The following is a 144179-nucleotide window of genomic DNA, read 5'->3' as shown; positions in this document are numbered from 1 at the left end:
AAAGGTCTAATATCTAGAATCTGTAAGGAACTTAAATCTACAACCAAAAAAATTCTCATTACAAAATGGGCAAAGGAGGGGATAGACACTTCAAAAGAAGGCATGCATGCAGCCAATAAGTATATGAAGAAATGCCCAACATCACTAATCATTAGAGAAATGCAAACCAAAAACCATGAGATACTATCTCATACAAGTCAGAAGGGCTATTATTAAACAGTCATATCTACAATAGATGCTGGTGAGCTTGCGGAGTAAAGGGAATGCTTATACACTGCTGGTGGGAATATAAATTACTTCAGCCATCGTGAGAGGCAGTTTGGCGATTTCTCAGAGAATTTAACAGAACTACCATTCAACCCAGAAATCCCATTATTGGGTATATACTCAAAGGAATATAAATCATTCTGTCATAAAAACATATGCGTACGTATGTTCAGTTGCAGCAGTATTCACAATAACAAAGACATGGAATCAACCTAAATGCCCATCAACGGTAGAATAGATAAGAAAAATGTGGTACATATATACTATTTCATGGTATCATGAAATAGTACACAGCCACAAAAAACAAGATCATGTCCTTTGCAGCAACATGGATGGTGCTGGAGGCCATTATCCTGAGTGAACTAGCACAGGAACAGAAAACCAAATACTGCATATTCTCACTTATAAGTGGGAGCTAAACGTTGTGTATACATGGACACAAAGATGAGAACAATAGATACAAGAAGGCCAGAGGCTGGGAAGGTAGTGAGAATTGAAAACCTACCTATCTGGTACTATGCTTATTACCTACATGGTGAAATAATCTGTACACCAAACCCCCACAACATACAATTTATCCATATTACAAACCTGCACATGTATCCCGAACCTAAAATAAAGGTTAAAAAAACAGAATTTTGTTGAAAAGAAGGCTTACAATTTTTCTGAAGTGCACAGAGTATCTTGCTACGTGGTAAAAAATTTGGCTATTTTCCTCCAGTATGATCTATGGAAGAACCATTTCAGTACGTATTTCAAACTGCACCTTGCTTTCCACTAATTAAATTGCTTATAGTTTTTTTTTTTAAGATTTCACTTGATAAAAAGACTGTTCTGATAAAAGTGTTTAAAACTTGCTGATCTCATAGGAGATGGAAACGATGTTCCTACCATTGACTAAAGGAAATGAAAACTGCAGCTGCTCTTGATGCTGTCCACGTCAGCTCTTCACCACAGTCGTATGAAGTTGGCATTATTATTCCCATTTTCTAGATGAGAAAATTGAAGCTCATGGAAATTAGATTACTTACCCAAGCTGGCGCCTGCTGCTTTGAAAGCCTGTTTTGGCTCCGTAGCTCCATGCAGCCTCCATGTTCGTCTTGAGCATGAGTGACTGGAGGCACGAAGGCAGGGGCTGCCTTTATTTTCCCTGAGGACACAGTGGTGTATGTAGAATAGAGAACATGTTTAGAGGGCAGATTTGAAGAATTTACTTTCTCTTACACTTTCCTACTTATTTTGAAAGACTGTCTGCTGGCAGTGATACTTTAATCAGAAACTGATCTTTCAGAAATGAACATAAACATTCAAATATTTTTGAACATTGGAGAATTTAGTAAAGTAGAATTTATGCTGATTTTTTCTTTCATTTTATTATTCAGTGGTTTAGTCTTCATTTTATGAAATGATAAACAACTTATTGTTAAAATATGATCATTGTTCCTTCTTTCTTTCTGTTTTGTTTGTTTGTTTGGTTTGGTTTTTTTTGTTTGTTTGTTTTAGAGTCAGGGTCCCACTCTGTCACCCAGGCTGGCATGCAGTGGTGTGAACATGGCTCACTGCAGCCTCAACCTCCTGGGCTCAGGCAAATCTCCCACCTCAGCCTTTCGAGTAGCTGGGACTATAGGCACACACAACCACACCCGGCTAATTTTTTCATAGTATTATTGTCTGTAGAGGCAAGGTCTCACTTTGTTGCCCAGGCTGTTCTCAAACTCTTGGCTCAAACAATTCTTCCACCTCTGGCCTCCCAAATTGTTGGGACTACAGGTGTGAGCCACCATGCCCAGCACTGTTCCTTCTTAATCTGTCAAATCTTGTATTTATAGATACAGATTTTTAAATCTTAGGAGCATTCCACCACTAAATTAAGCAGCTTGAGGACATTTTAAGGTGCCATTATTATTGGGAAAGTAAAGGAGACAATGGAGGAAAAAAAATAAAGAAGCACAAAAAAGAAAAAAAAAATCTGTGATAGTGACACTTGGTGTCCGAGGTAAGAAACCCCTCTGATTCCATGCAATATTTTAGAAGGGAAGCCTCTTCAATTCATGGCATTAACCCAGACTAATCCATGGCTTTGCGTGAATTCTCTTCTTGATCTTGGGAAACAAATATATAGATAAAATGTTACTATTGTTATAGACCAAGATAAAATTTCAGAACAAAATTAATCTGTAGTAAAATATTTTTGCATGTTTTATTTCTTAAGCATACAATGAGGTAACAATTTGTTTCTAGAGTTATTTTCAAAGAAAATTAGTACTTTATAAATAGAATATGTAAACTCAAATGCCCAATAATAGTGCAATGGATAAATATGTTATTATACAGTGGAATATTTATTCTGTAGAATATCACACCACAATTAGAATGAAGCTCTGTATCTACAACAAAAGAATGAATCTCACAAATGTAATGTTGAGTAAACAAAGCTAGATACTAATGAGTACACAGTATACAAATGTGTATGGTATACACTTCCATTTATACAAGGTCAAAACCTGGCAAAACTAATCTTTGGCTGTTAGCAATCAGCATAGGAATTTGCTTTAGGAGAAGAATAGTGAATAGTAGGAGGCACAAAGAGAGTTTCTGAAGTGTTGGTAATGTTCTGATCCTTGATTTGGGTGCTTTTTATATGGGGTGTTCAGTTTGTGATAGTACATTGTGTTGTGCAGTTAGAAATTTTGCATGTTTGTGTACCTATGGTTCTTCAATTAAATATTCACTATTAGTCAAATCTAAACAAAGCAAGCCACTAAATATGAAAGAAATTAACTGATGGCAAGTTTAGGCACCAAAAAAAGTCCTTATAAATTAGATTATCATGAAGACAAGAATTACCGTATTTCATTGATTTTATGAAGCACTTATTTTAAATTTGATCATCTTTGAAATTAAAATAGATATAATTTATATTATCTCATAATTAAACAGTGGTTTCTCTCTTTAAATTGTATATAAAATAATGATCATTTAATATTAACATTGTACTAGATTTGATGAAATATGATATTAAAAGCTGTACTATATGATATAAACAAATACCTAAATAAATGGAAGATGGATATTTGTAAGGAGATGAATTGATTGTTTTCATTTAGAAAATACTAAGAAAAATTTTCTGGTTTGTGTTTATGAAATTTGTTTGGAGTAATTAATGTGTAAGCAAACCCCAAACATATTTTAATAAGAAAAATGAAGGAAGATCTAATTTACCAAATTCCAAAATATATTCGAAATATGCAGAATTAAACTAGAATGGACAAATAAAATAGTGTCATCACAAACATATCCAGATACATATAAGAATACAGTTATATTAAAAGTGACATTTCAAATTGAGGTGGAAAGTTCAGAGGGAAAAAGAAAATGAATGAAATATGGCTGGCCCTTCAATCTGTCACTTTTTGTCTATGTTTACAAGGATTATGCATGAGAGGCAAGAGATAACTGGGTTTTGGCTTGTAACAGACAAGACTGTCAACCTCCTTGCATCAAGAATAACTATCTTTCTCCTTAGGAAGTACTTGTGTTTGCCTGAAAACCATTATTGGTTCCTTTCACCTTGAGGTATGGGGAATATAAAACAGTCCAGCCTTATATAAACATATTAATTCATCAACAGAGAAAAATCTCAACATGAAGAGTGACGACTTAAAAAGTAAAAAATATTTTCTAAAAGTCAGCTTACTACATATGCTATGTGTTACAATCCAAAACATTTGAAAGGATCTTCCTCCCACTCTAAGTGTTGGAATTAACTGATACTCTAAAATAAATGTGATGAAGGAAGGGGGTTACTTTGGCTTTTAAAAAACATATAAGTTGTTAAAGGAAAACGATAGGAAAGTCCATTTCCAAAAGAAACTATTTCTTATTAATGGAGTATATAAAACTCATAGGACATTGCACTGACTGCTGTCTTGTCAGTTGAAAAAAAAAGTTAGGTCAGGAGGAAAAAAAAATAAAAAATTTCAATTACATTTATAGCAGTAGCTGAAGGGGAACAAAATCAATGAAAGGAGCCTACTTATTAGAGACCTGCAGTTGCCATAAAACTGAAACTAAATCACAGTGACTGTGTCTGAACTTCAGATAAATTGCTTTGAATTTAGAATGGGAGCCTGGAGAAATAATGGAAATGATATTGCAGTTGGTTGAAAAAAAAAAAAGGTTAGAACTTTTCATATCCATTGCTTCTCTAGAGCTTGTAGATATTGTCAGGATCAAACACTGATTTGTTACTTATGTATTTATTTTTTTAATAGAGGCGATTGTCTTGTTTCTCCAGCATGTAATTCCACCTTCTATGTTGCACTGGCATCCAAAGGATAGAGAATTACGATGCTGAGATGTTCAGAGGGGAAACACAGCTTGCTGGGAACCCAAAGCAAGGTGACTCTCCTGAAGAAACCTGTTCTCTCTGAAGAGAGGCAGGATGAAAAAGGAGAGGGTGAAAGGCCAGCCAGCTCTGCCCTGCTCTCTCAGTAGAGACACAAATCATCTTGGCCCAGAGGTCTTTGCTAAGCTTGGTTCTGGTGTCAAGAGATGTGAGACTTTTTTTTGCCAACTGTGGTGTTTCCCCGTTTTCCTGAGTTGTGTGCATTTTCTGGCTTGCTGCATATGCCTACGGTGAGCTTCCAAGCAAATGGCAATGAACGGCTGTCTTTGCTTTTATTGAACACGAACAGCTTATCAGAACTAACAGGATGGCACCAGGGATTTTTTCACAACAAACAATGCTATATAAAGTGTTAACAAATCACTGAGATTGTCATGCTACTGTGTGTAAATATTATACCACTGTAGAATGAGCAGTCACAGAGAGCTTTCTGACCTTCACGATCCCTCGGAAAACCTCCTTGGACACTGGGCATTTTACAATTTTGCTTCCTTATGGTTCACTTAGTTTACTGTTTTTTAAGAGGAGAAAATAGATAGAATACTAAGTAGAGGAACAAGTCAGAACAAGGGGATGTTATGTTTATTTTTCTAGATTAGACAGAAAAGACTTAAACATGTTCATATGCAAATGAGTAAGACTCATCATAGAGGTTGAAGGCACACAAAGACGTGATGATTAGTTAATAGAGCAAGATCTTTGAGGAGATGGGAGAGGGCAGGATCTGAAACATGATGGAGGAGACCAAGGGGATCACCTTGAAAGGGAACCAACCAGACACCAGGAGGGGATGAATGCAAGGAAAAGAAGCAGCAGCTGAGGAAATTCTTACAAGATGGACCTGTTTTTTTTAGTGAAAAGAGAGTCAAGGCTATTTGCCAAGGGTGGGAAATTGGGAAGTAAATGATTTGAGAAGAAGAGGAAACATTTGGAATAAAGAACAGAGGAATTCACAACGAGATCATGAGTTTATTTAAAGTTTGGGCTAGGTAGGAGATCATGCATTTCTAATGGCATCATTATATCCTACTGTGTGATTTTTTTTTCCCCCCTTATCAGAGTTAAGTCAGGGTGTGAAAGAGAAGCTGAGGGGTTGGCTTGATTTATAACCATGTAAGCTTCATGGGACAGTGGTTTTATTTACAGCTGTAGCCCCAGTGCACAGCATAGCACTTATACAAAGAAAGTGTTGACTATGTATTTGTTGATGGATTAAATAAATGAATAGAACCAAAAGAAGACCAAGAAAATTGAGGGTAATTTGAGTAACTATGGTGTTTTAGCATGGGATACAGGCAGGACAAGAAATGAAAGGTGATATCTGGTAGGCTAGGAGAAAATGTAATGGCACAGAGGCATGAGTATTCAAAAATAGAAATATAAGATATATTAAAGGTAAGAGAGTGAGAGTTATATAAGGATAGGAGTTTGTAGTCTAAGAGTAGGATAATGGAATTTAAGATTTAAAAAATTGTGCATATGCCTATGATGGGCTTCCAAGCAAAGGGTTTTATTCAACATATTTTATTTTTTAATTAATTTATATGTATCTTGTCTCCTCCACCAACTTATGAGTTCTTTAAAGAGAGAGACCCTTTCTTTTATTTCTTGGTAACTTTCATAGAACCATAACACATAGCCAATAAAGAATAAATAAATGTATAAAATACACATATAAAATTAAGCCTTAGCTTCATAGCTGACTTTCTTTTCAACCCCATATAATTATCCTTGCACCATTGTACCTCAGTTTTATTGCCAGTTAAATGGGTAAGGTACTTTTTTTCATCCGTGTATTGTGTGAGGAATGGTTCAATAATAGTGGTAAATAACTCTAAGTTTCTAGCATTTTTATTTTAATACTTAAATATGAAAACTCCAAATTTATTTCTTGAGTATCCTTGATCTCAACCAACATATTTCATATTTTTGTATCACTTTCAAATATGCAGTTTCTTGGATCCTATTTCGGAAAAGACTGTGGAAATATGTTTATGATTATTCTATAAGTAAATTAGATTTCATTGAACACTTATTGTGCTATTGTGTGTGTAGGAGGTGCCAACAAGAGAATAGCATTTAGAAGTAGTAGTTGTGGGCCAAGTGTGGTGTCTCATGCCTATAATCTCAGCACTTTGTGAGGCCAAGGTGGGTGGATCACCCAAGGTCAGGAGTTTGAGACCAGCCTGACCAATATGGTGAAACCCTGTCTCTACTAAAAATATGAAAATTAGCCAGGCGTGGTGGTGTGCACCTGTAGTCTCAGCTACTTGGGAGGCTGAGACAGGTGAATTGCTTGAATCCAGGAGGCAGAGGTTGCAGTGAGTCAAGATCTTGCCACTGCACTCCAGCCTTAGTTATGATTTTTGAGCCAACACTAATAAATGTAAAATAGTAGTGAAATATATCTGGTAATGCATCATTACATCCTAAATGACCTAGTGCATAGGAATTTTGGGAACTAGAATATAGAGATAGGGATTCATGGAGGAGGTGGGATTGTACTAAGTATTGAAGAATGAGTGGAATCTGAAAATATGGGAAGAGCTAGTCAAAAACAAATAAGTTCTAACTTTACAACTTTCTTGCTCCTCTTAACAGTGAAGATATATTGGAATTTTCAAATATGTTTTGTGGGTAGTTTTTGGAGTATCTGTGGAGCCCAACAATGCCCATCTCTCACCTCCTTCAGCTATGTATGTGCCAGAGGCCCTCACCTTTCTGGTGTTAATTGATTGGACCAAGAATGGGCACCTGTACCAGACTGAGTGGAATTCTTTCTCCTGTATATTTGTGGTTAGGCTTGCAGGACTAAACCTTGGTTATAGGAACAGAGAATATGCAAATTCAGACCTTATGGATTTCCTTTTCAGGGAGAAAAAAATGAGGTAGTTTTACAGAGAAAAGGATGACAAGAGATCTTGGAACTTTGAGAAGAAGAAAGCAGCTGACTTGGTTTTTCAAGCTTCTTTTTTTTCTTTTTTTTTTTTTTGAGTTTATCCTTTGCAAAGTCTGACTGAGTGTGCTGTCTTTGGAGTCCATGAAATACATGAAATACTTTGCAATTATCCTTTGCAAAGTCTGACTGAGTGTGCTGTCTTTGGAGTCCATGAAATACCCCTGTGTCATATAAAGCAGCCTCACTTTTATACGTGCTGACTAGGATGAGTTTCTCTTATGGTTAATAAGCAAACTTAACAAAGATAGGAGAAGCTAACGGGTTTTAGACACTGCATATTTGTTCTGATATAATGTGTAGGAATTGAAACTGAGGTGCCATTGCTCTACTAGGTAATCTTTTCTAATACCTAGCAATTTGTCAAATGTTCTTTCTGCATTAATTGATATGGTTGTTTAATTTTTCTTTGTAGCCTATTATTATGGTAGATTACATTTATTAACTTTCAAATATTGAATCAGCCTTGCATCCATGGAACAAAACTTACTTATTCATGAGGTATGATTCTTTTTATGTATCGCTGAGTTTTATATGCTAATATTTTATTGATGATTTTTGCATATACATTCATGAAGAATATTGGTCTTTGGTTTTCTCTTTTGATATTTTCTTTCTGTGTCTTTTTTTTGGTATCAGGGTAATAACAGTTTCATAAAATGGATTGGAAAGTGTTTCCTCTTACTCTACTTTCTGGAAGATATTATGTAGAATTGGTGTTAATTTTTCTTTAAACATTTGGTAGAATTCTCTGAACATCTGGGCCTAGAGATTTCTTTCATGGAAATTTTAAAATTGTGAATTTAATTTCCTTAATGATTATAGGGATACTCAAATTATATATTTGATATTGAGTCAATTTTTGTAGTTATTATATGGTCATAGTTTATGACCAATATTGAGAAACTGATGTATTTTATCTAAGTTGTTAAATTTGTGTATATAGATTTGTTCACAGCATTTTTTATTACCTTTTGATATCTGAAAGGTTTATACTGATATTCTGTTTTATACCTGATGTTAGTAATTTGCTCCTTCTAGTCTTATTCTTTGTCATCTTTAAGATGTTTGTCAATTTCATTGATCTTTTCAAAGAACCAGCTCTTTGTTTCATTAGTTTCCTCTATTAGTTTTCTTTTTCATTTATATATGCTCTTATTTTTATTATTTCATTTATGTTGCTTTCTTTGGGTTTATTTTGCTCTTATTTGTTCTTAAGGTGAGATGTTAGCTTATGGATTTTAGGCTTTTGTTCTTTTCTAATGTATGTATTTAGTGCTATAAATTTTCTTTTCAGTACTGCTTTAGCTGTGTCCCCAAAATTTTGACATCTATTTTAATTTTCATTATTTCAATGTAGTTTTTAAAAATTTATCTGAGTTTTTTTTTTTGACCTATAAGTTAATTTAAGATGGGTCTGTGTTACTTGTTTACTTTCCAAGTGCTTGTAGATTTTTCTGTTATCATTTTATTATTCATGTCTAATTTGATTCCATTCAGGTGAAAGAACACACTCCGCATTATTCCAATTCTTTTATTTACTTTAGGCTTGCTTCATGACCCAGGATATAGCCTATCTTGGCGTATGTTCTGTGGGCACTTGAAAGAATGTATATTGTGTTGCTTTGTGGACCATTCTGTAAACACTGATTAGATCCTATTTGTTGTTGGTGGTGTTGAATTCCTTCATATTTTTGAAGATTTTATGTCTATTCGTTCCATAAATTGTGGAGAGAAGTATGTAGAGTCTTCAGCTATAACCGTGAATTTTTGATGTTTCTCCTTTCAGTTCTATCAGTTTTGCTTTGTAGATTTTGTAACTTTGTTGTTTGACTTATACACATTTAGAATTACTGTATTGTGTGTGTGTGAATTGACCCTTTTATCATTATGTAATGCCCCTTTTGTCTCTGGCTTTTTGTTTTTCTCTTAGGTCTATGTCATTTAATATAAATATGCACTCCTGCTTTATGTTGATTGATGTTTGCATGATACAACTTTTTTTGGTCCTTTTACTTTTACTCTGCCTATATATATAAAGTGAGGTTTCTGTAGACAGTGGAAAGTTGTGTCGTGTTTTTTAATCCACTTTGTCAATCTCTGTTTTTAATTTGGGTATTTAAACTATTTACATTTAATGTAATTATTAATATGTTAGGGTTTATGTTGCCATTTAATTTTTGTTTTGTGTTTGTCTTTTTGTTTCTCTATTTACTTTCTCCAGCATTTCTGTGTGTTACAGAATATTTTTTAGAATTCCATTTTATGTATTTATAGTACCTCTTTTTTTTATTATACTTTAAGTTCTGGGGTACATGTGCAGAATGTGCATGTTTGTTACATAGGTATACACGTGCCATGGTGGTTTGCTCCACGCATCAACTCATCATCTACATTATGTATTTCTCCTAATGCTATCCCTCCCCTAGCCCCCCACCCCGCGACCCGCCCTGGTGTATGATCTTCCCCTCTCTGTGTCCCTGCGTTCTCATTGTTCAACTACCACTTATGAGTGAGAACATGTGGTGTTTGGTTTTCTGTTCTTGCTTTAGTTTGCTGAGAATGATGGTTTCCAGTGTCATCCATGCCCCTGCAAAGGACATGAACTTATCCTTTTTTATGGCTGCATAGTATTCCATGGTGTATATGTGTCACATTTTCTTTATCCAGTTTATTATTGATGGGCATTTGAGTTGGTTCCAAGTCTTTGCTATTGTGATCAGTGCCACAATAAACATACTTGTACATGTGTCTTTATAGTAGAACGATTTATAATCCTTTGGGTATATACCCAGTAACGGGATTGCTGGGTCCAATGGTATTTATAGTTCTAGATCCTTGAGGAATTGCCATACTGTCTTCCACAATGGTTGAACTAATTTACACTCCCACCAACAGTGTAAAAGTGTTCCTATTTCTCCACATCCTCTCCAGCATCGGTTGTTTACTGACTTAAACAGATTTACAAGGAAAAACAAACAACCACATCAAAAAGTGGGCAAAGGATTTGAACAGACACTTCTCAAAAGAAGACATTTATGTCACCAACAAACATGAAAAAAAGCTCATCATCACTGGTCATTAGAGAAATGCAAATTAAAACCACAATGAGATACCATCTCATGCCAGTTAGAATGGCGATCGTTAATAGTACCTCTTAATGTTTTCCTTTGTATAGTTTTTTTAAAGTAATTACTAGTTGTTATATATACTTATCATGAGTCTACTGGTGATGTCATGTTCCCAGTTTGTGTGAAGTATAGAGAGTTTACCTTCTTTGATGTCACCTTGTCCTCTCCTATTTATGATATAATTGTTTTAAATATCTTATTTACATGTATTTAAAACTACATCAGATAGTATTATACTTTCTGCTTCAATAGTAAATATAATTTAGAAAACTCAAGTGGAGAAGGAAAGTCTATTGTATTTATGTTTTTGCCTACTGTGTTCTTTCTGATATCCCAAAGTTCCTTCTATCACCACTTTTTTCTTTTTACAATTTTTTTAGCCATTATTTTAGGGTAGGTATGCTGGCAATGTGTTTGCTTAGTTTTCCTTCATCTGAAAATGTTAATTTCCCCTTTATTCCTAAAGAATATTTTTGCTGGATAAAATCATCAGTTGACAGTTTGTTTTATTTTTAATATCAGCACTTGAGAACTATTGTACCACTTCTGACCTCTATGGTTTCTATGAGAAATCCACTATTATTCAAATAGTTTTTCCCCATAGGTAAGGTTTTATTTTTCTCTGGCTGCTTTCAAAAATGAAACTATTTTTTATTGTCTAATTTTCCAAAGCTTAATTATGGTGTATCTTGGCTTAGATTTCTTTGAATTTAGCCTATTTAGGATTTATGCAGTTTACTGATCTGTAGATTTGTCTCTTGCTAAATTTGAAAAGTTTTCAAGCATTATTTCTTTCGGTTTTTTTAACCCCACCTTTTTATCCTTTTGACTGCTAGATCTTTTAAGACCCACAGGCCCCTGAAACTCATTTTTGTTCCCAGTCAATTTCCTCTACATGGTTTGGACTGGGTAATTTTTATTGTTCTATTTTGCAGTTCACTGGCTCTTTCGTCCTTTCCATTCTATGTTGAACTCTTCCACTAAGTTTTTTTATTTCAGTTACTTACTTTCCAATTTTAAAACTTCTATTGGTTCTTTTTGGCTGATACTTTCTGTTTCTTTGCTGAGGCTTCCTATTTTTTCCTTTGTTCCAAGTATGTTGGTAATCACTTACTGAAGCATTTTTAAAAAATTATGGCTGCCTTAAAATTTTTGTTGGATAATTCTAACATCTTGCCATCTCAGTGTTGGCATCTATCTTTTATTGTTAAGTTTGAGACCTTCCTGATTCTTGGTATGATGTGTGATTTGGGGTTAAAGGCCAGACAATTCCATTTTATGTTATAAGTTCTAGACCTCATTTAAACGTTTCATTTTAACTGGCTTATCTTAAATTTAACTCTGACATCACTCTAGCAGGGAATGGGGGTGCCCCACCTCATTCTTGTCAGGTGAGGGTAAAAGTCCAGACTTCCCACTCAGCCTCTGTTGACACCTTAGAGTTGTGTGTGTTGGGGTGGGGGGGAAGCCTTCATTACTGCCAGATAGGGGTGTAAGTCCAGGATCTACACATGGTCTCCATTGACATCGTTGGGAATGGGTTCGTTACCTCACAGCAGGAATGAAAGTCCCAACTTCTTCCTCAGCATTCTCTGACACTACCCCCAGCAGGGTACTGTGATGCCTCATTACAACCCGCCCTTAGTGGAAGTCTAGGCACTGTATTCAGCCTCAGCTGGAATGTATGGGTGTGGGGGCCACAGGTTTTTCTGTTGTACTCGGCTGGAGTAGGGTGGCTATTGTCTGAGGTTCACTATTTTACTAGGCTGCCCTTTCCCTCATTATTTGGTTAAAGAGGGCAGGATTTTGCTTGTCTATGCTTGTTAGGTTTTCGGGTTTAATGGCTCCTGCAGCTCCAAATCTAGGATATATGAGGCAAAAAAACCAAAACAAACAAAACAAACCACAGAACTCACCTCTACGTCAATTCCAAGGTCCTGAGGTCCCTAGCCGTTCTACCTACCCCTATCCACCTTTCAGAGTCTTCTCATGTTTGTTTCATATAGTAATATAATGACCAGGGCTTTTAGTTCTACTTAGCCATAGAAATAGGGAAAAGTATGTTCAACTCCATCTTTCCCCTGTAACATATTTTTGTCGCAATTTTTTGCCATTTTTAATTTCTGTTGTTGCTACTTACACACTGAATTTGTGCTGTAGTTAACATGAAAAATGTAATTAATGCAGATGCCATTGGTAAGTTATTTCTGAGAATAAATACATTTTATTACCTTGCCAAATGGAAATATAAATAATTGGCTCATGGGCTTCTAATATGAGTCTGTGTAAGTCAGATAGCACATAAGAAGATATATGAAAAAGTAGTATTTATTATTAGCCTAATGTAAAACCAGGGTGCAGTGACAGGTTCCTGCTAACTCAGAAAAGACTGCCATTGCCCGAACTTAGCAATTGTCAGTGTTGACACTTTTAGGAATCTCTCATTAGAATGTTCGTCTTGGGAGTAACTTGTTGGGTGACTATTAATTTGGGACCTTTCTCTAGATCCTGCTTGGAGGGTGTAGATCTCGTTATAATAAATACTTCTCTATATTTCTGGGCCCATCTTGTCTGATATGATTACCTTCATGTGTTCATAAAAGTTAAAGATAATTTCCAGTTTTTTTCTGCACTTTATTTTACATATCTTTTATATTCCTAGTTAGATTTCATCTGATGTTAAGCAAGAGTAAATATGCATATTTTATTCTTTTAAGAGTCAAGTTCTAGTGAACTCTTATAACTTATTTGCAAATTTACTTCCCTTGGCTATATTCCCAGAGAAAGTTTACGTGAATTTATATAAGACCATAATGTTTGTCTTGAAAGATCTCAAGTCTTTGTAGAATTGCTAAGAACAGATACACTGAATTTCCCTCAAGAGGAACTAACTCTAGGTAAAATTCCTGAACCAAAAGACTCAAATCTTTCCTCTTAGTTCATTTTCTCTGGAGGAAGCCTTCTAACTTTTTTCCAACTGGAAGACTTTCAGAGATGAAGTTTATAGCAGTGCATCCTCTTGGCAAATATCAGTGTCTTGGCACATAACCTTCCTGCAGATAGATTTCATCAGACCTAATGAGAAGATGAATGTGTTTACCTCTGAATCCAGAGCTGCGCCTTAACAAAATTGGTGTCATTTGGACACAAGTCAAAGGGTAAAACTGGACCATGGACAGATTTGAGGGTAACCAGGATGGAATTTTATTAATTATGTCTTCTATAATTAAAATGAGATGTCAGGAAAATATCTCAGGCTGATACTAGAATAGACAACCTCTCTAAACTGCAATTTATTTTCTGTGATATTAGCTGTATCTCAGGCATAAATGGATTGGTGAGTTTACTAGTTGCATAAAAAGCTTTGAGTAGAAAAAGTGGTAGATATTTTTTGAGCTTTGTGCAAGGTACATGGTAGCCCACACCACTAATGACATGGTGTATTAGCCATAATAAGATTTATTGATGATAACTTAAAAGCAGAGAATTAGCAGAAAGTATGATATACTCTGGGTCCAGGGAGTTGTTCAATCAAGAATGTTGCCTGTAGCAGGTTGGATGTGCTACAAGGAGCTCTTCAGTGGGGGGAAACTTCACCTCTGAACCAACTTACATATATTTAGGCTAGTCCAAGTGTGTGAGGAGGACATAGTTTACTAAGTCAAATAAAACAAAACTGTTGTGGGGCATCTCTAGGCCTATAAAACAGTATTAGGGGAAGTTGGGAGCTCATCTTGGGAGTTTGCACACCAAAGGCACTGACATTAACCAGAGGCCTTACTACCTTTCTCTAGCTGTCCAGTCCAGCTGGACCAACAGTTCCAGACTTCAAGAAAGGAAGACAGTAGGGAGGCCTTACAACTTCTCTTCTGAGACCAAAGTTTCATGTCTTTTAGTGGATAAAAATCATAATCCACAATGGAGACTCAGAAAATCTCAGGTTTCCGACAGGTTGGACCTACTTCTTCCTTGACACTTGAAAGGTACTCTCACAGCATCTTTCTCTGAGTATCAGGCTAATGTCCCATCAATCTCCACTTTTAATGAGCTCTCACATCAGATATGAAATATCTTTATATAACACATTTCATTTATTTTTTGTTTTAAAGAAGTCATTATATGATAAGCACTTATTTGTGAGACAGTCCTAGATACTTTATATGGATTAACTACTTTAAGTCTCATAATTCTATAATGAAGGTATAAATTTACCCAGTTTACATATGGAGGAACTGTGACCCACAGTGGTTAAACATTTGCCCAAAGTCAGAAGGCTAGTAACAACAACATGCTCTGATTTCATCTAGTGACATGGAGATGAAGATGATGAATAAATTTAGAAATTAAAAGTGCTATGAAGGAAATAAAGCAGGGTGATGTGCTCATTTTACTTTGGGTGGTCAGGGAAAGTCTCATTAAGAAATGTCAGAGGATCTGAGACTTGGAAAATAAAAAGCAACAAGCCAAAAAGAGGGTTGGGTGCTAATGATTACAGGAGGGATAGAAGGTTCAAGGGCTCAAGAAGGAAATGAGCCAAATGTGCTTGAGAAAGACGAAGGAGACCGGATCATTGGAGGAATGGAATAGTGGTAAGAGATGTAGTGGAAGAGGAGGGAGAGGGTCAGACCTGGTAAGGGGTTTACATTTGAGTTGTAAACAACAGCAACTCTGCTCTTTGTGGCATTGCCTATGTGCCAAGCACTGTTCTAATAGTTTTACCTATCTTCATTTTATCTTCATAGCTATTGTATGAAGTAGTATCATTATTAGTCTCATTTTACAGATGATAAAACTGAAGTGTAGAGGGTGAAGTAACTAGTAATTGAAATGCAATTGGAAATGATTGAGAGACTTAGGGTAGTAACAACCTGATTTACATTTAAGAAGTGGCACAGGAGCTGAGATTTGGGAAAGAAACTTCTTTGTGGCTGTGTGGAAAAAGGATTAGGGGCTATGAAAGAACAAACTAGAGAACCAGGCAGGAAATCATAGTAGCCTTTTCAGGATGTTACTGATAAATGGGAAAATTGGACTAAAGGATTTTGGTATATTTTGTACTGATGCTGGAGTAGATGTAGGAGGTGAAATTAAATAAGAAATCAAGATATATTCCTAGGTTTCTTATTTGGACATCTGGGTGGATGGCAATGTCATATGTAACAGTAAATGATAGGGAAGACAAGAGGACAGAGTTAGAACACAGTGATTTGGCCATATTAAGTTATTGACACTTACTAGACATCCGAGGAGAGATAAGTAGAAAGATGGATATATGGAGTTTAAGTCTCAGTGGAGAGGTTACATATTGTTTTAGTGCACACGAGAAAAAGGATTTGGAAAAGGTATATTTCCATAAATAAATCTGGAACCAAAGTTTGTTTTTGTGGTAGAAACCTAAGCAGAGAATTTCTCCTTTTTGTTTAAAGCTTTGTTTGGGATTTATATCTTTCTTCTTAGATAAAAAAAAAGTTTAGGTTCCTAATAAAATGTCCTTCCCAGTGTCAGAAGAAGTCTATTCTTTTTTTTTCTTTTGGATTTTTTTCAGATATAGGATCCCCTATTCCAAGACCCCATTGCCTCTGACATCAGTCAGTGCATGTCTATAGAAGTTCAAGGGGAATGCTGTTCTAAAAGCATGTTCAGCTTAGTCTGCCCATGGGAACAGGAAGGGTACAAAGTGAATATGAACTTCTAAAAGATGACAGCTGCCCAAACACATGTGGTATTTTCAAAGAAAGTTCAAACTGAGCATATTTAAAATGGACAGTGCTACATTGGAGATTTTTTTGTGCTGTGCAGCATGAGTAGTTCAATGATTATTTTCATTAGGTCCTAGTTGATTGCTTGTTTATTTATGCCTGGATGGTTTTTTCCTTGATCTGAATTTGTTTTTCAAACATTTAGCAAAATCCCAGCATAGCAAAGATAGGATGTGTTGGGTTTTCCTTACATTACCTACTCTTTTCTACGAAAAGCAGAAATCAGATTAACATCTCTTTCTGAACTCCAAAATAGTAGTTCACTTTGATATGAGAAATAGCAAGAAAATGTCAACTACTGAACTCCATCATATTCCCTTAGCTGCTTGCTTCCAATATACTGCTCTGTAAAGATTTAGAGATTTTCCTTGAAATCTTCTGCCAAATCAATTATGAGATGTACCTTTTATACTACTGTAATATTTCTGAAATCAAAATGCTTCTTACAATTATAATTAGTAGTGTTTTGTTTTTTAGCGGTACATAAAATAACAATGTGTTTTACTTTTATTATTATATACTTTAAGTTCTAGGGTACATGTGCACCACCTGCAGGTTTCTTGCATATGTATACATGTGCTATGTTGATGTGCTGCACCCATTAACTCGTCATTTACATTAGGTATATCTCCTAATGCTATCCCTCGCCACTCTCCCCACCCCATGACAGGCCCCGGTGTGTGATGTTCCTCATCCTGTGTCCAAGTGTTCTCATTGTTCAATTCCCACCTATGAGTGAGAACATGCAGTATTTGTTTTTTTGTCCTTGTGATAGTTTGCTGAGAATGATGGTTTCCAGCTTCGTCCATGTCCCTACTAAGGACATGAACTCATCCTTTTTTATGGCTGCATAGTATTCCATGGTGTATATGTGCCACATTTTCTGAATCCAGTCTATCATTGTTGGACATTTGGGTTGGTTCCAAGTCTTTGCTATTGTGAATAGTGCCACAATAAACATACATGTGCATGTGTTTTTATAGCAGCATGATTTATAATCCTTTGGGTATATACCCAGTAATGGGATGGCTGGGTCAAATGGTATTTCTAGTTTTAGATCCTTGAGGAATCGCCACACTGTCTTCCACAATGGTTGAACTAGTTTACAGTCCCACCAACAGTGTAAAAGTGTTCCTATTTCTCCACATCCTCTCCAGCACCTGTTGTTTCCTGACTTTTTAATGATCGCCATTCTAACTGGTGTGAGATGGTATCTCATTGTGGTTTTGATTTGCATTTCTCTGATGGCCAGTGATGATGAGCATTTTTTCATGTGTCTGTTGGCTGCATAAATGTCTTCTTTTGAGAAGTGTCTGTTCATATCCTTCACCCACTTTTTGATGGGGTTGTTTTTTTCTTGTAAATTTGTTTGAGTTCTTTGTAGATTCTGGATATTAGCCCTTTGTCAGATGAGTAGATGGCAAAAATTTTCTCCCATTCTGTAGGTTGCCTGTTCACCCTGATGGTAGTTTCTTTTGCTGTGCAGAAGCGTGGATAAGGACAACCGATGTTCTAGTGCAAATATTGGAATTAGGGTTATAAAATGAGAATTGTTGGCTGCTGGATATTCTTTGATTCTGATGCTTTTTTGAGAGATACCCTATTACCTTTTTTTAGGGAGCCCCCAAGTAATGTTTTTACAATGGCGTAAATATAATTTTCTTAAAATATTTATATTAAATTTGAATTCTAAGAAGATGTTTTTCAAGCTATGATTCTGTTACATATTTTTTATAGTTTATTCTATGTTACTAGCTCACTTTGGCAAGTGAAACAAAAGGTACAAATAAAAAGTTCCAACTTTCAAAATCTGTAGATCTAGAATGACCTCTGCTTATTAGTCAGTCAAGAATTATTAGCATACTTTGGCAAACAATGAAGAGAGAATCTTCTTATAACAATTTATAATACTCAAGTGTTCATTAACATTTTCTTTATTAAACTATGAGCTCAGTAACTGGCTTCTCAGAACTTGTCAATTATTTTCCATATTCTGTGCTGTACAACTATGACTTCATAAAGGCAGTTTAACAAATAGAAACATCTGGATTGGCTAGGACATTTGTCAATACTGGATTTATAGTTTATAGTGTCTGCCCCAGTCATGCTACTGTTCTAAAACCTTGACACTTAGTCCATCAATCTGCCTATAAAAGGAAAAATCCTATTTCTGAAGTGACAGAATCTATTTGTAGTAGTGCAGTCAGTTAGCAAAGCTGCCTGTGAAATACACCAGAGAGGAAAAGGTGAGAGGGAGGGGTATACATTTGTTAAGATTCTCAAAAGATCTCAGTTTGCTGAACAGAGATATTATCCTACCTATTAAGACAATAAAAATACTTCCAGGAGACAATCCTCTTCTTCCTTCTCCATCAAATCAAAAGCAACTTGGTAATTTATTTATAAATGTACTCCTGTCATCACTTGACTAGAGAAAAACTTTTCAGGGAGCAGTAGGCCAAGGTGGTGTTACTCCCACATTGATTTTATGGTGTGTTTGATGGATTTTGCATATGTTGCTTCTAGTGTGGTGAGACTCATATTTTCTCTATACCCCTTCCTTCCTGGATCAAGACACTTTTCCACCATTCTCCTGGAGTCACAGTTCACATCAACATATGGAGCTGTTGCTATAAAGAAAAAAAAAAAAATAGATTCTTTAAGCAAAATATACCGGAGTCCTACAGAAATTGATAGACAATATTAGCAATAAAATATTAGCTTCTGTAGTAGCTATTTCACCCTGGGTTTAGGTCTAGAAGAACAATTTTTCCTTCATTTCCTCCTCCTGTAGGTGGAAACTGAGTGGCGGACTACCTCGTCCCTACTAGCAGCACTAAAATGGTGATGTCTGCTAGCCACTACTCCCAAAGCCACAATAAACCACAACACACACAAAAAAGAAAAAGAAAAAAAAAGGAAACAAACAAACAAAAACTGTTCATTAACCAAATGCTCACTCAATAAATGAAGTTTTAATCTATCTCCTAGCCTCCACTCCCACTTCACCTCATTTGACAGATTATTGCTCCTAAATGCTATCTGTGTAGAAATTGTGGAACAACTCCATCTCCTGCCATTTCCATGGGGCAAAAACACAGCGCTAATGGTAGCCTGGGACAATAACCATGAACAAAAAGCAAGAGGACTCTCCGGGCTGGGTAGAGAAGTGATCAGTCTGAGAGTACCTTATAGGAAACACAGGTTGGGAAGTGAGATCTGAGAGAAACAGCTTTTATGTATGTTAAGGTAGGCTTAACATAAGGTATAAGGTATGGCTCTGTATAGACAGAGCCATAACTTCATAACTGGAAAGAAAAAATATGTCCTTTGCAGGGACACGGATGGACCTGGAAGCCATTATCCTCAGCTAACTTATGCAGGAACAGAAAGCCAGACACTGCATGTTCTCATTCATAGGTGGAGCTGAACAATGAGAACACATGAACATAGATGGGGGAGCAACACACACTGGGACCTGTCATGGGCAGGGGGTAGCAGGGGAAGGGAGAGCATCAGGATAAATTGCTAATGCATGCTGGGCTTAATGTTTAGGTGATGGGCTGATGGGTGCAGCAAATCACTATGGCACATGGTTACCTATGTAACAAACTTGCACATCTTGCACATGTGTCTTGAAACTTAGAAAATGTGGTATATATACATCATGGAATACCATGCAGCCATGAAGAACAAGATCATGTCCTTTGCAGGAACATGGATGGAGCTGGAAGCCATTATTTTTAGGAAACTACCTCAGGAACAAAAAACCAAATACCTCATGCTATCACTTATAAGTGGGAGCCAAATGATGAGAACATATGGACACATAGAGGGGAACAACAGACACTGGGGCCTACTTGAGGGTAGAGGGTAGGAAGAGGGAGAGGATTAGGAAATAAAATTAATGGAAACTAGGCTTAATACCTGGGTGACAAAATAATCTATATAACAGGCACCCATGACATAAGTTTAGCTGTATAACAAACCTGTACATGTACCCCTGAACTCAATAAAAGTTCAAAAAAAAAAAAGGAAAAATAAAAACTGTTTTGCACATCCCTCAAAATTCTGTGTATGCTTCATCATTTAATGGCAATAATTGTTAAATAGTGGGCTAACCCATCTTACTTTTCTAAATGGTAATGTCATGACTAAGGGGTTACATCATCTTAGTAAATGAACTTGACTCAAAACAAATCAGTTTTCTTTGGTTGTTATGATGGCTTCATTGTTTTTTGAATTACTTAGTGCTATATTCTGAATGATTATGCCCTCCCCACTGTCCTGCCACAAATTCATATGGTGAAACCTAATCTGTAATATAATGGTATTAGAGGTGGGGACTTTAGGAGGTGAGTCCGCCATGGGGCAGAACCCTCATGAATGCAATTAGTGCCTTTACAGAAAAGACTCTAGGCCAAGCGCGGTAGCTCACACCTGTAATCCCAGCACTTTGGGAGGCTGAGGCAGGCAGATCACGATGTCAAGAGTTCGAGACTGGCCTGACCAACATTGCGAAACCCCGTCTCTACTAAAAAAAAAAAAAAAAAAAAAAAGCCAGGCATGGTGGTGGGCGCCTGTAATCCCAGCTACTTGGGAGGCTGAGGCAGGAGAATCGCTTGAACCCAGGAGGCAGAGGTTGCAGTGAGCTGAGATTGCACCATTGCACTCCAGCTCGGGTGACAGTGCGAGACTCCATATCAAAACAAACAAACAAACAAAAAAACAAAAAGACCCTAGACTGCTCTTTTGCCCTTTCCTCCATTTGGGGACACAGGGAGAAGTTGCCATTTTGAACCAGGAAGTGGGCCCTCGCATTAAATCTGTCAGTGCCTTGATTATGGACTTCCAGCCTCCAGAGCTATGAGAAATAAATCCGTGTTGTTAATAAGCTACCCAGTTATGGTATTTTAGTAGACCAAATGGACTAAAAGGGTTACAATACTTAAAAATGGAGAGATTGCAAACAGAATATAGATTTCTGCCTGCTCCTTAAAAAGCATCCTCATGGCCACTCTCTGTTGGTGCCAAGCCATGGCTTCCCTGTGAACAGTATTTGTGGTTTGAGGACAGTTACAGTTTCTACTACTCCCTGGTGTTTCTTAGTTGTCTTTGCTCTGTTGCCCTTTTGTAGTTGCCCTTGCTCTATTGTTATTCTTACAACTGGATCATTTCAGTCTACTCATCTATATTACCTACTTAGCTCCCATGGGCATTTTTGTTTTCATCATCACCAAAAATGGCTTATCTATTTTTTATGTTCATTTTTGGAAGATTCTTTCATGCTTAATTTTTTTTGTGTCTCTTCATTAAAATATTGGGTGATGGTTGCTGTTCAGTGATGCATGCATTTTAAAGAAGAAGAGGCGGGTCTTAGCAGAAGAACTAATGACACAAATTCAGATGAGCATCCTTTGGGCATTACCAATATTTTTCTCTAAACCAATCCTAATGTATGCATAGCTTTATCAAGTCCCATTTAAGTGACTCAAACTCCAGAATGCTTTTAAAAATTCAATTGTCTATATTGGCTTAAAGATCTTAGAACAGGAATTTTATTGTTAGCATGCCCACACATTCGTCCTTCTAACTGGGATGAATGAAGTAACCAGGGAGCACGTTATAGGTAGCAAGAAAGAGAAACAATACTTAGGGGCATAGTTTCTGGTGTGAATAGAGTTTCAGTGTATCAACTAATCAATCCATAGACATGTGCCCAATGGCTAATCTGTAGCTAACCCTGTTATGCACTTAATAATATGGTATAATAAAGGAGAATGTGTTATCTTTTGATTACTAAAAAAGGAGAATTAATGAAATTAGATTGTTTTTTTAACCAGATATTTTGAATGACCAAATGACAAAGGTAATAATTCCCGTGAAATATTTTTATTATAAAATCAGATTTATTTTTTACTTGTTAATAGTTTTAGGCCTTCCATAGTACTTTATCTTCAGCAGGGGTATAGTTTTAGCTTTCAAAAATAAGTTTTATTAGTTTTCTAGTGAAGGACAACTGTCCTTTCATTTTTCTACTTTACAAATGAAAAAAACAAAGTGAACTTCTATGGAAGCCAATTTATTGGCTTAGTCAGTTATGACACATAGGGGTATGAGCAGAGTTTGTGCTTCAGAGAAAAAACAAAACCGTAAGAAAACCTATCCCGAGTGTCACCTCCATCAGATAGTGCTTTCTTGCTTTATGTTATTCCATATTGGTCAATTTGTTCTTTAAAATGTCATCAATAACTGCTACAAGGGTACTAATCTATTTTAACTGGTCTCTTAGGTAGTCATTTCAATCTTGGGTTCTTGTTACTTTTTTTTTTTATCCCTCCATTCATTTCACCTCTGAATTTATAGTTATCAGGTTTATAAAAGTGACCCAGAGGCCTGGTTATTACAAGTGAAACCATGGGGTTTGGTATTGAGTTCATCATCAGCTCTTTCTCTATAAATATTTCACAACTCTGATCTTAAGTAAATTTATCTACAAGTATTAAATATTAAAAATTCATTTGGCTACAGGCAAAATTAAAGGTAGGGAAACTGGTTCTTCATACATAAACTAAGCATTTTTATATAGAGAAATATTTCCTAATAATAATTTCTTTACCCCATACTATCTCAAAGAAAAGCAAGCGTAAACAGAGGCCCAGGTAGATAATAATTTAAGGAGAACAAGTATGAAAAATGCAGCTAGGGAGATAATATCAATCTCTCTTATTTCCCATTCTAATTTTAGGTTTCTTTGAGATAGTGATAGATCCATTCTTTCATCCTACTCTTACTTCAAACAGCTTTTCATGCCTCACTCTGATTGCAATGGTACCATTGGAATCTCAAGTTTTAGGACTCAGGTTTCCTCCAATATTGTCTTGGCATCAGAAGAGAAGAAATTCTACAGTCAATTATAGCTTCCCTGACATATACACACATTACCCTCACACAAAGTGTTTGATTTAACTCTTTATAAACAACGAGAGAACAAAAACAAGAATCTTGCATTTTACTTGGTAAAGCAGTGTGCCTTTAGATGCTTATAATTATGTCTAACAATGTTCATCTTAAGAAAGGGAAACTATTTGGAAGAGAACATCAAAGTGAAAAAAAAGTAAGTGACAAGTATCTTGTTCATGAGGATAGTGTAAACAATTCATTGTGGATATCTGTAAAATAGTTAAGAGCATCTAGAAAAAAATAGGGTTTCATCTGGTCTAAATAATAATCAGCATTCATGAATATGCAGCCAATCTCCAGCCTGTGGAGTCCAGTGGGCACCAGCATATTTTCTTCACTCAGTCTAGTTCCTTCAATATTCTATAGTCATGCTGGAGACCAGATTTAGGTAAAATCCAGAGAAGGTTCAGTTTCTACCATAAGAGGGTACAATCTTATTTATTGGTATTGGCTACAATCTTATTTATTGGTATTGGCTATATTATATCTTTCTTGGTTTACTACACATTACAAAAATTATCCTAAAACTTGATGTGATTGTGATACAAAAAGAGAATAGCATTTTTGCATTGTGTAGTCTTAGGGAGAAAAGGTTCCTGAGGCTCAGAGTCACTGTGTTGCACAAGTCCAGGGGGCTTCATTCACATGGTATTCTACCTATTAGCATTTCGTAGAGAGGAGTTCGTCTCAGGGAATGATGAAGGACCACTCATGATGCATCTGCAGGAAATCTTTTGAATAGGGACCCCTTAGGGATTATTTTCTTTAAACACACACACACACACACACACACACACACACACAAATCACTGCTATTTCTAAAATACCTGAAAATTAAACACTAAATAGTGTCAGAACCAAGTAGTCGGCGGTCTTCAATATTGTTAATAATTAGGGCATTTTTTGTTAGTGTAAAGAAAAACATAACCTTATATAAGAGGAGTCGTTGTAATTTAAATATTCACTAATTGAGATTTTATTTAATTATAAAGGCAGCTCAGTAAACTCTTACTTTAATACTACTTATATGTGTAAAATATTATAGGGGTTACACACACAGTTCATTTCATGGCTGCTTGATTTTCTCTGTGGTTTTTCAAAGGTTCAGGATCCACAGATTGGTAACTTTTGAGATAAAATATCACATAAAAGCAGAGGGTCCTTCACAAGCATAATTGTGTTTCATTTATTTCCATTGTGAAGAAAATCTAAATCTAAAACTTACTTATATAATATTACTTAATGGATTAAGAAAGCATATGAAGCAGAACATATTGAAACTCTGCCTGTAAATGTACCAGGTCTGATGAAAGAATAAATTTCACTTAAAAAAAGAACAATGGAAATTTATGTGATATGAATCACATGCTGAAGAATACAGTTTCTGCAATGTTTGCACAAGGGGAACAGTCACTAGTAGTTATAAGATAGAAGTGACCAGAATCAATAAATTAAAAACAGTTTTTTATCATGGTATTTTTCAAACAAAAGTAGAAAATAAATAACACAATAAACTGTGTGTCCATCATCTAGCTTCAATAATTATTAACATCTTGCAATTTTATTTCATCTATCTTCCCCATTTTTCTAAAGTATTTAAAAAATCAGAACCTATAAATTCTTCAAAATATATTTCTAATGGCGAATGACTTTTTCATATTTACATGATCATTATTACAACTAATATTAACAATATCGTCTAGTAACCAGTCCATGCTCAAATTTGCCAAATTATCTTTACAGTTGTTCAAATTAAAATTTCACCAAGGTCTATACATATACTTTGTTAATGTTTGTAAATTCTTTTTCTCTATAGCAGTTTCTTCTCTCCTTTTTTTCCCCTTGACATTTATTTATTGCAAATGAAACTAGGTCTGGCGGGATTTTTTCACATTCTAGATTTCTCTAGTTGCTTCTTTGTGGCATCATTTACTCATTACCTAATTCATTCATTCTCCATATTTCTTGTAAAATTTCAATCTGAAGCATTCGATTAAGCTTCAATTTTTTTTAAAGCAAAAAACCTTCAAAAGACACTTCAATAAGTGCTGTGAAACATCAAGTGCATCATATCAGGAGGAAGCCTCACTTTTAGTCAGGTGGGTTCGGAGTTGTAAGCCCCATCAGTCTATTCCAGGGTTTCTCCTAAGACTTTCACAAAATGGTTGCCCATTGGTAATCAGTGCTAAGATCTTTTTTTCCCTTAGAGATCACAGTATTGTGATTTTAAATTTTTTATTCTTTCTGCATTTGTAGCTGAAATACTTCTATAAAGAATAATTTTCCTTTCATCAGTATTGTTCCCTCCAAACATGATTTATAAAATGATGGTAAAGGTTTGATTATTTGCCTTTATTCATTAATTTGCAGAATGAGTTGATATTTTAGCAACTTCACAGTTAACCAATGATTTTTAAAGAAATGCTCACTGTGTTCTGATCAATTGCAAATATTATTCTTTCTGATGCTCAAATTACTCAATTTGTAACCAATCAGAGTTTATTGGCTCTTGTACCTTTTTTTAAAAAAAATACAACTGCAATAGTCTGAAATCTTTCTTGTTTTTTTGGTACAAGATGTTCCAGGCTCATTTTGAATATTCCAAGACCTGGAATCACCCATTTCTCCAAAAAGCCTTCATTCATTTAGCAGAAAATGACAATTTGATTCCAAAACAAGTACTCTACAGTTGACTATTGTTACTGAATTACCATTTATTTTTGACCTTTCAGAACTTGAAAATTCATACTTCTTTATATAGAGAAAATATTTCATGACTTCATAGGGATATTGGAAACTCAGATTTCAGATTATAGGGTACTCATTTAAATTGTTTTATGTTCACATCTCTTTCTCTTTATCTGAAAATCTTGGTTCCTATTGGAGTTAACATAATTACTTATTTCTTTTGTCCTGCAATATACTCATAATAGTTTCAAAATAACAATGCCAGAATTTTAATTTATGATAAATCGCTGAGTACAATATAAGATTTCTTTGTTGTTCTTTTTGTCCTTAGGATATATCCCACAAGGATTATAATGAAAATATTGTTTTTAAAATCTGTCAACATAATTATTTTTATGTAGCTATGCCACCAACTTAATATACAGTTAGATTCATTTTCTTGAATTACTTTTCAAAATATAGGGTTGCCTTTTGTTATTTATCTTTATTTTTGTTTATTAAAAATGTAAACAATTTACAAGGCTCCAAAGCCAAAACTCAAGATGAGTTTAACTTTCATCTCTATGTCTGCCTCCTTTAATAGGTGACTTTTTTTGCTATTCTTAGTTTATCTTTCTGTTTTTTTGTAATATATATGTATATACATATGCATGTACCTATATATGTAAGTGTATATATACATGAGTGTATATCAGTACCTACATATGTAAGTGTATTTGTGCTTACATACACACATACACACATACTTCTATCTCTTCTTTTTATGTAATAGTAATAAAACTGTTTTGTACCTTGTTTTTTTAAGCATAATAATTTATCCTCGTGATCACTATGCCACAGTAGAGTGAGATTGTCCTCATTCAATTTTACAGCTGCAGAGCACTCCATTAAAGTTTATTCAAGCAGTACTGTAATTATGCACATTGATTTTTCCCAGTATTTTTCTTATTACAAATACTGTTATGATAAATTATTTTTGTGTATCACATTTTGTACTATTGCCAGTGTATTTTTGGGAAAGTTCCTAGTAGTGGGATTGCTGAGATAAAGGGTAATTGTGTATGTAATTTTGCTAGATATCAAATTCCCTTGGGTTGAGTCATTTTACATTCCCACCAGCAATGTATGAGAATGATTGACTCCCCACAGGCCAACTACAGAGTATGCTGTCAAACTTTCAGATGTTTGCCAATTGGATAGATGAGAAATGGTATCTGATAATAGGTTTAATTTGCATTTTTTATTATGAGTGAGAGAGTGAGAGTGAGCATCTTTATATGTTATTTATGTTTCTTTGTAAATTTTTCATTGGGCAATTGGTCTTTTGGTCCTCAAATATTAAATTTTCTTTGTATTTCTTAGGGTATGAACTTCTTATTTGTAATATATTCTTGATAATTTTTTTCTAGTTTACAATTTGTCTTTTTACTCGTCTGTGTCTGTGTTTGCCATAAGGATTTTTTTTTAATGTACAAAAATGTGTCTGCCACTTTCTTTATTACTTCTTGGTTTTGAATCATAATTAGGAAAGTGTTTTCTACTCTGATTTATAGTGAAATTTTCCCATTTTTTTCTACTACCTGTATGGTGATATTTTTAATGTTCCAACCTCTGATGCATTTGAAATTTATCCTGATAAATTATGTGAGCAATGATTCAAAATTACACTATTCTATATGACTATATAGTTTTCATAGCACTGATCTGAGATGCTGTGCTAATTATATTCCAAATTTTCCAATGCTCTAGGATCCATTTTCTGAATTTCCTACTCTCTTCTACTAGTATGTCTGGTCATTCATACGTCCATAGCATATAGTTTAATTATAGAGACTTTATAATATATTTTAGTATCTGGATGAAGTAGTTCCCCCATACACTGTAAGATTTCTCTGGATATTGCTTTATGGTTAGTTTTCTATATGAACTTTAAAATGAACTTGTATAATGCTACAAACAATTCTTATGATATTTGTATTGGGATTATATCAAATGTATTATGTAGCTTGGAGGAAATTGTAATTTTTAGAATGCTGTGTCTTCTTATGCAAGAATATATCATGTATTTTCACTTCTTCAAGTCTATTTTTGTGTCTTTCAGAAATGTTTCACACAAAAATCATTTAATAAAACATGGTATATTATGGGCACACACTTTAGTTATAATGGCAAGTAGGCTAAACTTTCTAACTTGAAATATGTACTTTGGTTAATATGGAGTTGATGAATGTCTTTGTCATGGTAAGTTTTTGCTGAAAAATATACATAAGTCAGTAAACCTATCCCTATTACTTTATAAACAATATTTGTTTATATTCTTTTTATCAGACAATTTTAAATGAAGCTGATAATACTTTCATTTGAATCTACTGAATCTATTACTTCATAATAAAATACTTCTAGTCATAAATTCTAATTTACAAATAAGGTGGTCTTAGGGTCAGGTAAGCCTTAGCCTTTGTATTATAATCTCCTTATTTCAGTTTTAATTCACCTGTATATACAGTTAAATAAAAGCAGACACAAATTCTCTACTAATTGAAAAGCATCTGAATCCAAGAAAAAAATTGATACTTAGCTTTATTTTCTTTACCTTTTGTTTGTGTCTGCATGGTACTTTTTGACTTTTTGATCATGGTAAATAAATTGTAGATTTAATAATGCAAAAAGTCAGTCCATACATCCTATACAACAGAAAAATTGTCTAAAACACATACAGGTTCTTTGGTTGAACTCAGTATTTATTTTTTATTTTTATTTTTTTGAGATAGAGTCTCGCGCTGTCACCCAGGCTGGAGTACAGTGGCCCAGTCTTGGCTCACTGCAACTTCTGCCTTCTGGGTTCAAGCAATTCTCCTGCCTCAGCCTGCCGAATAGCTGGGACTACAGGTGTGCGCCACCATGCCTGGCTAATTTTTGTATTCTTTTTAGTAGAGATGAGGTTTCACCATATTGGCCAGCCTGGTCTTGAACTCCTGACCTCATGATTTGCCTGCCTTGGCCTCCCAAAGTGCTGGGATTACAGGCATGAGCCACTGCACCTGGCTTGAACTCAGTATTTAATGTGTAACAGAATTGTCTTTGTCTCTTTGGAGTTCTAGGTTTGTCGAATTTCCAAGCCAATATTGTGTGTGCAGTGGTTCTCAAATGGAGGTTGTCAGTATCTTGCCATCCATGTGGTATCGGGGAGTGGTTAGGGATATTTTTTTTTTCTGACCTTTTAACTGAGGGGAAAGACATTATTGGCATTCTGTAGGGAGGAACAGGAAAGCAAATGCCTTGTTATAAAGGCAGAATCCTCTGTGGTGAAGAATTGACTTGGCCAAGTTCTGGGTGAGGTATTGGAACTCTCCTGGGATATCTGAAATCCTTATTTTTGTTTTTCATGGTTAGAACTCCATTAATTTTGCATTCAGAATTCCTACTGATTCAGATTCCTATTGAGGGAGGACATAATATTTAGGGCTGCAGGGGAGATTAGACTCAGACCGGTTGCTTATTTGTCATATTATTTATGTGTGACCGGGAGCAAAATTGTGTGCCTTTTTATAGTAGAATCCGTAAATTAAAAGACATCATATAGTATGACAGAATAAAATTTGATATGTTGATACAATATATTAATTTATATTAACAAAGCTATATTTGTGAAGGCCTGTTTTACTTGTGCTGATGCTTGTATTTTCCTGTCCTGAGCTTTTAAGTTGTATAGAAATTAATTAGAATATTTTCCCCAACACATCTCCCTACGAGAGAAAAAAGGCATAATCAAGGGAAACTGAGGCACTGGGAAGACGTAATTATTTTTGGTTCTTACAGTGCCATAGTTATATGATGGAAAAATGTACTTTTATTAACAATGCCAGTCAATATTTCACTTTTGGCATAAGATTGCACTTTTCACACCTTTGATTTACTAGAGCATCCTAAATATCCAAGCTATGTTGTGGCAAAATTGTCCTGCCTTTTCTGAACAGGAATTATTTATCTAAGCTTAAGCTCATGGATCTAATGAGCTGAAATGAATGCTTCTCTTTTCCAAAAGTCATTTCCAGAAACAGGTTTATTAAATTACAATTGAGAGAGTAGATCTTATTATTTTAGTGGTAATGCTTGGCAAGATGTTCTTTCAAAAAAATAAATAAATTTCATTGTTATCATGAGTACTAGCTTTGGGGAAAAACAAACAATAAAAACCAAAGAAAATATTAGGTAATCTTTTAACTCTTCTAAAGGAAAAATGTTAACTTCAAAGGTAAATGGAGTCATTAATATAGAAAACAAATGTAAGAAAATCAATGCTAAGTATCAACAGAAACTTTTTCCTTTAAATTCCAACCACCAGAGTGTACCCCAACTAAAAAGCCTGCAGCCCTGCAAATCATTACCACAATCTTGCTTAAATATGTCAGAAGCGGGCACAGGGAATAAGAGCTGGCAGTTTTCCTGCCTGTTATAAAAGAGACGGAAGCCCATCATGAATGAAAGCATACAACACTACATTTGCCATCTGCATAGCTTCCAAATCTCTTGTAATTTATAGCAGTAGCTTGCCAAAACTCTGGCAAGCCAAAACCAGAATAAGACTCCCAATCTGAAAGAGAGAATATGGCAAATAATAAAATCATCCAGACAGCAGAGAAGTAGAATTGCAGAAAATCAAACTAAAATAACAAAACTGTCAAGCAGTGTTGAGAGAGCTAAGAAATGCCTACGAAAGAGGATTTAGAGGAAAACCAAAGGCTGAGGATAATGGAAACCATTGTTCAGTTGAAAGGTTTTTCCAAAGTAAATATACTCACTGGTAATAAAATGTTAAGCCTTTCCAGAAAATGTTGCTTCTTTCTCATTTCTAGAATTCTAGCTATGTTTGTTTGAGATAAAGCAAACCTTATGTCTTTGAGCAGTTGGGTCCCTTTCTATTTTGATGGAAGAATAGACTCATAAGAGGGACTCAAACCCTGGCTATTAAGCCAGGGTTTAATAGCTCTTAATTTGTCATTTGGGATATATTCAAAATTACAAGCCAAATAAACACAGCTTTGCAACATTTAAAGCTGATAACATTTAAGACATTTTTTAGGCAGTTGCTGAGGGGATTTCTGACTTTGATTTTCTGTAAGTCCAGTGCAACTCTAGCAACCAAAATATATCACATGCTTACAACATATATTCATAAATTAATTAGGAAGAAAGAATTATATAGATTTTTGAAATTTGTATTGACACAATGTATTTTACATATTTATGGGGTACATGTATTTGCTACATGCATAGAATGTGTAATAATCAAGCTAGGGTATTTGAGGTATCCATCACCTTGAGTATTTGTCATTTTTATGTGTTGGTAACATTCCAAGTCTTCTGGTTTAGCTACTTTGAAATATAAAGTATACTGTTGCTAACTATAGTCATCTTACTCTGTTATTAATTATTGGGACTTGTTTCTTCTATCTAATGATATATTTGTACTCACTAATCAACCTCTCTTGATCCTCATTCCCATTCACACATCCTACCCACCCTCTGGTATCTATAATTTGATTCTCTATCTCAATTAGATTGACTTTTTTAGCTTCCATGTGGAAGAACATGTGGTATCTGTCTTTCTGTCACTCAACATAATGACCTCCAGTTCCATCCGTGTTGCTGAAAATGACATGATTTCATTCATTTTTATGACTGGATAGTATTTCATTTGTGTATATATACCATATTGTCTTTCTGTTTGTCCACTGATGGTCAACTAGGTTGATTCCATATCTTTGCCATTGTGAACAGTGCTCCAATAAACATAGGAGTTCAGGTATCTTTTTGAAAAATATATTTCTTTTTCTTTGGATAAATACCCAGTAGTGGAATTGCTGGATTGTATGGCAGTTCAATAATTTTTTTTTTGAGAAATCTCTGTACCATTTTCCAGAGCGGTTTTACTAATTTACACTGCCACTGGCAGTGTATGAGTTACTTTTTCTCCACATCCTGACCAGCACTTGCTATTTTTTTGTCTTTGCAATGATGGCCATTCTAACTGGGGTGAGATTATACCTCATTGTGATTTTGATTTGGGTTTCCCCAGTGCTTAGCAATGTTGAGCACTTTTTCATATTCCTGACGTCATTTATATGTCTTCTTTTGAGAAATGTTTGATTGTATCTTTTGTCCACTTGTTAATGGGATTATTTATGTTTTTAGTGTGAGTTGTTTGAGTTCCTCATATATTCTGGATATTAGTCACTTGTCCCTAGATACATTGTTTGCAAATATATTCTCTCATTCAACAGGTTGTCATTTCACTTTGTTGACTGTTTCCTTTGATGTCTTTACTTTTGAGGTCTTAGCCATGATATCTTTGCCTAGACTGAAGTCTTGAAGTCTTTTTTCCTATAATTTTTTCTAGAAGTTTTATGCAAACAATGATTTAAATTTTATTGACTTTAATGATTAACATTAAGAAGACTTAATGATTAAGTCTTTAATCCATATTGAGTTGAATTTTGTTTATGAGGAGTAGTAGGGGTCCAGTTTTATTCTTCTGCATATGGTTCTCTAATTTTCCCAGCACCACTTAGTGAAGAGGGTGTCCTCTGCCCAGTGAATGTTGATGCCTTTGTCAAAAATCAGTTGACTGTGAATACATGGATTTATTGAATCACTATTCTGTTGTATTGGTCTATGCATATATTTTATGCCAACACCATGCTGTTTTGTTTACTATAGCTTTGTAATATATTTTGGAGTCCGATAGTAGGATGCCCCCAGCTTCATTCTTTTTTTATCAGCATTACTTTGGCCATTCTAGTTCTTTTTTGGTTCTATATGAATTTTAGGATTATTTTCTCTAGTTCTATGAAAAATGGCATTGGTATTTTGATGGGGGATTACAATGAACTTGTAGATTGCTTTGGGCAATAGGATCACTTTAATGTAATTCTTCTAACCCATGAGCATGAGATATCTTTCCATTTGTTTGTATCCTCTTCAATTTTAGTGTTCTGAGGTGTTTTTTGTTTGTTTGTTTTTTGGTAGAGGTCTTTTACCTTTTTGGTTAAAATTTATTTTTAGGTATTTTATTTTTTGTCACTATTATATATGGGATTAACTTTTTTGTTTCTCAGCTAGTTCATTATTGATATATAAAAACTACTAATTTTTGTACGTTGAGTTTGTATCATGCAAACTTACTGAATTTATTTATGAAATCTAGGAGTTTTTTCAGAGTCTTTCCGTTTTGCTTGATGTAAGATTATGTTGTAAGCAAAAAAGGACAACTTGACTTATTCTTTTTCAGTTTGGATGCCTTTAATTTTCTTTTCTTGCATTTAGAGGAAAGGCTTTCAGCTTTCCCCCATTCAGTATGTTAACTGTGGGTTTGTCCTGTGTGGCCTTTATTATTTTGAGTATGTTTCTTCGATTCCTAATTTGTTGAGAGTTTTTATCATACAAGGATATTGGATTTTATCAAGTAAATTTTCTGTATCAACAAGATGATCATATGATTTCTGATTTTATTTGTCATCTTTCCTTTTTTCTTAGTCTTGCTAGCAATTTATTATTTTTATTTTTTATAACCAACTTTTTGTTATATTGATGTTTTGTGTTGTTTTTTAGTATCTGTTTCATTTAGCTCTGCTCTGATCTTTTTCTTTCCTCCTGCTACATTAGGGTTTGTTTTGTCCCTGCTTTCCTAGTTCCTTGATGTGCATTATATTATTTCTGTTGTCTGATATCTTTCTACTTTTTGAGGTAGATGTTTATTGTTATAAATTTCCATTTAGCACTGCTTTTGCTGTTTCCTACTGGTTTAGGTATGTTGTGTTTCATTTTCATTTGTTTGAAGAAATTTTTTAATTTCCTTCTGAAGTTCTTCAAAGACTAAGTGCTTGTTCAGGAGCATGTTGTTTAATTTTCATGTATAGTTTTCAAAGTTCTACTTGTTACTGATTTCTAGTTTTATTTCATTACGTTCAGAAAAGATGTTTGATATAATTTCAATTCTATTTTTTGAATTTTTTTGAGACTTGTTTTGTAGTCAAACATATGGGCTGTCCTGGGAAATCTTTCATGTGCTGAGGAGAAGAATGTGTATTCTGCAGCTACTGAATAAAATGTTCTATAAATGTCTAGTAGGTCTATTTGGTCTACAGTATAAACTAAGTCTGATGTTTCTTTGTTGACTTTCTGTCCAGGTGATCTGTCAAAATCTGAAAGTGGGGTGTTGAAGTCCCAAGCTATTATTGTATTGGGGTCTTTCTCTTTAGGTCCTGTAATATTTCCTTCATATATACCTGGGTGCTCCGGTGTTGGATGCCTATATATTTGCAATACTATATCCTCTTGCTGAATTGATCCCTTTATCATTACATAATGATCTTCTTTGTATCTTCTTAAAGTTTTTGTCTAAAAATATATTTTATCTGAATTATATAAGTATAGCTACTCCTGCTTACTTGTAGTTTCTGTTTGTAAGGAATATATTTTTCTCTTACTTTACTTTGAGTCTATATGTGTCTTTACAGCTAAAGTGTATTTCATGCAGGCAACATATAGGTGGATCATGTTTTTTTTTTTTAATCCATTTATCCAGTGTATATCTTTTAAGTTGAAAGTTCAACCCATTTATACTCAAGGTTATTTACTGATATGCGACATTCTGTTTCTGTCATATTGCTAGTTGTTTTCTGGCTATTTGGTTGTTCTTTCCTTTTCTTTTATTGTTTGTCATTGTGGTTTTGTGGTTTCCTGTAGTGGTACCATTTGATCTCTTTCTCTTCCTCATTTGTATATTTGATTTACTAGTGAGCTTTATATTTTCATGTGCTTTGGGGATGGTAAATGTACTTTTGCTTCTAGTTGTAGAACTCCCTTGAGCAATTTTTGTAGGATTGATCTAATGCTGATGAATTCTCTCATTATTTGCTTGTCTGGAACTTTAATTCTTTTTTATTTCTGAAGGATAATTTTGCTGGATATAGTATTCTTGGGTGGCATTTTTATTGTTTCAGCTCTTTAAAAATGTCATTCCATCTTTTGCTGGCTTGTAAGGCTTTTGCTGAGAAACTTGCTATTAGTCTGATGGAGTTTCCTTGATAGTTCCTGTTGCTATTTTTAGAATTTTTTTTGTTTGTTTACTTTAGACTGTTTGACTATAATCTGCCCTGAAGAATACCTTTTTTCATTGTATCTGTTTGGAAATCTCTGGGCCTCCTGTATTTGGATAGCTCATTCCTGTTCTACTTGGGAAGTTTTCACTTGTTATTTTGTTAAATAGATTTTCTAACTCTTTTCTTCTCTCTTCACTCTTGGGAGCACTGATAATTTGAGTATCTGGTCACTTTATGTTGTTCCGAATGTCATGGAGGCTTCAATCATTTTTTAAATTCTTTTTTCTTTATCTTTGTCTGATTGGACTATTTCAAAAGACCTGTCTTCAAGTTCTGAGATTGTTTCATCTGCTTGATCTAGTCTGTTGTTTATGCTTTAAATGTACTTTGTGTTTTCTTCAATGAATTCTTTAGTTCCAGAATATCTTCCCTGGTTCGTTCTTAAAATCTTTTTGGTAAATTTCTCATTCGTGTTCTGAAATGATTTTCTGATTTCTTTTTCTTTTTTCTTTTTTTTTTCTTTTTTTTTTTTTTTTTTTTTTAGCATTTTCTTATATCTCACTGAGCTTATTTAAAATCAGTGTTTTGAATTCTTTATCCAGATTTCACAAATCTTTTCGATGGGGATATACTGGAAAATTGTTTTTCTTTTGAGTGGATTGTTTTTCATTTTCTTGCTTTTTCTTGTTTCCTGTGTCCTTACATTGATATCTTTGCATCCAGTGTAACAGTTACTTTTTCTAATTTTTAAAATTTGCTTTCATAGGGGAGTACTTTTTCTAAAGCTCTATCTATGATGTTGGTTGTTTAGTCCTCTTTGACTTCTATTTTGGTTGTATGCAGTAGTGTAGTCTCAGCATGATTTCTTCAGCTGTATATAGCATCCATGGTATCTGTGATTTTTTTCAGTGGCTTAGAGTGCAGTTATTAATGGAGGCTATGGTGAAGTTTTGCTGGGGACTGGAATGCCAGATGGGCCAGTCTTTGGGCCTCATGTTTGCAGCAGTGAGCATGCCTGTCCCTGAGCCCTGGAGCAGTGTGTGCTGGCTCTAGTATTAGTGGGTCCAGGCAGGCTGATTGTTAGGCCTCCAGGAGGCTTGCTTGGCTGCTCATAGTGGCAGTGGTGAGCCAAGTGTATTGGTGGTTCCTTAGGTTCCTGGGCAGTGAGCATGATATGAACAATGGCAGTAGCAGTGGTGGAACTATGTACTGGAACCTAAGTGCTTTGAGCTGGTGCTGGGAGTAGCTGCAATGGCGTGGGTGGGCCAGGGAGCAGGTGGCACAGGCAGGTGGGTGCCAGTTGTGGTGATATTACAGGTTGGGCCAGCCTGACCTCAGATTCCAGAAGTGCTTACATGCTAAGGGTGGTGGACTAGACTGGCCAATCTCCAGGTCCCTGGACAGCATGTTCAAATATTTGGGTGACAGGACCAGGCGGGTGGACTTGTCCTCAGGCCTCTGGTGGTGTGTGCAAGTGCTGGTTGTCATAGGCAGGAGTGGGGCAGTTCCCAGGCTGCTAGCAGAATGCTGAGGTAGAGGCAGCAGCAACTGCACAGCAGGCCTGCCCTGGGGGTAGGGCGGGGCCACTTTCGGTGCCAGCAGTGTAGGCAGGCAGCTAAGGGACATGTGGTTTGCTCACTCCTTAGTTCCACAGCAACAGCACTGGGTTTTCCCTTGGAGTGTGTAAAAGTGCCTGGCCTTTCCTCTCCCTCCTTGGCCTGGCAGCAGCAGTGGTGTTGTCAGTCCCAGGGCGGGAAGCAGTTCTGTGTGAGCTGGACTTTCTGAATGGTGCCGTGCTCCAGCTGTTCAAGGGCAGGGGCCTATGGGTCACAGTGTGGGCTCCTTCTCTGAAGCAATGCCTCTGTGCAATCTCTAGCCAGCTCCCTATGTTAGTCTTGAGACCCTGAGTGCTGAGGGGTTTTCTAGTAGCTAGGATTATAAAAGATCACGGTGGGAATGTGGAAGCTTAGATGTCTTCCACTTACTCTCTCCCTGCATCCTATAGAATTTTAAAACGTGACATAAACTTCACCTAAGGGAATAAAGAGGAAAATTTGAATCAATTCTTTTTTAGGATATAGACTGCCTCTACTCCTATTTCCAGCCATCTGTAAATACTCTTTATATTCTAAAAGAAATATTAATTGCCTACCCCATTACCCTGAAAAGTAGAACAGAAAAACATGAACAGTAAGATATTTGCCATTATAACAGATTGAAAATATGTGTGTGTGTGTGTGTGTGTGTGTGTGTGTGTATGTTTACTGCTGCACTATTCACAATAGCAAAGACTTGGAACCAACCAAAATGTCCATCAATGATACACTGGATTAAGAAAATGTGGCACATGTATACCATGGAATACTATGCAGCCATAAAAAAGGATGAGTTCAAGTCCTTTATAGGGACATGGATGAAGCTGGAAACCATCATTCTGAGCAAACTATTGCAAGGACAGAAAACCAAACACCGCTTGTTCTCACTCATAGGTGGGAATTGAACAATAAGAACACTTGGACACAGGGTGGGGAACATCACACACTGGGGCATGTCGTGGGGTGGGAGGAGGGGGGAGGGATAGCAGTAGGAGGTATACGTAATGTAAATGACAAGTTAATGTGTGCAGCACACCAACATGGCACATGTATACATATGTAACAAACCTGCACGTTGTGCACATGTACCCTAGAACTTAAAGTATAAAAAATAAAAAATAAAAGTGTGTGTGTGTGTATGTGTGTATGTCTTATCAAATATTCAGTTGATGTCATCTTTTCCTAGTTCTTGTTAAGGCATTTCTTCTTCTAACCTTCAGATGAAGATAACATGAGATAATTTGGCTTTCTATCCAATTAATAACTGTACTTCAGGGAAATGTTCTATGGAAATCAACCCTGGTAACGGTCATCTAAAACTTGAAGCATGTTTATATTTTATCACTAGCCCCTGAGGCCTGGATATTCCTTATGCTCAATGTTCAAACATATGGACAAGTCTTATTTGCGGCCCAGAGAAATGGCTCAAAACATTCTGGGGCATAAACTAATTTCAGCATGCAGTAAGAAGCTCCCTCACAGTGGAGGAGATGCGTAAGCTTTGCAATGCTAGAAAACAAAATAGCTTGTCTACTTTTGAATTCCTGAGAATAAGGGCAGTTTGTTTCATGTTTTAGCACATCAAGAAGAATGAAAGTAAGGAATGGTGGGAATGCATTGTTATAGACAAAGAGAAGGTAAAAGAGAAGAAAGCTTTGAGGAGGGATTACTCAACTCTTGCCTGTAAGAGCTTCAGTAGGCAAGGAGAAGGGGAGCTCTACCTTTCCTGGGTGTTGTGAACTCTCCCTGGTAAAAGAAAGAACATATTGGAATGCCTCTGCTCCTGAGCATACATCCAAGGTGCCCAAGGTCAACGAAGGAAACTTGAGGATTAAGACACTGGGTCTGGGCTTCCTCCTGGGTCAGTGGAAGCATCTTCATGATAGGACCTTCTCTTAGCTGTTGTTTCCAGACAGCCCGGTACTTGTACCGGAATAATCCTTGTCACAAAGAGGATTCAGTGGAGAATAGGGACCAGTTTAAATGGTCCTTATGAGGATGAACTCAAAGTGTACGTTGTGGAGCAGAAACCAGTGCAGGAAGTAAAAAAGGCAGGCAAAGGTTATTGCATATCAACTGGGAAGCTCACTGTCTCCTCACCCAGCCTAAGAGTCCCCAGGCTCCTTATAGATAGTGACTATTGCATCACTAGTTTTAACTATAGTCTTTGATACCTGGTGAGTGCTTAATAAATGCTTTTTGAATAAATTACTATATCAGCATAATATGGCTTTGAAGTTTTTCATAATAGGGTTTGAGAGCTGTTTATTTATTTATTTATTAGGTGTGTAACCTAAGACCAGTTAATAATATGGTGTGTAACATTGGACAAAAAAGTTTATCTGCCTGAACCTTAGTTTACACATCTTTAAAATTATGCTAATAATACTCAGATTTTGTGAATATTAAGGGAAAGTGTCAGTGGAAAGCAGACAGTAGCATGCCTGTCTGTACTTTTCTCTCTTCCATCTTTTTTCCCAATGCTGACTCCTTTCCTTAGAATACTTTTCTATCTTTGCTCTTTGCCTTTTTGTTCATTTGTTAAGGCTGATTTCAAACACAAATTTCCCTGTGAAGATAATTCTGCATCCCTGCTTCTTCCCTCTTCTCCCACTTAATTAGGTATAAACTCTTATTTCCTTTGAGCCCATGAACTACTTTACTTGCCTTATAATTCAAAGTCAGTGTGGCTGTGTTTTATTCAATGACTCATATTTGATGTATAGGTTGCATTTTTTTTTATTAAAATATCTTTTGCATGTGAAAGAATATGTAAGGAAAAGTAACAAGAATTCTTATAAAAATCACTTGGTTTTTATAAGAAAAGTTTAATCAGGAAAAATGTCCTGCCTAGTTGGAAATATCTTCATCCTAAGTAAGTCATTTCACTGTCTGAGATGAACGAGGACAATGATCAGTTTAAAAGGATTGGCATATAAAATGCATTGATTCTTTTTCTGCTGCTTACCTGGAGCTTATGTCAATACGTTTTTGTATAGTGTATGATTTGACAAGTCACAGGAAACAGAATTATGAAAATTCTTATTCAAATGCATAAATTAGAAGAGTAGATGGAGTTTTTAGTTCAGTAAATGAGTCAACCTGATTCTCCTTTTTTTGGCTAGTAAGATGATATTCTAACAGCTTTTTCTGATAGAATATCTTCTGTTCATATTTAGAAAGAGCTCCTTTATTGAAAGGGTCCTTACAAATGATCTAATCCAGTGCTCACAATTGTTTAAAGGGACGGGATGAGTTCTAGAGAAGAGATTTGCTTAAATCACAAAGCCAGTATTTAGCAAAGAGCAGAATAGATTCCAATTCTGGCTCTCTGTACCCAATATAGTCTAACATTATTTTTATTTTTAGTTGCTTTACTACTTCTCTTACTTAAAAAGTTATTACCCCAGCTGTGTTTTAAGCTGTGCCCATCTGATGCCAAGACAAAAGGCTAAAGAATAGAATATTCAGATAATATTTATTATTATAGTGGTCTCGGTCAGTTTATGTCTTATGTCTTGTTTATGATGCTATAACAAATCACCATAGATTTGGTGGCTTACATAGCAAGCATTTTTTTTTTCTCTCTCACAGTTCTAGATACTGGAAGTCCAAGTTTAGGATACCAGAATGGTTAGGTTCTGGTGAGGGCCCTCTTCCTGGCTTGTAGATGGTCAGCATCTCCTTGTATCCTCACACGGAAGAGAGAAGAAGAGAAAGCAAGTTCTCTGTGTCTTTTACAATAAAGGCCCTAATTCTATCATTAGATTTCCACACTCGTGACGTAATTACCTCCCAAATGCCCCATCTCCAAATACCATACATCACCTTGGGGATACCAGTCACAAAGGGTTTCAAAATATGAATTTGGTAGGAATATGGGGTACAAACATGCAGTCCATAACAGGAAAAAATAGTTAATCGTGGTTAGTGAAACGGGTTTACTGTTAAAATATTATTTGGGACAGGGAACTAATAGATTCAACACTTCCACCTTCAAAGAAAGTACATGAGGAAGCATTTGAAGAGTCAGTACATTTGTATAAATTCCTAACAATGGATATATTCAGCAGAAAGGTTGTTATTACTCTATCATGAAATAGAAATGTGAGGACTATAGAGTATTTAAATTGCAAATAAAATATCCATTTTCTAAAATATTGCATAATTCAGTCATTACTATACTCCTATTAGGAAGAGAGTCTTAGCATTTATTTATTAGCTTTAGTTTTAAGTAATCAGTAATTACATAATAAAGAGGTGAAATTGAGGGTTGAGCACAAAAATATGTAAGACTACCACATTCCTCTGTTGTAATCAGCTCTTGATTGTGATTTCAACAGAGGGGAAGGTTAGAATGCCATCCTTCTGGAACACCCTGAGAAGTCCAGGTGAGTGGGAGGTGGAATATGCATCTCTGCTCGTTTTTCTTTTTCTAATGTAGTGAAATTGATAGAATTATATTAACTCCTTATTGTCAGTAATTATGCCACACAATTATTTAAGCTAACCAACCTACATCCTTGACTATACAGGACATACTGTAGTTTACAAAAAATGAGCACATTTTAATCTCCCTTTTCATGAGGCAGATAACTAAAGGTTTCAAAGGTACAAAAAATTTGAACATGACTGAATATTTGATAATAAGAAATTACCGACATTTTTAAAAGAAGTGATAGTGGTATTGTGGGTTAAAAATATTTTTAAAAAGAGTTCTTTTAACATTTAGATGTAACTATAAAAATACTTATGAATAAAATAATATGACATCTCTAATTTGCTTCAAAATAACTTGAAAATGGGGAGTAAGTAGAAATATGTGTGAGACAAAATTGGGCTATGAGTTGGTAACGAAGAAGGACATTTATTATAATTTTCTCATTGCTTTTTTAATGATTGAAATTTTTACAATAAAAATTCAAAAAATAAAACAGGTAAAACACTTCCTTTTTCTCCTGCCTTAGAAAAGGTTACCAAAGTGGTTGGTCAGGCTCTACAAGTTAATACATGATAGGATCACAAATTCAAAGCTCAAGTAAATCCAATGAAGTCAAAAGTGAATACCACATAAGGTTGGGAGGTGAAGGAGGGAGGAAGATTAAAAATACAAAACAAACCTACCTATAAATTCTAGATACACATTAACTTCATTATTATTTGATAGTATAGGAGAGCAAATATTAATTCAATAAGAATGTAGATGGAACTCTATGTGGCAAGCACCATGATAAATGCTAGGGATACAAAAATGCTTAGACACCATTTAAAACTATAATAACATGTTTTACAGAGTATAGTAGAGTTAGAATAAATTGCTTTGGGAACCCAAGTGAAAGGACAATTAATTCTGCAAGGGTTGAGAATAGGAACATGAAAAGGTAATAATTGAACTAGACTTTGAATAAGCAGGAGTTTGCTATGTGAAAAATGAGTCTATTTCTAAATAGGTTTGTCAAGGCATATTTGATACAGTATCTCTAAAGCCATGGTTCCCAAAGAAGCATTCTTTACCTTCCTCAATGGCTCAGGTAGTCTCCATTGAACCAGTGCTGATAGGGACCTCAGGTTGTTTGTTCACAACCAGAATGATTGCTTTGGGAGAAACAGGTAGAAAAAACAACACGGAATGGCCTTTTGGATGGGCAAAATGAAATTATCAGAAATTCAAAGGGTGACCTGTTAATGGCACTGGTTGAAGTTCTGTATGGTCAGAACACAGGGAGCAGGGGTGTGTGGCAGGAGGCAAGGATGGCAGGTAAAATGTGACCAGGCTGTGAAGGATCACATAAGGTATAGGAGTTTGATATTTTATGTACAGCAAAATAGTAACCATTGAAGATTTTTAAGCAAAGGATTGATGCAGAGGTTTTCATCTTATATTAAGAAAACTTTATCCAGGAGCTGGTTTTTTGAAAGGATCAACAAAATTGATAGACCACTAGCAAGACTAATAAAGAAAAAAAGAGAGAAGAATCAAATAGACGCAATAAAAAATGATAAAGGGGATATCACCACCGATCCCACAGAAATACAAACTACCATCAGAGAATACTACAAACACCTCTACGCAAATAAACTAGAAAATCTAGAAGAAATGGATACATTCCTCGACACATACACTCTCCCAAGACTAAACCAGGAAGAAGTTGAATCTCTGAATAGACCAATAACAGGAGCTGAAATTGTGGCAATAATCAATAGTTTACCAACCAAAAAGAGTCCAGGACCAGATGGATTCACAGCCGAATTCTACCAGAGGTACAAGGAGGAACTGGTACCATTCCTTCTGAAACTATTCCAATCAATAGAAAAAGAGGGAATCCTCCCTAACTCATTTTATGAGGCCAGCATCATTCTGATACCAAAGCCTGGCAGAGACACAACCAAAAAAGAGAATTTTAGACCAATATCTTTGATGAACATTGATGCAAAAATCCTCAATAAAATACTGGCAAACCGAATCCAGCAGCACATCAAAAAGCTTATCCACCATGATCAAGTGGGCTTCATCCCTGGGATGCAAGGCTGGTTCAACATACGCAAATCAATAAATGTAATCCAGCATATAAACAGAGCCAAAGACAAAAACCACATGATTATCTCAATAGATGCAGAAAAAGCCTTTGACAAAATTCAACAACCCTTCATGCTAAAAACTCTCAATAAATTAGGTATTGATGGGACATATTTCAAAATAATAAGAGCTATCTATGACAAACCCACAGCCAATATCATACTGAATGGGCAAAAACTGGAAGCATTCCCTTTGAAAACTGGCACAAGACAGGGATGCCCTCTCTCACCGCTCCTATTCAACATAGTGTTGGAAGTTCTGGCCAGGGCAATCAGGCAGGAGAAGGAAATAAAGGGTATTCAATTAGGAAAAGAGGAAGTCAAATTGTCCCTGTTTGCAGACGACATGATTGTTTATCTAGAAAACCCCATCGTCTCAGCCCAAAATCTCCTTAAGCTGATAAGCAACTTCAGCAAAGTCTCAGGATACAAAATCAATGTACAAAAATCACAAGCATTCTTATACACCAACAACAGACAAACAGAGAGCCAAATCATGAGTGAACTCCCATTCACAATTGCTTCAAAGAGAATAAAATACCTAGGAATCCAACTTACAAGGGATGTGAAGCACCTCTTCAAGGAGAACTACAAACCACTGCTCAAGGAAATAAAAGAGGATACAAACAAATGGAAGAACATTCCTTGCTCATGGGTAGGAAGAATCAATATCGTGAAAATGGCCATACTGCCCAAGGTAATTTACAGATTCAATGCCATCCCCATCAAGCTACCAATGACTTTCTTCACAGAATTGGAAAAAACTACTTCAAAGTTCATATGGAACCAAAAGAGAGCCCGCATCGCCAAGTCAATCCTAAGCCAAAAGAACAAAGCTGGAGGCATCACACTACCTGACTTCAAACTATACTACAAGGCTACAGTAACCAAAACAGCATGGTACTGGTACCAAAACAGAAATATAGATCAATGGAACAGAACAGAGCCCTCAGAAATAACGCCGTTTACCTACAACTATCTGATCTTTGACAAACCTGAGAAAAACAAGCAATGGGGAAAGGATTCCCTATTTAATAAATGGTGCTGGGAAAACTGGCTAGCCATATGTAGAAAGCTGAAACTGGATCCCTTCCTTACACCTTATACAAAAATCAATTCAAGATGGATTAAAGATTTAAACGTTAGACCTAAAACCATAAAAACCCTAGAAGAAAACCTAGGCATTACCATTCAGGACATAGGCGTGGGCAAGGACTTCATGTCCAAAACACCAAAAGCAATGGCAACAAAAGACAAAATTGACAAATGGGATCTAATTAAACTAAAGAGCTTCTGCACAGCAAAAGAAACTACCATCAGAGTGAATAGGCAACCTACAACATGGGAGAAAATTTTCGCAACCTACTCATCTGACAAAGGGCTAATATCCAGAATCTACAGTGAACTCAAACAAATTTACAAGAAAAAAACAAACAACCCCATCAAAAAGTGGGCGAAGGACATGAACAGGCACTTCTCAAAAGAAGACATTTATGCAGCCAAAAAACACATGAAAAAATGCTCATCATCACTGGCCATCAGAGAAATGCAAATCAAAACCACTATGAGATATCATCTCACCCCAGTTAGAATGGCAATCATTAAAAAGTCAGGAAACAACAGGTGCTGGAGAGGATGTGGAGAAATAGGAACACTTTTACACTGTTGGTGGGACTGTAAACTAGTTCAACCATTGTGGAAGTCAGTGTGGCGATTCCTCAGGGATCTAGAACTAGAAATACCATTTGACCCAGCCATCCCATTACTGGGTATATACCCAAATGACTATAAATCATGCTGCTATAAAGACACATGCACACGTATGTTTATTGCGGCATTATTCACAATAGCAAAGACTTGGAACCAACCCAAATGTCCAACAATGATAGACTGGATTAAGAAAATGTGGCACATATACACCATGGAATACTATGCAGCCATAAAAAATGATGAGTTCATATCCTTTGTAGGGACATGGATGAAATTGGAAACCATCATTCTCAGTAAACTATCGCAAGAACAAAAAACCAAACACCGCATATTCTCACTCATAGGTGGGAATTGAACAATGAGATCACATGGACACAGGAAGGGGAATATCATACTCTGGGGACTGTTGTGGGGAGGGGGGAGGGGGGAGGGATAGCATTGGGAGATATACCTAATGCTAGATGACGAGTTAGTGGGTGCAGCGCACCAGCATGGCACATGTATACATATGTAACTAACCTGCACAATGTGCACATGTACCCTAAAACTTAAAGTATAATTAAAAAAAAAAAAAAAAAAAAAAAAAAAAAGAAAACTTTGACATCATTCTTCTATCATCATTCTGAGTGATTGGAAGGAGAAACACTTTGAAACAAGGAGAATAATCAACAAGTTATTTTAATTGACCTAAGCAAGAGTGATGAAATGAGTGTCTTTGGGGATAAAGAAGAAAAGACCGATGGAAGACAGCATTTGGAATTAGAATTGATAAGACTTAGTCACTATATGGACACTGGCGGAGTGGTAAAAAAATTTCAAAACAAAACCCATGTACTACCCTACTCTAACAAGGGTGGCATGATCAGATCAAGGTTTGGGTTTCCAAGCATCAACTAGTCACAGTTGAATAGTTCAAAATGCTTCTCAATGTTTGGTTGTCTTAAGTGTCATAGATTCCTTCAGCAAGGACTAGGGGATGCATTACTGTTTATTCTTGCCATAGTTTTTCAGACTCCTTCCTGCTGGGGACTCAACCTATTCTTCAAATGATGGGTTTTGGGTTGAGAAGTGCCTGAGAACTGCAATATGTGCCGGGATCATGATTTTCTATCTGGGACTAAAGACTGAGACTGGGCCTCATTCTTCTCTTTGTTCATTCTTGATTTCTTTGGATTATATATTATATTAAACAACATTCTCATTGGCTGTTGATCTATCTCATTGGCTGTGGTATTAGCCAGTTGCATAGCTCCCTGCAGGTGAGATTTCCCTGCCTGTTATTCTGACCTTGTTACTTGTTGAACTTTACTTCTAGCAATTAAATGCTGCCACATTTCCTTTGCTGTTCAAGGATCACATCGTCTTGATTGCTGTTGAGCCTGCTAATAGCAGGCTAATATTTTTGAATGTCATCAGCCCAGACTGTAGAGGACAGCCACTATGAGATTTTCAATGATAATGTTGTCTCCTTCATCAGCTTATTCCATTTTGGTAAATGGTGTGTCCTTTAGGTCTTTTCAAGGAATATAGTTGGAAGGTAGGTCTTTTGGTCTTAGGTAGTTGGTCTATTCTAACATGCTCCTATCAATGAGTCTTTTGATCTCTTTCTCTACTGCCTGTCACAACAATTCAGACATCTTTATGTTTTTTCAAATTTCTGAGTCATCCTAATAGCACATCAGAACTGTCCTGCAGGGTTTTGTCAGGTATTAAATTAAATACAATAATTTCCCTGAAATTGACAAAATCTTTGTTATCCAGCTTTACCTTCACTCATGATCTGGCATCCTGGAGATCCAATCATGGGGCTACTCTCCTGGTTCCTGTTGGTGGATGATAATTAGGTTCTATGGGTTCTTCAACACGTAATTTTTCTCCTTTCTTAGCAGACTCGGCTCTTCTGTGTTGTGCCATGTTGTTAGTTGACCGTCTTGATTGATCTAATGGCCAGGAGGGGACAATAGGGCAAATCCTGCAGAGGATGAACATTGTCTCATGAGCAACCTTGCCTCACTTGAGGCATCTGCATAGTCTTCAAGCAAGGATGAGATGGGAGAGGATGCTGTCCTCTAACAGGAGTGATGGTCTACTTTTGCAGGACCAAGGGATTCAAGGGAATCCAGGGCTTAGGTTTCTCAAGGGCATTTTCTTATATAACCCTTTCCTAAGTTTCAGAGTCCAATTTCTTTATTACCAGGGCCCTCAAGATAAAAGAAGTGAGGGAAGTATATGACATAGCATGGCAAGTGGCTAAACACAGATGAGGTTTCATTTGGAATCTCGCTTTAGCTAGATACCTTGGGGTGCTCTGGGCATAAGTCACACCTTAGTGTTGTTGAGCACAAGGGCCAAGCCCTGGCTGTAGGCTGTCCTGGGGTGGGAGAAGTAACTTCTTGAGTGAGGTGGCTCCCATTTAGTCAAAGTTAATTTCTTGAAAAGAGGAACTTGTGAGCTATAAGCAACCAAGATTTACAGCAGCTGAGAGATGGGCGCACTGGCTGGGTAAAGATAGTCTGGCTAGGACACAACATCATCCATCATCTACAATGCTTGTCCTCTGCAGAACTGGCCCCATCTGCCACTCCAGTGCTGACTATCAGGTCACAGAAGAGGGTTAAGTTACAACATGGCCCAACTCAGAAGAGGTAGACCTGCTATGAAAGAAGAAAAATTGCATATTGGATGTTGAAAACCACATTCTAGGCTTCATTTTTTCCTGCTCTTATTCTTTCCATTGCCCAAATTATTTTATCCATTTCTTATTTACATTATTTCTAACACTTTACTATTACAAACAGTACTGTCATGAATATTTTTGAACATATGCATGTGTGTATCTTTGTAGGTTCATTTGTGAGATACATTCCTAGAAATGAAATGTTGGATCAAATTTAAAATTCATAACATTTTGCCAAAGAGCCCTTCATACTTTGTAACAATGTATATACTCCACAAACAGGGTATGAGAATACCTTTTTCTTAAATCTTAACTAACAGTGTTATCATCAGATTTTTTAATGACAGAAGATTGATGATCAGACTTTTCCAATCTGAATTAGATATATATTAAATAGTATATTATTTTAATTTGAATCTGTAAAATTATGAATGATTGGAGTACATTTTTATAGATTTAAAAGCCGTATGTATTTCAGAAGAGAGTACTTTTCAGAGATTTAGAAGGTAGACTCACACTATCAAATGACATCTCTGGTGTTAATAAGAGGATCAGATCTGAATCCCCTATTTCCAAAATCATAAACCAATGTAAGATGCATTTCTGTATTTTTCTCAATATTTAGCTCAAAGGCCACCCCCTCTACGGTAACTTCTCTGGCTGCTCTGGAAAAGTGACCGGCCCCTTGCATGTGCTGGTTATTTCTGTGCACATCTCTCCTCAAATCCTCACTACAGTGTGGGCAGGTGTGTCTTGTTCAGCGATTTGAAAATTAAAGCATTAACACTTGTAAAGCAAAAAGGCAAATAGTATAGGAACATCAAATGTAAACAGATAATTTTCATTTTAATTTTCTAATCCCACCTCATAATGGAATCCCTTAGGTATTTATTTGTATGAATCCCAAAACTTCCATTACTATATTCTTTGTTTATACAAATAAAAAACATATTTATACATATAGTTAATAACAATAATGTGACACACACACACACATATATATATATACACACATACACACACACACACACACACACACACACACACACACTATTAGGGATCCTGTTTTTTTTAAATAATATATTATTTTTTTCTTAATCCAGTCTATCATTGTTGGACATTTGGGTTGGTTCCAATCTGGATTAAGAAAATGTGGCACATATACACCATGGAATACTATGCAGCCATAAAAAATGATGAGTTCATGTCCTTCGTAGGGACATGGATGAAGCTGGAAACCATCATTCTCAGCAAACTAACACAAGGACACAAAACCAAACACCACATGTTCTCACTCATAGGTGGGAATTGAACAATGAGAACACTTGGACACAGGAAGGGGAACATCACACACCGGGGCCTGTTGTGGGGTGGGGGGAGGGGGGAGGGATAGCATTAGGAGATATACCTAATGTAAATGACGAGTTAATGGGTGTAGCACAGCAACATGGCACAGGTATACATATGTAACAAACCTGCATGTTGTGCACGTGTACCCTAGAACATAAAGTATAATTTAAAAAAATTTAAAAAATATTATTTTTTTCGAAGTTAACACATATACATATGTTTCATTCTTTTTAGGAGTTCATAGAGAAGTCTTTTGAATGGATATAACATAAGTGATAAAAACATTTCTTTATATATGGACATTTCAGGCTGTTCCATGTATTTTTTTTTCTGCTACACATAATGCTGCCATACATAAATCTATCTACATATGTCCTGAAGTACATGTACTTTTATTTTAGTTGGATACATTCCCAGAGTAAGATTTTGAGGTCAAAGTTAATGTGATTTAAAGTTTAATAAATATTTCCAGATTACTCTTTCCAAAATTTGTCATAATTTATACTCTTACCAACTGTGTATGAGAAGAAATGTTTTCCTATGCCTTTTCAGTGGGACATACAGTCAGTCTTTAAAGATTTTGTCAAATTAATGACAAAAGTTTGGTACTTTCTCATTTATATAATTTGCGTATTTTTCTGGCTAATATTGACATTGTGTTTCTTTTGCATTTTCTGATGTGGGGAACACCTTTTCACAGTCTTTGTTCATTTTATAATGGGTAGTTTATCAATTTCAGAGCTTTACTGAAAATTTGGGGTATTGTACGTTTTTCAAATGTTTTCTCTCAATCTTTTATGTATCTTTTGACTTTTTTTGGGGGGCTCTATGGTCATAGAGTTGTTTTTGTTTTTGTTTTGGAATTGACTATGTCAACATATTTTTTGGCTTATAAGTATACACTCTTATTTAAGATCTTTCTAAGCACAAGGTTAAAAAATATTCTCCTATATTCTAAAAATTTTATAATTTTTCTTTTAACATTTAGTTCTTTGATACATCTGTAGTAAATATTTTGATGTATTTTATTAATAGCAATTTTCCCATTTAATGATGCCTTTTATCTAAAATAATTTCCAAGTTCTAAGATTAAGAAAACTGAGACTTAGTGAAGCAAAATTACTTGCCCAAGATCATGCAAATTAATTGCTTGTGTGCTTTTCTGTTCTTTCCTCCCTAGTGTTTAAGCTCAAGCAAGTAAAGACCTTCCTTGTATTGTCTACTTCTGTATCATTGACACCTGACATTCCTAATAAGAATGAATAAATTATCTTAATAATTAGACATGACTGTATTCATGTTTATCTTGAAGAAATTTTGTCAATGTGGTGGTGCCAAGTTATTACATTGTATACAGAAATGCTTCCCACTATGGGGATATCCAAGTAAGAAAAAAGCATAGATGTTTCAGAACACGATCTCATGTCATTATTGCTTGCAAAGAGTATCTCAAATTTCCTAATGGAAAAAAGAGAGTCTAATGGATGCAGAGAATAGAAGAAGTGATACTGGACATGAGACTACTGTCTTGACTTAGTAAGAATAGCACCAGTCCCACATCATTTGAATTACACACACACACACACACACACACACACATTCACACACACACTCAGAAACATATTATTTCCATATACTGTAAAGAGGACTATACCCCATTTAAGGAGCTGAGATTTTGCTCTGGTTCTGCGGTTAACAGTCTCTCACATGTTTTCAGTGGCTCTCAATTTCCTCATTTCTATAATTAACCTAATAGTAGGTAACATATAATACCTACTATTATTTACCTGAAATTCATTGAGTGCTTGTTTGTGTAGGATGGTTTCACTAACTCTAGTTTCAGAATCCCTATCTCACATAATTTTTAAAACAACTCCATGAGGGAGGTGTTCATGTACAATTTATGAGTGAGAAAACTATATCTTTTGTTAGCTAATATGCTTGGTATCACTTAACCAGTAAGTAGCAGCTTGAGGTTGTCTTCCCAGGTGTATCTGACTCTCCAAGACCTGCAGTCGTCTCTGTAGCTCTAATACAGGAAGTTGAAAGCAGATGAGATAAACTGCAAAGACATTCCTTGTCTCGATGTAGGCAAGAGTCCCTTAGATTTATCAATCTCTTTAGACTCTTAAGCACAGTCACTGCATAGTAAACTTTTCATAGTTTAACTGTCCCAAAATATGATTCTCTTTCAGGCTTCTCTGCTTGTGGTCTTGGGAAACTGGAAACTACTAATTCTAATACCATTGAGATGTTGGCAGCTAAAGAAAATAATGGTTTGTTAGCAAGTACCTTCCAAGTAGTAATTCTCCTTTTACTTCTTTATTAAAGCAGGCAATAGAATAGCCATACATAGTTGAGAGGGTTGGGCATCACTGTTTATTACCACAAAACTTGAAGCCAAACACAGCAATCAGCAACCTAAAAGTATTGAACCTACAAATACCTTCACCAGAGACTTACTAATGTTTTTGGTGTATAGCGAGGAAGGGAGAAGATCCAAGTGCATAACCTCACACCTGGTCATTATGATATTAAGATTTAATTTTGTCATTATTAAAATAATGAATCCTGAAGCACTGGGAAGCTTGTACATAACCCTATCAGGATCTTCTCTGCCTTCTGATGTTGCCGCCCTTTTCGTCTACACTTAACTGTGAATTGTGGTATTGTATTAGGTAGTTCTAGTAGAAAACCAAATCCAACTGTGTAAGTTGCCATCAAATTCTACTCTGAAATGCTGTGATTTAAAACAGCAGCTGGCAGGTCATCAGTCATCTATCCCAATGGACACATGGAAACAAATTAATATGCTTAATTTCTTTAGTTTACAGCTGCAGCTTTGGTGTTCTCAGACATGCTGCTAAAGCATCATTGTCAAATCCTACTCATTTGCATTCTGCTTAATCAGAGATCACCTGCTTATTTTGATTTTGAGTAATTAAGTACAAAATCTACACTTTTGACTGGTACTTTATCTTTGTTCTGAATATGAGACAGAAGACATTTTTTTCTAAAGTGTTCAGATATATTTAGCTGAAATTGTTTTAGTTATCTCAGAAGCATTGTTGACAACTTCCTCTGCCCCAAACTTCCTCAAACACCTTGTCTGGCCGTCACTCTTTGTTTCTAGTTGCCCTATGAAGATACTAAAAGCCACAATAGCAAATCGTATGTCACTCCAAAGACTCACATTGAAAATACTCAAACCTTCTGAGACAGAATTTAATTTTTTTTTTTTTTTTAGTTTTACATTCACTGTGATTAGCCTCGATTTTTCTTCTCATTGTCCCTCCTGCTAGAAGCCAATGGCCTGATTAGGAAATACGTAAGCGAGAGAGCAGCCAGAATAGACAGATAACTAAGTTAGTTATGATATTATGATTTTTTTCCCACTGAAAGTGATTCTCTGCTTACAAACCTTTCATCTAATGAACTTGTAAAATAACCACCAAGAAATATTAACTAACTGTTTTCTTAAAAGACATTCTGAGGCAACTAGTGTTGGGTGAAGGGCTTGAGCAAATTCACCAAGTGTCACATGATGCCAGCTAGAGTCCTCGGTTAAGGGTGTATGAGATTCCCAGTCTCACAGACAGGGGCCTGGGGGTTTGCGTGCTGGATGCATCCTGCTTGTGTTATAATCTGACTCTTCATAGCATGGGCATTAGGAGGAGGCCTTTGTCAGCATGAGAGCACTCTTGCGAGCAGAGACAGACCTTGTACATGCTGACTGTTGCCCAGGAGAGTTGCATGTAGGGCTGCCAGCCACTGTCAGCCCCTGTTGCTGCATCAATTGCAGTGGACCGCAGTGGCTCCCTGGGATTACCCTGTGGTCATTCCCCTCTCCACATGGTGAAAATACAATTCCCATTTAGTAAGAAAGATAAATTAAGAAACTAGTTTCTGTCCTGGATGGTTAAGGGAAATAGGGACAATTTATGAAATGCATCTTGAGCTACTTAGTATCTGAACCTTCTCTTTGCTAACTATCTTTCACTCACTACCTCTTATGAGGTATGCCGTGATTTTAACTCAATATATTAAAAAGAAAAACCAAATGGGTTTCTTTGAGCATATGTAAATTTATTACTTGAACGTACAAGTATACACACAAAAGGCCTATTCTTTCTCAATACACTTGAGTAATTCCCATTAATGTCAACTGGAGTTGCGGATGTATGTCAAGGAGTAAATAAAATGCATTTGAAAATCCTCCAACTGATCATTCACACAAACTCTTTTTGTGTGTGTGTATTGTAACATAATGAAATTTGGTCTTTTTCTTTTCTCTAAGTTGAAGCAATATGCGTCTGTGTTCATTTGTTTAAATGCCATGATTGTACATTTCCTGCATTCAAAAAATTAATCAGAGATGTAGATGTAGCCAAAAGTATGTGCTATTCCTGGCCAAGTTTTGTGGTGTAGGAAAAGTGAACTACTTATGGTATTTTCATTGCCACAGTTGTGGTCATGACTTTAAAAAAAAACCGCAAATTTAAGGTTGAGAATGCATCATCATAATCCTCTTTTTATGCAGGAAACACCCACTTCAAATAGTTTTCTTTTTTCTGTGAGTTCCCATAGGCAGACAATTTCCACAATCAAGTTGCATAGAAACCCTTCATTCATAAAGGATAACATCTGAGCTATATCAATGAAACATTCATGACCTCTGTTTTTCTAAGCAGCAGGCAGTGACTTTGAAACTGCCCATTTCCTTTCTTTGAAAAAGATCAAAAGCACCTGCCTCAAGGGGTGTGTGTGTGTATATGTGTGTGTGCATGTGTGCACACGTACATGCATGTACATATGATAATGCAAAGTCAGTCAGTGATGGCCTAAAATTTTTGAGGGAAGAGGCCATGTCAGTTTATTCAGCAAAGTAGTCTTGCTGCCACAACTGGGATTGGCATAGGTATAAGGTCCTATGAATATTCGAAAAATACATTTGTGAATGATAGTCTAGAATTCTCGAGGCTGTCTATATATGCAATGTCAGCTTACCTGTAAATTCGCCACAGTTTGTGTTTTAAAGACAAATGTTAATGTCTTTTAATACCTGATTTGCCAATAATATCCTGATGCAGTCAAAACAAAGAATGGATGTTTGCCTTGTGGATTTCAAGTCATTTATATTTCTACTTATTAGAAGTAATACTGCTAAACTGAATAATGACAGGCACTGTTGCTTTAACAGTATACTAAGAATGTTCGGGTAAAACAAAAAGAACTGAAGTGGAAAATATTTTACTATCCAGACAGTACTTTGCAATTTATTTTAAAATTGAATCTTGTAACATTATAGATAATTTTATATAAAATTAACATGGAGATTGTTTACAATCTAGCTATTTACCAATTGATATCCACACAAATGTGCATCCGCTACTTGGTATATCTATAGAATGATGTCTTCCTTGATCCCTTTTTTCTCAGCGAGGAAAATCTATTAGAAATTCTACTTGTGAGAGAAAAAGCAGCAGCACCCACTGACTGAGGAGGTTGCATAACGATTAGCGAATCTGGGTATTTAAAATTCTATCTCAGTTCTAACATCTTCAGATATTTCTGTCTCTGCTTTTGAAACATGCTTTATGAGAGCTTGACATTTTACAATCACAGAAGTTTCCTAAAGTATTTGCACAAAACTTTTTATTTAGATGGGGTGAGATATAATACAGACTTATTATTGTAAAAGTTAGAATATAGGAAAACAGCAATTTAACAAGTAACACATTATATATGTATACTATTCTATTTCTCTGTTTTTTTAAGTAGACATAGATTAGGATGGAAAACATACAACTTAATTTCTTTTTTATTACCTTAACTATAAGGAGTCATAATAGAGTAGAAGATTAGATGAACATTTTCTACAAGTTACATAGGATTACGAAATGCTTCCTATAAGAGGATTTGGGGATTTAAATGCATTATTTCCTCCTGAATATTTCCATATCTTTTAGTAAATGCACAATTTGCTAAAAAATAAGGGTTAGGTCACAAACACGGTTGTTTTAAATACAGATGAGAAAAACCTTATAATTTAGAAAAATAAGAGCTTAGACTCAGGAAAAAGTAAGACGTGTTGTCAAATGAACCTTCAGTCATCATACCCCATTGGAAATCCCAGAAATGTTTACAGTAGTTATGAAGGGTTTCTCCCAGAGCAGGAAGTAATTGTGAACGTAAAAATGTGGAAGCATTCTTCTAATTTTGAGCATGTTGGGTCCTGAAAGCCTATAAATCTATATTTTAAGTTCATTTCTTCCTATGCATAGTGACTAAGATGAACTTCAACTTGCAATCCCTCTATACATTACATTCAGCACTCATGCCTTCAATAAATATTCCTCAGTACCTACTCTGTACCTGGTGCAGTTATGGCCACAGGGGATACAGCAATAAAGTATAGGAATAGATACATCTATAGCATAATGTTAGGAAATGAGAAGGGCTATAAATAAAAAAGTAGAGAAGGACATAAAGAATGACAAGGACTGTAATTTTCCATCTGACGGTAAGAAAATCCTTCTCTGGCCGAGTGTGGTGGCTCATGCCTGTAATTTCAGCACTTTGGGAGGCTGAGACAAGCAGATCATCTGAGGTCAGGAGTTCAAGACCAGTCTGGCCAACAAGGAGAAACCCTCATCTCTACTAAAAAAAACAAAAATTAGCTGGGCATGGTAGCAGGTGCCTTTAATCCCAGCTACTCAGGAGGCTTGAAGCAGGGAGAATTGCTCGAACCTGGGAGGCGGAGGTTGCAGTGAGCTGAGATCATGCCACTGTACTCCAGCCTGGGTGACGAGCAAGACTTCATCACAAAAAAAAAAAAAATAAATTAAAAAAGAAAGAAAAGGCTTATCTGAGGAGCTGACATTTGAACAAAAATAGGAATGAGGTAGTGAATCAAGTAAGGATGTGGACGACCTGAATATGTGGAGAATTAATGTTCCTATTCCAGGACTTGGTACAGAGAACCTGAGGCATGGGTTTGCTTGACTTATTGAACAGCAAAAAGACCATCACGGCCAGAGCATATGAGGGAGAGGAAAAAGTTAGGAAATGAGGTCAGTGGTGTAGCTGGGCTGCAAATCATGTAGCGTATTATAAGGTGTGGTGAAGACTTAGGAATTTATTCTAAATTTGAAGATCACTCTGGCTGCTATGAGTCAGCAAGGCCAGAGGTGCACAAAAGTAGAAGCACAGACTCTATTTAGGAGTCTCATATGGATCTCAGCTGGAGTTGATAGTGGATTGGACTGGTGGGATAATGGTGGAGTTGGGAAGTAGTCAGATTTGCTGGTGAATTGGATGTGAGTTAGAGAGAATGTCATCAAAGATAACCTGAGAATTTCTATGCCTGGAGTTTATGCCTTTCCTTTCAACCTGACTATTTTCAGATATTCTTATTATTGAGTAAATATATTTTATTAGGCTTTAAAATTTTTAATTAACCAGTTTTATCTACTTTGGAAATCCATTAAGTTTGTTAAATTCCCTCCTGGATGAGCTCTGTAGTTCTTTCATCTTTGCCATGTGGCCTGCTCTTCAGTAGACTATTAGTCTTCTCTTGAATTGACATTAAGCTAACAGATACCCATATGGATCTTGATCTTTTAGCTAGACACTTAAAGCCCAGTTCACAAGTCACTTTCCTTCATTGCAGACATAGTCATCCTTTATTCTTCATTAATCAATTCACTAAATACTTACTCATTTCTTTAACAAAGGTTTTTTGGGTACCTACTATGTACAGGTATCTAGGACTAAACACAACAGACAAAATTTCCTGCCCTCGAGAAACTTATTTCAAATAGAAGAAGACAGAAATCAGTAGATGAGTAAATACATATAGTTCGCCACATGCTAGTAAGCACTGTGCAGAAGTCTAAAGCAGGGAAGGGGAAAGGGTGCACTGAATTAGGACAGAAAAGGAGGGAGTGTTACAGTTTAAGTAGGGTGTCAAGGAAGGTTTCCTTGGAAAGGTGACATCAGAGGAAATACTTGAGGGAAAGGAAAAGAGTCTTGTGTATTGGGAAGGAAATTGGTCCAAAGAGTGGAAATACTAGGCACAAAGGCACAGGGGTGGGAAAGTGCTAATGAGTTCTTAGAATTGCAAGGAAGCCACGTGTAAGGAACATCTTGAGCAAAAAGGAGAGGGAAACTAGATGAGGCAAGAAGGGCAACTGGGGTTGGGGAAAGATTAATAGATCTTTGAGGAAAAAAAAAGATTGGAAGATTTTGAGTAGGGAAGTAACAGGATGTTACTTGTGTTTTAGTGGGATCATTCTGCTCCTGTGTTTGGAATCAGAATGAAACATGGGGTCGGAGTGGGGGGGGGGGCAGCAAATGTAAAGGAAGACAAGTCGGGAGGCTGTGTTGTTAGTATTTATTGCACAAACAGAGTGCTACACACCTGCTGCAAGATTTGTGTGTGGTTTTTCAGAGTCATTTTCACTATGGAATGATTTATGCAATATACACGGAAGGTATTTTTTTATTTTCTTACCACTTTCAATCTACGTGCATGTTTTAAATTACTTTGCTTTCGTTTCAGTTGTGATTGTTAGTTCTCTTAGTAGAAATTTAAATCTTTTTTTAAACCAAGAGTTACCAAAGATACAGCAAATAAGGCTGGCAAAACATCTCAAAACTAAGCCAACCTCACTAACTAGTCTGCAGATAGAGACCAACATAAAATATCACAGGGTCTAAAATTACAAGGCACTGATGCTAATGCCAACTCTAGACAGTGGGCATGTTGATCTAGTTTTTCTGTGGAGTAAAGTCAATGTAATTTTGTATGTGTCTATAAAAATGTATAAGTTGAAAACATTTAAGTAGAACAGCCCCTATCCACATTTTCATTAATCTGCATGTGTATAACTATGTCTATATTTATTTGTACAGATATATTCACTTTGAAGTACATTTGCTGTCCCAAAATTATAGCTAGCCAGTTTTAAAAAATTGACTATGTATTGTGGCTGTCTCTAATCCCATAACAATGCCAAATTTCCCAAGGCCTCATTTCATATTGTGTTCCTGCATGTCTGACTGAAGGGTTTATTTCATACTTCTATACTAAAGTGCAATGAAAGCTAAAACCGTAACGGGGCAGTTCTTTCACTTATTCTCAAAGGATTTATCTGAAGTCAAAAGGATAGAAATAGATTCATAAGCAACTTTCAGGCTATAATTTTTTTTGCCAGAAAAACCTAACTAGAGCATTTAGTATAGAAAGAAGAATGAGAAGTACTACATGAACCCCCAAAAATGAGTCTATGAGGAAAAAAGAGAAACAAAAGATATAGCCCAATTTTGATATCCATAGATAATATAAGGAATATGTCTTATGTGCCCAGAAATTATTAGGATTTACATCCTAGAGATTGGATGACCTCATTGTTCCAAGGAATCCAGGCTAACTGTAAGTGGGTAATCAGAGAACTACTGACAAGCCCATCACTTCTTCCTGGGCAAGAATTTCTAAACTACAGTTCGCTTAGCAATTCCCCTCCATGGGCATAGGGGAACTGCCCCTTGTGTGTGCTGTCCTCTGGGAGAGCTGTGTTTGTTCTTGTCAGAATCATTGTTGCAGTTGCTGTCTTGTTCTGCCAAGGACAGCGCTCAGCACAGGGAGATAGAGTAGAAGAATAAAATCTACTTAGAAACAAATCTAGTTAGAAACAAGGGACGTAATTCAGGAATCTCAGGAAACGGAGAGTGCTTGATGATAATGAGAAGCCATATAAGGGAAATACATTCTAATACTTAGGTGACATGCATGCAAAGAGAATAAGAGTAAGAAGCTGTTGTACAAGCCATCTTTCAATTGTTCCTGGATTCAGTTTCTCATTAGGTTATCTGCCTTGTGTCCTCTCCCACTAATAATGTTTTTCAAAATGGAGAAATACTTTAAATTATAAAGGTATAAAGATCTGATATAAAAGTTGTAACAAAAAGTGTGTGAAATAGAAAATTATCTTCCAATTCTATAAATCCACTCCTCAGAGATAACCATTACACACATACATATATATGTATCTCACACACACACATATATCTCTCACACACATATATCTCACACATATATATATCACTCACACACACACACACTTATATATTTGGCTTACCAAGACAATTAATATATAAACATACCTTAGAGTACAAATATGAAACTACAAATAATTTTTTTAACTTTTATTTTAGGTTGAGGGATACAAGTAAAGGTTTGTTATATAGGTAAACTCATGTCATGGGGGTTTGTTGTAGAGATTATTTCATCACCCAGGTATTAAGCCTAGTACCTGCAGGTGATTTTTTCTGTTCCTTTCTCTCCTCTCACCCCCTATACTCCATTCTGAAGTAGGCCCCAGTGTCTGTTGTTCCCCTCTTTATGCCCATGTGTTCTCATCATTTAGCTCCCATTTACAAGTGAGAACATGCAGTATTTTATTTTCTGTTCCTGCATTAGTTTGCTAAGGATGATGGCCTCCAGCTCCATCCATGTTCCTGCAAGGGACATGATCTTGTTCTTTTCTATGTAGTATTCCATAATATACATGTACCACATTTTCTTTACCCAGTCAACTGTTGATGGGCATTTAGATTGATTCCATGTCTTTGCTATTGTGACTAGTGCTGCAATGAACATTTGTGTGCATGTGTCTTTACGGTAAAACAGTTTATATTCTTTTGGGTCTATATACCCAGTAATGGTATTGTTGGGCCAAATGGTAGTTCCACTTTTAGCTCTTTGAGGAATTGTCACATCGATTTCCACAATGGTTGAACTAATTTACACTCCCATCAACAATGTATAATCATTCCCTTTTCTCTGCAACCTCATCAGCACCTGTTATTTTTTGACTTTTTGATAGTAACTATTCAGACTGGTGTAAGATGGTGTCTCATTGTGGTTTTATTTGTATTTCTATAATGATCAGTGATACTGAGCTTTTTTTCATATGCTATTGGCCACATGTATATTTTCTTTAGAAAAGTGTCATTCATGTCCCTTGCCCACTTTTAGTGGGCTTTTAGGGGTTGTTTTTTCTTGTAAATTTGTTTGAGTTCCTTAAAGATGCTAGGTATTAGACCTTTGTAAGATGCATACTTTGCAAATATTTTCTCCAATTCTGCAAGTTATCTGTTTACCCTTAAACAGATAGTTTACTCAATAACAATTCATTTCCATGTTCGTATCTTATTTATTGTATTGGCTGCAATGATATCCATTATATAAAACTATTATTTTTTTAACCTAGTAAGTTGCAACCCAATTTTTATATATATGTAAAATATATATGTATATACACACAAATATATATATAAATTAGGTTGCATATATATACATAATATATAAATTGGGTTGCGACTTACTAGGTTAAAAATATAGCACTTTTATATAAGTATAATGTGTATATATATTTACATATATATATCAGGTTGCATATATATCTTTGCCTGTGTCTACTTTTTTTAGATTAAATTCAGAGAATATACATATTGTAATTTGGATACATGCTTTTATATTGCCCACTAGAAAAGTGATATAATTTATAGTCTTACCAGAAGAGAGTTTACAAAAGTGCCATTTTTTAATATAAAAGTCAACATTAAAATTTATTATTATATACTATATTTTCATAATAAAAATTAGTCTGGCTTTTTTTCGGGTTTATACAGTCTTGTAAAAATAGAAAGCTAGAAGCCATACTACTGATGTCTGAATAATATTGTCATAGAAATCTATGGCAGTGTTTAGGGGAGATGAAGATGAAGTTTTCATTAACAATGGAAATGAACAATAGCTGAAGATTCCACATGGGAATGTGTTGCATGTTGATTAAGGGAAATTTGGGGGCATCAGGAAATACAGGTAACTTCTCTTGGAGCTGTTAGAAATGATAACTCATGTGAGAGGAGCAAGGCTGGGGAAGAAAAAGGGGACAGCCCTCAGAAAGTACATGCTGCGCTAAATATCCTCCATAAGGTGTTTGAAGAGAAAAACTTCTAAAGGACACAGCAACTCATTATTTCTAACATGCTGGCACAATAGGTCATTTTAGGAAATACGTGTGTGGCTAGAAAAGCAGAATAAAAAATAGACAGGAGTACCTAAGAAAATTTTTCCTCCCAAATATATTTTCCATCACATAGTAGTCATCTAATTCACTGTATCTCTACCTTGAAAAACTGCAAACACTTTTGGAAGAGGTCTACTTTAGCCAAAGCTCATGAAAAGTTACTCGCTACGCGTGGCTTATTATCCTACTGAGCATGAGTACAAGCTTAGAATCAGTCTTAACTGACTGGTATGGGTGAATATTAGCAACAGATCAGTCAGACCGTTTAGTAAGCATATGTATTTATTCCTTTTATCTATATTTTATACATTTTTTTATCAACGACCATATCAGCTCTCATTCTGAGTGTCGATTTGTGACAGAAGGCAAAGGAAAGAAAAACAGATTACATAAAGGAGTCTGTAAATGTCAACAATAAACTTTTTCATAATTTTGTGAAGGATTTTAACCATGAATTACATCTGGTTTCAGGAGTCCTGAAGAACAACATTTTTATTCTAGAAAATATATTAGAAGAAAAGTATTCCCAATATGTCCTATAGCTAAACTTACATACTATCGAAGCAGAAAAGAAAAAATAAGAGGGAGAAGGAGAGACATATGGAAAACCATGAGAAATATGAAACTGTCTGTACTCATGTGAAAAGGCAGAAATCAAATAGAAAAGAAGGTTTTCTCTAGCACTTGTTAAGAAATACATGGAAATGAAAAATTCAAAGTGAAAATGCCTCTAAAAATAAAATATTTCTTTCTAAATTATAAGACCTATATTCATGCTTTTAAAGTATTTCCAATCAGTGGTATTATTCTAGATCAATTTTTATATTAGAAAAGCAAAATTACTCACTTTTCAATATAGTTCCTTAGCGTTTTAATAACTGTTATTTTTTATAACAACTAAAGACATATTAGGTATTGTCACACCCATTTTATAAAATATACACACACATATATATGTATTTACACCCACACGTCTGTGTGTATACTACGTCTCTCTCTCTCTACCTATCGAATGAACGATTGATTGATCTAACATCTATGAAATTCTAAGCCCTGAGTATATTAATAGCGGAAGCAAAATGAAAACTCACATCTATCATTTTGAGACTGTGTTGCAGAATGAATATCAACTCACCTAATTCTCATTATTAGAGAAAAACAGTGCAAGGGGATTAGAGAGTTAGTGTTACTAGCAATGTCAGGTTGCATATCAGATGTATTGATTTTCAGTCCATTTTTTTGTTTCTTTTACTGACAGAAGAATCCTTCTTGAAAGTAACTTCATGAACACCAAGCTAGTGCCTTGAGAAGCTTATTTACTCTTCCTGACCTGATTAGAACGGTGGTATCTGAGTGAGAACATAGTTTAAATGCAGCAATTCTTGCCTATCCCACTCTCCTGAGTCATCTCCCATCTGTGGTTTCTGGGCCCATCTCTGGAAAATAACGTTCAATACATAAATAGACCCTGAATGGATGGGGAGAAGCACAGCACAATCATTTCCTGTGGTTACTGAGTCCACACTCTTAAATGATGTGTTTGATATTAAGAAAAAAGTGAAAGGAAAAATCCTGCTATCCATGAAAACTTCATGCTCAGCAGAAAAGAAATGGCTCTTTCAGGTCTCAAAATATAGATGTATCATTGATTAGGTCCCTTCTTCCCTTTCTCTCTCTCCTGTGTGGTTCTTACCCAAGTAATTATAAATTAATATATCTTAATATTCATTATATTGTGTGTGTTTTTTAAAATCTATTTTCTATGGGGAAATAGGTACATGTAAAATACATATGTATTGTAAGAAAGAGGAGGAGCAATTTATAGTAGCCAAAGACAATTATTTCATAGGATTCAATTAGTATAAAAATGAAGGTAAATTTTATGTAGAGAAGACACTATTCTTATTTTTTTAAATTTTGTATTGACACATAACATTTTACATATTTATGGGGTACATGTGATACTTTCTTACATGCCTGGTATGTGTAATGATCAGGTTAGGGCATTTGGGGTTTCCATCACCTTGAGTATTTATCATTTCTGTGTGTTGGGAACAATCAGGTTATCTATTCTAGCTACTATGAAATGTATAATACATTGCCGTTAACTCTAGTCACCCTATTCTGATGCCAAACATTAGAACTTATGCCTTCTAAGTGTGTGTTTATTCCCTGATATGGTTTGGCTCTGTGTCCCCACCGAAATATCATCTCAAATTGTAATCCCCATGTGTCGAGGGATGTGGGGAGGGACCTGTTGGAAGGTGATTGGATCATGGAGTAAGTTTCCCCCTATACTGTTGTCATGATGGTGAGGGAGTTCTCACAAGAGCTGACGGTTTTAAAAATGTTTGGAAGTTGCCCCTTTACATTTATCTCTGCCACTGTGTAAGGCATTCCTTGTTTCTGCTTCATCTTTTGCCATAACTGTAACTTTCCTGAGGCTTCCACAGTCATAAAGAACTGTGAGTCAATTAAACCTCTTTCTTCCATAAATTATCTGGTCTCTGTTATTTCTTTATAGCATTGTGAAAACAGACTAATACAGGGACCTGGTACCACTAGAGTGGAGTACTGCTATAAAGATAACCTGAAAATATGGAAGCAACTTTGGAACTGAATAATAAGCAGAAGTTGGAACAGTTTACAGGGCTCAGAAGAAGACAGGAGGAATATGTTGGGAACTGGAATAAAGGTGACTCTTGTTACGCTGTAGCAAAGAGTCTGGCAGTATTTTGCCCCTGCCCTAGAGCTATGTGGAACTTTAAATTTGAGAGAGATGATTTGGGGTATCTAATGGAACAAATTTTTAAGAAGCAAAGCATTCAAGAGGTGACCTGGATTATTCTGAAAATGTTCAGTTTTATGCGTCCATGAAGAGAGGAGATGATGAGAAATTGGAACTCATTTTTAAAAGGAAAGCAGAGCATAAAGGTTTGGAGGCAAGCCCCAAGCTCAGCGCTTCAATGTGGTGTTGGGCCTTTCAGTGCACAGAAGTCAAGAATTGAGGTTTGGGAACCTCCACCTAGATTTCAGAGAAGGTATGGAAATGCCTGGATGTCCAGGCCCAGAAGTCCAGGTCCAGGAGTGGAGCCCTCATGGAAAATCTCTGCCAGGGCAGTGCAGAAGGGAAATGTGGGTTGGAGCCCCCCGCCTCCGGCAACACAGAGTCCCTACTGTGGCACTGCCTAGTGGACCTGTGAGAAGAGGGCCACCATCCTCTATAACCCAGAATTGTAGATACACTGACAGCTTGCACTGTGCACCTGGAAAGGCCACAGCCACTCAACGCCAGCCAGTGTGAGCATTCTATTGGGTATATGCTCAGAAGTACAGTTGTTGAATTGATTTGTGTGATATACATATACTTAAATTAACTAGATATTGCCAAATTGTTCCCAGAGCAGTTGTATCAACTTAGGCTTCTACTAGTTGTATTTGAGAATACCATTTTCCCCCAAATTCTCCTAATACTTGACATTATCAGAATATAAATTTTTACCAATTTGGCAAATTAAGTGGAAAATTGTTGTTTCAATAATTTATTTATTCAATAATTTAATGAGATTGAAAAACTTTTTATAATTTATCTGTTCTGGCTTTCACTTTCTAATTTATGATTAAAATTTTTCTTACTGATTTATACATGTTCTTCATAAATTCTGGAATATGCATACTAATCCTTTGACTGCTTTACATGTTGTAATACTGTAGTCACTTGTATTTTTGCCTTGCTCATAATAAACTTTGATATTTAAAATTGTCTCATTTTGATATAATAAAATGTATTATTGTTTCCCATAAGGTATATAATTTCAAAATCTTATTTAAGAAATTCTTTTCCACCTGACTTCTTATAAATTGTCTGCTTTAATAGATTTAAAGTTTTTTATTTATGTTTGTATTTTAGTTCAGTGGGATTTTATTTTTGTGGTATTTGGTAAGAAAACTATTTTTCAAAAATATTCTATATTGAGAAAAAATTGTTGCTAATTATTCACTAGTTCATTCTAATTTTTATTGATTTGCCATTCCAAAACTGTCATTTATGTATGAACCTGGTTCTCAACTCTATCCCATTTCATTGATATTTGTTCTTTGCTTTTTCCTTTTTAAACTTCTATTGAAATATATTTCCCAAGTATCCATTGAGAGATAAATAGATTAAAAAAATGTGGTGTATACATACAATGAAATATTGTTCAGCCTTAAAAAAGAAGGAAATCCTACCATTTGCAATAAATGATAAGGATGGACCTGGAAGGTAGTATGCTATATGAAACAAGCCAGTTACCATTCTCTCATGTCTTTCTCCCTCTCCTCAGGCCTCCTTTCCCTGAGACACAAAAATATTAAAATTAAGATAATTAATAACTTTACAGTGACCTCTAAGTATTCAAGTGAAAAGAAGAGTCATCTGCCTCTCATTTTAAGTCAAAAGCTAGAAATAATTAAGTTTAGTGAGGAAGGCATGTCAAAAGCTGAGACAGCCCAAAAAGTAGGCCTCCTACACTAAACAGTCAAGTGGTGAATGCAAAGGAAAAGTTATTGAAGGAAATTTAAAAGGCTACTCCAGTGTACACATTAATGATAAGAAAGCAAATCAGCCTTATTGCTCATGTGGAGAACGTTTTAGTGGTCTGGATAGAAGACGAAACCAGCCACAACATTCCCTTAATCCAAAGCCTAATCCAGAGCAAGGCCCTAATTATGTGAAAGCTGAGAGAGGTGAAGAAGCTGCAGAAGAAAAATGGGAAGTTAGCAGAGGTTGGTTCATGAAGTTTGAGGAAAGAAGCCATCTGCATAACATAACATTGCAAGGTAAAGTAGCAAGTACTGATATGGAAGACTGTAGCAAGTTATCCAGAAGATTTAGCTATGATAATTGATGAAGTAGGCTACACTATACAACAGATTTTCAATGTAGATGAAACAGCCTTATCTTGGAAGAAGACTCCATCAAGGCTTTTCATAGAGAGAAGTCAATGGCCAGCATCAAATGACAGCTGACTTTTGTTATAGAGGCTAATGCAGCTGGTGACTTTTAAGTTGAAGTCAATGTTCATTTACCACTCTGAAAATTTTAGTGCACCTAAGAATTATCTTAAATCTGCTCTGCCTGTGCTCTCGAAATGGAACAATAAAGTCTGGATGACAGCACATGAATTTATAGTGTGGTTTCCTGAATATTTTAAACCCACTGTTGAGATTTACTTCTTAGAAAAAAAGATTTCTGTCAAAACATTACTACTTATTGACAGTGCACTTGGTCACCCAAGAGTTCTGATGGAGATGTACAAGGAAATTAATATTTTTGTGGCTGCTAACACAATATCCTTTCTCCAGCCTATAGATCAAAGGGTAATTTTGACATTCAAGACTTATTTTTTTTAAGAAATACATTTTGTAAGGCTATAGCTGCCATAGATAGTGATTCCTTTAATGGATCTGGGCAAAGTAAATTGAAATCCATCTGGAAATGATTCTAGATGCCATTAAGAACTTTCATGACTCATGGGAGGGGGTGAAAATAACCACTTTAACAGGAGTTTGGAAGATATTGATTCCAACTCTCATGAATGATTTTAAGGGATTCAAGGCTTCAGTGAAGGAAGTAACTGCAGATTTGGTAGAAATAGCAAGAGAACTATAATTAGAAATGGAGCTTGAAGATTTGACTGAATTGCTGTCATTTCATGACAAAACTTGAAATCAACTTTTATATTTCTAAGGTGTCTTGATAGTTAATAATTTTTTCTTTCTCTTGAGGAAGTCAAATTTGCTTCTAAACTGTCTCTTATTGTTTCTTATTATTTTTATCTAGAATTTTAAGGGTCTTTAAAATACATAAGTTTTGCTAATCTATATTTTAAGATCACTTAAATTTACCAACCATATTTACCAAGGTGCTTTTTTAGACTAATAGACTTTGGTTTTTAAAGAAGTTTTAGGTTTACAGAAAAATTGGGCAGGAGGCAGAGTTTCCATATATACTATCCTTTTCTCTTGTGGTTTTCTCTATTATTAACATCGTGCATTCACGGTGCATTTGTTACCAATGATGAACCAGTACTGATATATTATTATCCACAGAGGCTCATAGCTTGCATTAGCTTTGTGAAGTTCTGTGGGTCTGGATAAATGCATAATGTTTTGAATCCACCATCGACTACTATACAGAAGAGTTTCTCCACCCGAAAAATCCCCTGTGCTTCACCTGTTTTCCCTTCTTTTCTTCTCTTTTAGTCCCTGGAAGCCACTTACCTTTATGCTGTCTCTATAGTTTTCCCTTTTTCAGTAGGACTTACAGTTGGAGGCATATAATATTAGCTTTTTCGGATTGGCTCCTTTCATTTAGAAATAGAAATTTAAGATTCCTCCATGTCTATTCATGGCTTGACAGCACATTTCTTTTTATCGCTGAATAATATTCCATTGTATAAATGTACCATAGTTTGTTTATCCATTCAAATACTGAAGAACATCTTGGCTGCTTCCAAGTTTTGGCAATTATGCATAGACTAATATAAATATCCATGTGTATGTTTTGTCAAAATGTTTTCACCTTATTTGGGTAAATACCAAGGAGCATGGTTTCTGAATCAGAGAGTAAACCAATGCTTAGCTTGGTAAGAAATGCCAAACTATCTCATAAAGTTTTTGTACTACTTTTTATTCCCATTAACAATCGAGAGATTTCCTGTTGCTCTACATCCTTGTCAGCGTTTATTTTGTTAATGTTTTATATTTTAGCCATTCTAACAGGTATGTAGAAGTATCTCAGTTTTAATTTATAATTCCCTAATGACATGTGATATTAAGAACCTTTTCATATGCTTATCTGCCATCTGTATAGCTTTTTGTGAGGTGTCTTCAGATTTTTGTCAATTTGTTGGATTGTTTTCTTACTGTTGTGAGAGTTTTTTTGTATATTTTAGATCATAGTCCTTTATCAGATATGCACCTTGCAAATATTTTCTTGCTGTGGTTTGCCTCTTCATTCTATGAAAAGTGTTCTTTGGCAGAGCAGAAGTTTTCAATTTTAATGTAGTTCAACTTATTAAATGTTCTTGTATGGCTCTGGTGTCATATCTAAAAAGTTATCAAACTGAAGGACACCTAAATCTTATCCTCTGTTATTTTCTAGATTTCTATAGTTTCGTATTAGTCAGTTTTTACCTTGCTATAAAAGAATAGCTGAGACTGGGTAATTTGTAAAGAAAAGAGGTTTATTTTGGCTCATAGTTCTTCATGCTGTACAAGAAGTATAGTGCCAGCATCTGCTTCTGCTGAGAGCCTCAGGAAGCTTACAATCATGGTGAAAGGCAAAGGAGGAGCAGGCACATCACACGGCTAAAGAGGGCACAAGAGACAATGAGAACAGGAGGTCCCAGACTCTCTCAAACAATCAGATTTTTTATAAGCTCAGAGAACTCACTCATAACCGTGAGATGGCATCAAGCTATTAATGAGATCTGATCTAACCCCATGACCCAAATGCCTTCCACCAGGTCCCACCTCCCACACTGGGGATTACATTTCAACATGAGATTTAGAGGAGACAAACATCCAAACCATATCAGGTTTTATGTTTTACATTTTGATGTATGATCCATTATGAGTTAATTTTTCTGATACATGTAATGATATATGTAATGTAATATGTAATGTATAATGTAATGATATATGTAATGTTTGTGTCCAGATTATTTTTTCTTTTTTTGCATATGTTTCCCAACTTGCGTTCCAGCACATTTCCTGAAAGACTGTCTTTTTCTATTGAATTCCCTTTGCTTCTTTGTCAAAGATCGACTGACTATATTTATGTGGATTTATTTTGGGGTTGTCTATCCTATTTAATTGGTCTATTTGTCCATTTTTCACCACTACCACAATGTCTTGATTACTGTAGATATATGGTGAATCTTAAAGTGGGTTAGTGCCAGTCTTGCAACTTTATTCTTCTTCAATATTACGTTGGCTATTCTGAGTCTTTTGCCTTTCCATATAAACATTAGAATCAGCTTGTTGATACTCACAAAATAATCTTCTGGAATTTTTATTGGAATTGCAATAAATAAATAAGAATTTGGGAAGAACTGACATCTTAACAATATTAAATCTTCCTATCGATGAATATGGACGATCTCTTTATTTAGATCTTCTTTGCTTTCTTCCGTCAGTATATTTTAGTTTCATTTGTGTAGATCTTATACATATTTTGCTAGTTTACTGCTAAGTATTTTTTGTTTGTTTGTTTTGGTGCTAATGTAAATGGCATTGTGTTTTTAATTTCAAATTTTAATTCATTGCTGTTGTACAAGAAAGCAATTGACTTTCATATATTAAACTTATATCTTCCTACCTTTCTATAATAATCAGTTTCAGGGTATTTTTTCTTGGAGATTTTCTACATAGACAATGATATTATCCATGATCTAAAGTAATTTTATTTCCTTCCTCCAAATTTGTATATATTTTATTTCCTTTTCTTTTTTTATTGCATTAGCCAGGTCTTTCAGTATAATGATGAATAGGAGTAGTGAGAGACGTATCATCTTATCCCCGATTTTATGGAGAAAGTATCTAGTTTCTCACCATGAAATAGGATATTATCTGTCAGTTCCTTGTAGATGTTCTTTATCAAGTTGAGGAACTTCCTCTCAATTCCTTGTTTTCAGTTTGTTTTCTAATTTTTATCATTAATGGGTATTGGATTCCATCCAGTGCTTTTTCTGTATCTACTGATAAAATTATGTGATTTTTCTTCTTTAGTCAATTTATCTGATGAATTACATTAATTGATTTTTGAAAGTGGACCTAGCCTTGCATACCTGGGATAAATCCCACATTGTCACAGTGTATAATTGTGTTTATACATTGTTAGATTTAATTTACTCATATTTTATTGAGGATTTCTGTATTTACGTTCATGGACGATAACCGTCTGTAGTTTTTTCTTATAATGTCTTTGTCTCTTTTGGGTATTAGGGTACTGCTGGCCTCATAGAATGAGTTAGGAAGTAATGATTCTGCTTCTATTTTCTGGAAGAAATCGTGAAGAATTTGTGTAATTCCTTTCTTAAATGTTTGATATAATTAAAAATTTTTATTGTCTTCCTATTTTTTTTTTTTTTTTTAAGATGGAGTCTTACTCTATCACCCAGGCTGGAGTGCAGTGGCTTGATCTTGGTTCACTGCAACATCCACCTCCCAAGTTCAAGCAATTCTCATGCCTCGGCTTCCCAACTAGCTGGGATTCCAGGCGTGTGCCACCATGCCTGGCTAATTTTTGTATTTTTAGTAGAGATGGGGTTTCACCATGTTTGCCAGGCTGGTCTTGAACCCCTTACCTCAAGCGATCCGCCTTCCTTTGGCCTCCCGAACTGTTGGGATTACAGATGTGATCCAGCACGCCCAGACAAAAATGTTATTTTCATATAGTTACTTCTTGTTGTCCCAATCCTCCATTTGTGGAATCATTTTTATTATTCAAGAAATACATCCTTTAGTAATCCCTTCAGTGCACACTTGTGTGTAGAAATTCTTTTGAAAATCTTATGTCCAAACATGTTTTTATTTCATTTTTGTGCTTGTTTGTGAAATTTTAGTTTGGTGAATATATTTCCTTGATACTTTGGTGATTTTATTACACTATTTTCATCTCATTTTTTGTTTTTATTGTTGTTGGTAAGTAGTTTGCTATCCATTCTGATTGGATTTGTGTTCATTCTGATGGGTCTTGTCCTAGGTACAAGTTTCTGAGTACTGATTTTTTTCCCCTATTTGGAAAACGTTAAGAAGTTTTGCTAATTTTCATGTCTGGGTAGAATTTCTAAAAATCATCCTTGGAATTCTGGAAACACTTGTAGGCTGAAGAATTATACCTTCAACTACGGAAAATTTTCATTGTGTACTAAATATTTCTTTTTCATGCTCTCATACCATAAGAAAGTAATACTTCTTACCTTCTGTTTCATACTTTTTGTCTCTATATAGCTTTCTGTTCTACTTTGAGACTTGATTTGATCTCCCATTGTAGTAAGTTACTCTTTAGCATCTCTACAGTTTTAGTTATTATTTTATTTCAAAGACTGTGTTTTATATATAATTTTTATTCTTTTCTGATTTGTTTCTGTGTCTGCCTGTCGTTCTTTCATAGCATCTTCTTTTTATGGATTTCATTTTTGCCCTCTTGAAACGTATTTATTTTAAAAATTCCTTGTGAATTGTACTGTGGTCTGGTTCTTTGTAAATTCCCTAGTTTATTGATTCTGTGGACACTATTTTATGGAATTAATAGGTATTTTTTCTCATATGTATTCTGGGGAATTCTTCACTTTCTCTTCAGGTGACACTATAGGTTTCATCAGAACTGAATCAACACTTAGATTTATTTCTCAGTTCAGTAGTTTTGTAACTAAAGGGTGGGATCAATTCAGACCCCCATAGTAATCAATGCATGTGCTTGTGATTCTTATAGTATGGGTATTCTCTTTTTTCACATATGTCCTGGGTAAGCATTTTGTTTGTGGCTGCTACAAGTTGGCTGCTGAAATTTCAAGTCACTGTTCACATAAGTAATAGTCCTTGTTTAGGCTCAAGCTCTATGCAGGGAGCCCAGTGCTTTTTCATTGACTAGTGATAGCACCTCCTGAATCTACTCTTTCCGACACTGGCTTAAAGCCTGGGTCCCTAGGGCATACATCTAGTCTCATTTCCCCATAGTCACATGGGTTTAAATCTTACTGGGTTTTCTCTTGGTTCCAAACAACCTTAACTGAGACGCGATAAATATACCTGTGTATGCTCAATTTAACATCTTGACTGGAAGCCCCAGAAACTATTCTTTTCTGGATAAAAACCTTTCTAAGTGAAGCTTAAGTGCCTAATTGGTTGCTACTGAAGTTCTCAGCCATAATTTGAAGTGAATGTCTTTATGATTCCTTGTTGGGCTTTGTTAAGAGTTTTTTTTTTTTTTCTCTTTCTAATAATTACTGTTTCTGTACTTACGTGCTTAGCTCACTAGTTAAAAAGTAAAGATTCTTAGTTGCTCCTTCAGTTTTCCTGATAGGTGAAAATAGAATACTGGAGCACGGTTTTTCTCTTTAGTTCTCATTCTCCTTTAAACTCTTGTTTTGTTTAAGGGATCTTATGAACAAGTAGAGACTCCCTCACTAATTGCTTAAATTTCTGTGCTTTGAGCTTGTCTGAGACCGTCAAGCATATCAAGAGCAAATCTGAATAATGACTGGATCATCTAAGAGTAATCTCCTTTGTCAAACAATTGCTTTCTTGAGGCTTAGAAGCACAGATGAAAAAAAATATATATATATATGCACCCTCACAACTGATTAATATTGATCCAAAATCTTGTTCATTTATTGACCCTCATTCATCTAATAAATATGTACTGAATGCTTATTGTGTGCCAAATATTGCAGTGGAAACTGAAATACAACAGTGAAAAATTCAAATATGCTCAGTGCCTTCATGGATTTTATAATCTAATAACAGAATGGACAAACTATGACCCAGAGGCTGCAGGAACACAAATACACAAATTTGTTATCTTAGTGTCTATGGATGCTTTTTCACAAGAGCCAAGTTGAGTAGTTTTATCAGAGACCATTTGCCTGGGAAAGCCTGAAATATTTACTAACTGGTCTTTTACAGAAGAGATTTGCTGACCACTGGTCTAACAAATGACAGAGACACTAAACAATTAAATGTAAAACCTCAAGTAAAATAGAGTTACTGAGAAGGAAGAATAGAGAGTCTTGGCATAAACATGAGAGCCATGTCTTGTCTGAGGATACAAGGCAATGGCAATTGGTCTAATGGTCACTTAAGAATGTATAAGACTTACAAGCTAACCGGGAGAAAATAGAGTCACTAAATCCTTTGGGACAAGGAGACAGCATGTGGGAAGCACAATACAAAACAGAACAGCACAATACAAGACAGCACAATACAAAAACAGAAAGATTGTTTATCTGAAAGAGTATGTTAGAGTGGCAAGAAATGAGTCTGGAGAGGTAGGCAAGGACCAGGTCACACAAAAGCTTTTAGTTTTTATTAGTAGTTCAGACATTTTATTAGGAACAATGAGAAGCCTTTGAGGGTTTTTTAAGCACAAAGGGACATTTAGAAGTCCACTGTAATTTTCTAGATGAGAGAATGGTGAGCTGGACTTGAGTGATGAGAAAGATGATATAGTAAGTGGATTGAACTTGATGTGGGTGTTTTGGGAAATACAGAAATTATCATGACTCCCAGGTTTCTACTTCAGACACTGTCATTTACTAAGGTGGTGGAAACAGAGAGAGGGGCAAAATTGGGTGGAAAATTCTGAGTTAAATTTTTGGGGTATGTTGAATGAGAGATGTGTTTTGAATTCGCAGCTGGCTATGACAGTCTAGAGCCACGAAGAGATACAGGTATGGGTAAAAAGGTGGTAATTTTTAGCGAGTTTTTTTTTTTTCCAGAATAAACTAAAACAACAGAAAATACCTGTGGTTGCTTGTGGGTTTTAAGGGTAGCGAGCTCTTGTATGAAAACTTTCTTTGCTGTAGCCTTGTAATATTCTGTGTGGGTTTTTGTTTGTTTGTTTTGAGATGGAGTCTCCCTCTGTCTCCAGGCTAGAGTGCAGTGGCATAATCTCGGCTCACTGCAACCTCTGCCCCGCCAGGGTCAAGTGATTCTCCTGCCTCAGACTCCCAAGTAGCTGGGACTACAGGTGCACACCACCGCACCCAGCTAATTTTTTTGTATTTTTTTTTTTAGTAGAGACGGGGTTTTGCCATGTTGTCCAGGTTGGTCTCGATCTCTTGACCTCATGATCCACACACCTCAGCCTCCCAAAGTGTCGGTATTACAGGCGTGAGCCACTGCGCCTGGCCCATTCTGTGTTTTTGATCAGGGAAGCATCTACTGAGCTTCACTTCTATTTCTCTGGGGTAACTAGGCAATAACAAAGAATGGAATGGGTTGGTGATGCAGAAGGAAATAAGCATTATATGACCCCCTACATGTTACAAATTTCCTCAAATTTCAACATATTCTCAGCCCACAAAATTCAAATGTTACATCTAGGTTTCTCAAATTGGGTAAAATAGTATATGTTCAAAATGTGACTAATATAAGACTTATGATAGAAACTGAAAATAAAAATATTGTATATATAGAATCTTTGTAGTGATACAGTTTTTCTGTCCTAATGCCCTTCCAGGTACAATTTTCAAACCACGCCTCTCTTAGGTGAAACAGCTTGTCAGTGGGTATACTCCTCTGTGTCCCCACCCTTGTCAGTGCCCATCTTGAGTCCCTCAAGACCAATAGCTTATCATTTCATTAGGGGATATAACTCTTGGGATGATACAGTACTATCAATAATATAAAATATTAATCTATGTGTGCTTATATACTTTAAATGTACATTTATATCTCCAGTTTAAAAAAAGATGCCAACCCACCAGTGTTCAAGAGAATATTGTATCATTAATATGATTGTTGTTGATATGTGACTGACTTACACTGTTTGCATAAATTATGGAAATTTATACAATAGCCCCAAGTATCAAACACAAATCTAACAAGAAGAAAAGTGTTGACAGGCTAATTTTTCTGCATTTTCTTGAGTGTGTATTGTGAAAACAATATTTTCACTCTTAGGACTAAGAGCGATGTTTAGAAATGGTCCCAAAGCCCAAAAGGCCTCAATAAAATTGCCCTCCCTAAATAGAAATATCTGCACTTGTAGACAAATCTAAAATGGTTTCCACATTACAGGGTCATTGATAGAAACATTAAATACAAAAATTAACATCTTAAACCCAAGGCTAGCAGATAAGTTAGGTTATTCTTTAATGGCAAAGAAGTGACAAAATTCTGTTAAAGGAAAAAGGATAGGACATTTTGACTACTCTTTAAATCAATGGTCATATGAACAAAGGAACAGCCAGTATCTTTATAAATGACTTGCAAAATAGAATGAGATTTTATGTGAGACCTGCTATCTGTATAGATTGGATATTAGGGTATAGTAATTTTGCAGTTAAGTTGGAACATTTTAAAGATAAGAGGTAAGAGTAACTGGTGATAAGATATATAGAACATTTTCAAATTTAAAAAGACTAAAACTCACAGGTCATAATGCAATCCATTAGAGAGAGATAGCAGTCATGAAATATTGCTTCAAGCTTAACAGTGATGGTTTGGAGGCTTAATCAAACTGAATTAACTTTCACAAAAGTGACTCTAAGGTAGGCTGCTAATTATGATACTCAATTAGTGGGCCCTGTGTTTTTCTCCTGTTTAATGGTCAAATTGGATACATCCAGTCAAGGACAGCTGTGGGTGATTCCTTTCCAAGCTACTCAATTCAGTTCCTGCCAAGATTTCCCCAGTGTCAACTGCAATGTCAATTGTAATCTTACTGTTTTCCAAAGAGTGCTTGAAGATTAAGAGTATTTTCCAAAGGAAGATATTAGATCTAAAGATTGAAGGTTTTGTGTTTGTTTGAATCAACTATCTTATTTTTGAGCTTTACACCATAATTTTAGAAAATACACTGGTATTTCAGCTGTGGTACCCTCTGGGTGACAGGATTATAGGGGTAATTTTAATCTTTATTTTTTATTTTTTGAGATGGAGTCCTATCGACTCGATCGACAATGCTGGAGTGCAGAGGTGAGATCTCGGCTCACTGCAACTCCCACTATAGGGTGCAAGCGATTTTTCTGCCTCAGACTCCCAAAGTGCTGGGATTGTAGGTGTGAGTCACCATGCACAGCCAATTTTAATCTTTTTATGCTTGGTCAATTTCTAAAATTATTTGCATTATGCTTATTTTTATATAATTATGTAATTAAAATAAGACATACGAGTAGTTAAAACTTAAGATAGTGCTAAATGGCATACAGTTAAAAATACCAGTTCCTGCTCCACCTCTCCCTATTTCTAACACTTGTTTGTTCTGCTCTTTACCACCATATTTGATGAGCACATGGAGATTCATTATACTATTCTATCTATTTTCATATAAAGTATTTTATAACAGTGGTAAATAAAACAATACTATTGAAAGGTAAAATAAATCAAATAAAAACAAAAATATATTGCTATGGCTATTTAAAAATTTTTAAGTTGCAGATATATTCTACTGATTGTCAAGAGAGATGATACTTTGACATTTTTACCATAATTTATCTCCCATTCCCACTGTAGTAGTCCATTTTCATACTCTTTGAAGAACTGCCCAAGACTGGGTAATTTATAATGGAAAGAGGTTTAATTGACTCACAGTTCAGCATGGCTGAGGAGGCCTCAGGAAACTTATAATCATGGCAAAAGACAAAGGGGAAGCAAGGCACCTTCTTCACAAGGTGGCAGGAATGAGAAGAGTGAAGTAACAGGGGAAGAGCCCCTGATAAAACCATCAGGTCTCATGAGAACTCTCTCACTATCATGAGAACAGCATTGGGAAAACCACCCCTATTATTCAGTTATCTCCACTTGGTCTCTCCCTTCACACGTGGGGATTATGGGATTACAATTCAGAATGAGATTTGGGTGGTGACACAAAGCCTAACCATATCATTCTGCCCCTGACTTCTTCCAAATCTTATGTTCCTTTTACATTTCAAAACCAATCATGCCTTCCAAACAGTCCCCTGAATTAACCCAAAAGTCCAAGTCCAAAGTCTCATCTGAGACAAGTCCCTTCTGCCTATGAGCCTGGAAAAATCAAAAGCAAGTTAGTTACTTCCAAGATACAGTGGGGGTACAGGCATTGGGTAAATTTTCCCATTCCAAATGGGAGAAATTGGCCAAAACCAAGGGACTATAGGCCCCATGCAAGTCCAAAATCCAGCAGGGCAGTCAAATCTTAAAGCTCCAAAATGATCCCTTTGACTTCATGTCTCACATCTAGGTCACGCTGAGGCAAGAGGTGGGCTCCCATGGTCTTAGGCAGCTCTGTCCCTGTGGCTTTGCAAGATACAGCCTCTCTCCTGGCTGCTTTCATGGACTGGTGTTGAGTGTCTGTGGCTTTTCCAGGTGTATGGTTCAAGGTGTCAGTGGATCTATCAATCTGGGGTCTGGAGGATGGTGGCCCTCTTCTCACAGCTCCATTAGGCAGTGCCCCAGTGGGGACTCTTTGTGGGGGCTACAACCCCACATTACCCTTCTCCACTGCCCTAGCAGAGGTTCTCCATGAGGGCTCCGCCCCTGCAGCAAACTTCTGCCTGGAAATGCAGGCATTTCCATACCTCCTCTGAAATCTAGGCAGAGGGTCCCAAACCTCACTTCTGGATTTCTACATACCCAAAGACCCAACAACACATTGAAGTGCCAAGGCTTTGGGTTTACACCCTCTGAAGCAGTGGCCTGAGCTGTACATTGGCCCCTTTAAACCACAGCTGGGATACAGGGCACAAGTTCTGAGGCTGCACAAAGCAGCAGGGCCCTGGGCCTGGCCCACGTTTTCCCCTGCTAGGCTTCTGGGTCTGTGGTCTGTGATGGGAGGGGCTGCCATGAAGCCCTCTGATATGCCATAGAGACATTTTCCCCATGGCCTTGGTGATTAACATTTGGCTCCTGGTTACTTATGCAAATTTCTGTAGCTGGCTTGAATGTCTCCTCAGAAAATGAGTTTTTCCTTCCTATCATATTGTCAGGCGGCAAAGTTTCCAAACTTTTATGCTCTGCTTTGCTTTTAAACATAAGTTCCAATTCCAAACCATCTCTTTATGAATGCATACAACTGAAGGCTTTTATGAGCACCCAAGTCACCTCTTGAATGCTTTGCTGCTTAGAAATTTCTTCTGCCAGATATTGTAAATTATCTATCACAAGTTCTAAGTTCCACTAATCTCTAGAGCAGGAAAAAAATGCCACTAGTCTCTAAAGCATAGCAAGAGTTACCGTTATTCCAGTTCCCAACAAGTTCCTCATCTTCATCTAAGACTACCTCAGCCTGGACTTCATTGTCCATATCACTATCAGAGTTTTGGTCAATGCCATTCAACAAGTCTCTAGGAAGTTCCAAACTTTTCCACATCTTCCTGTCTTCTTAGCCCTCCACACTGTCCCAGCCTCTGCCTGTTACCCAGTGCCAAAGTCACTTCCACATTTTTGGGTATCTTTATAGCAGCATCCTAGTCTCTGTAGTAACAATTTATTTATTAATCGATTTTCCTACTGCTATAACGAACTGCTACGCCAAGCGAGGTGGCTCATGCCTGTAATCTCAGCACTTTGGGAGACTGAAGTGGGTGGATCAGCTGAGGTCAGGAGTTTGAGACCAGCCTGGCTAACATGATGAAACCCCGTTTCTACTAAAAATACAAGAAAAAAAAAATTAGCTGGGTGTGGTGGCTTGCCTGTAATCCCAGCTACTCGGGAGGCTGAGGCAGGAGAATCGCTTGAACCCGGGAGGCAGAGGTTGCAGTGAGCCAAGATCATACCACTGCACTCCAGCCTGGGCAACAAGAGCAAAACTCCATCTGAAAATACATAAAACAAAATAAAATAAAAGAACTGCCTGAGACTGGGTAATTTATAAAGGAAAGAGATTTAATTGACTCACAGTTTCAGCATGGCTGGGAAGGCCTCAGGAAACTTACAATCATGGCAGAATATGAAGGGCAAGCTCTTCTTTACAAGGTGGTAGTGAGACGTGACAGCATGCTGGCAGCCCTTGCAGCCCTCACTCCCTCTTGGCGCCTCCTGGGCCTCAGCGCCCACTCTGGCCGCACTTAAGGGGCTGTTCAGCCCACCGCTGCACTGTGGGAGCCCGTCTCTGGGCTGGCCCAGGCTGGAGTCGGCTCCCTCAGCTTGCGGGGAGGTGTCGAGGGAGAGACGCGGGCGGGAACCCGGGCTGCAGGCGGCACTTGCAGGCCAACGTGAGTTCTGGGTGGGCGTGGGCTTGGTGGGCCCTGCACTCGGAGCCCCTGGCCAGGGGCAGTGAGGGGCTTAGCACCCGGGCCAGCAGCTGTGGTGGGTACGCCAGGTCCCTCAGCAGTGCTGGCCGCCAGCCACCAGCTGCCGGCGCTGTGCTCGAATTCTTGTGGGGCCTCAGCTGCCTCTCCGTGGGGCAGGGCTCAGGAACTGCAGCCCGCCATGCCTGAGCCTCCCCCTCCTGCATTGGGCTCCTGTGTGACCCAAGTCTCCCCGATGAGTGCTGCCCCCTGCTCTGCAGCACCCGGTCCCATAGACCGCCCAAGGGCTGAAGAGCGCAGGACTGGCAGGCAGCTCCACCTGCAGCCCCGGTGTAGTGCGCGATCCACTAGGTGAAGCCAGCTGGGCTCCTGAGTCTAGTGGGGACTTGGAGAACCTTTGTGTCTAGCTAAGGGATTGTAAATACACCAATCAACTCTCTGTAAAATAGACCAATCCGCTCTCCGTAAAATGGACCAATCAGCAGGATGTGGGTGGGGCCAGATAAGGGAATACAAGCAGGCTGCCCAAGCCAGCAGTGGCAACCTGCACGGGTCCGCTTCCACGCTGTGGAAGCTTTGTTCTTTCACTCTGCAATAAATCTTGCTACTGCTCACTGTTTGGGTCTGCGCTGCCTTTATGAGCTGTAACACTCACCAGGAAGGTCTGCAGCTTCACTCCTGAGCCAGCAAGACCACGAACCCACCAGAAGGAAGAAACTCTGAACACATCCGAACATCAGAAGGAACAAACTCAGGACACGCCGCCTTTAAGAACTGTAACATTCACTGCGAGGGTCCGCGGCTTCATTCTTGAAGTCAGTGAGACCAAGAACCCACCAATTCTGGACACAGTAGGAAGGAGAAGTGCTGAGTGCAGGGGGAAGAGTCCCTTATAAAATCATTGGATCTCATGAGAATTCACTATCAGAGGAATAGCATGGGGGAAACTGCCTCCAGTGATTCAGTTATCTCCACCTGGTTTCTCCCTTGATAAGTGGGGATTATGGGGATTACAATTCCAGATGAGACTTGTGTGGGAACACAAAGCCTAACCATATTACCCACTCCCACCCTTAACACACACATTTTACCTTCTCAAACTTTCCCTCCCACCAACCTCCCAGAAATTAAGGGATTACATTATGCGTATATCTATATTTTCCAAAGCTCATCCATGTGGTCTACTGGAATGTGTTCACTCTGTTGTGATGATTTGCTTGTATTTATCTTTGCTTATCACTAATTAATTCCAGAAATCTTACAGAGCAAGAAGCCTTTTTTTGTGGTCAAGCACATCATTTAAACTCTGTTTAATTTTGTCTTTGAGGGACTTTTTCAGAGTGTTTCCCTCTCTTCTGATCTGGAACAGACTCTTGTTTTTGGTGGGTTCTGAACATCCTGGGAATTCTCTTCGCCTTTTCTTTGTGTGCATGATGGATCCCATTTTCTGGATGCTATGACTTCCTTTTGCTTATTGCCTTGTTTTAGTCAAGCAGATTCTTTAGCAGCTTCCTAAAAAAGGTTGCAGGGCAGGTTACATTTTTTGGGAGCATAAATGTCTAAACATTCTACTATTCCATTCTTAATTTGATGGTAGCCTAGCTTAGTGTAGAATTCTAGACTGCATTTCATTTCCCCTTGAAATTTTGTAGGCAATTACCTGATTGTAAACTAAGCGACCAATGCAAATCTCAATTGATTTATAGGTTTATGTTGCCAAGGTTGAGGACGTGCTCAGGGAAAAAGAAGTACAAGACACATAAGATTTGTGTCTTGTGCTTTTTCCAAAGTGGATTTTGAGAATTTCAATATGTAAAGGGGAAAATGGGAAGAAAGAAAAAATGGGGAGGGTAGGCAATGGGGCAAGTGGTTTCATTCCTGTGAGGCTTTGATTAGCACTCAGTGAATTTACATTTTACATATGAAAAGATGGAAGTGGGAGGAAGTCAACTATGTATACTTCTCTTTCTCAGTAAATCTAATTTTACATAAGATTTAAGTCAGCATGTGAAGTTACATCTATCTATTCGGGAACAAAAGGAAGTTATGTTTTTGTTTTGTTTTTTTCCATGACTCAGTTCCCCACCTTAACTTTCCCTTTGGTATGGTTAAGTTTGGGGTCTTGAGATTTTATTATTTTACATATTTTAGCTTCTATATGAAAATTATAATGTCATATTGATTACTAATCTTTTATGTGGCCTAGGGTTTTTTTTTCCACATAAACTACTTCAGACTCTTGTCTTTATTTTTAGTGTTTCTGAAAAATTATAATGGTGTGCCTTGTTGCTGGTCTCTCTTATTCATTGTTCTGTGCATTTATATATGATGTTTATTCTGGAGATTGAAGTCTTCAATGCTAGCAATGTTTCTTGTTTTATTTAATAATTTCCTCTCTTTATTTTCTCAGATCACTTTTTCTGGTTTTATATTATTCGTATGTTTGACTGCCTGGAAAGAGCTGCTAAATCATTTGTTTTTCCTTCCATTTTTACCTCAACTTTTCTGCTGATTTTTTATTTGAATTACCAATATCTCATTTGTAATTTTCTAGATATTTTTCTGGTTTTTGAATGTTCTTTTTATGTAGCCTTCTGTTCTTTTTATTTCAAAATTTTGATTGCAATAATTTAGATTCATATGCAGTTTTAAGAAAAAATACAGAAAGTTCATACATTATTTAGGACTAATGGTAACACTTTATTAATATATAGTATAATATTACAGTCATTGACATTGATATAATCCACCAAACTAATACCAATTCCACCAGTTTTCATTGTGCTTGTGTATGAGTGCATATGTGCGTGTGTGTTTGGTTCTACATAATTGTATCATATGTGTAGGTTTGTGTTTCTACCACCACAGTCAAGTTTCATCACCACAAGGGTGGCTCATATATTACCCTTTTATAACCAAACTTACATCCTCTTACTTCTTTAACCTATGTTGCTATGATTTTTGTCTCTTAAAAATGTTATTTAAGTATAATAATACAATATGTATGTTTTCCAAGACTTCCTTTGTTCACTAAGGATAATGCCTTTGTGATTCATCCAAGTTGTTGTGTGCATAGTTCATGCCTTTTTATTGTTAATGGTCCATCGTATGAATAGACCACCATGTGCTTAACTGTTCACCTGTTGAATGGCACCTGGGCTTATGCCAGTTCTTAGCTGTTACAAATAAAGCTGTTATGAACATTCATACACAGATTTTTATGTGAATGTAAGTTTTTATTTTTCTGATATAATTGTCCAAGAGTGCAGGTGCTAGGTTGCATGGCAATTGCCTATTTAGTTTTAAAAGAAACTACTGAATTGTTTTCAAACTGTCTCTTGCATTCTTACATTTGCACCAGTAATGTATGTGTTGATTCAGTTTCTCTTCATCCTCACCAGAATTTGGTGTTGTCACCATTTGTTATTTTAGTCTTCCATATAGGTATGCAGTGCTGTGGTTGTAATTTGCAATTCCCTGATGACTATAAAGCTGAACATCTTCATGTGCTTCTTTTCAGTCTATATGTATTCTTCATTGCAATATCTTCAAGTGTTTTGCCCATCTTCTAATTGAATTACTTTTTTCTTATTGAGTGCAGATGATGAAGCCCAATTTATCAATCTTTTTTACAGATTACGATTTGGTGTCAACTCTAAGAACTTGTTGCTTAGCTCTAGATACTGAATATTTTCTTCTATATTTTTCTAAATGTTTTACAGTTTTATATTTAAAACTATAAAATGTACATAGTCCATTTTGAATTAATTTTTGTTTAAAGGATGAGGTTTGGGACAAAGTTTGTGCACTTGTCTACAGATGTCCAGTTGTTCCAGCAGCATTTGGTAAAAATGTTATTCTTCCTCCACTGAATGGCTCTACTTTTGTAAAATGAGAAGGTATGCTCGTGTGGGACTATTGTTTTTCTACTGGGTTTCATTGATCTACATGTCTATTGGTTTGAGCTTTTATTATTGTCTTAAAGGTCCCTGAGGCTCTTTTGAGCATTTTTTTTAGTCTGTTCTTTTTCCGATTGTGTGAATTCCACTGTTCTGTTTTCAGATTCACTGACTGTATCCTCCATCATCTCCACTCTACTATGGAGCCTATCCAGTGAGCTGTTTGGTGTTTTTTAGTGCATTTTTTCAGGTTTATAAATTACATTTGGTTCTTTTTTGTAACTTCTAATTATTTTCTGAGATTTTCTATTTTTTCATTTGTTCCTAGAGATTTCTAACAGATTACTGAACTATTTTTATGACAGTTGTTTTAAGATTCTTGTTAGATAATTTCAACATCTGATTTACTATGGAGTTAATATCCATTGATGGTCATTTTTCATTCAAGTTGTGATTTTTCTTGGTTCTTCATATGACAGGTGATTTTTGATTATATGCTGGACACTTATTTATTATATTATGTGACCCTGGGTCCTACTTAAATCTTTTATATTACCAGGTAGTCACCCTGTTTAGGGTTAGCACACAGCTCTCTGCCTATTTTTCTGGGCTATGGTCCTAATGACAGTTTTTCAGAACCTTTGCGATGTTATTTTGGTCTGCTTGGTTTATCTGGTGCAGGTGGGGCTTCCACTCACCCCTGCTGGTGCTGCCTGAGGGAATGTGAGTGTCTCTTGTGGGTGGAGGGGTTGGTGGTATCCTCTCATGGGTATCCCTTGGCTGTTCTAGTGTTTCTGGTCAGAGGAGGGGAATCTCAGGCTTGTGGGATCAAAGAGGCTTCCCAAGGCCAGTTCACATGTTGAGACTGGGTCCTTCCAGCTCTACCTGCCTACCTCCTACCTCCAATTTCTTGGTAGAAAAGAGGGTCTCAGGCTCAGTGGAAAAGAAGATCACTTTCCCTGGCAGCTCATTGTGGGTGGAACATCCAATCAATCCTGCTTGTGGTGATTTAGGGCTGACAATTTTGTCAAAGATACTCTTCTCCTGGGGAAGAATCTCCCTATGTGGGCTGCTTTCTGTTGCTAGGTTTGGGAATTGGAAGTGCTGGGTTTGAGTCATCATCTCCTGTTGAGGAGGGAGACATAAGATGCCCTGATGCTGTGTTGTTCCTCCAGTTTTGGCTTCCCAAATCAGTTCTTCTTTCTTACTACCTTTTGGAATTCACCTCTGTTGTATCTTGCATTATTTCCAGGATTTACAGTTATGCTATGTGAGAATGAGCAGGGAGAAACCGGTTTCTCCCTTGTCTTGTTTTTATTTTGTAATTGCAATATCTTGTCTGTGTTCTTATTTTGTAATCACAATACTTCTCTCGTCTCTTTGAGAATCATAGTTTCTTCTTAAACATTCTCTGTCTTTCTGCGTTTTATGTTTTCTCTGTTTTTCGTTTGTTTGTTTTCCTCTCAGACTTTCATGTAAGGGTCATTCCTCATATAACTGGTGTTCTTTGCCTACTTCCTATAATTGTGAGGTTCCAAAATGATGAAAAACAGTTCTGTGCAAACAGACTGGAAAGCAGCCTTATTCCTAATCTTTCTGCTCAGTAAGGCTTATTACCCTACCTATAGCTATGAATAGTCTAAGTTCTGTTTCTTCCCTGACTTAAGACTCCAGAAAGCTAACTAACCATATTTTGCCTTGTTGTGAGTTGGTGAGTCCATTGTTTGCCTAGTTTGAAATCTGTACATCTAATTGTTCTTTTTAAAAGACATTTATCTTGTGTTTTCAGCTCCCCTTTGGCCCTTGGTCTTTAGAGGTATCTGATGTTTCCACTTCCTGAGCCTTTTGGGATTTTTCAGTGTGGCAAGACTCTACTTCCTCCTTTACAAGACAGGCTTTAGTCTTTTCTAACTCAGCTAAATCTATTGCCAGGTGTCCAGTTTAAAAAATTTTGTTGGCATCTTATTCTTTTATATTTTTCCTTCCAATAGTTCATGGGTTTACGATTTATCTGTTTATATAATGTCATTTCAAGGGGACTACAGGAAGGAAGAGAGATGAATTTATGTGTTCACATGTTTACATATGTTTATTCATTTAAAAAATAATTATTAGATATGTACCCTGAGTGAGACACTCCTATAGACACTTGGTAATCAAAAAATTACCAAGTAATCACCAAAAAATTACTTATCAATGTGTGCAAAAAATTGTAATTGTTATCTTAAAATTACATTACTAATTGTGATTTGTTGGAAGCACACCAGGTAACGAATTGCTAGAATAAAGTCATGTGCCCAAGCATTTGAGAGAGAAGAGATCTCTAAAAAAAAGTTAAATATATGAGATCTCATTAAGAGTATCAGATTAGGAGCCAGAAAATCTAGATACAAGGAGAGATTTAGGTTCATAACTAACTAGCAGTGTGAATTTATTGTTAGTAGTAAGTAAAATGAAATATTAAAGAAGTAAAATAAAATACCAATCATAATGATGAGATAACTTTTATATACTCCTTATTATGAGTAAGGATTAGACACTATAGCACATTTTTTTGTGTTTGTTTCTATTGTGGTGAAATAATACATAAAACTTACCATTTTAACTATTTTTAAATGTACATGTCAGTGGCATTTAGTACATTAATGATGTGCTACCATCCCACAGTATCCATTTCCAGTACTTTTTTATCATCCCAAACAGAAACTCTGTGCCCATTAAACAATAACTCCCCATTTTCCCTCCCGTCAGGCCTTCTGCTTTCTGTCTCTATGAATTTGCCTGTTTTATATTTATCATATAAGCAGAACGATACAATATTTGTCCTTTTGTATCTAGCTTATTTCACTTAGCATGATACTTTTTTTTTTTTTTTTTTTTGAGATGGAGTCTCTCTCTGTCACCCAGGCTGGAGTACAGTGGCATGATCTTGGCTCACGGCAAGCTCCGCTTCCCAGGTTCATGCCATTCTCCTGCCTCAGCCTCCTGAGTAGCTGGGACTACAGGCGCCCGCCACCAGGCCTGGCGAATTTTTTGTATTTTTTTTAGTAGAGATGGGGTTTCATCGTGTTAGCCAGGATGGTCTCGATCTCCTGATCTCGTGATCCGCCTGCCTCGGCCTCCCAAAGTGCTGGGATTATAGGCATGAGCCACGGTGCCCGGCCAGCTTAATACTTTCAAGATTGATCTATGCCATGCATGGAAAGGAATTTCATTTATTTTTAAGGATGAATAATATTTCATAATATGTATATACCACATTTTGTTTATCCTTTCATCTGTGGATGGACATTTGGGTTGTTTCCACCTTTTGGATATATCTATCTGTATCTATATTTATATCTAATACCTAATACCTTAATGTTCTTACAGCAACATTAAGACACAATTATTATGATTCTCTTAACATCCTAAACAGAAGTTAGTCAAAACACATGGCCAAAGATTGTATAACAATTAAGTAGAATGGGGTTGAATTAATGTCTGTCTCACTCCAAAATGAGACAAAACTTTACTTACATAATTTTTAAAACGTAGGAGCCACCTCAGGAATAAGGAAAGAGCTTGAGGAGACTCTGATACTGATTCTTCAAACCTCCAACTTTAACCAGGTCAACTCTACCTTTCTGTGATTGACATTTTGTTTGAACAAAAGATTCTGTCTAAAATAAACACAACTTTTTAAAAATGAAACGAAGGTCCTTATATCTCCAAATTTAAAACTTTCAATGATATTTATATTGTTAGGAAATAGATGTCTTAAATGTTGCAAGGATATTAAATAACTTAAGAGGAGAAAAAGGGTAATGTTTTCTAATTAAGTTGAACAAACTCTGTAGAGAAAAATTGTGAAAGCCTGTAAACAATACTAGTAAAATATTAGTGAGTTTTATATCTTATGTGTTCCTCTGCATTATATCCGCCTTTCAGTGCTTTTGATCTGTTTTACAACTGTACATTGTAGAAAACATAAAAATGCAAATAATTCTCATCTGTAGAAATGCAAATGAAACTCATTTGATGAAATGTAATTATTACTTCATGAAAAGAGAGTTTTGCTTTTTATTTTTTTAATTTTATTTATTTATTTATTTGAGGTTTGGAAGTCCAAACTCAAGACACTAGCATATTTGGTGTCTAGTGTGGGCCCATTTTGTCATATGGCTCCTTCTTTGTGTCCTCACATGTTGGAAGGGGTGAATAAACTCACTCAGACCTCTTTTTATAAAAAGATATAGTCCTTATGGCCAATTACCTCCGAAAGGCTCCACTCCTTAACACTATTACATTGGGGATTAAGTTTAACATATGAATGGCGGGGGACAAAAATATTCAGACCCTAGCAGGTAAAGTCAGAGAGTTTTCATCAGCTGAAATGTTTTTGATTCTCATTTTTTGTTGTCTTTATGTGAAATAGGTTTATATGGATAGCTTTATATGAAACTTGCCTCCTATGTTCTGTACTTTTAGAAATACTTTTAATTATCCTTGGTTAATGTGATACTCCATATGGAAGAGATAAGAGGTTTCAGTCATTTCTAGGGCTCTTACATTCTTAGTTCTTTAGTTCTTTTGTTAGTATTGATATTTATATATCAAGAAAACCAGCCCTTTATTCATAAAATGTGCTGCAAATATATTCTCTAGTTTATGTGTTTTTTTCCTAGAGTTTTGCTTTTTAAAATAAATACATTTCAGAATTCTGATTGACCTATGGATGTGAGATCAATATCTTACTGGATCCCTCAGTAGTTAATCAGTTAAACAAAATATTTTGCAAGAGATCATTTTATATTTGTATGAGTCATATTACCTTTTTATAAAAATTATCATTGAATGATTTGCTGACCTGAGATTTAGGTAACCAGTCCAAGGCCTGGAGATTCACTCTTGACCAAGCCTTAGAGAAATTCCTCCAAAAAGGGAATCCTCTCCTAGGTACCCAGAGGAGCTTGTGAAAGTACTCACAGACTCACAGAATTCCTGAGCTGCACAAACTGACTCTAGAGATCATGACTCCCCTCCGTACTCTCCTCACATTGTAGAGGATGAAGCAGAAGCTCAGCAGACCCACTAATATGTTCAGTCTTCCAGTAAGGGAGTTACAGGCAGAGGCAATCCCAAGGCTAAGATTAGGTCTCCTAACCTTACAGCAAGAAATCTCTGGCTTGGACTGGCATTTTCCACATTAGTGGAAAATATGGAACTATCACAAAGCTATGCAGAGAATGTTTGGAATAGAAAAAATGAACTTTATTAATTAATAAAGGAATGTTTTCTGAAATGTAGGACACATCAATGCAATGCAGTTATCAATTTGTCTCATTTTCATAAACTTTTACCTTGACATGACTCAGGTAACTTTTTGACTTTATTATTTCCGTTCTAAATTATTCATGTCATTGTTAGTATGCTATGTAAATATTGGCATCCTCAACATTTTAGACTAATGGTCTTGGGAGACAAGTTTATTCCAAATGGACTTTGTTGTTAATGTAAAATGTTAATATTTTAAATTTATTTTTGTTTTATAAATATCCAGGATGGGTGTTAAATGTTAACAGAGTTAGAAATGAACTTATCAACAATATATCAGGAGACTTTGATCTGGAAAATCCACTTAATTGTGAAGGAAACAAATGTTTTTTCTTCGAGCAAACAAAAGTCACCAACCTTATGCATCAGATCATTTCTTAATAAATATACCATAGTGGCATAAATGACATTTCAGTACAAATGAAAATTTTTTATTGTAATTTAATCATGAGTGTTAGGCAGAATACAAATATTAAGTATGAAGGAAATGAATATGTTATATGCTTCCAAATTGTTTGTGTTATTCCTTTAAAATAGCTTTCATTCTCTTTCTGCCACTCAAAAAATCTTTGTTCAATTTTTAATAATGGTACCCCTCCATCATGATTGCTGATTCTGAGCCCTCTCTCTCACTTTGAACCTACCAGGATTTATGCATTTGCATCATTGATGTAGAATCATATCAGCTTTATCTTTGTTTCTAAACTCATTCATTCAGCATCATTTATTGAGTACCTTTGTGAACCAACGTCTGTATTAGGTATTATCACTTTACTTTGGTCTTGAGGGATGAAGAAAATTTTGCAGATAGAAATGTGGAAATGGAATGTTATGAAGTTGGAACAGCGTTTGCAAAAACATGAGATGGTGAAATGACATGATATCTTCAGAAAAATGTCAATGCTTTGAGCATGAAGTCCACATAACTAGTTGAAATTGAAGTTGGAGAGAGAGGTGAGGAAATCTAGCTTTACTGTTTGGCTCTTCTACCCAACTGGATTATGTGTTCTGTAACCTAGAGATTACATAGTATATTATTAATTATTTGAGAAGTTTTACATTTTTTTCATTTCCTGGGTAAAGTTAATACAATGCAGTAAAAATGTTGTGGCAAGTACTGCGGGATTGTCTCCCAATGTGTATTCTCTCCTTTCCCTTCTATAGACTCTCCACATTTCAGCAGGTAAGACAAGTGTGTGTATGTGTGTGGGGGTGTGTGGGTGTGCATTTACACATGTATGCATGCACAGGAACATATGTTTTAATCAGCAGGTTCCTGCCCCACTGGAAGTCTATTCAAGCAGGGACTTAATATTTTATTTCCTGCTGTTCCCCAGAGCCTAGACAATGTCAATCATGTTGTAGGTGTTGAAAAAATTCTTGTTGAATTGATTAACCAATTAGTTTATAAAAAGAAGATAGTTGGAATGATATGGCTTTGTGAAGAAAGAAAATATTTTCATTTAAAAGTTACGCTTTGTAATTGAAAACACATAATTGGAAATGAAACAAATAAGTCAACAAACAGGTTTTCCTTCACATCTGATAGAAGACAAGGGTAAAAAATACTCTCCAACTGACTCATTTCTTGAGGAAAATGAAAGAGAAAATGATAGATAGAAAAATGACACGAGGAAGATAGAAAAACTTAAATGTCAAAGAGAAAAATAGATTTCAACAAAGAAAACTGATGAAAGGACTGGTTAGTTACTAGTTGGATAATTAATCAAAAAACACATTGCAGAAAGAAAAACTGTACTGTTAAGAGTATAAAGAGCCGGATGGCTCCTGACACCCCTGAGTTTAGGGTTTTAAATTGGTATGACTTTGTGTTTAAGAGAGAGATTCATCATACTTTCCCAATGCAAAGCTGAGGTTGCAGAACCCGAGAGCTGAAAATCATGCCTTGAGTTTAGTTTTGTAGGAACAATTTTAAAAAGATAAAGTCTAATTTGTCATATTTTATGTTTTTAATACTGTGATGAAAATGGAATTTATTCAAAAAACCTAGGATGATTTGAGTCTTCAAAATAATTAAAATGAAATCACCAGTAAGATATACTTTCATTAAGCTGTTCAAAAATATTTAATAAGACTTAAACTGTGTGCAGACTCTATGCAGGATGCTAAGGGAAAAATTGGTGAATAAGATAGTAGTCCTTGTCCTAATCAACTTTCTATTCAAGGAAAAAAGAGACTGAAACACATGTATACACACACATAACAAAAGAAATTAATAGTCAGTTACTATTTCTTGTGAAAGAAATAAATGAAAAGCAGAGAGAAAGTATGAGACAGAGTGAAGCTATCTGCTTAAAAACAGCATGGTTAGAGAAGGCTCTTTGAGAAGATGGATTTAGGCAGATACCTTAAAGTGAGAAGGTAACAGATATGTAAAGAGATTGGGGAAGAGTGTTACTGACAAACAGAATATGCAAAAAGTTTCTACAAAAAGAAGGAATTTAGTCCAGAATCACAAAAGCTTCAGGTGTGTGAATCCTAGCAAATAAAGAAGATGGGAAGAATGAACCTGACACATTAGGTAGGAGTTAGATCATGATGAGCTTTCTATTCTATGGTGTGGCAGTCAGCTTTATTCTCAGGGCAGTGGAAAGCCATGTGAAGAGACCCAAAGTAGGGCAATGAGCTCTTGCCCTCTTTTCTTTGGAAATCGGTGTCAGGAATTAAATTAAAATATAGCTACTTGTTCAGCAACATATCCACTCATTTGAGTCGGATTCAGAAAAATACCTCCTGGAAATGTGTTCCCATTTTTGATAAACCAGAGTAAGATTATTTGTGCTTCTTTATGCTGCTGATGCCTAGGAACAAAACTTAAAACTGTATATAGGTTAATTATGTTGTATCCTTTTTTTTTTTTTTTTTTTTTTTTTTTTTTTTACTGCATGCAGTTATGCTTTGGGGGAAATGATTTGACTTTTGCTGAATCTAAATCCACAAGTCACTTGAGCTGATTAATATTCTAAAAATTTTCATTTTGAAGATTTCATACATATTTATCTTGATCATACTTACCTATAATACTTTGCCTTGTTATATCAGAAAGTGGAATGGCAGGTCCAAATGATATAACTACTCAATCTAGGTGGCTTACCTACTTCCTGTTTGTAAGGCATCAAGTTTGGGTATAAAGCAGCGTTTTCCCGAATTTATAATACTTACATCACTGGCACAACTCTTCTATTTCTAAATATTATTTGCCTTAATTTGAGAAATGAGATATAACAAACTGTGGTTCTGATGTGCTGGTTATATATTTTTAATACATGTAAAAATGAGTGCATAACAAATTTATTGGACATCAAGCAAAAATATAAAACATACTTTAGAGAAAAACTGGCATAAACAAATAAGATCATTTTTTCATAGAGCTCAACCATGCACCAAAAGTATCCCTTGGGTGGACAGACACAGAGTCTGTGCCTCCTAAAAAATCAATAGCAACAGACCATGACAGAAGCATAAGCAAAAATCCAGCCCCAACTCTATTTTAATAATCTGTACTCCCTGTAAACTGCTGAGGCATGGGACAACTCAACAGACTGTGTTTACAATGCATGAATTACTGTCGGGCACTCTCAGTCAAAAGAAGCTCCAACTTTCACTTCTGATCTGGGTCACTAGAAACGGCTCTTCAGCCTATTGATTTGGAGCTCATGACTAGAAAAGACTAGTGAAGAGCACTGTTATCAGAGGCTCAAGCCTGTCTCACCTCTAGCTCCTCCATGTGAAACACATTTGGTTACATGGAAGTCTTTTGCTGACTAGCAATTAATAAATTAGAACAATTAAGAAAATAGGAAATAATTTCACAATCAAAAGCAAGACTAACATTGAACCTAATTTGGATGAGGCAGAGTCTTGGTCAGCTAAAAGGCAAGTCAGATAATAATTGTGTTGAAATTTGTATTAGCTCTCTCTTAACTCTCTCCTCAAGGAGCAGGTATGTAGTTTGTCATCTTAAAAGGCAGAAATTCACTTGTTCAGTCCAATTTAACCTTCAGAAACATGCTTTAAAACAAACTGCTCAGAAGATCAATAGTGTTACAAATGAGAGGCTGAGGTAAAGGTTAGGAGTAGAATTTACCATGATAAATTCTAATGGGGCTTTCTAATAATTTACTGTTTTCTTCCCTTTTTCATTAGAACCATATTTCAAAGTCCTCTATCTTCTCTCTTTCCCTCTCTCCCTCTTCCTCTCCCTCTCCCTCTCACATTCAGATTATATTTTAAACTAGTACATAAGGGAATTTTAAATATACACTATAATATAGAAAGAATGTCATGATCGCAAATTATAACGTAAAAAGTGCAAATTTTAAGCTCAAATTGTGTCTTCTCTGTTCATTTTAACTTAGCAAACATTTGTCAGTGTGTATTATATGCTACAGTACTTCCTGTTACTTTCAGGATAGGAAAATGACTAACATGTAATCACTAATCTTTAGGAGCTTCCAATCTAGTGGGGAGGGTGATAATAGATGTATAATGCACCCACAAAGAGCTATAACATAAGGTAGAATGTGATCTGAGCACTAAGGAAATTTAAAAGGGGTGTTGTGATCACTAGTTCCGGCCAAAATAATGTAAGGGACAGTTTCTCTCTCTCTCTCTCTTTTTTTTTTTTTTTTTAAAGGGATGGGAGTAGGAATTACACTTGAGCCTCTATTCCACTATCTGCAGTATTTTCTCCAACTTGAGTCCCTGATGGTCAGTTCTTCATTACTACCACCTGATTCAGTGTTTAGAACCATGTGACACACATAATGATTATTCAGTAGAAGAAAAACTGAGAAAGTGAAGCCTGGGATATATGGGGGAAAACCTGACAACTATGTTAGTGAACATGAATGTGATCAACTCTCAGAATTCTTTTCATGGAACTCACTGTTCACTGTCTGTAACTTTTGGACATCAATGTCATCAAGACATTAAGGTAATGTTCCTGGAATGATATTTTGTTTATAGTTTACTACTGTCCCATTGAAACTAAATGCAAAACAAAATCTTGCTTGATATGTATTTGAAATAGGAAGTAATAGGAAGGTAGTCACTTCCTACCTTCCTAGGAAGATAGCAATGATGATAAAATAGGACTTCCTATGAAACCTAGCAGCTTTTATAACTCATATTCATTATCTTATTTGACCTCACAATAACCTATGATAATGCAAGAGTGAATCAGAGAGGTTCAGGAACTTTCCAAGAAAAAGAGAACCAGTAGTGATCAAAGCTAGGGCAAGGACCCAGATTCTGTCTCCACATTCCTTTCATAAAACTACAAAAAAAAAACCTCTGTGATACAAACTTAATCATGAAATTTAAGTCCTGCCAGCATTGTCCTTTTTGGGAACAAAAAAGACCAACAGACATCAAAAAAAAAGAAAAAAAATACTTCAGCTAGTGCAGAATTTCTGAGATTCTTTTTTGCTATTATTTCCATGGGTTTAAGTGATTCATTTGATTAATTAGGAGCTGAGTCAGCTACCTTCTTTTGAGGGTATTTGATTGCCTTTTGCTGTGGTCTAGGATCTATTTTTATTGATTGTGCTTCTGAACCTCTCACTATTACGTTGTCAAATATTGTTATATTAAATGGTTTGGTTCCACACTATGACTTAAGCTTCACTAAAAGGAACTACATTAGTCAGAAATTTGTCATGATCAGACGAAAAGCTGGAATGTTTAAATGTCATCATGAACAACCTCTACGATCTGTCATATCACATGTTAGCCTCTGGTCATTAGCAGTGAAGAATGTGTACCACAATATTTAGCCTTTTCTCCACTTTTGAATAATAGGTTTGCATGTGTTTACATATGTATTATATATGTGTTATGCATGTGTGCATATATTCTTACACACTGTATCCTTAAGCTGCTTTGTTATTGGTAGAAGATGCTGTGAAATAGTGCTATAAACAGAAAAGTTGAATGGAAAAGGAGAAGTCATAAATGATTTGAGAAAGAAGTAACATGTACTTTTAGAATTATTAGTATAAAAATGGAGTGGTATCCACATAATCAATCAACAGAAGAGAAATAAAAAAGACCAGGAGGAAAAAATTATACTTAATAGTGGTATCACTGCTTCCTTAGATTTACTTCTAGCAATAAAATACTTAATATCTCACTGGTGATTGTCAAAGGTAGTTGGGACAACTCTTGCCCCACTGTAATTGACTAATACCATTGTGATAGATGTATCTTATTATTTTACTAGCTCTATTTCAGTCATGTTTCCTTAACTGAAAAACACATTCACTACAAAGATGATATTATCCCAATGTGGCATACATTTTTTCTGAGGGGAACCAAAAAAGCCCCTACACATTTAATGTATAAAGCATATAGATTAGATATATAGAGAGTAGATAAACAGATATAGAGTGTAGTTGTGATATTTAAATTTCATGAGGGAAGGGTTGACTAGGATAACAACGCTTGAAAATTCTCCTTGGAAGGTGATAATGAAAAAAAAATGATTGAGAACTGCCACTCTAGACTTAGTAATCTCTAAGGTTATTTATGATTCTTTCTATGATTATGGGCTTTTATGTCTTAAATGTTATTTTTATTATATCATTAAAGACACTGAGGCAAAGAGAATGTTTTGAGATGAACAATACAACATCATTAGCTGCATCAGCAATGTTATTTTGAGCTTAAAGAAGGGCCGGATATAATAAGGTCTACTTGGGGAGAAATTAAAGGAGTATAGGAGATTTCATCCTTTTCTTATGTTCAGACATGATTTATAAGGTAGCTAGGATCTGGAACTAGAATCATTGTATTGGGGTATGGTGTGAGGGAAAACACTAAAGAGAGCTGGTAGAATTTGTGGTAGAATTCATTTGTAAACATGCCAATTTCTGTGCATCAATATTCACCTTTAAGAACACTTAATTTTAAATGTTTGTATAATTACTCTTATTTTGTTTCTTTGATATATTATGTAAGTAGTTTCAAACAGTGATAAGATTTTTTAAAAAAAGAAAATGACAAACTGGCAGCCATTTTATATTGCGTTTGTAATTTCATAATACTTGGTGCATAGAAAGTAAATAGGCATTGATTTTCATTCCTGACTAGTGGTTCAGGTCATTTTGAAGGAGTTAAAATGAATTTCAAGGGCATCCTTTTGGCCTTTCTACAGAGATGGTATTCACCAGTATGTTCTCTGGGCTTTTAGGCATGTAACTATAGACACACACTCTTATAGCAACACTTTTATAATTTACAGATGTTTTAAAAAATACAGCTTACAATGTTAATGTACTTAGAAAAGGCTAGTAAAAATCAGAGTCCTGCCTCCATAAAATACAACCTTCATTACCTGACTTGGCATACTGAGTGTCTTTCTACTTTTGAATACAACTTTGCCATTCAAACAGAAGTTATGGATAATTTATTAATGTCAAAATTTTAGGAATAGATGGAATATAACACTTTCTAATTAGTCAATTTAGTGAGTAAGAAAGTGTGCTAAGAGTGCTGAAAAGCATTGTTTTTGTTTCTTTACTTTAATAGGTAGGGGGTGTTCAATTGTAAAAAAAAATCCATGGGATCCTTAAGATAGAAATAATAAAATTACAGAAGTTATATATCAGAATGAATATTATCCTTTTAAAATTGTTTTTATAATTCTCAACAAAAATGGTAAGAGAAGATTTTGAAACTAGAATGCCAGGTGTGAATTAGTAGATGGATGCAGAATGAATAACAATGTAGGTTTGGCATCTGGGACTTTGCTGTTTAGAACAATGTTTCATAATTAATTGTAAAAAATTCATTCATTGAAGATGAAATTTAATTCCATTTAAATATATAAGCACATTTGATATATACATGTATAATGTATTTCACAAATATATATAGAATAACTACAGTGTCAATATAACACTCATAATTATTTTCCAGAGACATTGAGAATAAACTCAATAAATACAAAAGTGTTAATTTCAAATTTTATGCCCTATTACATCTTTTTGTTTGTGTATTTATTTGTCTTCCAACTTGAGGATCAATATACAGCTTCAACAATAAAATTAGTTTTAAAAGAGCTAACTCTGAGAGTGCACACATATACACTCATCCACATACTTACATATGTACTGCCAAATTTCAAATTACATTTTACTTAACTACTTTGGTGCCATTCCAAGCACATAAACAATATTTGTAAGTAGGTTTATTTTAGATTGATGAAGTTTCTAATTCTGCAATTGGAGGAAGGTACTCCTCTCCAAGAATGACAAATTAACTTTTCTTTAATAATTTGACCTATTCTTGACACCACTGTTAACACTCTGAGCTCTTAACATAAAATGCCATTTACCAAGAGTAACAGTATTTACAGCAGGATTGAGTTTGCTCTTTTTATTTATTTTCAAGTTATTCAGCTAGCATGTTATTGCCATAAAGCCTAATTATAAATTAACCCAATTTAATTTTGTGGAGTTGTGATTTGATCCAGATCATTTGAGTCTAGATGTTTTGCAATACATCTTATCCTTTAAAAAAAAGTTACATTAGCCCTATTGAAGCTCCAAAAAATTCAATATTTCATTTTAAATATCTGAATTCTTTTAGGATCCCTTCAATGCTGAAAATCCATCATTCAGATGGACTGTATAAATGAACATTTAGTACTTTGAGTGGCATCCTTACATCCTGAGTTGAACTGGCTTCTTTCAGCCCCTATTATCAATGGGAACACTGCCACCTCATGCATTAGCTCTGTCTGTAGGCATTCATCATGAGCAGAGGGTGATGGTGATGGGGTGGTTTGAAGCCAAGCAATCAAAGGAAGAAGATGACATATACATAAAGACACTTAGGCTGAAATATGTGAATTCTGTCCTCTGATTAAGTTTTTCAATCATACGTCAAATACTGACCATATTAATTCCCATGTTTATGTGCTATTTTTATGGTCATCATTTCTTCTCTGTAACATTGGGGCAGACCCAGAGAACTTCCTGGATTGTTGCAAATAGACCCTGCAGAGTGGTAATATTGTTCTAGAGAAAGCAGAAAAAGACTGAGGAGGAAGAGTTGGAAAGAAAAGTTTACCCATGAGTAAAGACATGTTATTTTTAATCTTTGAAGTCTGTTTTAAAATAAAAGATAGTTACGACTGTAGCAACCATGACTTGCCATATTATTTTATATCTGATTCTACTTTAGGCTAAATCTGTAATTGGACCACCTGGGCTAGAAAATGAGAGGCCTTGGTTGTTAACGTGTGTTTGACAGCTTAATTCTCTTTGAAAAATTTCAAACAGAAAGGCTTAGGCTTCCTCAAGGGATAAAAAATAGTAGCTTAGGCCTGCCAGGACAAGAAGCTCTTATCTTAGTTTTGCATCTGACTTGTTTCATCCCACCTTCCTTCTTTGTGCTCATTTGTAAAATGTGAATTGAAGAATTAATTTACCTCTCAAGGTAATATTGATGGAATCAAGAAAAATGGTTGCATAACATTTTGAAAGTATAAAGACCTATGTAAATGTCAAATTATAATGATAAACTGAGTAGCCCAATTATCCATTACAACGCTTCCCACTGTTTGATTAACCAGATGAAAAAAATTAGACATTTTTCTTAAACAGCACCCTTCAAAAAATGTACAGCTTACTCTAGAAGGCAGGCTTTTTTTTTTTTTTTTTAACACAATTCTTAACGTCTCACTGAAATTTTAGCGGAAAAGGTGGCACATTTTGACATCTTAAGGATGTGCAACCTTATATAAGTTGTATAATTAAATTATAAAAAGCCATTTAAATTATATCATCTGGGTCAAGATTTTATTTTTATTAAAGGCTGAAGTCTATAGACTACTCTGTGCCATATTTTGCTTTAATTTGGTGCCTGGAGTGGAACTTAGGTCTTAGTTAAATTTTAATTTTGTTCTGTTTTTGTATTAAAAAATGCCAAACCTGATTCACTTTTAGGAATGAGATTTTTCCAATAATATTGTTGGGTTACTTTTACTCATTCTAGGCAAATAAGTAATTTGTTTCATTCTCTTTTTTTTGCCCATGACAAATTTGTATTTGCTAAACTTGTACATATTGGGTAGATCCTATGCCAGGTGATCTGAGTTTATAATATATCATTTTTATTGATACATAATACTTATTTGTGGGGTACATGTGATATTTTCTTACATGCATAAAATGGGTAATGATCAAGTCAGGGTATTTAGGTTGTTCGTCACCTTGAGTATTTATCATTTCTACGTGTTGCAACCATTTCAAGTCCTCTCTCCTAGCTATTTTGAAATATATATTACTGTTAACTATAGTCATCCGACTCAGCTATCAAACATTAGAAATTATTCTTTCTATCTATCTGTGTGTTTGTACCCATTAACGAATCTGTCTTCATCACTGTCCTCCCTGTAGCCTTCCCAGCCTTTCGTATACCTATGATTCTACTCTCTACCTTTATGAAGTCCACGTTTTTAGCTCCCACATATGAGTAACAACATGCAATATTTGCCTTTCTGTGCCTGGATTATTTCACTTAACATAATGACAGTTTCAGCCATGCTGCTGCTAATGACAGGATTTTATTATTTTTTAAGGTTTAATAGTATTCCATTGTGTATTTGTATCGCATTGTCTTTATTCTTTTGTCCATTGGTGGACACTTAAGTTGATTCCATATCTTTGCGATAGCGAATAAACATGGAGGTGAACATACCTTTTTGATATACTGATTTCTTTTCCTTTAGATAAATACCCTGTAGTGGAATTGGTGGACCATATGGTAGTTTTATTTTTAGTTTTTTGAGAAATCACCATATTGTTTTCCATAGTGGTTGTACTAATTTACATTCCCACCAACAGTGTATTTTTAACACAAACTTCAAAGATAACTGAACAGTAAATAGTTACAGAAACACGAACCTTCCAAGGTCCTACAATGGACAAAATCTATAGAGAAAAATTGGTGAGTAGGAATTCAACTAGGGTACTGATAAATCTCTATTGAAAGAAATAGGATTCTAGTTGTTTTTAAAGCCTATTAAAAGAAAATAACCATCTTAACAGGACAGTTAACAGAGCATGTTCACTGCTAAAGAGCTATACTTTGCAAATCCAGATCTAAGGGCCAAGCCATCTTCTAATTCAGATACCTGTAACAATGCTGTAAACAGTCCATGCCTCGGGCTTCAATGGCGAGCTCACGAGACAACAGTTTCTAATGCAAGCTTTCCTGAGAAGAGAGACATAGAGGGATGCTAAGAATCACAAGTTTCTTTCTGTTCCTGAAAAAATGTTATCTATGACTGCAGAGCCTGTGGCCATGAGAGGGCACTGGGGACTTCAGGTAGAGAGTGAGGAGAGTAAAGATTTAATATATTACCCACTTCAATTTTTTGCTCTGAGGTCAACTCTGAGTAGATTGCTGGAGCCAGTTCAAAATGAATCAACTTGGTGAAAGACAGTGGTGAAATTGGCAATGGTGGCTCTGTGTCATTAGATGTTTGCCAAAACCTGTAGAACGTACAACACAAATAGTGAAATATGTAAACTAATGGTTTTGGCTAACAATAATGTATCAATATAGGCTCATCTATTGTTAACACATGTACTACACTAATGTAAATGTTAAAACAGGGGAAAGTGGGATGGTGGGAGGAGAGAATGTAAGAATATAGAAATGCTATATTTTCCACTTACATTTCTGTAATCCTAAAACTGGTCTGAAAATCAGTACGTTAATTAAATTTAAAATTTTTTAAAGAAATTATTTATAACTGTCAAATTTTCCCCCTTCTGTAATATTTTTAAAATTATTTCTATTAATGAAAAATTCTGGTATGTGCTAACATCTTATTAAGACTTGTGCCTTCTGTTTATCCCAATCAGGAACATATCACCCCACCATGTTAAAAAAAATTAATAAATTAACATTTTTATGAAGAATATACTGTGAGAGATCTGATAAAAATAGTAGTCAATGACCTATTAGGTCAGAGTGCTGACAACTCTTCATGCCTTAATTTTGAGTCATGATGTAATTCCTGCATAGCAAATAGAATCTGATCACATAATATACCAAAAACAAACAAATAAACAAAAACCGTCATTTTTATATGCTTTAGATGGGACAAAACTAAAATTATTTTAAGAAATAATGTTATGAAACACAATTAAGATGAACTGAATTCAGCTAAAATGGGAGACTTGAGAACATGTTCTATTAGTCTGTTCTCATGCTGCTAACAAAGACATACCAGAGACTGGGTAATTTATAAAGGAAAGAGGTTTAATTGACTCACAGTTCAGCAGGACTAGGGAGGCCTCAGGAAACTTACAATTATGGCAGAAGGGGAAGCAAGCCTGTCCTTTTTCATATGGTGGCAGAAAGGAGAAGAATGAGAGCCCAGCTAAGGGGGAAGCCCCTTATAAAGCCATCAAATCTCGTGAAAACTAACTTACTATCACGAGAACAGGATGGGGAAAGCACCCCGATGATTCAGCTATCTCCCCCGATCCTGGCCATAACACCTGGGGATTATGGGAACTACAATTCGTAATAAGATTTGGGTGGGGACACAGCCAAACCATATCACATATATTCTCTCACTCCTCTTTAGATCATTGGAAATATAGGTACAAAATTATTTATAAAAGCAACTCATAACCCAAAATGAATGGAATCTTTTAACAGATGAAACATTTAGGAAATATTAGTAAGTTTATCCTACACACAATATTGTACATCTTATTTTTTAAAAATTTAACCTATCTGGATGATCTTGCCATATTAGTACAGAAAGATCTAACTCATTTGTAGCAATCCTAGTAAATTTACTAATTTCCTATTGATGGAAACTTATTCTTAGGTTTTTTTTTTGCTAATAAAAATGTTTCAGTTAGCTTGAACATATCTGTGTATAACTGAAAAAACATAAGATGAATTATTAAAAGTGAATTTTGGGATCAAAGGTTGTGTGTATTTTAAATTTTGACAGATAATACCAATTTAATAATGTCATATGTTTAAAAATCTAATGAAGTATTCTATAGATTTAGTTGACAGAAATATCTGATCAGTGAATCCAAATTAAATAGTGAAACCAATATTGAAACTTAAAACTGTACAATGCTGGAACACATATAGAGTCTTAATGCAAAGTTAAGTATATAAACAATTATAATAAAACACTACAGCATAATAGCCTCCTCCACAATTTTCAGCAAGCTGAAATCATTTTGCCTTTGTGATTACACTGAGGAAAATTATGCTTAAATTATGAAAATCCTTTTTTAGATTCACAGGCAGTATTTCTAGTTTACCTATATACCTAAAGATAACCAGTTTGACCCTCAGTTGGTTTGATTTATCTTATTCTTATCCTACCTGAGTATTTGTTTATTATAATAAGACCTTATTAGAAATCATTTTTATAAAAAAATCAAATGATATATTCATTTTCTCCCCTCTCCATTTCTGTTGAAATGATAAATTTGAAAGAAAAAAATGTAATTTTAAAAACAGTTGGCCTTGTTCTGAGAAATTCCTCTATGTACCAGTTTTTGCCCTTTGGCCACATCTTTGCTGTTGTGGATCAGGGGCATTGCGTTGCATATGAGTTCTGTTGAGGGTAATGGCTAGTGCAGTTACAGCCCACCAATAACAGCAGGAAGCCCCTTCGTCTGTTGGCTCTGCTTACAGAACTTTGAAGTAAGGAGACTGTGATTGTAACACATACTTCCTAGGGTACACCATGGAGATAAAGTTGAAAACCACCATCTGGATTCTTTAAGAGTTATGCTGAGGCATGCCTAATGATGGTAGCTCCAGTAATATACCCCATACTGTCTGGCAACAGCATCATAATTGTTTTAAATGCATGGTATGTAGGTCATACAGCTTTATTCAAGTGAACTGTAAAGGTTTGCATTCTCTCACTTTATTAAAAAAAACACTGAAATTGCCTACATTTTGCTGGAATAGTGACCCTGAAAGCACACAAAGCCAAATAGTTAAACTAAAAAACATGCTTGTTTTATATATTAATGCACTCTCCTCTACAAAGAACCAACCCTTATAAAGTTTAAACTGAACTGTGAAAAGTTTATGCCATTATTATCCAAATGCTGTTTAACCCAAGGTTAACCATAGTAATGTGAGAACAGGCGCCACTGAGCCCTAATGGGAAACAGTAAGGTTTTGTCTGCACAGACGGGTGTTCTCCTGGCATTTTCCTAATGTGACAGTGTGAACTCACAAGCTCAGAGCCCTGATGTGGAATCAAACCTCAAAGGTCTCCGACGTAAAAAGCTGAAAACATTCTGGAGATGCTTGGAGCTTTGCACAACTTTTCACTACTTGACTTACTCCATAATGTTTAATGGGCCAAGTTCTCACCTTGTCCTTTCAGGCTGAAGGCCAAATCTGAGAGTGAGGTTTGAATTCAGTTTGATCTATAATCCCAGATGAGCTTTGTAAAGCAGTAGAGCAAAAGAGATATTTGTTTCACTGTGTGCACAGACACCAACATTTAATTTCAGGTTTTTAAACCTACTTCTTTTGGGATAGAATTTAAGCTATGGTATGTGCTGAATGCTGAGTAGAGTGCAGAAACTTTTATCCCAGAGATGGGCGGCTAAAGGGTGATCTAGAAAAGCTCATAATTCATTGAGTACAACTCTGTTCACTTATTACAGTGTTCTGTTTCTTGGGGAGTTCACAAGCAAAAAACTACTAGCAATGGGCTTCCCATTTGTACTGAGAAATTGAGCCATGCTTCCTCCTCATATCTATTCCATCGGTTCCTAGCCTCTCCAAGAGAGGCGCTTTGATCCGAAAATCTTTGAGATGGAAGAGTCTTTGCTTAATGCTGGATCACTATCTACTCTTCATATTGTCTTATTCTAGAAAGGAGAGAAGGAGTTAAGGTAAACTGAGTCCTGGGTTTTCAACACTTACTATGTGTGTGGCATGGTTTGTAGTGTTTTTACCTACACTATCTCATTTAATCCTCATAGCTATTTTATAAGATAGCATTATCATCTTTGTTTTAAAGATGAGGACAGTGAGTTTTATTATGTATTTAGAGCACACTAGTAAGTGGGATATCTAGAATGTGAGCCCAGTCTGTGTGACACCAACGCTTGTGCTTTGCTTTATCCATTCAGCTGTACTACCTCCCAATTCTCTACCTGCCTTGAATCAGTGTGGAAGACTGAGTGATGGGGAAAAAAGCCGAAGGTGTTATTTTCCACTAATAAGAATATGCTAAATGTACACATAATATAACTGTAGAATGAAAACCTTAAATTACACATTAAACTGATAAGTCATAATTTATCTCTAATGGTGAAATTGCTAAGGGTTTTCTTTCCTTTATAGTTTTCTGTACATTTCTGTTGAGTGCTTTGAGGTTATATTTTTTATGTTTAAAAAATACACAACAAATGATATATTAAAAATATAAGCCATAGTTAATACATTCAAAACATTCCACCATTTCTGTGAACAACAGCACGAAAGTCACATGTTTGTAGCTACTCTAATACTGTTTAAGAAACATTTTCTATTATATAATGTTAATAGCGAGAATTAAATGATAAACTTTGCCTCATGAGAATAATATTTTAATATTTAGATGCAGCAACGTTATACATACTTAAAACCTTTAAAAGTATTTTCTGGCATATAAATAGAGGGAATTATTTTAATAATAATATCATGTCACTCATTCCACCGTTTCTGTGTTGCAGGTACTGAACTAAATGCTACAGGTACAGAGAGGGAATTCTTGCAGTGAATTAACTTTTATTTTTCCAATGAGCTTATTATAGCCCTCAAAGCATATTTTCCAATATTATCTAGAGGAGAAAATATCCCAAGTGTACCCCTAGTAAATAGGAAGTAGTTTCCCAAACTTGTGCAATTGCAAGGAAGATTTCCTTAGTAGATAGAGATTAAGAATAGCTTTCATAGAAAATAAATTGTTTGTGATTTGTGGATGAAAAATACTGAGGCTCAGATGTCTTTTATTGGGCATAAAAATGTTCTAATTATTAAAAATCATGAAATAAAGTTATCTGAGTCGGAGCTTAGAAAATTGCTTTGGCTTGATAATGGGTGAAGATTTTAGAGGTACTTTCAAGATGTAATAGATTTGAAGTGTTGGGCATTTTGAGATAGCTAATAGAAAGACTGAATTAAGAATCCCATCCAAATGAGATTTGCACAAAGGAAATACTCTACCCTGCAATTACCATGTTTCTTGGCATCTTCAGCTATATGTCTGGGTTCTCAGTTGCACTGCAGCTCAGCTTCCCATTGCTTGAATTTATTAGAACTCAATCCTTGGGAGGTTAAGTTGATCCCTTGAGGATGTCAGTGCCTTCTCACAGTTGAGAAGCTCAAGTTTGTCCTGCATTACATAGTGGTGTGATGACTCCCGACTAGTACTGAAGTTAAGTTTAAGCTTACTTAGAAAGTGAGGAATGTAGGACTGCTCATGAATCGTTGTTGTCATGTAAAAGAAAAGCTATTCATAAAAAAGATCTATATTCCACTAAATGTTAAATCTGACTGCGGAAGCAGGCTGGCTGAATTAGTGGTTGTTAAAATGATCACTGATGGTTAACTAGCTACAGGGAGTGGTGTGCAGACTTCAAGGAGATTAAAGTAGCCAGGCACCTGCTTCTGGGCTGGTTACCTATTCACCATTGTGATGTTGGAATCATGCCCCTGTATCTTAGCTTTTTTTTCTTTCTCTCGTTTATCTTTTAAGCCTAATCTCACTATTTTGTTGGTTTATCTTTGGACTGTGTTGCTCTCTCATTGGTTTGACTGCTGTGTGCCCCAGACCCTGGATTAAGTGACCACCCTATTCACTTACCCATAGCTATATAGAAGGAAAATCCAAAGTCACCACCAGAAACAATTCTTTGCCAGGGAGATGAGTCCCCGATATTTTTTTTTATTAAAATACTGAATTCAGTAGCCCCATGAAAATAAAACTGAAAATATACAAGGTTAAAAAGAGATTTATAACATTTTCTGTGATTTGGACATTTTGATTCTTATATGAATTCTGATTAACATTGATTGTCCTGTTTTCTGCTCACTTTACTGTTGCTTCTTTGTTTACAATGTGAATAATCTCTAATTTAATGTCTTTGGCTTATCTAATATTTTGCTGAAGCGTTTTGTGACATTCGAGTCTGGAAAAGAACTAAGGAGTGTTCATTAATTTATATAAGGAAAATATATTTTTACAATTGGACTAAATATTTGATGCTTAACTAGAAAATAAGTTATATTTTCTATCTTTGTATTGAGTTAAATGTCTATTTGACAGCCACTATTTGAAGTGTGGCTTAGAGTACAAATAGTTTTGAACTCTTCCATTTATACTGTGCAGTGTGTAATTTCACCAAATAATTTCATTTACTTTATTATAAATTTTATTTAGTTATATTTTAGCTTTTTTTCAAATATATCTTCTATGGGGAAATATGAAAGCTATTTATTTAAAAAGTAAGAGGGCATATGACTTTTCTTCAGGGGCTTATCATTCATATTTCTATAACAAACTATGGATGATTGGATAAATGATATTTGTTCTACCATCCACTAGGTTGTTATTTCCAGTATAATACCCTTTTAGTTTGACTTTTTGGTTTATAAAACTTATTCTAGGCCTTGATGTGAAAATGCTTGTAAAATTTTAAGTATTTTAAATTTTTAGAATGTATTTGAGGCTGTATCTTTCACTTTTACTTCTTTACCCTGACCCATACAAATGTGGATCTTTGCTGCTTATTATATTTACTTTTTGCCTCTTTTGATATCGTTTTCTTCTGCTGTTTTATAAACTAAGCTTTCTTGCACTGTGCTCCCTAACAAGTTACATCATGCTTCTACTGATAACACTACTTTTAAAAATTGCTTGATTGCTGCAGCTGTATTTCACTCTGAATTATTTTCAGCCATTGAAGTCCACTTTCTACTAAAGATACAGTCTTAACTACTGGCTTGATCATGGAGTCATTTAATTTTCTCATAGAGTGTGAACTAAAGGTTGGAGTTGAGGAGAGATAGTAACAAAAAGACAGCTATTTAATTACGATTATCCTTTAAAGCCTCCTCTTTCTTTATTTGAATTCATGATCTTTAATAGTCTTCCCCTCAAGGTCTTTATTCTTCATTTATCTTATTATCTTTCAGGTACTCTTAAATTTTAGAATAGGTTATATTAAATTCCTGACATTTTAATGTTTGCTTTCCTTCATCTCCTTTTCTAAATTTTATATATGCCTACTGGCATTTGATTTTTTGTTTTAACCTAAAGACACAAATAGTTTATTTTCATATTTTTCTCAATATAATACTTAATTGATTTTCTTGTTCAATGAATAAACCTTAACAAAACATGATTATTTAGATTGATACTTGATAATTGTCAAAAAATTGTTGACTTAATCACAAACAAATGGTCTTACTCAATTTTATTGGTCAAATATTTTGCTACCAATTATTTGGACAGATTAATTCATTGGGCTTCGTTGTATTTAAAATGCTTAAGGGTGGCAGTGGCAATGGCAACAAAAGTTAACTTTAATGTAAAATAGTTGGACTGCTAGTATACTTAGCCACTTCTTTCTGTTATTCAATTTACTAGTTAAGGAACTTAGTGCTGTTTATGTAGATTCTTCCCTTTGGAATCTGTTTTGCTCCTCCCCGTGGATCAAGTCGTCTCTTTTTAAGGCAGTGTATAAAATGACTGTTCGGATATAATGTACTCTTTAGAAGAAAAGTATTCCTTATATAATACAATTAAGTACTTTTGGTTAGACGGACCAAAAGAACTTCAGTACTATTAGATTCAAAACATATCTAAAGCCAGTTTTGACTCAGAGCATGAATGCCTTTAAACTTTTTAATTAGTGCATTATGAAGTCTAATTTTATATTGTGTTTTATATTGTGTAAATAATTTTCTTCTGATAATGTTAATTTTTTTCCTCTAGGTACAAGTGACATTATGCATCTACTGTCTTCTCCTGCCTATATCCTAACATGGTTCAATTAATTACAATTCAATGACCAGCACAAAAAACCTCCAGTTTCATGTGTTCTATAAACATTTTGTCTTCTCCCAGCACTGCTTGTCAAGTGGACAAATTCTTCCGTTTGCATGGGATCGCTATTGGATCAATTTTAGCTCCTCTTTATATTGATTTATTTTAACCTACCATTTTTCTGCTGCTATTAATCTTGCCATTTTTGTTTGTTTAATGTCCTTTAAAATATCCAATTTTTGCAAAATGTTGGTTTGATCTAGCTTTCATTATTTCTCATCTAGACTTTCGTAAATCCATATATGTTCATTTCTTTAGTTTTACCTTTTAGTCTTATTTAGCATTTGAGAACTACAGAGATAAATTTATTTAGACTATTCCTCACAGATCTCATTTGTAGGCTATTTATTGAAAGGATGATATTAGATTCTACCAAAACTTTTCCCTACCTTACACGTAACTGTTATAGTGACCAGCTAAGACTCTTTTCTCTTTAAGGAATATCATTTCATCATTGTTTACTCTCACTTTAAAAAATCCTTTTGCTTATTTTACTTTTTCTTAAAACAAGTAGTCATTTTTGACTATACAAAGGCTAATATATTTCTAGAAGTTGCTTCAGTTAAATTCACATTGGTCCAGTGATACTTTTGCCAGGAAATATTTGTTGGCTCTATGTCTAACTACTTGTTCTGATATTCAATATGGCCTGTACGGTATGCACTTAACGTTTTTGTATTGTGTGTTTTGTCAGTAATACAAATATAATCCAAGTGAGCTATATGTTTTTCCTGATTGCATCCTAATTTTGTGCCTTTAATAATGTTTTTTTCTTACATATTTTCTTCTTTTTACTAGACCATCCATTATCTTCTCTCTCTCTCTCTTAATATACTCATAATTCAAGGCCTATGGGGCTCAAAAACAGTACTAATACAAGAAATGGTTCAATTACCTTTATGCAGGAAAAATTAATATTAAGCCATAGGTTTGCCCTCTTTTTGGGCTTTCTCAGATATACATGTTATGGTCCCAAGAGAGCAGCTCCACATTCTATGGGAAATTCAACATTAACCACACCCCAACACACATGCACACACTTCTTTCACTCACACCAAAATAAAATCCCAAAACGAAATAAAACTATGTAACGGCCTCCTGTAAGCATGCACTGGGTTTTTTGTTTCTTTGCTTAATGATGTGTGCTTTTTATGAAAATATGTAGAAGATTATTCCATATTGAGTGAGTCCCATGAGGAAGATACATATTTTAAGGTATAACTCAATGGAAGAGTCTTCAGATAAATAATGTGTAGTAAAAAGTAAAAAGCATATAAAAGTTGGGGGAAAGATAGGGCCCAAGTATGGAAACAAGAAGAGTGGCTTATGTGGGTAGATGGAGATATGTTAGGAGGTGTCTCTCTGCTCTTCCTAACGTGGCAGTGCTAAATGACTGACAGCTCTTGGGAAGGTAAAGAAGGCCTTTCCAAAAAAAAAAAAAAAAAAAAAAAATCCTGTCTTTCCTCCTCAAGTTCCCACAAGCTAATCTACAAATGCCCACATTGCTGGCCTTAAGCATCTCCTTGAAAGCATTCTGGAGTCTTCTTAGCAGTGACTCATATACTAGCTATAACCACTGAAGGTAACAAAAAGGTGAAGCAAACCAAGACGGCACAGCTCACTGGATATTTTGCATCATGATATCACGTGAGGGTCACTGCTGTGTCATCTGTGTGCATTTACATATTTATTTGCTTTTTTTTTATTATACTTTAAGTTTAGGGTACATGTACACATTGTGCAGGTTAGTTACATATGTACACATGTGCCATGCTGGTGCGCTGCACCCACTAACTCGTCATCTAGCATTAGGTATATCTCCCGATGCTATCCCTCCCCCCTCCCCCCACCCCACAACAGTCCCCAGAGTGTGATGTTCCCCTTCCTGTGTCCATGTGACGTCATTGTTCAATTCCCACCTATGAGTGAGAATATGCGGTGTTTGGTTTTTTGTTCTTGCGATAGTTTACTGAGAATGATGATTTCCAATTTCATCCATGTCCCTACAAAGGACACGAACTCATCATTTTTTATGGCTGCATGGTATTCCATGGTGTATATGTGCCACATTTTCTTAATCCAGTCTATCATTGTTGGACATTTGGGTTGGTTCCAAGTCTTTGCTATTGTGAATAATGCCACAATAAACATACGTGTGCATGTGTCTTTATAGCAGCATGATTTATAGTCCTTTGGGTATATACCCAGTAATGGGATGGCTGGGTCAAATGGTATTTCCAGTTCTAGATCCCTGAGGAATCACCACACTGACTTCCACAATGGTTGAACTAGTTTACAGTCCCACCAACAGAGTAAAAGTGTTCCTATTTCTCCACATCCTCTCCAGCACCTGTTGTTTCCTGACTTTTTAATGATTGCCATTCTAACTGGTGTGAGATGGTATCTCATTGTGGTTTTGATTTGCATTTCTCTGATGGCCAGTGATGATGAGCATTTTTTCATGTGTTTTTTGGCTGCATAAATGTCTTCTTTTGAGAAGTGTCTGTTCATGTCCTTCGCCCACTTTTTGATGGGGTTGTTTGTTTTTTTCTTGTAAATTTGTTTGAGTTCATTGTAGATTCTGGATATTAGCCCTTTGTCAGATGAGTAGGTTGTGAAAATTTTCTCCCATTTTGTAGGTTGCCTGTTCACTCTGATGGTAGTTTCTTTTGCTGTGCAGAAGCTCTTTAGTTTAATTAGATCCCATTTGTCAATTTACATATTTATTTGCTTTTGACCATCTCCTCATCCCTTCCTAATTCGTGGTGAGGAACAGAAAGTGCATCAAATACTGGAATGTACTTAAATCATTTGCTTTTATTTGAATTCAGTATGAACAGTTTCTAAAGAATAGCTAAACAGCTACTTGAATGTGATTAAACTAAGTTGCTAGTAGAATTGTCTTTCTGTTGCTAATCATTAATCCAATATTTATTGACAAACTGCTTTCAAAATTCTTGAAACTTACTGAGCTCTTTGGATCTGTGATCTTCTGTTTTTGTTGTTTACTCAGGAAAATCTAGACTGGAATCTAGACTGAATGTGTATTTCTTATCTCATATATTTTTCATCCTCCTGCATTTCCATCTCTCTTATTTCCTCTAGAATAGCATTCATGTTTATCCTCAACACAACTGATACAATTTTTTTTCAATGTTCATTCTTTTTAGCGACTTTAATGGATTTTAAATCTGCTAAAGATTTCATTATTTTTTCTATTAAGTCAAATTGTTGAATTTTTGTTTTTAGCTCATCATGTTCTTTTTTGTGTGTCTGTTTGTTCTTGGTTTAAAAATTGCCTGTGTTACCTTCTTCCTTTTTGATGGACTTCTGAAATCATGTTTCTTGTTAATTATCTGTAGAGATATGAACTTCCTCACAGATTTGGAGTAATGTCTTTTTTTTTTCCTAATATTTCTTAAAGGCTCCGCAGGAGTTCTGTCCAATTTCAATGCTTCCCAACAGGCTGGCTGGCTGGAGTGTTTCTAGCTTCTTTCCACTTGGCTGCTAGCAGCTATAGACTCTCAGATCTAAACCTGAAGGAAAGGAAGGTGTGCTAAATTCTGCCTGAAGAGCCTGGCAAGAATTAATTTCATTTTAAAAAACTGAGCTGATACAGGCTCTTCTATGCTGCATGTTGAGTTATCTAAGTCAGTAATATTCAAAAGGTTGCTCACAGCTGGTACCAGTGTGCAAAATGTTTGCTACGGGCCCACAAAGAGATAACTAAAGAAATTGAAAGTGAACATTCTGAAACTTAAAAAAAAACCACAGACGGTAATTTTTTTGTCTGTCGAATCTAATAGTTTAAAAATATTATTTTGGGTTGGATGCAGTGTCTCATGCCTGCAATCCCAGCACTTTGGGAGGCTGAGGCAGAAGGATTACTTGAGCCCAAGAGTTCTAAACTAGCCTGGGCAACATAGTGAGACCGTCTCTCTGTTAAAAATAAATAAATGTATTATTTTGTATGATTAATTTTAGTTTAATTTTTTGAGTGATTCATTTCTTTTTTTTTTTTTTTGCCAGTTTCATGTGTAACAGATGGGAAATTTAGGAAAATAAATAAACTAGTCCTTCATGAAAAATAATTTGAGAAGCAGTGGTCTAAATAAGCAGAATACTCAGTAGTTAGTTTTTATTTATGAATTTAGAACCCCATGGTCTTATACTCTTATAATCTCCAAATTCTGTTTTAAATTGCTGTAGGAAGAGAAGGGTTAATGGAAATAAAGGTTAGGTGGAATGGCTCAGAATCTGGCTGATTTGGAAGAGAATTACATGGATTTGAGGAATAGCTGCACTTTTTTTTGGTCAGTGGATGTATTGTATCAGATGTAGAATTTAGGACTGTAGGGGATGTATTTTCTTCCTTTAGCATGGTATGGGGAACATGTTTGGTTAGTGCCCTCCAGAATGGGTTAGATGAAAACATGTTCAGTCATCACTCCAGATGACATTTCAATCAAGGACAGACCATATAGATCACAGTGGTCCCATAAGATTGTAATACCATAATCTTTATAATATATTATAATCATAATACTGTATATTTACCTTTTCTATGTTTAGATATGTTGAGATACACAAATATTTATAACTGTGCCACAATTGCCTACAGTATTCAGTACAAGAACATGCTGTACAGGCTTGTAGACTAGGAGTAAAAGACTATATCGTATAGCCTAGATGTGTACTATGTTATCCCATCTGAGTTTGTGTAAATACACTCTAGATGTTTATTCAGTGACAAAATCACCTAAAAACCTAAAAATGCATTTCTTAAAATTTATCGTTGTTATTAAGTGATACGTAACTGTGCTTTTAAAACTTTCCCCCTTGATTTAAAGTATCATCTTACTTACCTGAGACCTGAACAATTTTTCAGCATTTTTAGATGTCACAGTATTGTTTTTTTCCTCTGCCACTGAGTAGCATCCCTGCTGATATTCAAAGCTGTCTTCTTCAACTCCTTACCTGACATTGCACAATCAATCTCTATTGAAATGGGGAAAATAGGGCACACATTCAACTTTTCTAGATAATGCAACAGAAAAATGATGAATGGTGAAAAGAAAATGGCGAACTAAATAAAAGGTGAATTTCCTTCAGGTTGAAAACTTACCTAGGACTTTGGCAAATTATTGACTCTTGTTTTTGTTTTTGTTTCTAGGGGTTTTCACAGTATGTGTATATATATATATATATATTATACTGTGTGTGTGTATATGTGTGTATATACACACATGCATATACTGTAAAAATATATGTTCATGAATTCAAACATATATATATTTCATATCTTATGAGATATTCATGAATATCTTATAAGGATATTAGGAGGGGTCCTAGCATGCTGCTAATTTGCTACTTTACTTTCGTGGTAAGCCTCCCAGTGCAACTTGAAAAAGACAAACTCTTTGCTTTCCTTTAGTCACAAAGAAAAATTGTGTACCTTTTGTACTTTATTTATGAACACATTCCAAGAGATATATTGAAGTTTTAGAAAGGAGGAGACTTTTTGTGAAAGAGATTTCTAACATGGTGACAGCTTGGTTAAGAGGAACTAATGATATATTGATTAATGTGAATTGAGCTTGGGGTTATCTTTTTTTTCTTCTTTCATCTACCATCTAATTCTGACACTTTGAGTCCTTTGGTATTGAATTTCTGCTTTGGAGCAAAATTCTACCTTATAATAGTCATTTCAGTTATATTTATCTGACATAGATAAGCTACAGACCCTGTTGGATCATGATCTTTGTCATTCATAGTAATCCCCAGGATCAGCCAACTTCAGCAATAGATAACCTTATCCATTATGATTTAGCTTCAGTAATATTCTCTTGCCTTTTACAAAAAACATAAACCTTTTCTGAGTATAAGTAAACGTTTCCCTGAAGACATACCAACAGGCATAAAAATATGCGAAGTAAATGCTCTCGTAGAGGCTGGAAGTAGTGACAATGAAATGTTGTGAAAGGGCTGAATTGAAAACCCTGGGCATGTGGAAATTGATTGCCTTACCTGCCCATGCATTTTTCTGGGGAATGAGATCTTCTCTCTTTACTTTAATAGCCTTTCAGTATACCTGCCATCGCTTGCTCCCAAAAACAGATGCAACTAAATACTAAACAAGAAGCCAATAAAATTAAGTTTGGTTTAATATGATGTATGTGGCAACCTGCCAACCTATTTTTAAAAATAAATTTCTTAAGACCTGAACATTTTTTCAGCATTTTTAGATGTCACAGTATTGTTTTTTCCCTCTGCCACTGAGCAGCATCCCTGCTGATATTCACAGCTGTCTTCTTCAACCCCTTACCTGACATCGCACCATCAATCTCTATTCAACACAGGGAAGACAGCGCACGCTTTCAACTTTTATAGATAATGCAAAGGAAAAATGATGAATGGTGAAAAGAAAATGGTGAACTAAATAAAAGGTGAATTTCCTTCAGGTTGAAAACTTACTAACTGTGAGCACATACAATCTTAACTAAAAAAATGTAAAAATAAACTAAAAATATCTTCTGAAAGGCCTTAAGCTGATCACATCCTCATTTTCACATTACTCATCTCCATCCTTGAATATTCTTAAAACATGATTTAAAAGCAAACAGAGGCTGGGCGTGATGGCTCACGCCTGTAATCTCAGCACTTTGGGAGTCCAAGGCAGGATCACGAGGTCAGGAGATCGATACCATCCTGGCTAACATGGGGAAACCCCATCTCTACTAAAAATACAAAAATTTAGCTGGATTTGGTGACAGGTGCCTGTAGTCTCAGCTACTCGGGAGGCTGAGGCAGGAGAATTGCTGGAACCTGGGAGGTGGAGGTTGCAGTGAGCCGAGATTGTGCCATTGCACTCCAGCCTGGGCGACAGAGTGAGACTCCATCTCAAAAAAAAAAAAAAAAAAAAAAAAGCCAACAGAATGGCATATTTTTATTTCAATAATATTAGTAAATATTTATTAAGTTCATGTTTGTGAGATACTGTCAATTAATCTCAACATCCATGCAAATCTAAGACTCACATTTCATCTAAACAAAATTGTAATGAAGAGAAAGAAAAATGAAGAAAATTATTTTGTACTATGGTAGAAACAGTTTTATTTCAACTAAAGTGGGCTCCTCGATTTTAGGAGGGATTGGTGATCTGGCAAACACTGTAACAGAATCCCAGTGATAAACAACCGTGATGCCTATGTGGTCTGAAGGGAGAACAGAAGCTTTAGTGTTTGCCAAAAAAATTTCCTCAGATGGTTTAATCTGAAAAAGCATACTTGGTGAAAATGAAGGAGAGGAGTATAGTCCAACCATGAGGATTCTTTGGCAGTCATGAACTTTGTTAGTTATTAACCTTCTGATATCAATATGAGCATTGATATCAGAAATGGGAGTTGTAGTGCATGAAGGCTGCCATTCCAAAACCATTGAAAATAACAGCCATATACTGAAAGCCTCCTCACTGCCATTTCTGTGGCCCAGCAGGGTTTTCTAGGATGCTTGGAGTCTTAGTTTCTTTATTATTCTGTCTTCTTAAAGCCTGTCCCTTATAAACCGCATTCTTTATTAATCACTTGCTCACCACTATCATCTGACAAGTTGTTCTTAGAGTCTTGATGATTCTTGCAAACTTCTATGAAATTCAAGTTCTAATAGAATTTCCAGTTCCTCCCAACACCCCAAAGACAGTCTTATAAATTTTGTAGCAGTCCATTTACAGAGAATTTGCTTTATCTCTTACGTTATTTTATTTGCAATCGCAGGTATCTCCGATCCTAGTAATAGTTTATGCATCCTCAGAAATAAATTTTTGTTTGTTTGTTTACTTTAAGTTTAAAATCAGCTTAGCCTATCTCAGCTTTTTTTCTGTACCCTAAATCAACATGTAACCAAGGTTTGCATATATCTTTTTAGCAGTAAGTTGTGAAGCATTTTCAACTGAGGCAAAATGCATTTTTCTGATTTGGACCACATAAAAACCTAGCCTATATAGGTTTTCAATATCATTTGAATAAGTAGATATATGTATTCATAAAACTCATATTAGTCACACATTTTTATTTTGAAAACTTTATTTTAAAGTAAACTGTTAGACTTTGACTAGAGATTAGTTTCTAGTTTGAAATGCGTATGTTAATAAATTCAAAGGAGTGTACTTTCTAAAAATATACACTTTATCATAAAATGTTAAATCTAGAAAAGACCTTAAGAATAAAAGTCTAGAAAGAGATGCACATTTTACTTATTGATTATCAATATTCTTAAGTCAAGACTGAAGATCTCTTCTTAGGAGAATTAAACTAAAAGCTCATGAAAGTACAGTTATTATTTTTTGTTCATTTTCTCCTATCAAATAGTAGAAATACTATCTAATTATATATTATGTTTGTAGATTTAGCCTGGGTTGCACCTTTATGATGTCCAATAATTGTTCAATTAAGAAAAGAAAATCTATTAGGTAGTTGGAGTTCAGCAAGTAAAACGAAATTTTAATTGATTGTGTCACTAATGTTTAGGAAATAATTTTATGATTTTTGACTTCTTGGGCTATAAATTTTGCTAACAAAAAGCATATGGGAATATATACAATTTTAAAAGAATAAAATGTGTTTATCTATTTTAGGTTATAATTTTGAACACAGATTTTTTCCATAGAAACAAAGTCATGTATATTGTTTTGTTACTATGAGAATCTTGAGAATCTTATTTAATTTAAAAGGTACTTAAAAATTACTGGAGGTACTAATAATAACACCTATAACAAACTGTCACTTTTGACAGTGTTTCACTGTGAAACAGCTTAATTTCTTCTGGGGTTGTTAGGAGCTAATCTCCCATGCAGAAGGTGTGAGCTGAAAGATTATCTCTCATTCAGTCTTATTTGATAAGTGAGAGAAGTGACTCTTGGAGAGGTAAAGTGATGAGTTATTAAAGGTAATTGATAAATAGTGATCAAAAAACTCCAGTTTGCCAGCTTCCAGTTTAGCTGTTTTTATAATATCACACAGCTACAGACTACCTGAGCTGAGTTAGGTATGAAAAATTTTGCACAATGTTAAGTGTGGAAAAATCATAATTTTCCTTGTAGATATAAAATACATATAGGACTGGACAAAACTCCATGATAATCAACAAATATTTCTTAGAAAATGTTTAGTTATTGCTTGTTATGTGTCAAGTTCTGTTCAGGCTAAAAAGACGAGTAAGACCCTTGTCTACCCTATCTTGTGGAGAATCATTGTCTTGGGATTTGAGAATGGAAGAAACTGCATAAAATGCCTAATACGTACTCTAAATCTATGTAAAAAGCTTTTTACTACAATTAAAGCCAAAATATGTTTTCAAATGTTATTTTATTTTCTTTTTATATCCCTTGACTAACTGGACCTGAATCATAAAACAGTGAGATAGAATGATTTTCTCCTTTATATGGTTCTATATTGACTGTTTTCTGGAATCTGGTAAAATGGTATAGATGGGCATACAACATTATGGAGAGGAATATTTTAACACAGTCAAGATTATTTTGTCAATTAAGTTGTTATCTCTTTTTTGTATATTTATTGCATCTTTTGCAATATATCAAATTTTTAAATGCATTTAATTTCAGTAGCAATTTTTAACTCCTTTCCTGGGTTTTTCTTTACTAGAAATAAACAACTTCCGGATATAGGCCAAAAAAGCTGAAAGCAGGAACACAAACAGATATTTGTACACCAATATTCATAGCAGCATTGATCACAATAACCAAAAGGTAGAAGCAACCCAAGTGTGTATCTGCAGACGAATGAGTAAACAACATTTGTTATATACATACAACAGAATATTATGTAGCTTTCACAAAAGGAAATTCTGAACAATGTTACAATATGGATAAACTTTGAAGACATTATATCCGTGAAAAAAGTGAGTCACAAATACTGTATGATTCCACTTACATAACATTTAAAGTAATCAAATTATAGAAACAGAAAGCAGAACTGTAGTTGTCCGATGTTGGGGTGGAGTAGGGTAGGGGAATAAGGAATTCCTGTTTAATAGGTTTTTCAAGATTAAAAAATTCTGGAGATGAATGGTGGTGATGGTAGCACAACAATGTGAATGTATTTAATGCCATTGAACTATATGCTTTAAAATGGTAAAAATGCTAAATTTTATGTTAGGTATATTTTACCAAAAGTTTTAAAAATAAAAACGCACCAATTGAAACAAACAAAAAGATATAAAGAATGAATAGGAATTCATTTAGAAGTGTGAAACATAAAAGGCTTGCTAACTCTCCCATCAAACCGAAATTGAGTTTTGAATAAGACCTCTGGGAAAAGATTTTAAAATTCACTAACTCTTCTATCTCTGATTCTAGATAAACAGGTTGGAATAAGCCTTAGGACCATAATTTAATATCACGTTCAACTTTAAAGAGGCATATACAATGATGATAGTTATTTTCAAGTTAATCACTTAAAATATTTTTCAAATTTCAGTAACAAGAACAAATTACAGTTAAAATAAATACCAAAATAAATACTTAGCTGTATTCGATGTTAAAACCTTTACTTCTGTAATTTTCCTTCAGATATAATTATTCTTCTCCAATGACAAGTGTGAAATAATCTTAACTTAAAAAATTTAGTGGCTGTTTCTACAGATATCAACTAACTTGTTCATATTAATTAACTTATTAGTTTTTAATCAGGTATAGATGAGTCATTTAACTAAATTAATCAGAACATGTTGAGAAAGACAAGCATATAAATAGAAGTCAAAACTAGATTTCTCTAAGTCCAGCTGTCATCTGGAATTTAACTTTGGTGGAAACCAGAAGAGAATAAGTTTGTACTCACTTGATGTAAGATGTATGGAATTATGACTCATTTGTCTTTTTTTTTTTTTTACTATTAAAACCTATAGAAGAGTGGAACATATATCGTCCATCTATAGGTATATGTTGTATTCTAAGTCCCCAAACAGGCCATCAAAGTAACCTGTTCATCAGACAAGAGAGACCTCTATCCTGAAAAGTCCTAGTAATGTCTCCAATGCACAAGGTCCTGGATGACATATATAACATGGATAGTGGTTTAAGAGAGGTACGAGTCTCCATACGGGGTGAGGTGTACTGAGCTTGACTGGGATTGTGCACATTTTGAGATATAATAATTTAGAACTGGTGGACACAGCTAAAGGAAAGTTTTAAAATGAACCTTGAAGATAAAATAGTTGTTTGATAAGCCTAATTGAGAAATCTATTGTTCTGCAAAAAGCTACTATTTTGATGAGACTTAGTTAAGTAGTCTATTAGTTGGATAAATAGATTTTCAGAAAGTTCTTGAAACAAAAAGTTTCGTGCAATTTCATCTTCCTAGGACAGATGTTTCTTGAATAATAGCAGTAAAGTCATGAAAACATAGACATAAGCCTTGTGGCTGTACACAGTTCATTTATCAAGCAATTCTTGTCATTACCATTGGAAATTCTTTCAATAAACTTGAAGTTCTATCTTCTAATTAGCTGATTACTATATGACAGTTGTCATTACCAATAGAGATTACTTGATGACAGCTGTACCAGCCATGTATATTGAGTCATTTTAACCAAATGAAAATCTGAGAAGCACCCTAAAACTGCACACAGAATTGTCTCACGGAGTTCGTCATTGTTCTACCTATAAATATAGATTGATTTATTATTTTTGTTGAACAATGTCACAAAACTCTGAACAAATCAAATAATCTAAGGTTTGTACCACCCCATTAAAATATTTGTCTACAGAAAATTAAGAATTAATAATTATCTTTGTTTATAGCTTCAAAAAAATTAATTTCCTTTTCCCCAGGCTGAAAACTGAAGACAGGTAGATGACAGGAAGTAGGTATAATATAAATCTTCAGTTTTTATTTTAAGCAGTGAGCAGCTGCACCTCAGTGATACATAACTTGATGTTATGTACTGAGCTACCTGTGGCAACTTAGACGATATTTGTTTAAAGGCTGACAGATAGCTGTGACCCCTTCTCTTTCTTCTGTTCTCTGTTTGGAACTATAGTGATGTATTAGGTTCTCCTTGGCATAGCAAAACCTTTAAAAACCTAGTTGATTTTTTTTTGGTTTTTGGTCAGAGTTTGAATGCCTGTATAAAACAAAACAAAACAAAACAAAATCTCTCCTGGCCATTTATCTTCCTGCAGTTTGAATTGCATAGTTCCTTTTCAATTTCTTTCCATTGCCTGCTCTTGACAGTGAATGAAGGGAGAACGTATTTCCCTCAAATCTTGTTATTAATAAATATTTTTACTCACATTAGCTTAAGTATACAGCCAGAGTATACCAGTGGCTTAAACACAATATATAAATATTACATATTATAAATGTAGTGTTTATATATACAAACACATTATAATATATGTATTATATGGGTGTTTATATACATATGTCCATGTGTGTTTTTATATATTAAAACACACGTATTATATGTATGCATGTTAATATATAAACACATATAGACATCTATTATGTATATGTGTATTACATGTCTACATGTGTGTTTATTATATATTATATTGTATCTAAATGTGTGTTCATATATAAATATATTGTGTCTTTATGTGTGTTTATATATAAATAATATATAAAATATATATTTTATCTATATATAGTTTATATATGAACTATGTAGTTTGTTTATAGTGTGTATACACATATATACAATATATAAATACACTATATAATATGTAAATATAAATATATTTATGTAAACACACACTGTATAATACATGCACACACACACATAGAAAATAAGTTAAAAGTTTGAGGGAATAATTTAGGTTAAATAATGGAAGCCAACATGCTCCTCGTTTTCCCAAACATCCATGTCCCTCATGTCTGGCTTACTCTATCTATGTGGGTATAATAATGTTTAACATTAAGCTCTAAATTCTGAAAATGATTATAAATATTAAAAAATTATGATATGGAAAAACTGAATTACGAACACTTTCCATTCATTTTTTAAAATTCTGCAATAGAGTAAAAAAGCACTTTTATATATTACTGGAAAAACAGAAAGTAAAACTCACTATAACAATGAATGCATAATTTTAAAAATAGTAACATTTTATTCCATCACCTGTTCAACAACTTCATTCAGCCACGTTTTATATAGTGAGAATGTTTGTATTTGTGTCTAATGCTCAGCAACATTGTTTCTTGGTATCTTTTTTCTTTAAATCGTTTATGGCAGAATGCAAGCAGTTTATCAGCTTAGCAGTTTAAGATTCAAAAGATTGGAATTCCAATTCCAGATTTGTCATTAGCAGGTATGAGACTGGGCAAGTTATTTACCTTCTTTGAGCTACCATTTTCTCACCTGGGAACTTGGAATAGTTATATCTATCAGGGTGTGGTTGTGAGTTAAAAATGTGACAGTGCTAGTACTGTTTCCTCTGTCTTGTCCATCTTGGCTGCAGTACAATGCCTGGTGTGTGGTAGACACTCAGTTAAGGTTGAATGTACAGAAAAAGTGATGCCTATGACCAGCATACTTGGACGCTTTCCCATGACAGACTGGTTGAATGTCAGAGAGAAAAGGGTTTCAGAGCTTGCATCTCGTGACTCTTATATTTAACTGATGATGAAAGTGAAGTCCAGAGAAATTAAGTTTTTTCTCAAAAATTCATCTGGTCAGTGGTAGGGCTGGAACCCTTTTACATTAATCACATTACTTGTCTCCCAGTGCCTGGGCTGGTGCTGTTTACATAAATCCCGTGACTAGGTAATCCGTGAAGTCTGTGTTTTAATTATAGAAGTCACTATGACGCTACTAAAAAAACATTCAGAACAAGTATTTTTCTAATTACTTAGTGAATTACAAATGATTTTTACATTATTCAAAGGATTATAGAAAATGAAGACTCCACTTATTCAAGACCTTGTTTAGTTATTGAGTCAGATACATTTACTGAGTACCAGCCGTGAGTGCACACCATTGTAGTAGACCCAGGGAATACACAGAAGAAAACATAAAACCTCAAGTGGACAGAGACATAAACAGCAGTCTTCAGCACATCTGAGAAATGTTTCTAAAAGAGGTAAGGATGAGGTGCAGTAGGGCTGGGGAGCTGAGGCCAGATTGTGAAAGAGAAATAGGGATCTTCCTGGTGGATAGAGAAAAGGACAACATGCCAAAGACAGAGAATTACATCAATGTAAAATACTGAATAACCTAACCAATTTTGGTTGAATGGAGCTTAGCCTTTAGATGGAACAGTGAGATAAGAAGCTGTTCAGGTCCACAAAGGTAGGTTCTTGGAGGGCCTGATATTCCATGCCTAGGAGTTTGAGCTTTTTATGTGGCTTTATATTTCAGTATGTTATTTCCATAGTTAAACTGTGGAAAATAACTACAAAGTTATCTAACAAATTTTGAACAGTGTAGTTGTCTATATGTTTAACAAATATTTATTATGCATTTGCCATTTGAACGAAATCTCTCCACAACTCACAGGACTCATAGGGAAAAATTAATAGTCTGAAGAGAGAAAAAAAAAAGCTATTGAGATATTAACGTTTGACCTAAGCTACCACTATTAGTGACCACTGGGAAAACTCTTTTCAGACAAGCATTAAACATGATGAAAGTGTGCATTATTCAATGGGAAATAACTATGGAAGAAAATCCTTGTTTTTTAAGTAGTAAGATATGTGGGTAAACACATTAAAATATTGTATTCTTTTTGGGGTGAGGGGAAAGGGGATATTCTCTATACATATTATGCCCTCAGTGTGCAGCAATGGTGACCCAGCAATAGCAAACAGGCACATAACACCGGCTCTGAGGTAAAATGGCACAAATACTGTTGCATTCCTTTAAATCCACAGTGCGTGGGGCTTTCTCCCTCTGTTTTCTACTCTGCAAAGATGATTATAAAAACCAATTTCCTCTAATTATTTAAATTAATATTCTCTTCTGATATGTGGCTAAAGTGGCACCCAGGAGTTTGTTGCCTAAGGAAAGACATTTGAGAATTAATGACATTTTTTGTCTAGCATAAAGGTAACTGAAAAGCAAACTTGTTTACATAAAAATGGACATTTTTAAGGGAAGAAAAACATTAAGCAGTGATAAAAACAGATGCATTTGCTCCTTATTTTTCTTTTTGAATGTGTTTCCTCCACCAATTTCAACAAAGAAGAGAGGTTTTGCAAGTATGTCTCTCCCTCCTGAACAGGACACTAACTGGCAATATGTAGAAACACTAGCAATGAGAAAAACATTTTCTGGGCTTCAAAAATGATTAGAAACCCGAGATGGTTGCCTAAGTAGTCTGTCTTTTAAAGTCTGGTTTTAGATTAACAATAAGTAGATACATTCAAATAAGACTTATTGAGGTTCACCTGTACCTTCAGAAAAATTCACAGGAGATGCCGAGCACGCTGGCTCATGCCTGTAATCCTAGCACTTTGGGAGGCCGAGGCGGGTGGATTGCCTGAGCTCAGGAGTTCGAGACCAGCCTTGGCAACACGGTGAAACCCCGTCTCTATTAAAATACAAAAAAAATTAGCTGGGTGTGGTGACATGCGCCTGTAGTTCCAGCTACTCAGGAGGCTGAGGCAGGAGAATTGATTGAACCCTGGAGGCAGAGGTTGCGGTGAGCTGAGATCATGCCACTGCACTCCAGCCTGGGCAACAGAGTGAGACTCCGTCTCTTAAAAAGAAAGAAAAATTCACATGCGGAAAAAGAATATGTAATCATACTCTTTCAAATATGGATTTAATCTGATTGTTAGTGATGTGAAAATGACATGTAATCTAGATTTTTTTTCAGTAAATCTAAAATTGCATCATTTTCAATGAGTTAAGATCTCATAGTTCACCCATTTCTCAATCTTTTTTTTTTCTTTCTTTCTTTTTTTATTATACTTTAAGTTTTAGGGTACATGTGCACATTGTGCAGGTTAGTTACATATGTATACATGTGCCATCGCAAGAACAAAAAACCATTTCTCAATCTTACCTGGCCATAATAACCACCCCAAATGAACACTTAGCTGTGATCTTGTTTATTGTTTCCCTACTCCATTTCTGGATCAATTTATTTTATCAAGCCCTTTATTCCTGTGAGTCTGTTTTCTGGCTCTGGCAGTTGAGGCAAAAGAGCCTGTTATCAGCAGGAGTGTGTTGCTGGATGTTTGGAGACTGGGATTGCAGGGAGCAAGATGCTGTCTCCATCTTCCTCCACTGGAGTGGAGAGGGAATGTCACTTTTCTCGCTTGAAAGTCCTCCAGCCCTGGGAGTCAGGAAACCAGACCAGTCATGCAATTCTCCCCCTGTCCCTTAAAGCTTCCTCTCTCTGATTCCGACACGCCCTGGGTAAATCTCCTCATAGAGTTACAGTAAGAATGGCATGAAATAATATTATGTAAATGTTCTTAAAAATTACACATTTGTTTGATACAACATTATGATCAAGGGTAAAAAGAAGGCCGTACCAATATTTCCAAATATACTCAGAGGGTTCCTCCTAAGGATTATGGGTTGGAAGGGTTTGACACACAAACAATGATAAAAGCAGAACCAATTTATTTATTGCCCAAAGACAAGAAGTGAAGTAAAGGCATAAAAGAGCCCAGATTCAGATCTTTAGTTTCACTCTTAGAATCAGGAGAACTGGGTAACTTTTAATGAAAAAGTTGGTCCATCAAACTTCTGCTCTCCAGAAATGAGTCTGGGTTTAGGCAGGTGCTCTCAATCCAGCTTAACCCTTCTTTATTTCGTGGGTTTCAAGGTACTAGTCATGGTTCAGTGTAGGAGCTGCAGAGTGCTGAAAAAATGACATCATTCTTTCTTTCAACAGTAAACATTTACTGTTTGTTAAATGTGATCTTTCATGTATTTCTTTACTACATATAAACCAATAGCTGATGTTAATAAGATTTGGATTAAGTCTTTGTAAATTTAATACCATCAGAGGTAGATAGTACTTATACAGATTTTCTGAAGCATGGTAGTGTGCAGTCTTTGAAGTACACTCTTTAAATTTGCAGTTTTATGTAAAAAAAAAAAATCTCCAATCTCATGTATTTTGGAAGCAAGGAGGGGGACTGGGGAACGGAAGGGGAGAGGAGGTGAAAGCTGCAAATAAATTTTAAAAATGACAAAAATTCATTTGTGATTTGGTTCCTGACAGTTTGGTTAATGACTCAACTTGTGAAAAACACAGTGAAAACTTAAAAAAAAAAAAAAAAACAGTCATGAGGAATGAAAGAGGAGGAAATTGTTACCTACCAAGTGTAAAGCACATTTTCCTTGGTGCTGAATTTTAGCCTGGAATGAATTAGGAGGAAATTGTTACCTACCAAGTGTAAAGCATATTTTCCTTGGTGCTGAATTTTAGCCTGGAATGAATTTTTATGACCACATTATAAACCTCTGAAAATAGAGTTTAGTAGGAGTGAGTACTGAAACTGTCTTAAATGTATTTTACTGGCAAATGTGCTCCTGGAATGATTTTTGTAAAGGTAAAGATATTAATTTTATGCAATCCATATGTATATGTGTTTTAAAAGATATTAATTTTATGCAATCCATATGTATATGTGTTTTAAAACATTTGAGGGGTTATTTTCAGCCTAACTACCACATAATCAAAGATGGAACAGAATGATTTGAAGAGTCTTTAGGGAAGAAATTGCACATGCTTTCTATCAAAGGTTCTGCATAATTCATTTCATTCTAATATTGTGATGCATTTAGCTCCTTAAAACCTAAGCACCAGGGAAGATAGATCAGTCTGGAATGATTCCAGAATTTCCTCCTCAGAGCCCAATGCCCATTTCATTTCTGATGAGAGTATTCAATCAAGGTATGAAAATTATCCATACATAATTCCTTTTCCCATCAAGAAGCATGTGCTTCTAAATCTAACAATTGATTTGAGAATTTAGAAACAACACAAATGGATTTTTCCACTAAACAACATCATCTTTATTGAGTGATATTTAAAAGAATAATAAAATATTATTATCTGCATGGCAGTATTTTAACACAGGGTTTTCAGTTTTCAGACATATAATAAAGTTCAATTAAAGTTTGAAGAAAAATAGTATCTCCCATATTAGTCACCATATTTTTTTTTGTTTTATTTTAAGGCAGTTTAGACTAATTTGTCTATGTCACTATGGGGAAAAGCTTCCAAACTTTCTTCATGTTCTCTTCTTTTGCTGCCAAGACAATAAATGCCAACTGAGAAAAAGTATAGGCCTGGAGGAAATCATAAACAGTTCTTTTAGGAACTTTTAAAGCAAATTTTGATTTGGGACATTTTTGAATTTGGATGTGGAGGGGAGGGGAGAGAGAGAGAGATGAAGAAAAAAGTAATCTACTGAGTAGAAGACTATAAAGGTGTGTTTAAATAGGAGGTCACTAAAAAAAGAAAAGCAAATCCTTTTTGATAGATGTTTTGGGTAGAATATGGTCCCATGTGACTCTTCCATCATCATACCACGCTCTGTTTTGGTTTTGTTGTGGGCAACATACTGTGATGACATAGTGAGGCATGTCTGAAGAGAGTAATCGAGATGATTAGGTGTCTGAAGATTGTAGCTGTGGGACTATGGGAAAGAAGTTACTCAAGTTCATGAAAATTAGGTTGGTGCAAATGCTATTGTGGTTTTTGCCATTAAAAGTTGTAATAAGGGCCGGGTATGCCTGTAATCCCTAGACTTTGGGAGGATGAGGCAGGCAGATCACCTAAAGTCAGGAGTTCGAGACCAGCCTGGCCAACGTGGCAGAACCCTGTCTCTACTAAAAATACAAAAATTAGCCGGTTGTGGTGATGGGTGCCTGTAATCCCAGTTACTCAGGAGGCTGAGGCAGGGGAATCACTTGAACCTGGGAGGCAGAGGTTGCAGTGAGCTCAGATCCCGCCACTCCACTCCAATCTGGGTGGCAGAGCAAGACTGTCTCAAAACAAAACAACTTGTGGTAAAAATTGCAATTACTTTTGCACCAACCTAATATGATACCATCTTCAAGTATTATTTAAAATAGGATTTATTCTGGGTGACTCTGAAGAGAAACTGCGAGGACCAATAGGTCTAATTGTGCCAGGCAGATTTATCCTCAAAAAAGGCAAGAACTATGTTAAGAGTTAGAGCTCTTTGAAGATGGAATGTATTACTATAGGAACTAATGGTTTAGTTTCTTGTTGCTGGAGACACTAAGGAGAAGCTCAGTGACTTATTAAAAATTAGTTAATCATGTGGAGGGCATAAGTGGATACTAGCAGTTCTTTCTGATGGTGACAACCTATGATTTTTACATATTTACTGGGTACTGCCTATAAGTCGTTCTGACTGTGACAACCTTGTACCTTTGAGGTATCTGTGTTTGCAGATTCTTTACTGGGAGATTACATCAGTGGAATATGACCACCCTGACACGTCCTGAATCATTGACCCTCTCATGCTAAGTGCTTGAAACTTGCATGAAGCTGAACATGTCCCTGGAGTAAAAGGAGTAGATGTTTTGCCCTTTACAGAAAATCACTGAGGGGAACCTAAAGTACCTTTTTGTCCCTCTTCCTACTCTGCTTTGGGAGAAAAGTTAATGTTAAGTAAGATAACACTAGGAAGAAAAGAAATGCTCTTGTGAATTATAATAAAGGATTTTTAAATACTAGGAATATCTGGGTCACTAGCTCAGACTGTTTTAGTTATTTCTTGGTTTTCTAGATGTCAAGCCTACCTGTTGTAAAGCTGGAGCTCAGTAAGTCAACTCAACTTTGATGTAGTTTGCTCTCTGGTATGTGGGCAAATGAGTTTGTAGTAACCATTTGCCCCCTTGATGAATAGGGTTGGTATGAGAATTTCGTATTTGCAGATAAGATATTCTCTTCCAGCTTATTGTAGTTGCTTAATAATTTCTGTTTCTTTGGTTTTATGTTATTACTCAGCCACACAAACCATAAACAAAACAAATATCTCATGATTACAGTGGATCTCCACACTGGCTATGTTTTCTTTTAACTTGGGTATTTTTTAAATGTTTTGGTATAAGATTCCGACACACCTGGAATCTCTAGGGATGGAGCCTCAAGCATTAGTATCACTCTCTCCAGGTGATTCTAACATATAGTATCAAGATTCACTGTTCTAAATTATCGGATGTATGATAAAGCCAGATACCTAATTATAGAAAAAATTATTGTTTGACTTAATGTGAAATTATCTAGAGATAGCTGATCATTAATATAGGTCAATGTAAGAAGCAGGAATTCACAGCAGAACAAGCTGAATTATTTTCTAGTTATTTTTTTTCTAGGATATTTACATACAAAAATGAATCACAGTGGTGGCTTTCCTGCCTTAAACATAATAAACAAGGAAGTTTCAATATATGAAGTCAATGCTATTGGAATCAGTATTATGTTGGGCTAGCTTCTGAGTTTGGCCAAAAGAAGATGCTTCATATGGAGGTATAATTCTCCCAACAGATGTACAAAAATAGAACCTGAAACAGCAACCCAGAACCACTTCTTAGTGTGTGGCAGGAAGGTGTCCTGAGGAGGGTAACAACTTCCCTCAAGTCACTGTGACTTTGTCACTTATCTTGGCCCCAAAATAGCTAGAAAGGTTTGTAATATAGCAGAGGGTGTTTGCTCATTCAAAAACAACAGTTTTATGAGGAGAGATGTGCTTTTAATACTAAAAGCCAGAAATTGGTATATTTGGTTTCTTATTAGAAGATAATATAGAATTTATTAATAATCAACTAGAATATCAATTGTGAAACAGTTACTATTGGAAATAAAGATGACAACATGTGATTGTATGATATTTAAAACAGTTTGTTGATTTATGATAGCTATCCATATATGAGAACTGTGATATTCTTTTATTTTTTTATTTGTATTTATTTTAAATATTTTTATTTCTCTCTTTCTCTCAAAGTTCTTTTAAAAGTAAGAAAGTTATCTTCCTTCTTTGCATGCATCAGTGTGTACCCTTGCCCTCTTCTTGGCCAAATAATGGGGCTTGCTACTAGACATGGATAATGAGGGGTGGGGATTTTGTGGTTTGAAGCAGGCTCTCTGTGGAATTTCTTTGAACTACAGAAACCCTGCTACTTGCTATGTCTTTCTTGTTTTTACCAGTTTAGCGCAAATGTTGCCTTTCAATGCAACACATGTTCAAAGCAAAACATAAAATTGTGTTAGTTTAAAGGACTCATTAATTTCCTTTGTACTGCAAATCCTCTGCATTAACAAATGCAGTGTGCTGATTCTATATTCAAACTTATTCCATTTTGGTTGCTATTAACTTCAAAGGAAACCTGAAAAAAGAGTGTAAGAAAATTAAATTCTCGTGTTGAAAAATTAATACATTACTGACAACTGACCCACTTTTTAGTTTCTGTTTTATGAAATTTTAAAGTTTTTCTATTTGTAAGACAGATCTGTGGTTAAACTTGTTCTAGGGTATTTCTTCCTTAAAGATTAAGCCTCCCATCCTGCGGCGTCATTGTCATTCTATGGATTCTGGTAGTATAGTTTTTAAAATATCCCTGAAGATCTCTAATTTCCATCTTGTTGTGTATGTGTATATGTGTGTGCACATGTATGTGTGTGGTTTAGGTATTAAACAGAAAGATATTTGATCTCTAAAATGACATAATAGAAGCAAAAATTAGTCAATTCAAGGAATAAGGTATTAGTTTATATTGCTGCTGTTAAAAATTATGTATTACTTTATATAATTAGTTAATATTTCACCTTATCAGGAATTATCAGTGTTTAAATATTGAGCCTGAACATCTATGACTTAAATATTAATGATATGTAAGTATAAATATATGTATAAATTAATATTATATCTTTTTGATATAAGTAACCAAGTGCAGAATTTTGAAAAATAAATTAATATAGTTGGCCTGAAATTATTGTAATACTAATGAATAAATGTGCTAACAGTTTTTCCCTTTCTATGATTAAAACTGTTTTTTCACCATGACAAATGCTAAGCAAGATAAAAGGAAATGCAATTCCTAGGTGATATTACTAATTCTCTCACTTAATACTAAGCAGAAAATTTAAATCCTAAGATGATATGACAGTTCTTGAAGAATACCCATATCTAGCATAAAATAGACATCAATTTCTTAGAATGTATTTCTTTGGTAGGATTATAAATAAACTTGTCATCGTCGTTCTACATTTGTGTAAACAAGCAAGCAAACACACAAGAAACATGTAGGCAAACACTCAAATCGTGGTAACAGTTTTTCTCCGTTATCTCTCATCAACAAATTTGAAGCTCATTGACTATGTTTTTGAAGTCAATTCTTTAGAAAATTGGTACATCCGTCCTAAACCCAAGTTTCTCCAGGATTATTTTTGGGGGGCATAATGAGAAGGTACTGTAAGATACAAAAGGTTTTTCTACTTTAAAAGAACAGAGGCTTTGCACTAATGGGTCAGGGGATTGAAGAAGCACCCAGGAGCCATGCTCTCTACTGGGATGCAGACAATGCTCTTGGAAGGTCTGTCTGTATTGATAATGCAATGTGTTTTACCATCAAATCACTTAATAGAATCGAGTTAAATGTTCACATTTAGATTTTACTGACAGTTCCATTGCTTACTCGTCTACTCCCTGAGTAAATATCCTCTGTGAAGTTACAATAGATAGTTATTTCTGCTCTATTTCTATTGCTTTATCATGACTTTTTCTCTAAACTTAAAAATATCTGTAGCCAAAAAACGGTTGTAACACTGAAAGTAATTATAGTTCATGAAGTATGTAACAAAGATGACATTCAAAGATGTTGTATAGGAGCTACAAGCCCCAGGCCTGCAGAGATTGGGCAGGTGAGCTGAATAAGTATCTGGAGTCAGGTGGAGACTTCATGCTACATTAATGAGAACACCACTGTTTAGCGTCAAAATATGGATCCCATATAAGAATGATAGCCCTGAGTCTAATTTTTCAAGAGAAGCCCATGCTCTGGAGTTTTGTTTAAAATTTCCCAACATTGAAATTTTTACCTTTATTATTTTAAATTCAAGTTATAAAAAAATTACAAACAGGGTTTGGGCTTGGAACATGTAAAAATTTTTTCTAGAAACTAATAATAGTTAATATAGTCACATATATAAATTAGAATACAATGATGACTAGCATCTGTATGCATAAAAACTTTCTTTTATTTTCCCTTACAGTCTATGTATTGGAGGTAATATGAATAGCTGTTGCCATCATCCAAGGTGGTCTGTGGCCATATTCTTGGCAATTGTACAATCTCATCAAGCTCTTTAAATTTTTTAACTCTCTGCTTCTTTCTGCACAGGAAAGTGAGGATGAAACCAGATAATGTGTCACTTGATATCACATACTGTCTTGCATTTAAATGCTCATTTAAATTTTTGTTTTATATACTTATTATTTCCCTTTAGTAAAACTAAAGAATCGAGAACTTTTTTTCATTTGTACACAATAATACAAGTTAAGCTCTGACTTAATATTAGAAGATGGAAGAATCTAAGTATCTTTTATGTTGGACTATGAGGACACTAATGACTTATTTTGAGAGCTATTGATCTTAGCAATGCAAACTCGAGTTGGGCTCAAATTTTCATTGTATCAATAGTTTAACTTATATTTCTATCTCTGATTTATGACCTTTAGGCCTTAGGTGAATTTCTAGGGGCTTCACCTAACTAGTTTTCTATCTGTAGTTTAGTAGAACTGACAACTGTCAGGAAATGTGGATTCAGGAGCATTTAAAGGGGTCACCAGCACCAGATTATCATGTTTTCAACAGTTCTTCTCAAATTTCTATTTGTCTCTTAGTAATAATTTTGTTAATATAGTTTAGAACAGCTGGATTGTGTATGGCAGTAGATTTCCCTAAACAATTTTCAAAACAGTAGTATTTCGGTTAGTGGGTGAGAATCCTAATGCTACCACTGCAGCCTCTGCTCAGGGTTTTCTCAGATATTTAGAAGGTTTTATTTTTTTTTTCAAAAATTTAGAAAGCAGGTTATTTCGTCTCCCTCTCAAAATGGTCTCACACTCACTTTCTTGCTTTCCCTGAATTTTTATATCATGGTTTTGATCATTTGTATTCCTTTATTCTGCCATTTCTTGGTTTCTTGTCATCTTAATAATTCATAAAAAAGTGAAACAAAGATATGCTCTCAATTTTAAATCCATCTTAGAGAACACTAAAACTCTTTATGAGGAACTCAGGGAATAGTTTTATGTTATGTTGTCCTGCCTACGGCTTACCTAAATGTGACAGGTGAGACTAGCATCAGCATCAAGTGAATAACAAAGGCCAATAGAGGCTAGAGTACCAGGAATCTATCAGAAGACAAGCAAAAGCCAGATGTTGAGTCTCATGTCTATCCACAAAGTAGTGAGAGAAGGAAATAGACACCCCCTCCCTTTCTCAATCAAAAGAAGCAGTGGTAGGTATAATTGGCTATAATTCCAGGACACTGCCTAGCCCATGTTTGCTACCAGGTGGGGTGTCTGCTATTCAAGGATCAGATACCTGACTCTTTTTTCCTTCTCTTTGATCAGAAAAGCTGCTGGGATAAGAGTGAGTTTGAAGTTATAGATAGTACCCAGATTATTAGTTCAAGTGAAAGATGATTATGCCCTAAACTAAGGCAGCAGCGAGTTGGACCAGATTGATTAGAAGAAATAGAGAAATATTTAGGAGGTAAAGTTTCCAGGAAAAGTCTGCTTAAATATGTTGAAGATGATTAGTTGAAGCAGATTATATAGGATGATTCCAAGATCTCTAACTTCAGAGACTGTGTTGCTGGTTATAACAGTCCTGAAATAGTGAATACAGGTTTGGGAAGAAAATAATAAGTTATAATATGTTGACTTGGAGATATCTATGATACTGCATCCAGGAATCAATATAATATATAGATTTAAACCTGTAAAAAAGTGACCTAGTTGGACATATAGTGTAGAATACCAGAAGACAGAAAGAAATTCAAGCCATGTCTAGTGTATACATGGAGAGTGCTGCATTCTAAAGAACACAAAAGTTTAAGGAATGAAAAGATAAAAGGGACCTATGCAGAAGCTAAACAACAGGCAGTAAGATTAAAAAATCATTACCAGAGAATGCTGTTCTAGAGGCCAAAGAAAGCTTTTGACATTGAAGAACACTGTGAAGTCACAAAAGATGAAGAGAAGAATAGACAAAGGACTGATCAATGAATGGATGTAATTAGAGACTTGGACAAGAGAAGTTTTAGAAGAGAAGTGAAAGTAGAAGTACAATTCCCGGGACTTGAAGGGTCAATGTGAAAATGTAGAGTTTTATTATTAGAAAGAGACACACACAGAAAGAGAGACCTAGAAATCAACAGAATGCAGAGATCTTTGGTTTGTTTAGTTGATGTTGTTTTGTGTTATCTTTTTAGTTGGGAGAAACTTGTACACATTTACAAGTTGTAGGGATGGGAGATAAGGGGGAGAGCATAGAGAGCAAGCATGGCATTATAGGATATGGAAGAAATAACTAAGCAAGTTTCTGAGAGTATAGGCAGACATGGCAAAATTGATTCTGAAGCATAGAAGGCACTGTCAAGAAGGATATTTGAAGGAACAAAGACATATTAATAGTAAGTGACCTGTGTCAGTGCAGGAGAAAGAATTTGAGAAAGTTAGTTAGGGCCTCAGCAGAGAGTGTTTTCTGACGGAATGAGCTTGAGGAGGTCAATGTACAGTTGCAACAGCCATTATGGGAAATGATTGATTGAAGTTACCAAATGGGGTCATATAAAAGGAATTGTGAGTGATACTAGAAACCAAGCATTTATCATGTTTAGTATTATAATTTAGGGAGATAATAAGGAGAAAAAAAAAGAGGTAAGGAGTCCTCTGGTGTTGAGCATCTGTAGGGAGAAATGCTTATTAGCGATGCTCAGATCATGGATTTGGCAACAGCCTGGAGCTTCCAGCCACCCAGTTTATAGGATTCTGAATTTCTCATACGAGATACAGATCAGTTCTAGGAGTCTTTCTGGAATGGTGATTTCCTGTTGAGTTCAAATTGCTTCGAGCCTTGGGTGCAATTTGAAAAGTTCACAAGTAATAAAGAAAGGCCTTCAACAAGGGAGGAAATGGGAAAATCATTTATATCAACAAATTGGCAACATTGCCCTCTAACATATCCATTAACTAATTAGACAAAATTTCACGCAAGAAATTTGTCTCTGTGTCTTTGCTCACTTGGAACTGATGAAAAGTGCTTTTATTCTGTTTGTTTGCTTCTAACTTCCGCAAGTCACCTTTGTTCTGAGTGCCCAACCACATCTTTCCAGCTCACTCATCTGTGGCTGAATTTAATGAGACTTACATCTCGCTGTGAAGTAGGTTGCGGAAATTATTGTAATGATTATTAAATCATTTTTCCAAGTTCTTTTTATCTTTGAAATGTTTAATTTCCCAAATCCCAAGTCATCTAGTAAAATAAAGAGCTGCAAAAGCAACACAGCTCCCCTACTTCTGCCTAAAGTGCATATTTTCCCTCCCATCTCCTTGATATTTACCGACATCCATTATGAAAATTAAAAAGCAGCAATAACACATGTCATGAGGTTCTTGCTATGTGTTTGGAGCTCAGAGTTTGAAAGTTGGGCAAAGAACCAACACAAAACTTAAAGTTTGTCAAAGTGAAATATTACGGTTATGGTAAGGTGGAGTATAAGAAAAAGGACTTCCAAAGTCCACAAAATTTCTTCTTTAGAAATACATGTATAAAATAGTTTCTTTTTGTTAATTCTGAAGAAAATTATTTATGATGACATGATTGAATGATTGTGAGTTGCTCAAAATACACTTTGGAAACTTATAGCCTGCCAGTTACAGGCAATATTACCGTACACATGGTTTGCCCAGCAGTCTGTTACACCTGTTGTCTTTGATGTAATGTTTAATAGTGCCCTCCTTTTACTCTGGCTTGGAGGATGAATTTTATGTTCATCTTAGACACAGGAAATGAATGTGATATGTGATGTATAAATCCAACTTGTGAATTCAGATAATCCATCCAGTTTACTTTTCTCTGAAGGGGAGGTTGAGAAGTGACCTCTGATTCAAACCTCTGATGTCTTAGAAACAGTAAAAATGTCTGCATTTACGCAACTTCTCAAAATACAGAAAAACGTGAATGCAGCTATAATTGTGCCATTTGCAACTTACTGCCAAATTTATATTTTGCTTAAATGTAATAACTTGAAAATATTGTCAAAGGCAGATCTCAAAAATGCTTCCTATTTCCTTCTGTAAGTAATGCTAAGTGGGGAATGATTCATTTACATCTGTAAAGTTCAGAAAAATAAATATTTGATGATATTACAGTCACCTTTGAAAAATAGGCTGCTTTTGAGAAATTCATTAGATTCTTTTATCAGTTTTACTTAGAGAATATTGAAATTGCCTCTGAAATCATCAGTGTGTACTATCAAAGGCAAGGGGAACATGTTATGTCAATATGAAACCAAAGTGCAATTAAGGGCAGGACTGCGTACATAATTTAACAATTTTTTTCTTTGCATTTAAACCAATTCTGAAGGATTAGGAAAGTATAACTGAAAAAACTATTATAACTACCATTAATACTCTAACTCTTGCTGAGTAAGATGGAACTGATAGGATAGAAGCAGAAAACAAATTTATTCTTTTCTGACACTCCCTGTTAAAACCTAACCCTAACCAGTTTTCTTTATATATATATATGTATATATATATATATATGTATATATATATATATATATTTTTTTTTTAAATTATACTTTAAGTTCTAGGGTACACGTGCACAACGTGCAGGTTTGTTACATATGTATACATGTGCCATGCTGGTGTGCTGCACCCATTAACTTGTCATTTATATTAGGTATATCTCCTAATGCTATCCCTCCCCCAACCCCACAACAGGCCCTGGTGTGTGATGTCCCCCTTCCTGTGTCCAAGTGTTCTCATTGTTCAGTTCCCCGCTATGAGTGAGAACATGCGGTGTCTGATGCGGTGTCTGGTTTTTGGTCCTTGCGATAGTTTGCTGAGAATGATGGTTTCCAGCTTCATCCATGTCCCTACAAAGACATGAACTCATCCTTTTTTATGGCTGCATAGTATTCCATGGTGTATATGTGCCACATTTTCTTAATCCAGTGTATCATTGTTGGATATTTGGGTTGGTTCCAAGTCTTTGCTATTGTGAATAGTGCCGCAATAAACATCTGCCAGAGAATGAGACAACCCATTTGACTCCAACACAGACTTTCATTGTTGGGATTTTTCTTATTCCTTTGTGTAATCTTCTGGGTAGTGTCCTCTTTATAATGAATTTCGACTGGATCCCTCTCTGGGCCCAAGCAAGAATTCAAATATCATTGTTTTGCCATAGATGGAAGAGCAGGGGTCCACCATTGAAACTCCACTTCTCTTTGATATCTCAAGCTAAAACTTCAGGGTGAACACACTGTCTCAATGTACTAGGAAACATCCGTTTCTGACCACTAATGTTGGGAATAGTAGAGAGACATCATAGCATACTAAGAACTTTCTTACAAGAAAATACTTTTCTCAGCCGCTTTAACTTTCTTTTTTCTCGCCTCCAGGTAGGAAGATGAAAGGAAACGACACAGCACTTGAGTATTTTTTTCCCCTAAAGGTAAAATATATTTCGCCCTGTCAAACCTCTATAACTATATATACTGGAAGTGGGAGAACATAAATGTTGTTAAAATGATTTTATAATAGCATAGGTGGTCTAGCACCTCACTATAGAATAGGAATTAGTCTACTGGCAAACTCTAGCTCACTGCTGTTTTTATATAATTTGTACTTTAAGAATGATTTTTATGTTTTTAAATGATCGAAAAAAAGCAAAAGAATAATAACATTTTATGACATGTGAAAAGGATGCAATCTAAATGTCAGTGTCTGTAAGTAACGTTTTATTAGAACGTAGGCATGTCCATCATTTGCATACTACCTATGGCTGCTTTCCAGATACGATGGAAGAGCTGAAGGATTGAAATCTTATGCATTGCAAAGCCTAGAATATTTACCATTTCGTCCTTTGAGAAAAAGTTTGCTGACCTATGCTATAGAATGTGGTATACTTGGCATCTATTGTTTTGCTCTTGACTTTTGGGGTTTCAGTTAAAATTGAGACAGTAAAAGTCCCATTTCTGACATCCTGTTACTCTACATGTGAAAATTGTCAAAATATTATTACTCTTTTAATTTTATGTTTCTTGAATCAGTGTAGGATTTTGAATATGGATTGTAAGCTTACTATGATTCATCTGAATAGAGATTTTTTAAAAATGTAGACATATGCCATTCTTTCTTATAAAAGATAGTTTGGGCTGAAAATGGAGTATGGCAGACTTCTAGAATTATTCCATAACATTTAATTTCTGTGACAATCTAAGGCTTAGGATCGAGGCATAAGTTACTATGAGCCTGAAAATGGTGGTGTGTTTGGCAGTACCTGATGAGATGAATATTATAGATCTGCTTGCTTGGTTTCATTTTCTCTTTAAGGTTACAAAAAAGTAGAAATTTAGGACCATCAGTTTGAGCACTTAGATTTGAGTCTGATGGTTATGTAAAAGTAAATGAAAATTATAAAATAATAGATAAGAATAAATATTAATTTGAAGAGTCATGAGTAAAAAATAGGCAGAAATTACCAGCAGCCTTATTACTATGGCATTCCACAAAATTATTTACACAGTTGCTTCCAAAATGTGAAGTTTGGTATGATTGACTGTTAACTATTATATGAAAATTAACCATGTTTAGGTAAAAGACACAAATATAAATTTGCTTCAGTCTTCACTAGACTACTTGATAACTTCAGAGAATATCCTTTGTTTTGTATTTGCTCAGAACATTTCCTTGGACCAGAGGCACGTTCATCCTTGTTTTGGCTTGTTAAAATCCTACTTGGTCTTCAAGACCCAAGTCCAATTGTACCTGTGCTATGTCATTAATTGTTCTTTCTCTTTTTCTGCCATGGTACCTTATTATTGCTACTATTGTAAAAAAGTCACATTTTGACACGCCATATAGTTATTTGCATTTATATTTCTTCACCCTTGAATTGAAGGCAAGAAACATATTTTGAGTGTTTTGTACTTATTATAATACTGGTAATTAGCAACTGAAACAAAACTTGCTATTGAAGAAAAAGCAAAATTTTAAGCTTAATAAACATATCTAAGTTTAATAAATTTTGAGCCTGTCAGAAAAGTGACTGTATCTTTTTTCTATGTAAAGTTATAACGCTTTATTTTTATTTCCAGAAAAATCTATTTTTAACTAGCTTTTAAATAATATACTTATTGTGCAATGAAAGCTTTACTATTCTTGGTTATTATTTATTTATTTTACAGTTTGGAAGATATAATCTGAGGGAGAATCTTAAATGTTGAAGAATGTTTGAGATAAACGAGCAACCTGCAGGTATCTGTATAAGTTGAACTGAGTCACATAGTTCAGAAAGTCCAAAAGGTCATTCAGACAGATCAGCATTCAGAGTGTTATCAGATGACATGGTTTCTGTGAACAGTAGTTTGCCTACTTTCAATGGATTTTGGAATGTTGATGGACTTGGCCAATTAAGCTTTGCTAGAGCACTCCTCTCTGATACATTGTGAGTTTCTTTATGGAGTGTTTTCAAGTTTTTAATATTTATAATTTTAATTAGGATAGTTTCAGTCCCACAGTCCTGCATAAAATTAGTAAAATTAGCTATGTAGAAGATAATAGGTCCCATTTAGTAAATGGTTAAATTCTAACATCATTTTATCTTTATTCCATAAATACCTCTATTAAAATGGCATCATATTGTGGCATAAAGATAGTAGTTCTGCAATAACTAAGAACTTTTTTTGAAAAAGTCATAACATTTTCAGACTAGGTATTTAAGGAATACGTTATTGACTAGTTTAATGCTAGTTGAATAAGTGAAATGACAACATGAGAGAGAAATAGTAGCATTGTAGAAGTTCACATTTTTTTTTTCAATCCAGACATATTTATTCAAGGTATTTGTTTGCTTTATATTCAGACAACCTTCCTATTCATTATGCTAGGTGTCTTTCTATAATTTGAAATACTAAACAAGCAAGCTTATTATTATTATTTTTTAAGAGAAATAGAGAGATGGTCTTGCTATGTTGCCTAGGTTGGAATGCAGTGGCTATTTAAGGTTGTGATTATAGTGCACTGCAGCCTTGAATTCCTGGGCTCAAGTGATCCCTCTGCCTTAGCTGCAACTACAGGTGTGTGCCACCATGGTAGGCTAATTTTTAAAGTTATTAATTTAAGTACGTAATCAAAAATTTTTTATTATACTTTAAATTCCAGGGTGCACGTGCACAATGTGCAGGTTTGTTACATACGTATATGTGTGCCATGCTGGTGTGCTGTACCCATTAACTCGTCATTTACATTAGGTATATCTCCTAATGCTATCCCTCCGCCTTCACACCACCCCATGACAGGCCCCAGTCTGTGATGTTCCCCTTCCTGTGTCCAAGTTTTCTCTTTGTTCAATTCCCACCTATGAGTGAGAACATGCAGTGTTTGGTTTTCTATCCTTGCGGTATTTTGCTGAGAATGATGGTTTCCAGCTTCATCCATATCCCTGCAAAGGACATGAACTCATCCTTTTTTATGGCTTCATAGTATTCTGTGGTGTATATGTGCCACATTTTCTTAATCCAGTCTATCATTGATGGACATTTGGGTTGGTTCCAAGTCTTTGCTGTTGTGAATAGTGCCACAATTTTTATTGTGAACTATAATACTGGTATCTATTCACATCAAATTACCCATATTTTTGTACTATAGGTATTTTGCAAACTGAAAAAAAAATAGGGAATATTGTTAGCCTCTTTCATTTACTTAATGTTGAATATGGGCATTTTGCAGGTTTATTTTGGAGCTTCTATATCGCATACCCCAAGAATAGCCAAATGGTTGACACAAATGTTCTCAATGTATTAATAGTCATTGGTTTCAAAAGTTTGCTTTCAACACTGTTCTCAGGCCAAGTCATTTTATTTTCTTGTCTTAATTTTTTCATTTTCTAAGTGCCATCACTATGACTGCTTTATGAGGCTAAGTGAAAGTTCATCAAATTTTATTCAAAATACATTTGAATGTTAAAATGAAAAGTACCAATTACATAGGGCATTGTTTTATGTAGTGATAACATAGTGAATTATAGTGTAGACATGTCTATTCCAAAGGGTAACTCAAATTGCTATTTTACCATCTCCCAGAATGATGTTCTTGGAGGAAGTTTGTACTTCACCCAGAATCCAGGCCTTTTCACAGCATTCAGGCATATTTGGGGCAGCCTGGAAGACCTAATACCCACATTGTTGTGCGTTAGTTTGTGTGTGGAAATTGCTTTTCTGAAACAATGGATTTTGTAGATGGACCCTAAAGTGGGGAAAGGGACATCTGTGTGAAAACTACAATTTCTTTATCAAGATGCAAGATTAAAGGTAGGAATGTGGCTAGATAATAATTTAAATTGTTCTGTGGATTACTTGAGGTGTGCTTTGTTTTTTTTTTTTCAAATTCTACTTTCTGTCCTTGACCCTTCTCCATTTCAGATGTTACATATGAGCAATACTTGGTTTTGGGAAAGCTGATTGTTATATAATCAAAGAACAAAGATATCAATTTTTTGGCTTTTATGTTCTGAAGCTGTGGCCCAAGTGGAAGACTGTGCAGTTGAGTAGAACCACCTTTTCCCTTCAAAGAGATAAAGATTTTCTGAATTCAAGGGGAAAAGGAGAATTGGAAAGGAATGGGAAAGTAAAACATAGAAGAAGGTCTCTGAGAAAGAGATACCAGAAAAACTGAGAGGTCTTTTCCCACAGTAGCCAAGAAGATTTCTTCCTCTAGGCATGGCACTGCATGAGAACCCTCAAAACAGAGATGATATGCTGGGGAAAGAGGAAGGGAAATGGAAACTAAACAAACAAACTGAGTGTATCTGAAAGGTTTGAGTTCAGCTTTAATTAGAAAGACAGTATTTTATACTTCTAGACAGAATGGGGCTTCCTGAGTTCAGCTTTTTAAAAATGAAGAAAGTTAAAATTTTTACATCCTTTTTGGGCTTCATCTGCCGTTAAGGTTTGACTGTCAGAGTCCATGTAAGGGCAGATGGCAAGGCTAGTCCTCAATCTTTTCCTGCCTTCCATTTGACTAACTAACACCTTACTTCTGACATCCTATTACTGGCCAAGTTAGCTGTCATATTGAACTGAACATGCAGCTGTCACTGTGGCCCTCATCAGCATGCTACTCTCCACTGTATTCAGTCTTTTTCCATGTGCTTTCCTTTCTTGGTAAGCATTTTTTTTCTTTTCTCATGTATGATTCTCTTAGGGCACTATGAGGTTATCTCATAAACTATTCAGATTCAAGTTAAAGTTTTGTTTTTCTGCTTTGACATATATATATGTGTATATATATGGAAAATATACTCTTATCTGTAATAATAGTCTAATATCAAGTATTAAGCAAAGTAATAATCAGCCTTTCAGCATTATTTTGATATGTTGGAGGCCAGGGATACAGACATACTAAGGCAAATGAGTAGAAGGCTAGTCTCAAATATCTGCTGGGCATCACAGATCTCCTAATGCCCAATTCTTCTCAGTGCTCATGAGTTTAGAGTTCTTTGCCGGGGCTCCAAAATTAGCCTCAGGTAGACTTCCATGGAATCAAAATGTCTCTTACGATCCAGCAGCTATTAGACTGCTGGATTAGCGGCAAGAAAGACAGCTTGAAATTATTAGTGGAGAAAAACGGAATATGATTGCCATTTTCCCAGAATCACCTGATTTATTTCTTTAATAATGTCTTACAATTTTAAAGAGTCTGATCTGTTTTGTATATAGCTAGTTTGTCATTGCAAACTCATTAATAGACTTAATGCTGGTATATTGGAATTAGTCACTTCCATATTCAATCAACTAATCGGTAAGCAGAATCTAATCTAGACCCACACTATTTCATTATAATCTGCAACTACTTCTTACTTTGCAATGGCCCTATAGCTGCTGTAGTTACCTAGTTTTACCTAAGCAGATCGTGTGTCTTGAGTAGACATTCCTTAAAGTAGGAAGATAATAATGCACTGAGGGTAAAAATAAATTGAAGAACAACTCTGAAAGACCTTTAGAAATAGTTGAATGGGCATGACACTAGTGGAGCACGTAATATTTCAATTGCCATTGAAAGTAATGGCAAAAACTGCAGTAACTTTTGCACCAACCTAATAAACTCTCATTAGGGGCCAGAGAAGAACTGTTTTCCACTTCTCAGGTATTTCAGAACTAGTCAGTCTCATCTGCAGGTACACTGAAGGGCACATGAAACTCTACTATTACATTTTCACAACTAGAAATAGGGTAGAGCTTCCCACACATCTGCCCACACTAATGTTATTAGTTTAAAATGGAAAAACTTCCATGGCATTAACTGCTTTTTATTCTCAATTTTATCAGATTAAGATATAGAATTGCATATGAAACTTTTTTCCTTTGGGGACATAATTTTGGAGGAACAAAGTCAGGAATATTATTTGGTGGAATGTTCCTTAAAATTTCTATTAAAATGCTGACTATCTGAGAAATGGAGAGTATGTGAGGAAGGAAATTCCTCATACTATGGTCTGCTAAAATATTAAATTATATTACCTCTCACTTTAGCAGTGGTAAGCACTGCTTTGTTGAACGTATTAACTCCAGATGCTACGAAATGCTCAATTCATTTAGGGGAGCTCAGATTTCCTGCAGGATGGCTCATGGTTCCACTCTCTTTGTAATACACATGCTTTAGCACTGTAGCTAATGGCTACAACATGTATATTTGAAATAGTACCTCCATTTTATTTCCCGGTAGGCACTCCTCGAGCTACCGGGGACTAATGTGTATAAAATCTCAGTGATTGAAAATCAGAGGTAGTACACTGAAGTGTTTAAACCATACCCCCAGAAAAATGCATTGAATATTTTCAGTGAATAATTCCATTTATTCCTCCTCTCATTTCTAGAAATGTCAATAAATATTTGTTGCGGTTGCCATAGTATAGTGGTTATAATAATATTCAATAATAACTGCTAACTTATGTAGCAGTTATGTGCCATATGTTATTCTAAAATTTTAATATGTCTTAGCTCATTTTATCTTCCTGAAAACCCTATGAGATAAGTACTGTTATTTATCTGTCACTTGCCTAAGATTACACAGCAGGTGGCAGAACTGGGATTTAAGCCCAGTGATCTAATTCCAGACTTAGTGCCTTCATTATCTTATGAGCTTTGAAGCTTTCCTGTAATCACTCTGTACCTCGGTTTCCTCAACTCTAAAATAGGAATAAATCAATCAAGGTCAATAAAGCACTTAGCATTTGGCATATAGCAAGCATTCAAGAAATAGCTACTATTATGACAATAGTAATGATCATTAAATATTTATTAATTATATAACAGGTGTGAGTCTAAATATCCTTTAGTGTGTCTTACAATCTAGGAGATGGATCATATTAAATAAAAAGTTACAGGAGTGATCAGTGCTTCCAAGACGAATAAGGTACATTGGGAAAACATGATGAGAACTTAATATAAACTTTAGGTTGGGAAAAGTCTCCCTATGGAAGTGACATTTAAGTGACATGATGAGGACTTAATGTCATCTTTAGGTGAGAAAAAATTTCTCTATGGAAATGACTACTTTTCCTCACCTCTAGATTACATTAAGTCCTCATCATGTTTATTCAAGGTACTATATATATATATATATATATATATATATATGCATGTGTGTGTTTATATACATATAATCCATAGACATATATATACACACACACACACACATATAGAGAGAGAGAGCACCATAGGCCTAGTCCAGGGCTATATATATTATATATATGGTTTTATATATATAAATGTGTGTGTGTATATATATACCTCTCCACAGACCTATATATAACACCATATATATATCTATATATATAACCATATATATCTATATATATAACCATATATATATATCTGTATATAACCATATATATATCTATATATATAACCATATATATATCTATATATATAACCATATATATATCTATATATAACCATATATATATCTATATATAACCATATCTATCTATCTATATATATAACCATATATATATATATCTATATATATAACCATATATATACACATGTAAATAGGCTTAGTCCAGGGGCTAGAAGATCCAGGACCTTCTAGTCCCAGTTAAGGATTTAGGATTTATCCCAAGAGCAACTGGAGCTATTTAAAGAATTTAAGCAGGAGAGTGAGGTAATCAGATTTTGATGTTAAGATCATTCTCAGTGCTATGTAAAGAATAGAACAGACCTAGACTAGATTGGATACATAGAAATCAATTACGAGGCTATTTCAACAGCCCCATGAGAGATAATGGTGCCCTGGTAAGGGTGATGGCACTAGGAAAGGAGATTCTTCTTGATGGATTCAAGA

This window comes from Pan troglodytes, chromosome 4 (assembly GCF_028858775.2).
Source record: "Pan troglodytes isolate AG18354 chromosome 4, NHGRI_mPanTro3-v2.0_pri, whole genome shotgun sequence".
In the NCBI taxonomy this organism is placed as follows: domain Eukaryota; kingdom Metazoa; phylum Chordata; class Mammalia; order Primates; family Hominidae; genus Pan; species Pan troglodytes.
The sequence above is the reverse complement of the archived record's forward strand: the minus strand, read 5'-3'. Positions refer to the sequence as shown.